Source organism: Fundulus heteroclitus, chromosome 18 (assembly GCF_011125445.2).
Source record: "Fundulus heteroclitus isolate FHET01 chromosome 18, MU-UCD_Fhet_4.1, whole genome shotgun sequence".
Lineage (NCBI taxonomy): Eukaryota > Metazoa > Chordata > Actinopteri > Cyprinodontiformes > Fundulidae > Fundulus > Fundulus heteroclitus.
The window spans coordinates 20,951,687-21,074,131 of NC_046378.1; the positions used below are offsets into that span (position 1 = coordinate 20,951,687).

Genomic DNA, 122,445 nt, shown 5'->3' on the forward strand with positions numbered 1-122,445 from the left:
CCTCTCTCCACCCCTGGAGTGAACGCATCAAGATAATACATGGCGACACGTTGTGAGTTATTGCGCAGAGTACCAGGCCGCTGGTTCTGCTCACAGGCCTGGTTTGATCTTTTATTTACACTCCTTTTTGCTCAGGATTTCAGGACAATTTTCTCAGCTCTTTGCAGTCAACAAACTACAAAGCAAGGCGCCCATCTCTGGGAGGCATGTTGAATAGAGAAAAAAAAAAAAAGAAGACCGCTGCTTTGGCTGTGCGCTTCAAAAGTAACCAGAAAAACAGAGAGAAAAAAAACAAAAAAAAAAAACCAAAACGGTAGAACGGCTTTGGACTACGTGCTGCCCTTGTAAATAGGTCAAGCGAGCATGACATCTTGGGAAGGAAAGGTCAGTGGATTAAATGACTGAGCGAGGGCTGTGAAAGAAGGAGAGGCTAACAGACTGGGAGAGCATTGCAGGTGTAGGACAAACCATTTTGACTGCTAGTACTGTTGCATATTCACTCAAGAGGCTGTCAGAGAGACAGAGCCAGTACCTAAAACTATTATTCCGCCATTAGTTTTCTGCAGGTCACGATTGTGGCATAATGCAATAGCATTTATCTATTTCATTCATTTTAGTTCTTAGAGAGCGACACACAATTTAATTACCCACCCTGCTCTTTGGCGACGGGAGCGGCAGCAAGTGCCTCCTCCCCCTCCCGCGGCTCGCTCACTTCTCGTAAAGGATCGAGGGTGCCGAAACAATGATGGATAGAGTCTGAAAAGTGCATTATTTCTGATGCATTTTTGATTATTTCTACCCTTTCCCTTTTTTTCCCCCCCAGATAATGCAATAAGCCTGATACGCTCTGAGTTCTGTCAGAGACATGGATATTGCAACAGCTCAGCCATCACTTTCTATCGGCAGGAAAGTCATTGTTTCTGAAACAAGGGTTACTCTGTTTTTTTTTTTATTTATCGCTCCTTTACTCTTTTTCTCCATCTTTTTTTTTTTTTTTTTTTTTGTCTGTGCGCTGTCTGTGTGTCTGTCTTTCTGCACAAGCCTTTGTGATTCTGTCTGTCTCTGTGTCTCCAGCTTGGAGACATTCTCATTTGGACTAGTGCCTTGAAAGCCCCAACAGACTGCCACAATAGTTCCTCATCAAAACAATTTCAAGGACCTCTTCAAAGTGAATGAATCAATAAGTGCTCATATGAGGGGTTAAAGCAGAGGTTACGCTGATATTTTTCAACTCCAGACACTCCCTTAACCCCAACATGGAAGCCAATGCCAACAGCTTCCTGTTCGGTTAATGCAATTCATTCTTTAAATAGAGAATATCAATCTCTCTAAATATAAGGCTTCTTCCACCCCCCCATACACAAAATATGTTTCTAATAAAAAGAAAAGCATGAGGTCCAGAGGAGAAAAAAAAACAAACCTTTGGGCTAATACTCTTACTGTATGTCTAAACTTGGTTTACCCACAATAAAACAATGCAAATGTCTCTGATGTTTGAGATGTAGATGCTCCCAGCAAGCATTGATCCGCACCACCCTCAGAGCTCCACTAAAAAAAAAAACCCCAACAACAACAAAAAAAAAAAAAACTGAGTGCAGTTCTCTTTATACATATTGTTTATCCTCACACTGTTAGCTGCAGCATTTTCCTACAAATAACTATAGTTTTCTCTCTTTGGATTAAAGGAGCAAAAGCAATATATTGTTCAAAGTTACGTAAAGTATTTCATTATATCACAGCATCTATTTAAACAGGGATTCTTTTGTTTTGTGGACGTAGAGATCAGTCTCTTTACAAAAGAAAACAAACAAAAAAAACAACCAAAAAAAAAAAAAAAATCTTTTTAACATTTAACTTGAACGATAACTGCATATTCCTTTATATCTATGTGTATTGCAATAAAACAAAGTGCATGTTAGGAAAGTTTTTTTTTTAATCCTAGTTTAAACCAGTTGTTTCTTATCAAATATGAGAGAAAATGACCTCTGATCAAGTCAGTTAAGTGACCTCCTGATGGGAGATAATATTTATTGGACTCATAACCTACTTTCTTTACAGACGGCGATGAGTAGCTCAAATTAAATTACATTAAATTATCACAGGGGGTACAAAATGCAACAGACAGCTGGAAATGTACACACCACATGTTGGAAACTCTCAATGTGTAAATTGCTGAAGAAAAGCTGAAATATGAACCGGCATAGATGCTAAATAAAATATCCAATTGTTTATTACCATTGTGTATATTACAGCATTTAGTTCCGATCAAGCTTTGGTCAAAGTAAGCCACACACTTTGCTGAGCCCTGGGTTATCCCATGTTATGGCATACTTATGGCATACATATTTAACATACTATCAAATGTGTGCAATTATAACAAATTGTTACAGCTGCTTTTTAACAGAAGTCTTCAATGAACCGGATGACTCGGTTGGCAAGGGAATTATCTCTATGATTCATAAAAATATCCAGTGGCTAAATATGGGTACATATTGATATGAAATAAGTTGGGACGGAACAGGAATGCATGAGTATAAACTAGGGCTAAGAACTGGGGAAGGGGTGAGTTGACCTAACTCAGAGGTCACTGTGTTTACTTGCAGCATATAATCAACCTTTCAAAAATACAACATACAACAGTTTTCCTCACAGTGCTGCTCTACACACACTGCAGCTGATTCCTTCTTGATGGCCTGCAAGCTTTTTAAGCCGAGCTCAGACCAGTATTCAGCGCCAGTCCGTTGACCTAACTTGGTGGTGTGCAGGGATTTTTTGAGAAAACTCACTCTGGTGTTGATCCCCTACTTCAGTATCCACCCTGAAAGCCCTGCCCTGCTCACTCTCAGTGCGGTAGTTTACCACCCCTGGACTCACCTGCTTCCTTCCCTTTCATTGTGGACGTCCCCAGTCCTCTGGCTCCTTGGTTTGGCTCCTCTGCACCCGGACTTTGGTTGACCTTCCCCCCGCTACCCTTCCAAGCTCCGTCAGCACTTAAAGTGATTGTTGTTGTTTTGATTTTCTGTCTCAGAGTTTTTGGTTTCAGCATTTGGGCCTAGTTTAAGCTCAGCATTGGGGTCTTGGGTCTTGGTCTACACCGCTGGAGATGGCTTGGCTGGTTGGAGGGTGGTTGGTGTGGTCAGATAGGTGCCCTACATCCCACCCTGTACCTTCTTGGCCTACGACCTACCTCTGTGTACAGCTGCCTCAGGGTGACTTTGTCTTTCCAGAGCTGGGTCCGTCTGTCCTTCGCTGCTCTTGGGTGCTGTGTGTTAAAGGCCTTCTACTGATCTCGCCACACTTACAACTGTACAGCTCCAGGTGACATACTTAACATAAAAAAACTATTTATGCGCATGCGCTCATCCATTAACTCACACCCATGCACCAACTCAGAAATAATCGAAAAGGCTGAAGTTCATACAAACACAGGTTACGATTACATCATCACTGGATTGCCTACTTTGCCCCTAGAGTCTTAATTCAATAAAGTTAATTAGGACACCATCTTGAGACTTCCATGTGGAGAACAAAAGCCCCTGGCAAATGTAGGCAACCAGCTTTTTATATGGTTTGCCTGATATGCTGTGATAGGACACGGGCAGAGAAATATGTTTATGTCATCAGCTTTTCTTTGTCATTGTGTTTTCTTATTCTATAGATGGTCACATATTGTATGTATTTGTCCACCAACTGGTTTTGCTGTAAATTTCTTACAAGGTTAAAATGTACAACATTTGTTTTCTTTCCTGAAATATAAATGTTCAACACCTCACCTGCCCAGGGTGTACCCTGCTTCTCGCCCAATGACCACTGGAGATATGCACCAGCTCCCCGATGATCCTGCATGGATGAGCTAGAACAGACAATGGATGAATAGATGGATGATCCACTGTTCTGAGGTCTGGTCAAGCATTTTTTCAAATTCTTTAAAACCTTTCAAATGCGTTGCAGTCCTTTTGCACCAAGAATTTGGGTTCAGCTGATCGCCAGAAATTCACCAAAGGACCAACTGTGCCGGTCGGGCGCTCTTATTCTCAGATGGGACCTGCACCTTTTTCTCAGTTGTCTTGAGTATTAGCAGTACGGCACAATTTTCTTTGATTCACTCAAAAGCTTTACACGTGCAGAGTTGCACTACACCACGAGGTCACCAGCGCAGCTGAGGCAGTCCAGGTGAGCTTGGCAGGAGAACGCAGACGGCAAGTCTTTTACAGGTGAGACGTCTCATCTTGGCATCCCACTTCACACAAAAACACAATGTCACCAGGTAAGGTAGCGATATACAGCACGCGGCTTTGGCCAGGCTCCATCAAACTGGCAGCAGCTTCGTTTTTTTGTGTAATTTACTCTGGAAAAATGACGATCAGTCATTGTTTAATTAGTGCTTGTGAAGCATAATCATTCAGGCTGCGACCCGAGTGTGCAGAGTGTAAATTGATTTCCTGATGTTTTAATGAAACTTTATTATAGCTTTATTGTGTTGTCTTGCATTTTAGTTGACCCTGTTTAAATCAACTGTTGCCCACTTCTTTAGGATTGACATGATGGCATTATATTCATAGCCTGGGAGGTTATCTGTGAAAACAAGGTTGAACTCAGATGGCTCCGAATAGAAGAGTCTAAAGTTCCAGCTGCTCATGGGTTACACAAATATTCTGTTTCTAAATTAGTTTTGAACTTGAACATATTTCAGGACTCGTTTTTATTGATATTCTCCAAAAATTAATGTATACTTTATTTTATTTTATTTTTTTTAACTTTTAGCCAGAGTCTTTGGGCTCTCCACTTTCTTTTAGACTCTCAGATGTTTGCAAATACTACTGACCAACCCTCTGCAGTGACATTTCAGGATTATTGCAATTAACCAACTAAGTTAAGGTTCACCGTGCTTTGCTGTTATAATGACTGGGAGAAGATTGATCAGGTGCAAGATGTTAGTGTGTGGGATGGTGGAAGGAGGAGGTAAAAGTATTAACTTTTTTCCAGAAAAGGGCTAGACACAAAAAGTAAGGTTTTTGGGTGGTTCCCTTTAATACCTAATCCACAAACATTGACTTCTAAGGTCTTATTAAAGATCTATCATGTAAACACATTTACACAGATTCTTATATTTCTAATTCAGAAAGACTATCACAGATTATGCCCATCCTTAACCAAGCCTTAATTGCCACGGCCCAATCCTTGCATTTGTTTATTTAAACAAAAATAATTCCTGAAATCTAAACTGAAGCCAGTATCCACAGTCCAACAAAGTAGTAATACTGGTCATGTTGACGAGTCCTGCTTTTTCTGAGGGTTATGAAATCTAATTAAATCAGTATGTTTTATTTAAAAAAATATATTAATATACATAAATCTAAATAAATCAGTATGTTTAATGAGATGAATTGGAGAGTGCGGCTCACAAGGAAATCTTTGTTGTGCTGTTTTGGAGAATAATATTGCAGGATGCTATATTTGTTTTGTTCACCTAAGCTTTAGGCATATAAACAGGAACATTTACTAATCTTCAAACACATATTAGAATTTATAGATAAAGTACCCTGACCAGTATATGTAAAAATGGTAAAAAGAAAAAAAGAAGCTTTAAAAACAACTGAAACTGGTGCTATACATGATAATTAAGAATAATATTTTTAATTAGTCAAGAGATAAAAAACTGAAAAAAAACCACATATGGCTGAGGAATTCCAGCTGCAAGTGACTTTTGAGGAGTCTCCGTGAGTTTGGTACATTTTACCACTGGGATTTTTGTCCATTCCTCAAGGTTAAACTGCTCCAGCTCCTTCATGCTGGATGTTTTTTTCCTTGTTAACAGCAACCTTCAAGTCTAACTGCTGATTCTCAGTTAGACTGAGGTCTGAACTTTGACTAGGCCATTTCAACTCATTTAAATGTTTCCCTTTGAACTGCTCAGGTGTTTTAGCAATTTGCTTTAGGTCATTGTACTGCTGGAAAGTGAACATCTGATCACACACACAGGTTGTGCCCCAGAATAATCCTGTCTTCAGCACCATCCATCTTTCCCTTGACTCGGATCAGTTTAGCAGTCATTGCTGCTGGAAAACATGCCCACAGCACGATGCTGCCATTATAACATTTCACTGTGGGGTGATGTGTTGGGTTTGTGCAAGACATTGCGTTTTCCTTGGTTGTCAAAAAGTTAACTTTTAGTCCCGTCTGACCAGAGCACCTTCCTCCGTACATTTGGGGAGTCACTCATGTGCGTTTTGGCAAAAACTAAATGCATCTTCTTATTTTTACCACTAAGTAATGGCTTTTTTCTGCCTGGCCACTCTTCCATATAGCCCAGCTCAATTGCGTGTACGCTTTATTGTGGTCCTATGGACAGATAATCCAGTCTGTGCTGTGGATCTCTGCAGCTCCTTCGGGGTTACCTCCTGGCATAATGTGGTTGAAGGTGGACCCAAATGCAGAGCTTGGTGGTGGTAAAATAAATTTGTATTTAATAAGGAAAATAAGAAAAGCTCTGGAGCAGGGCTTGAAAGATGACCAGAGAACCAGGCAGAAAACACAGTAATAAACCGGGCATGGAGGAACAGGGTGGCAGGAGGCATAAGTCTGTGGACGTAAGTAGAGGAACCAGCAGAGAGAACCAGGGAGTATATATAAAGAGGCAGGGTGGAGAAAGAGGTAAAAGACTGAGAGCTGAGACCAACGACGGCAGAGAGCTGAGGGAGAGGGAGAATACTGAACTGGGTCAGAAAGGGAGGAATACCGGGGAAAACAAGTCTACTGGAAAATAATACCAAGTGAACAGCGAAATACTAAGAACAGGATCCAAACAAGTAAGAACTAATAAAAATAGTCACAAAACAAATCACAATTGAGGAACTTCAAGAACCAGCCAACAATACACGCATAAAGGAAAATCAAAACACTAACACCTAGAGATCGTGACACCTTTGGTCTCTCTGATTAATGCCGTCCATGCCCAGTCTGTTCAGTTCTGTTCTCTCTTGGTAAGTTTGCTGTGTTACCATGTGCTTTCCATTTGAAGATAATGGAAGTGATGGTACTACGGGGGAACATCGAAGATTTAGATTTTCTTTATAGATCCACCCTGATTTGTACGTTTCTACAACTTTGTGCCTAACTTGTTTGGAGAGCCCCTTGGTCTTCATGGTGTGACACCTCTTGCTTAGTGGTGTTGGAGCTTCTGGGGCCTTTCAGAAAAGGTGTGTTTATACTGACAGATCAGGTGATATTTATATTATACACTTCACTAATTATGAGACTTTTGACATCAGAAGTTTTAAGAAGCTTATGCCTACGCCAGTTTTCAGGATATATATATGCATGGTTACCAATAATCAAAAATTCAAGTAATATAAATAAACACAGAACACTGAATAAATGACCTTTTCAAAAGATTTTAGATGAATACACCAAATCTATAACTTCTGGTCGTGAATCGTTTAAGACAACCTCTACAGTTATTTCCCTTTGAAATTCTTAAAATTACACATAAGCATATGACAGCAGGTGCTCATGATTAGAACAGTGTTACTCAAAATTTGAATAGAAGCTTCTCCTGGTTAAACATCATACCTTTCTTTTTTTGATGTGCTCTTGGCTGAATGTGAAAACTATGGTGAGATCGAGGGAGCTACCAGATGCCTTCAGAGGGATTGTAGCATCTCATGAGGCTGGTAAGACATAAACAGAGCTCCAAAATGAAACAAAATCAGCCATTCCACAATACGGAAGGTAACCTACAAGTGGAGGACTTCAAAACTATGGCCAGCATCCCCAGGCCAGGCCGTCCAAGCAAGATCACTCAAAGCAGAACACAAATATTATCCAAGATCATTTTGGGAACCACAACAAGCTCTTGCCAGTGTAGCTATAAAAGTTCATGGCAATCAGAAAGAGACTGCAACTTTAACTATCATGGTCTGCATGAAGGTTTCATTATTTAACATGACTATATTAGCGATTGACATAACTTCTAAACATTATTTATCCACCATTTCCAGCCCTCTCCATTGCCATATGGACTGCATATGTATTTATACCATATACTTAAAGTTAAATGCAGTAGAGACAATAACTCCACTATAGCCTAACACACACACACACACACACATAATATATATATATATATATATATATATATATATATATATATATATATATATATATATATATATATATATATATATATTGGACCTCCGCCATCGATGACTGACTGACTTCTTTTGATCTTATGTTCAAAAAGGAATTTTAAAACCTTTATTTTTCTCCTTCAACCTTTCTTTGATTTTGTTTCTCCATTTCTTTCTTTACCTCTTTCCCTCCCTCTTCCAAACGCTCTTTCACCACCGTTCCGCATGTTTTCTCCGGTACATTTCCCATCATTGTTCGTCATTTCGCAGCGCCATATCACTACATTTCCTGTCCCGTCTCAGTCTGTGCCTGGGCCCATTCGTCTTATAGCCACCTGGCAGCAAGGGCCGCCTTTCAGCATTTCCTCGTTCGATGCTGCTCAGCGGGCCCCAAGCCGTCTCCCTTTAATGAGCCCCATGGACAGAGAACCTGCTGAGCTAATTAAACAAAAACAAACTCTGAGCTTTCCACACGCTCTCTGCAAAACACTGCTTATTAAGGAGTAAAAGTCAAACTTCATGATTCATTAACAAGGGGAAGTCTGAGCAGGCTGGACAGATCAGTGAAGCTGTGGAGCAGCCGAGAGATGGAGCGAGGGAGGAAATTGGGGAGGGTGTGGGTGCCTCACTCCATTTAGCAGTGTGGCAAGGTACAACCCAATTTCTGTCTGGGTTTGGATTTACCACAAGAACATTTTTAATACCGTCAGCACTTTAGAGATCGATATGTTTTTTTTGGCATGACATGACAATTCTTATATTTTTTTCTCTCGAAATTACTTGCAGGTCCTACATGAATTTGCTTCTGTCTTCAGCATCAGCCCCAATTTTCTTTAGCCAAGTGCTGACTGAACAACTGAAGTGAGCATTCAGAAATGCGTTGTAGAAAAGTAACAGAATTATAACTTTACTCCAACAGCAGAACATTTTTTTGAGTTCAATATGACTTCTCTTATCTACTTCTGAAGTTGTTTGTCCCCCGAAAAACCCATAGATATAGATGTTTTAGCTCCAATGTTCACACACATTTCTCCTAATGGAAATGGTAAATGTATTTTGTATTTTACTTTGAAACGTTAATGTTGAATAATTTTTCTTTCTTTGCTTCTGGAACAATGAATATGATCTCCATGTAAGTTGGGTTGCCACACAGACACCACCTATTTTGTGGCAATCGTCCAACATTAATGTCACCTAATGCTATGCTACACTATGCAAATGCTCTGTCTGCGCTGATGAAGAGTGTAACAGCAAAACCTGAAATGTTTAAAGTGTAGGCGACATACCTGTTATAAGTATGTCTCTGCTGAGATCAGGTATGCCTCTGCAATGTTCGTGAGTCCTGGCAAAGAACTGAAATCCCAAGATTTTATTTATCCGGGAGTCCCTGGATCGGGCAAGTCTTTGTCAGTGAACTGTAGCATGATTGTCCTTTAAATACAAGGATGTAGGTACTGAATAAAGACACATAAAAATATTATTAGAAAATATTATATTGTTGAAGCAGCAAAGCATAAAAAAACATTTCACTCATGTTGCAGCTCCATCTTCAAATTATTTTGCTAAATCTGATTGTCCACCAGCAGTGATGATGATCTGATGTGTCAGACATGTCAATGTGTAAAATAGGAGTGAATAAAAACTACTGTTTTATTTTATGTTTTTTTTTCTTTCCAAATTTGTTTTCTGTAGTGGTTCACAATAGCAACTATAAAAATGTAGACTGTTGCTTTTGGATAAATCCTTTTAGCCTCACAGAATAGAGTTTTGTCTCTATATTTAGAAATGTTGGCCAGCTGGTGCCTTTCTTTGCGGGTTCTTATAGAATCAGAATCAGAACAGTCTTTAATTGGTTGTGACTGTGTGCACAATCAAGGAATTTGACTTTTGGTTACTGCGCTCACACCGTACAGACCATAGATATACACAGCATAAACAGTGTGCATGTACTTTTCTTGATGTACTGTGTGGGATTCTCCAGTTGCCTTTGTCTGGATGCCTCTCCAGTTGTTAAACCCGAGTCCCTAAGTGTTGTTTTAGAGAATTGTATGACATTTCATATAACTAAAGGGTTGGAAAAAATACAAAATGTTGTGTATGGAGATATGTATTTCAGGGTTTCAGCTGCACCACAGATTACATGTCAGACTACCACTTGGAAAGCATTCAAATGAGGTTTCTGTAATTATCCTGGTGTAAGTATGATACTCATGTATAGCTTTATGTATATGTCTGCTGGCTTGCATGTTTACATTTGTCACTAACAGTCTGAAAAGTCAAAGTAACGCGCATGCTTTGAGATCTGCCAGCTAGCGTGAGTCTCTCAGTGTACACTGGATGATAAAATATTTGAATTTTTGTGCGTGCTTCATTCCTCCTTTCTCCTCTCTTCTCGTTTCTTTCCTCAGTTTGATGTTTTCCTTTGGCTCTAATGAGTTCTAAGTGGCCAATACTTTCTTCTGCAGGAAACCCGTGTCAAACTAATTAACTTTTAATGAGAGGAAACCCACTGATTAGGGTGTTTTTCTTGGCAAACGAGCTTATTAATAGTGTTGGTTTGAGGAGTCAGAGCGAGAAGAAGGCCTCTCCTCAGCAGTCTGCACCACTCCTGCCTCACACAGTCACACACAGCTTCTGCATGACTCCCTGCTCACTCTGTTTGGCCAGCTGCTGCCGCCTTGGTTTTCTGAGTCCAAACACGGTTGCATTCAGCGAGTTTCCCTCACACACACACACACACACACACTTATCCTCTTCTCTTTCATCGCTGTCCAACACTGCTCTCTAGTGACTTTAAGATATTATGTGGGGTAATTTTTGCACAGTCTACAGTTTTGTGGTGTTATGACTGGTTTAACATTTAACCCCACTTAATAGGACTCATAAAAATACACGATATTACACTGGAATATATAATACAAAAGATTATGAAACATACCTTAAATTAATCATTAGTTTTAAGTGCAGTTTTCAAAGACTAAGTGAACCTTTTATCTTTCAATAATCCAGCAACAAAAACACATATTTAATGTTTGCACAGTAAAACCTTTCTACCTAACACATGACCATTTTTAAATTTTACTCCCATTCCCAGCCCAAAGTAAAAACCCACTAAACATATAGTACGTGTCTGATTTAACTGAAGCTCACCTTCCTGCAATTGGCAGGTTGTGCCGTCCTCACCACCCGTGTTAGATCCTTCCTGTGCAGCTTCCATACCAAAATGGCAACTTGTACCTAACGCTTTAACTAGTACAGCGACACTACACTCAGTCATTCAGCTATGTTACCCTGGGGCAGACCAACATACATCAGTTGACCACCGGGTCAGACTCGGGTGACGTGTTTTGCCTTTGGCGGAGGGATCGAACCGGCAACCCGCCAATTGCAGGAAAAACTCTCTAACTACAGCGCTACTGTTGCCCCTAAACTTTTCACATTGAGACATAAGATGGTTTCAATTGTAGCTCTATAAAAGTTTATGAGCAACTGAGTAGAAAGTTTCAGTTTTCTAAGAAAAAAGAGATGTTGTTTGGCCTTCTTCTGCCAGGTGGAAGGTGTTCACATTGATTGGTAACCCAAGTTAAAAGAATAGGTGTAAAAATCCTTAAAACAAGTTAATCTTTTATTGCTGTGGAATAAACTAGAATTTATTATTTTTTTCAGAAAAAAAAATGCAGTTTTTCCATATTGGATAAAACCTGTTGTGCGATACTAGTTGGGAATTTTTACGTTTTTTTTTTTTTTTTTTTTTTTTTTTTTTTTTTTTTTTTTTTTTTACAAAATCACTAGTGCCAGATTTATTACTACCCTTAACGATATCTATGACATAAACTATAGCTGAACCTTTCTGAGTGATGTCATCGTGAACTCTTTGAAATAAAAATCCGGTGGCTCTGGCCAGAAAAAGGAAACGCATCTGAATAAAATAAGCTCAGATAAACTCAGAGATACACAAACTCAAAATTAAAAAGAGTTATTTAAGACACTTTGTTTTGGATGGTTTATTTTAGGGGCTTCTACACATGTTTAACAGGGGTCCAAAAAAAACGTGACAGATTCTTAAATCAGACATAATCAGATGTCTGATTTAAGAATCAGATGATACAATGTAACTTTTTCTGGTCGCACATATTTTGCTTAATTTTCACTTGCAGTTGGCCTTTACGTAACACACATTTTTGTGTTTTATTTTATTTATCTTCCAATAGACGGTGTTATAAAGTGCTAACATTCTGTTAGCAGCTGAATCTTGATCCTGTGGGAGTAGAGCACAGCTCTCTGTCAATCCACACGAATCCCAAGTGGGAACGTTTGATGTGTCCATAGGAGTGGGCCTCTCAGAACCTGGAAAATGTGTCTGTTTCATCTCTCAATTACAATCAGGGTTTGAAGAACTGGTGTTCTACCTTTATCTGCCACAATATGGCTCAAGTTTGTTAAAGTCTCTGAAAAAAAAAAGAAAAAAAAGATGAGCCAATGAGTCCAGAAGAAGAGGTGAAAATAAAGCAGGCTGACAAGCAGGCCCGGCAGCTGGTGTCGTTTCAAAGCCTGCTCAAGCCCTTAAAGATGAAATCCATTTTGTTTTAAGCTACGTACCGAGCTTACCTGATGAGGGCTCTTGGGGTGAAAATGGAGATGGAGAGAAAGACAGAGAGAGAAATCTGTTTGATTTGTCAGAAGTTCTTTAATTTAATCTACAGCTGTCAGGATGCTGAGGATCCAGACCTCATCACCGGCTTTTATCTGCCTGATTTCACCCCGGGCACCAGACACTCTTTTAAACGCACACACACACACACACACACACACACACACACACACACACACACACACACACACACACACACACACACACACACACACACCTGCACACACACACACCTGCACACACACACAAGGAATTTACCAAAGAACAAAAAGAGGTACAAAGTCATAGTACAGAACAAATTAAAAATACACATTATTCAGCATCTGGAAGGTTGTACTTACAGTGCATGTCCATTTTTGCATTTTACAATAAAGTCCCTGCATGTAGCATGGAAAAAAACGAACAAAATTAAAGTGAGCCATAATAAACCGTTGATAATGACCTGTTGATGCTGAAGTTAGATGGTACCCGTGTGTCAAGAGTCATTCATATATTCAGATCAGGAATCATAGTAAAAGTGAAGTGAAAAGGCATATGATGAAATAGCTTTCAAAGTGGTGGGTGACAAGCTATATTCTTGTTAGAATTTGAATCCCCTGCCCCGCTGTCATCGTTTCTTCAGTTTAGGAAACTTAATTTTGGGCAAAGTCAGCTTGAAGGAAAACTCCACATTTCAACATTTTTCGTTTGCAATATTAAACAATTTTGTGGAGACAAAACAGACACATGAAGCATTGAGGGTCTTTGTACATTTCACAGATAAGTTAAATTTAGTTTTAGCCAAACCTATTGAACAAGTCCTTGAAATAGTTTGTTTGCCATTTTAAAAGGGAAATATGTAGTTAGTTTGCAGTCATTAAAGTTAAGCCAAGCCTCTTCACAAGGCATGGGGTACTTACTAGTAGCAAAAGAATGACAGGTTAAAAAACAGTTTCAATACCCCTAAAATGTTCTGTCATGCCATTCCTACAGTTTAAAATCCTTTCAGAAAAACAAAACAAACAAAAAAAAAATAGTCTTTTCAACCGATGCAAGACAAGGTTGTGAAGTATCATGTGTTTTGGTGGTATACTTTATTAAATAGCCTACCGCTGCCTGTTTGCTGGAACAAAATTCCTGCACTTTTTACTCACTTGCAAATATCCCTTTTTCAGCTGTTGCAAAAAAAAGTGACGTTATTAAGAGACAAATACTGTAGGTCGTATATAACATGTTCCCTTGAAAGAACATTTTACTGGCATTATTGCTACCCTAATTAGAAAAATAATGTATCCATCTGCATTTGGGGACCAAATGTCTTTCATTCCTGAATTGGAGTCGAGGGACTCTCAAAATCAGTCGGAGACAAATGGCCCCCGAGCCACACTTTGGTCACTGCTACTCTACTTCTAAAGTGTTGCATACTCTACTACTTTGTGATCTGTTTAAACTAAAATATGCACATCAACCAAAACTACTCACTGTTCACTACTTTTGCACAGTGTGTATCTGAAATTCTGAAAAAAAAAAAAAAAAAAAAACATGCCACATTGCATATCTGTGGGATGTCATGTGCACAGAATGAAATCTGGTTCCTCTGTGAGGTTTAACCGGCCCCTTCTACCTTAGACCTAAAGCAAACTTTGGATAATTTACTGTTTTTGGAAAAAGGTGTTCAATTCCTGAGATTTACTTCAATTAGCATCTAACTTCAAGTTCATTTTTCTTTTAAGACTGACGTGCCCTCATTTAATAGACGCTTTCATAGATGTTCAAAAAGCTCAGACGTTTATGCCTTGTTTTATTCTTTTTATGTCCATCTATATCTGTTGCCTCTCAGTAAATTTTTCAATCTTATAGAATCTCATTCTGCATATGTAACGCTGATTCTCTGTGATTTTACATCCACCAGCAGCTTGACTCATTACCCACAAAATAAGTTTTTCACACATATGACTGGAGCTTTTAAGGGTTTTCTTAAACACAGGGATCCTGACCTTACAAGTATCATTCTTCTTTTGTGTCCACTACAGGAATATACAACTGAAGATAGACATCCTGTCTTTGTGTGTTTGCCTGTGAAAAAGGAAATTAGAATTAGACATTGGTCTGAAGAAAAGTGATCCTGTAGCGATCCGTGAGAGGCTATGAATAGCCTCTTTATTTCCTCAGTCCTCAAAACCATCTTGGATTTAGAAACCTCTGGGTGCTGGAGAATGCTATCTTGTTATTGAATCTGGGGACTTGACAAGAGATATTGGCTGGCTAAAGCCGCACTATGTCCAATTTGTCTCTGAAGAGATCCAGCATTTCTCCCACTCTCTTTGCTCCCTCGTTTTGCTATCTTGGCTGCTGTGAGTTTTTTTTCTTTTTTTCCCCCCGCATCCTGCATTTCACTTTTCACCTCTCAGTTACTCTCTGCTGTCAGCCAAACAGGACTGGGATTAGAAGGGGACCTCAGTGCTTTTATGACTGTCTGGCTAACGCGTTATCAGGCGAATTCATCATCCACAAGCGTAACAACAGGCCTCTCTTGACTGCAATATATTCCTGTTCTACATTTTAGTTTATCCAGGCCTTTTGCAGCTTCTAACATATTTTATCCCAAGATTTTCCAGACTGAGCTGCGCAGCTCCTCCAGAGGTTACTTCAGGTCTTGTTTATAGTTTACCGTTTGTTGTTTTTACAGGCCTGTGGCTCCCACAGAGATCGACTTTGGAACCTCCCTATTCCTGAATACATTATGAATTAACTAATATCGGTAAGGAAGGATGATTTTACCCATTATAACAAAAAGTGTTTCTGAACAGGATGACCAACTATAGATTTAAATAACAAACAGATGGACTCTTTTTACCATTAGAGGAATTTTGAGGGCAACTGGTTGCCCTGTATTTCATCAAAGGTTATCCTGAATACTTTTTTGACTCTGTGGGGGAATCAGCCATCTTCTGTGGTGTAGTTGGAGTAGCAGTTTATCTGTAGCTGAGAGGAAGCGGCTGGATAACTCATCAGGAGGGCCAGCTCTGTCCTGGGATGCCCCCTGGACCTAGTGCAGGTGGTGGGAGCAGTGGCGCCTCCAGAAATGTTTCATAGGGGGGGCCAGATGGAGCCACCTAAATTCTTGGGTGGCACTGAAACTGAAAGCCAGAATTTTAGGATTTTATTCTACTTTTGTAATAAAGCTGCCTGTAGAAAACTATCAGAAAGACTTACGTAAACACTTACTAATATCTTTTGGTTTTTAATGGGTTTTTTTTTTTATTTCTAAAGTTCCTAATGATCTAATGTGCATAGACCAATAATAGTAAAGTTGACATTTTGAGTTGAACAACAATTCCTTTTTTATTGTGTAATTATATTTAGAATAAGGTGTACATTTATTCATTTATTGGAAAACAAAACAGTTACCAGGGGAAAGAAGCGATAGAAGCTCAGGAAGAGCGGCTGCCTACAATTTACACTGGCCAGTGGGTTGGCCAGGACATGGAACGGGGGGGGGGGCATGGCCACCCCTGGCCACCCCCTGGTGGCGCCACTGGGTGGGAGACAGAAGGATTGTAAGAACAACAACATCACTGATGGACAATGCCTCCTACCCCATGCATGGAGCTGTTGCTGAGCTGGAGAGCTCTTTCAGTGACGGACTGCTGCATCCCAGATGCTCAAAGGAGTGCTTTCTCAGGTCATCCCAGCTGCTGCTAGACTTTATAATCTCTGCTGCTCACAACAGACTCGATAACTGTCTACACCACGCTAATGGTTGCACGGGTTCTGATCTGATCCTGATTTGTTTATATTGTCTCTCTGATGCTATGGTACACTTGCACATGCCTTAGCTACACTGAGATGGTGCTCTACTATCATGCATGTAGCGTATTATGTCAAATCGTTCAGTAAATAGGCTGTTGTTTTTTTCACTGTTTTTCTTCTGTTTAACTTGAATATTTCATCCTTTTTACCTAAGTATGCCATGTCATCAATAATTGTGCAATAATTATTCTGTAATTTGTTTTTACTTAAATTTTTGGTGTTTCTCATAAAGCTCACCCTCTGTTGCTTTGGAACTAAGTTTAGATTAGACTAGCTTGTTTTTCATTACTTTTTCATTAATTGTGTGTGTTTTTACCGCCCTGTCACGTCTAAATTTTCCCATTGTGGGGCAATAAAGGAATTTCTTATCTTATCTTAAGTAAAAAGAATCAAATACAGCTGCATACCACACTTTTCAGTTTTGTATTTGTTGGTCTATAACAGGTCACAAATGCATTGAAGCTTGTTGACTTTAATAACCCCTTTTTAAAATACATTTCTACTACTACTACTACAAAAAAAAGGCTTAAGCTTTCTTCCTTTTCTTGTCATTTTACTTTGGTTGAGCCAGATTTGAGAAATACATACTCAGGTTTTCAGAAGTTCTTTTAAACTTTTCCTTCCAAAGCATATAACATATCTTTCCTTCAGGGTGTAACATAGCTGTTGGTGCATGTAAAAGCCTTGTTAGTTGCAAAGCACAAAGAGCATATGAAAGGAGATCACGCACCACAACAGACAGCAGCACCCCAGGACTACTCAAAATCCCCTTATTGGAAGCCCAGACTTTTCTGGCTGTATTTGTCTCTTTAACGGCCAGATAGACTATTTAGCTGGATTTGAGGTGCACGAAAACTTATAAAGAACGTTGCACTGTTTCATGGTCAGTGCAATTTCGTTTTCTGATGGTATGAAACTGTATGGATTTATTAAATCGAAAAGCTTCCTTTATGGGGACGATTAATCTTCCACCCCCCTAAAACTGAAAGGAGAGTTATACAAAACAGGTGTTTAATTTGGTAAACTGAACTATTATAATCAACCCAAAGTTTACTTGTTCTACTGGATTGGATACTGCTGTAATGAGTGAAGCAGTCCATACTGCATGAACCACTCATTGTTTGTAGTCTGACGCCACGTGTTTGCATTAGTGCAACAAAACTAACAGAAAAACAAATGCTTCACATACAAAAAGATCAGACCTTGACAACACACTACATCCAAAAATCATCATGACATGACAAAGAGGGGGCTGGTGCTGCAAGAAACAACAAGAATAAAGATACAGACCAGGTTTTCTCTCAGTAATCCAGCTTGCTTCCACGGTCCAAAAAAAAAAAAAATGAAGGTTGAATGGTCTCCCCTATATTGCCCGCAGGGGTGTTTTTGTGTGCTTTTATCTTTGCTTTTTGCAGATGATGTGATTCTGTTGGCTTCTTCCAGCATGCACTGGAGTGGTTCGCTGCTGAATGTGAAGCGGCTGGGACGAGAGTCAGCTCCTCTAACTGTGAGGCCTTGGTCCTCAACCGAAAAAAGGACTGCCCCCTCTGGGTCAGGGGTCAGTCTTTGCCTCAAGCAGAGGAGTTTAAGTATTTTGGTGTCTTGTTCAGGAGCGATGGCAGGATGGAACGGTAATATGGACAGATGGATTGGGGGTCCTTCTGCAGTACTGCGGGTGCTGCTCCGGACTGTTGTGATGAAAAAAGAGCTCAGCCTAAAAGCTAAGATCTCGAGTTACCGCTCCGTCTACTTTCCCCTGTTATCATGAGGTACGGGTTGTGACTGAAAGAACATCATCCCAGATACAAGCAGACAAAATCAGAGATAGGGTGAGGAGTTCTGTTATCCGGGGGGCAGCTCAAAGTAAAACTGCTGCTCCTCTGCATCAAAAGGAGTAAGAGCAAGTGGCTCAGGCGTCTGATCAGGATCCCTCCTGGGCGCCTTTGAGCTGGAGGACGGCACTGGAGAGAGGGAAGTCTGGGCTTCCCACCTGGACCTGTTGCTCTCCGCAACCCAATCTTGGATGAGCAGAAAAAGATGGATGGATGAATCGATGGATAACAACAGTATAACCAGCATCGACAGCCAATGCATTTTTTTTTTAAGTACGGTTTTATTTAATCTCTATTATAACTCAAAGCAAAAATCTACTTTTCCATTGTCATGTTGGTTGTTTAAATCCATTCCTTGGATGGACGTTAAAAGCTGAAACTGGCTGACTTGTGAACCCGAGTTGGGCTCTGATCCCGGATACGTGCACAGTAAATCCAAATAATCCTGAAGAACCTTTTTCCAAAGAAGTATTCTTTTTTTTTATTTTTACTACCATAATGTAATCTTTCTAACAGTTTATATATTATTTTACCAAATTCAGTTCAGTCTAATACTTGTAACATTTAATGCAGGAGCAAAAAGAGGTGTTAGAGTGTCTATTGACATGGTGTGTGTCTCTCTTAGGGAAACAGCTTTCTTCACTGACCACTATTTTAACTTTCAGGTGGATGAATTTATTTTGTGTAATGTGTGGTGCTTTGCTGCCACCCAGAGGGACAACACTGATACACACCATCAGCTGAACTTCAGATTTATTTTTGGTACTGATTACGCCTTGTGCTGTATTTCAGCTAAGCTTTTACTGGCTTTCATAGGAGAATAAAAAATGTATTGTTATGGATGCAATACTAACTCAAATTTAAGTGTCTTGTCATACATATAAAAGAGGATAAATTAGTTAAGACACCTACTAAAGATGTGTAAAAGTCTTAAAATAAATAAAATCTTTTATTGCAGCAGCATGATATCACACACATTTTGAAAAATAATTTCTTTAAGCAAAATCACTAGATGCACAAGTAGTGGTACCACTAAAAGCTCACATAACGTCAATTTATTTAAAGGGGTTTATTTAAATGTATGCCTTATTTTTTACTTTTAATATGTTTTGTTTGACTGTAAATGCTAAAAGTTAAAACAACCCTATGAGCTGCTGTCATAACCAATGATGGGGCTCCCAAGGAATGCGTGAGTTCTGCTGTTTTGTTCACGCTTTACACTGGTCATTGCCGTAATCCTGGAAAAAACTGTGACGATACAGTTTTACTTACCACGTTTTACATCTCAGACAACCCGGGGGATCCACCAACAATGTGTTGATGAAGTTGTTTAACGGACTTAAGAAAATGTTCTTAATATCTATACAACAAAAACAAGAAATAATCTTTTGATCACTATCTGATTGGCAAGGAAATCAATTAGTATTACAAATACTCAGACTCACGAGAGAGCCATGATTTAGGTTTTTGTTTGTTTTGCTTTGGACTTTTCTAGACTTTTCTTAATCAGCCTTTACCTCTAAGGCATCATCCAATCACCTCAGTCTTCCTCCAGCCACCACTCTGCTCTAGATCGGCTCCAGCTGTTGCTACTGATTGCAGTCAACTGGACTCACCTGTTAACCTGTCTACATACACCTGCCTCAGTCATCCACTCTCTGCCAGAACGTTTCATCTGATCTGATCTCATCCTCTGTTATGTTCTCTGCCAGCTGGACTCTTCTGTTGAAAGTTGTCTCTGTCTGCGTGATGCACAAGTCTACCTCTTTTCCCGTGAGTTCCAGACGCTCATTCTGGTGGTTTCCTCAGTCCACATCGCCTGTTCTGATCAGCTCCTGCCTTCTTCACTGGTCTGGCCTGTCACTACCTTCATCTGGTCAGGTCCGGTCCCGCTTACCTGCCTCATCATCCACTACTCATCATTTCAATAAACATTTTAATAATGAAGCTCTGTGTCTGGCTGAATGTCGGGTTCACCAGCACAAATCGTTACAGAGAGAGCATCTATTGTCTTTGGAAACCGCAATTGACCAATCTGTTAAAAAAAAGACAAAAAGGGAATATACTTCATTTGACAGCTGAGGTCCTTTGGAGCAAGCAAAGAAGTTATTTTGTTTTATTTTCTCAGTCACAATAGTGTTTTGCAGTACTGTAATACCGCATGGTTTAAAAGTGTGAGCATTGCTGAAAAAAAAATGAATTTGCTTCATAATATGAAAATTTGCTCCAACATGTTACATCATCCAGTCATCCATTTGAGAAAACTCACGAATCCTCCTACCACGGTAATATGATAAGGTTGGCTAATAAAATTGCCTCTACTCCTGACCATGCTCTAAATCATTTTACAGACCATTATAATCAGCTCCAAGGTTCGGGGTTCCACTGTTTAATAAAGAAAAACTGAAAAAAAAAGGGTTTTGTTCATCAGTCGGTCCTGAAATTGAACATGGAGCATTAACCAGTGTGGATAGACATCATCTTCTCATCTTACAGTGAATACTTTTTAATTCTGTTTTTGTATGTTTGTGGAAGACATTACAGACTTGCTCTGACAGTAAAGGTATGTTGATTAGTATCTTCAGGAATGTCATAGGAGTCCTCAGGAATAGTATACATTTCAAATTTAGAATGTAGACAAATAGCTCAGACATGACAAAGGGAACTAAAAAAATAATATTTGAACTTTATGGGAAAGCTGCTGCAAAAAGTAATGTTTTTAGTTCGAATTTAAACGGGCCAAATCAGAAAAAGGTTGTGTAGGGGACCATCCACCTAGCAGATGGTCGTTAGATGGCCACCCATCGTTCACCGAGGGCTGAGTCATGCTCGAAATCGCAGGATTGTAAGAGGGGCACAATTGGACCCAGAGGCCTCCACGTGTGTTTTGCATGTGAGCAACCAGTTTGATTGTCACCAAACTGTCACTTGTTGAGCAATTTGTTTACCTGTGAATTCTCAGACTGAAGAAGTCTTTTGGAAAAGAGACAAGGAAGAACCAGTCCAAAGGACCTACTCAGCTTTTTTTTTTTTTTTTTTACTTTTCTACCTGGATTATTGAGATGTATCAGGACGTAAATAGGCTTAAGGTTTCCGAAAATCTCAGATTATAAGGGAGTTAGTCCAAGAGCTGAGGAGCATAGAAGCTTAGTGTTTCCACCCCTTCAATTCTAGTCCAGGGATTGCTGAACAAATAGGTTTCTGATGATGTAAGAGGTCTAGAGAGTTTGTGTCTGACAAGAGACACTGAAATGTAAGCATTACAGCACAAGAAGATTTTAAAATATAGCATTTTAAAAGCAGGGAACAATCACAGTCATTGGATGGGTCTAATATCATTCTTATTCCTGATGTTCTGATTTGATGGAAAACCCTTTATTCAAGCAGTTATTTAAGATGATTTTAGGCTAATGTACTATTATACTTTATATGGTTTCTAAAATGTATGTTTTATTTCACAGCCTCATCAAGGTTTTATTTCACACTCTGCGTGCACACTCTGATTTTAACCTACTACCAAATCAATCAATCAATCAATCAATCAATCAATCAATCAATCAATCAATCAATAACTTCTGTCTACATGATTTCACTATATATATATATATATATATATATATATATATATATATATATATATATATATATATATGGCAATGTGGCAATAAGATGCCACAAAGAGCTCATCAGATTTGACTTTCACAAGTGGACAAGATAAAAGGAAGAGAATGATAAAACAATTATTGAAAAAAAACATGTACTTTGTTTAATTGAAAATATGCAGTTCCTATATTGTCCTCGAGGGGCGCTGTGTTTTAATTAGCAGATTAAGCTTCAGGTGTGGAAAAATTCAAATCATTTCTTAATTTTTATCTGTTTGATGTATTTTGTCATGCAGGACAGTGTTTTTAAGTTCTAAACTATGTAAATAAATGTTTTTCAACATTGTATAATCACTGTGATCAGTTCTTATGCATAATGCACAAGTAAATGTTTAACTGAGTAAAAGTATTGTTGAAATTGCACATACTTTTCTTAAAAACGCTGAGGTTATTCATAATATATTGTGTAAAAGTGAAATTAACTTAATATAAAAATCAACAAGTCCACATTTATTAGTTCTATTTAATCTTGCAATGAGTTTACTCATGTGGCCCTCTTGAGATCAGATTAAGCTGTATGCGGCCCCTCAACCAAAATGAGTTTGACACCCCTGCCCTAGATGCTGCAACTCACTGCCTGACCAAAACGGGAACCTGTCAATAACATTTCACACCCAACGACCTGTTTCTCCTGTTGCCCTTTGGAAAGCGCTACGTGTGCAATAAATCCAGCACTAACAGACACACGCACAGTCTTGTTCTGAACACTATAATCTCTGCATGCCACCAATACCTCTTTGTGCTACCATATATTCACAGTTTTACTCTGCCTTAATGACAAAATAATGCAGATTGAAGCATAGAAGCGTGTATGGTTTATGTTTTAATCAAATATGTGTTTCTTGACCTTGGAACTTAGGATATTAATTTCGAGAAATGTATTCACTGCTAAGGTGAGCGACTTTTATCCAGAAAGAAGACGTGTACGAAACAAGTGTACTGCAGAGTGTCAGAGCTAAATATTTCCACTAGATGTCACTGTTGGTCTGCGTTTTTTCCTTCCTCTGAAGCGTATGAAAAGCTGCCTTGATCGTGACTGGACTGCAAAAGACTGTCTGACATTTCAGAGGTTATACGCGGTGTTTCTAAAAAAAAGGCTGAGAGAAATAGCAATCCTGGCTGAAGTGATATTTTTTTCCTCTTACGTAGACGTAGAGCAACCCTGTTAAATTGTTTGATTTAAAATGTGTTAAAATAGGCAACTAAAATTATTTCACGCAAGAGAGAGAGAGAAAAAAAACGATTCTTGTGCGACACGGAAATTTATAGTGTCCCTTCAAAATAAAAGCCCTGATTACCCATAACGAGGCATTCAGTCCTGCTTCATGAGTTTGATTCTAACTTGAAAGCTGCGGCGATGCGTATTTTCTGAGAATGCCACTAACTTTATGTCGAGCGTATCACAGACACGCCGTCGTGTGTGTGAAGTGTGTGTGCAAGGCTGTGTCAGTCTGCGTGTGTGCGCGCGCGCGCGTGTGTTTGTGTGCGTGTATATGTGTGTGTGTGTCTGCGTGCGCGCGCGCGTATGTGTAAACAGAGCTCGGAAGGATCAGGCTAGGAGCGAAGGGGCCAGGAACCGACTACGGCTGCCGCTGAGATCACTTGCTCCGCTCAGATGAGGAGATGGCAGCCGAATCGACCCGGAGATTCACCAAGAACCTGCTGAAACCGGGGAGCGCGGCCGAGATACGGCAGACGGCGTGCAACGCAGTCAGACTCTCCGCAGTGACGGTGAGTGAACCTCTGTGGATTGTATTAAAAAAAAGAGAGAGAAAGAAAAAAATGGTGGGAATAAAGAGGGGGAAAAAAGAGAAAACGCATCAACACCTGTCGTTTTTTTTAAATTTATTGTAGAGACATGAAAACCTGTAGTGCTTGAATGAAAGTGAATTTGGTTATTGTGCGCCGGCAGCACCACTGCACCGCAGCTGTATATAAAACATGACATTGACATTCATGCTGCATCTTCCTGTGCAGCGGTTGAGCGCCAGCAGCAGTGCAGCAGCAGGAGCAAGCTCCATTGATCCTGCAGTGGAAGCAGTTCAATACAACTAAAATGAAAGGGGGAAAAAAGATGATTGTTTCTGCAATTAATTGAGTCGTTTTGGATGCAACATAAAGAAGAACATGGAGGGTGAAGCGTGTTGGTTTGAATTACTTTCAGTGCATTAAAGTAATTGAATGAAATGCACGAAATGAGCTATTTGATTTTAGAATAGAGGTATGCAATATGACAAGCAGGAGGGTTCACATCTGTCCAGCGGTTCGGGGAGATGTGTGTAATATATATATATATATATATATATATATATATATATATATATATATATATATATATATATATATATAGGGGCAAGCATGCACGGTACAAAATGAGAGAAAACGATGAGAATGAGTTCTGCCGAGCTTATTTTACGAACGATTATATTATTTGGGTATTATGCTGGGGAAACGTGGGAGATATGCTGTGGTGGGTGTGTCACGCCTCTTAATAAAAGGCTCTGATTGACAGATAACATAGTGGGAGGAGGGGTGTTCCTGGAGAGAGAGAGAGAGAGAGAGAGAGAGAGAGAGAGAGAGCGAGAAAAAAATGACCGTGCCGTACAAGGACGCGCACAAACACACAGAGGAATGGATTTGTATTTTGTTTTTATGGTGTTCTTTTAATTCATCTGGCAGGAGAAAAATGAATTCTTGATCTGAACGTTTTCAGCCTACGGAGATGAGCGAAGAGAAAGGCCACTCCACATTTTTTTCTTTTTTGTTACTACTCCATCCCCTTCACTTCGGTTTTAGTGTGTCAGTAGGACAGACCAAATGCACACTGAGAGAGGGAGAACTGGTTTGGATAGAAATGGCATGACGGAGGACAGGATTTAAATAACCGTATCACTTCCGATGAGCGGAAGATTCAGGGGATGCCATGCTTCACTGTAGAATAGACATTTTTTTTTTCTGTCTGGCAGAAGCCTAATACTTGTCAATAAGCTCTAAAAGGGAAGAAAAGCTGCTATACAAATGGACTTAGTCAAGGATTCAAATGATCGCTTTACCACACCAAAAACCTTGAGCAGCACAGTCTGCCATGATAGGAATTTAAATCCCCATGCTTGCAATGTGTATTAGTATTAAAACGAGAGGATGACATATGATTACAGTGAACAGCCACTATATTAAGTACACCTCGTGGCTGGATTCTGCATGGTATAAATGATCAGCATGGAAGATGATGGGCCCATATTGACACGATGGCTTCACACAGTTGCTGGAGATCTGTCGACTGCACATCCACGATGCATATCTCCCGTTCCATCACATCTCAAAGGCGCTATATTAGATTGAGATCTGACATCGGTGTAATGTGAGTTCGCTCTCATCTTCAAGAAACCAGTTTGGGATGATTTGGGCCAAATTCTGACCCTACAATCTAAACGTTGCTGCTGAAACTGAGACTCGTTGGACAAGGCATCATGTTTCCAATCTGTTATTGTCCAATTTTTTTTGGGAGCCTGGGTGAATTGCAGCCTTAGTTTCCTGTTCTTAGGTGACAGGAGTGGTACCCAGTGTGGACTTCTGCAGCTGCAGCGCATCTGCTTTATGCTTTGATGAGTCGTACATTCAGAGGTGATCCGTCTCACAAGTGGTTATCTCAGCTAAAATAAAATAAAATAAAAATAAAATAAAAAACTATCACATTGGCATACAGAACTTTCTTAAAAGCAGATGCTCAGTGTTCATTTCTAGCAGTAGAGACTATAAAAAAAAAAAAAAAAAACATCTGACATCTCAACCCAACTTTGACTGGAATCTCATTAAGAGGACTTTAAATCGTAGTAAGGGCATGATAGACAATTTTAGATTTTTTTTTTAAACTGTAATGTCTTGTAAAACCTTGGTTTTCTGAACTGCTTGCGAACAGCTTATGCCTACATGTGACTGAAATACAATCTCTTCACGCAGTTTTTTTAGGCTGTTTGGAGGATAGAGTAAGAAACCGCTGCCCCTCTCCCAATCCTGATGCTGTGCACTGCTTTTCAGCTGGTAGAAAAAAGGCAGCTACCCTATTTCTCAACCCTTGGGCAACACTGTCTCAAGGAGGAAAAGCAGATTTTTGTGTTTTAAGTAGAATAAAGTAGACTGTAAAGGACATTTCTAGTTACAAGATGAGTCTGAAAAGTGTATCTAAAGATATCTAAAGGTAATCAAATTGATTACTGCAGCGGCGTCTTCACAGGTCTGCCTAAAAAGTCGACTAGACAGCTGCAGCTGATCCAGAACGCTGCTGCCTGTGTCCTCACAAAAACTAAGTAGGACGTCACCCCAGTCCTGAAGTCCTTAAATTGGCTTCCTGTATCTCAGAGAATTGGCTTTAAATTTCTTCTGTTAGTTTACAAATCACCGACTCGCTTAACACCAAAATGCATTGAAGATTTGTTGTCGGTGTATCAACCTGCCAGACCCTTAGGTCTTCTGGTTCAAGTCCTTCTCTGCTCCACTCCAAACATGGAGAAGGAGATTTAGTTCTTATACTCTGCTAATCTGGAACTCCTCAGTTCTTTTAAATCTCGCTCTGTAGTCCAACTTGTCTTTACCCTATTCCACTGTAATGTAGGTATGTTTTCATCACGTGAAACACTTTGAATGGTCTTGTTGCTGAAATGTGCTCTAAATAACTTGCCATGCCTAAATTCCTTTTGAAGAGATACACGAAAAGCACCAAAATAGGCAGAGTTTTCTCTGGCAGTGTGGTGCACTGAGTTGTACAGCACTTCCTTTCCCTCACCTGTTGCTGTTCAGGTGGCTGAAAGAGGACTTTTCCTGTTGTACAACCCAAATTTGCCTGTTTGGAAAGAAAGCTGAAAGAAAGCTGCAGCGTTGACGCGAGTTATGAATGGTTACAAATGCCACTTTTGACCTGAAACCCTCTGGTGTCTGCTAGAAAGCTGCGAACGAAGAGGGGTTTTACTTTTTAGCATAACAGTGAGTCCAAACATACGTCCACGCAAAAAAAAGGGTGTGGGGGGGGGGGGGGCGCTATCTTTCAGCGGTCATTGGTCATTGTCAGAAAAATAACGGCATATGTTTTGTTCAGCCACATCGATAAAGGCTTGTTGTCATGCTAGAGCTTGATCAGGCAGGAGAAACCTGATGCTTAAACTCCAAAGTTAATTGATGCATTCTTCAAATTTCAAGTTTTATCATCATTGTTATTATTATTGTTCTGATTGAAAACCTTTATTTTGTGTTGAATATTTCTCTTACAACTCTCTCTTTTTTGGCTAATCTCACCCACCAAGGAACCACAGTAAATGAATAATATATAGAAATGTCATGTTGATCTTAAACCCACAAATATTTGTAATTCTGTAATTTCTGTTGGTTCCTTCTGTATTCTTCTTTTTTAAAAAAAATAATTCTTTTAGATAAACATGACACATACAGAGTTATTTGTGTGTCTTTTACCAAACCTTCAAGTGTTAAAAAGAGAGTTTTTAGTCACCAAAATCGAGAACTAATTTGGAAACCAGGACTTCTCATCCACAAAACTGACATAATGAAGGAACCGTTAATGCCATATGCCAGTGACAGACTTCAATATCTTATTTATTTCCTCAGTTTAAAAAAACAACAGCTATATAAGGATGAAAAGAAATCAGCTTCAACATCTTGTGTATTGTGTACAACGATGCAGAGGGGCATGGAGCTTAAGCTGAGTAGAGGCGTATCTATGGACCTGCATATTCCAGTCGTTAGCACAGGCGTTGGTTAAGTGGGCGTGCAAATCTCCAAAAGTGTTGTGCGCGCGTGTGGAAAGGCGTTCGGAGCGTGCAAACGCCCGGCCCTTTGTTGGTGAAAGAAAGCAGGTCAGCAGAAACAGGCCCTATGGCATGACATTCACTGAAGCGTGAAGACTCTCCCTCTCCCTGACCCCGAATCGTCTGTGCATTGCTCGCCAGTTTTATTCATTCATTTAAAATCAACCCCCCCCCCCTTTTCCTACGCTGATCTCACTTCCCTCCTCTCTATGCCTCCTTCTTTATGTCTCAGTTGCATATGGTGTTGTGCGTTCTCTGTGTCTTGAGGTTACGTCGTATTTTTTATTTATTTTTTTATTTTTTTGAGAACACAAGTGAAAGTGTTTTTGTGTGTGTGCAACCAACATAATACCTGGAAAATCCCGCCGGTCGAAGCTGCATTTTTCCTCCGATGAGCAGCTCTGTGAAAGCAATCAATGCTTGCAGAGTGTTCCTCAGAGCGGTCAGCCCACCCATCCCCAAATATGCAGCGAGTATGAAGGAGTAGATAGATGCAAGATTGAGGGATTTGTGAACCTTGGTAAACTAAAAAAAAAAAAAACTTTTTGCTTCAGAGGGCATTACATTTACCAAATCTTGGCTAAGCCTGTCAGACACTGAGCTGCTCACATCGATTACTTAATGAACAAATTAAATATATGTTGTTTGCAGACAGAAATGAGGCAGTCATTATATCTAACAGTCCTCCAGGGCAGCAATTAAAACAATCTAACAAGAAACACTCTTGTATTTTGGTGCACTGAGCGTGTTTATTAAGGCTCTTAGCTGAACTGAGCTGCACAGCAGCCTACACATAAGTGTCTTTCTTGTGACTCCGGCTGCCTGGTGGGACGAGCCACATGTCGTACCATGCCTCCATGCTTCTGTCCGCAAGAGCCGCTCAGCCAGAGACTTGGGCCAACATGCACACCCTGGGATCACTGCGGCTCATGGTTTGTTTAGCCAGAAGAACAGGGTTGCTTGTGCATTCAGTCACCCGTGCTCCCTAGGCCGTGTATATGCTTCGGTTTTTGGTGTTGCATCACCACGGTTAGGTCTTTGGCGAATAAATAACACTCATTGTCTTTGGCATTCTTCGTGTCCCTATGGCAACACAAGTCTCGAGCCTTGTCACATACTGCTCATCATCTGTGCCAAGTTAACCCTGGATTTCAGTGTTTTATTACAAATCAGTATCTGTTCTTTAGCTTTAAGTAGGGCTGTAAGACTATTGAGTGTCTGGTACAGTCATTATATCAGTCCATCTTCTAATGTGCTGCATTCATTAAGACCTGATTTGGCAGCCCAGGACTACTTTGTGTCGTTTTGGCGAATGTAAATCTGAGCAAGCAGAAATCAGAAAGGCGCAGTGATGGGACAGGTGTGGAGCACACGACCCAGGTTTGAGTCCAGGCCTGTGAACCTTTGCTGCTTGTATTCCCCCTATCTCAACTGAATTTCCTGTCAAATAAAGGCCACTTCAGCCAAAAACAAGAGGAAACGGCTTTTTACAGCGTTTTTTTTTTTTTTTTTTTTTTTTTTTAACCATATGTATGCTGATGACCATAGGGCCTTTAAGAGCCATCTAAGGTAAGTGTTTCCATAATATCAGTTAGTGGATGGCTTAATGCAGGAAAAAAAGAAAAAATCATTTATTTGATCCCATAAATGTAAGCTTAGTTATAAACTCTCAAATAAACTGAGTGACACTAAACACCTTAGAGCACACGAGAAATGCAGGCGTTGTTATTTAACTGACCTAAATTTAATCATAAACATAAAGTCTATTACTTAATCAGACTCCTACTATCTTCATACATTATGGTTAGCACTAAAGGTTTCCTGTCAAGTCAGGACACAGATAAACTGGTGCATGCTTTTATTTTCAGTAGGTAATTACAATGCAATTGTATGAATTATATAAAGGAATGTGCCTCGCCTCACCATTCCTAACCACATTTACTTTGATTTCCTGTGAGGGGAACGGACCAATGGTATATATTGTATTTAGTATATCGTATATTTAATTTTCATGTTATATATTTGTTTGTAGCTAGTGGTTTGACAGACGGATTCCTAGCATCTACAGGACTCTTCCTCTCTAACGCAAGACATGCATAGTAAATCTGCTGGATTAAATACAAGACAGTTTGGACTATATTACCCAGTTGTCAATTGATTTAATCCAGCATTATTGACCATTTTACCATTTTGTAATTCAACAAGATTCACTGAAGTCTGTCGAGGTTGTTGTGTAATTAATTCCATATGGAAAGCTGTGAAGAATAACAATAGTCTCACAATCTCACAATTTTTGACCCAATGTTTCAGTAAAACTACGCAACTTCTTCCCTGTCAGTTCAAACCCATTATATAGGTTGAAAAAAACGCCCAGCAGTGTGTTTATGTATAGTCTTGGAAGCAGCAATACGTTTCAAGATCAACAGTCTTTATTTCTTCCTCATCCTCTTCACGCTGTCCCTGTATTGCTGTAAAACCAGAGTAAAAGATATTAAACAGTCCTACGTGAGACATATGACCATTTTGACCTGCTGGTCTTGTAGAGTCTCTTGAGATGACAGTTGTTTTGAATGGGTGCTATGGAAATAAACTGAACCGAATTTAAAGTTGAACCTGTGTGAGGTTTTTTAATATAATTTATCCCCTCCCAAAATAGTGTTTTTTTATTAAACCTTTACTTTAAGAGTCGACTCCTCCAGAAATGGTCTCAAAATGGCATAAAATCTAATTGTGTTTACCTTTAGGGCAGATAAAATGTTCCTAAATGAGTTAGTTGTATGTTTGTGTTGCTTTCTTAATGAACAAATTATCAAAGCCCATAAACTGAAGACACAGCCTCCCATCATAAGTGAAAGAAGGCCAAACTTTGGTCAAAAGTGGAGATCTTATTCTCCTAAAGCTTGTACTGGACGTTGCAAAAGACAGACAGTCATCTTCATATTTTATTAACATGTTCTTTCATTCAATTTAAGGCGTAGTGCTGGCACTTCTCTATGTTAATATAGACCTCATAAATGAATAATTACTTTAACCGGGAACGGTGTTGGGTTATTGCATTTTCCCGTTGCCAGTTGTTTTCTGTATTTTGCCGTGTTTCTTGCTGTAATCCCTTAATCAAGTTTGCCTGCTCTCTGGAGCTTGTCTGTGGGGGCCCTCTCAGTAGGCATGCGCCAGTGATATGCTGTGGTTGTCTGTGGTTAAAGGAGCATGCTGCAGTCTGACCCTACTTCCTTTTTATGACACTTCATGTCGACCCCTTGGGGTGCATCACATGTGACTGCTGACTTGTCTCTTTATTTAGCGCACAAAGCTGCGTGCATTTCTTTCTGTGTCGATGTGCCAGTGTTGTAGTTGTCAATGGACAAACCATTGAGGCTTTGCATGCACATGGGGGGTGGGGGTGTGCTTGCTTTAGATCTTTGTCTGTCTCTATTTAAGCACTGTGGGACGAGGTGCTTCAACGAGAAAGAGAGAGATCTCAAGGATATATTCTTTTTGATTCGCCATGAGCATTGTGTGCAACGTCGGTTATCAAAACCCCTGCCTCTTGTCTGCCGGGCCAGTTTGTTATCCTTAAAATCAATCGTGTCAGAGGACAGAGACTGGTTACAAGGCAATTAGGATGGAATTCTAACAGGAAGCATTCCTTTCGTTTTCCATGCATTATCTTTTTCCTTCCAAGTTTATCGTCTAATCTTTCCGCATCCCTTGCATGCTCTCACACTCCTTCCACTACGATATAAGTTATTGTTAAATTGTGGGAAAATTCACACCGTATGATCTCTTTATTTTTGCATCTGTGTCCAGCCTTCTATACAAACTCTTTGTCCTGCTGGTTCGTTTGTTCAAACATTTGATACTTTAATCCTCTGTAACTAAGATGCAGGGAAACACATTTGAAAACGATTTCCTGTGCTGATTCTGACTCTTTAAGTTAGTAGTTTGAAAGATGGAGACAGAAAGCCTCTAACTGGCTCAGACAGCTCCAGTTTTTATCATTTCAGAGACCCGAGACCTATGATTAGGGGAAACCCTGTGAGAAAATTAGGGGAAGATGGGCGAAAGAGGAAGAGAAAGATGCAGTATCTCAGTCATCTTTGACTAAGACTCTGTTTCAGATAGCTTCTCTAAACATTCTGTAATAGGCCTGTTCTTTAACTCTGCGTGTGACTTTCCTGACATAATTGCACATCATGGTGTGTTTATGTTTTCTTAAGCATGCGTACATTTGTAGGTATGTCCACAAAAAGTAACATGCATACATGTAATTTTTTTTTTTAGCTATGAACACAAAACTGATACTAAGTCCAGTAACTACATACATAGCCCTTGCTGGAATATTCTATCTTTACAAGCTAGAAGTTATCTTGCTTAAAAGAAGGTAATCTGAATCCCTGTTAATATATGTCAGAGTCACTGGGATACTTTTTGAACTATGATTTTTTTTTTCTAGTTTTTAAGTTTAAAAAATAAATTCCCAATTATTTAGCTCTTTACATCGATTAATGTTAAAACTCTGATGGTGACCTTGCCTTTTTATTCAGTGAATATATGTTACAAGCCTCAAATGTGAAAATAACTTTAGACAGGAGATCTATCTATAAGAACAGTTTGTTGACATGGTTGGTCTCTCTCTTCTACCGATGACTTTGGTGAAAAGAATAGTTGAATCCATTTTTATTATTTGCTGACAAATATAGTGCACATCTTGTGTCTTCCAAGTTCGTTTCTGATAAGCCAGGGGTGACAGCTTTCAAGAAAGTGCTGACTGTTAAGAGCTCATCAAAGCTCTGTTCTGAGTCAGTGAAGGGAAACAGAAAGAATCAGATCCAGTAACAAGTTGGTGACAAGCCTCACCATCTTGTTTGAACTTGGTTGCAATGAATGTTGCATCATTTATCTAGGTTGGTGTGAAATTGCCCCAAAGTATATTTCTGTATTACCTGATTCTAAATCCAAAATCAGGAACCTTCAGGAACTCTCTAAAGCCAGTGTCAAGAGAGACATTTGAGCCAAAACAAGAGTGTGCTGAGATTTCCGTCAGATAAAGAGAAAAGAGTGAGAACCCCATACCTGCAGGGACTCAGTCGGTCTCATTAGTGAATTAATGTCCTGCCCTCTCTAAGTATTTTGATTGATGCTAGAGGAATCTTAATTTGAGAAATAACTGAATCTCTTGTGCAAAACATTTCCCTGCCTCCTCTGATCTCCCTCGGACCATTCCCAAATCACAGGATGAGATGGTGACATCCCTGCCGAGTGAGTTTACAGACAAACCTGTCATTGCGGAACGATAGGCATCGTTACGTTACATTAATGTCCTTCTTATGTATAAAATGTGCTTTGTAAGTAAGTTCTTTTTAAAACTTTAAGGGTAGACGAACTCAGTGTAACAATCCTGATAGACAATCAAAGTCCATCCGTCCATCGTCTTCCGCTTATCCGGGTTCGGTCGACGTGGAGGAGGAGCGGCTCTACTCTGAGTAGTCCCCGGATGACTGAGCTCCTCACCCTATCTCTAAGGGAGAGCCCAGACACTCTACAGAGAAAACAAATTTTGGCCGCTTGTATCCGGGATCTCGTTCTTTCGGTCACGACCCAAAGCTTGTGACCATAGATGAGGGTAGGAACGTAGATCGACCGGTAAATCGAGAGCTTCGCCTTTTGGCTCAGCTCTCTCTTCACCACAACGGATCGGTACAGCGCCCGCTTCACAGCAGACGCTGCACCAATCCACCTGTCGATCTCCCGCTCCATCTTCCCCTCATTCGTGAACAAGACCCCAAGATACTTGAACTCCTCCACTAGGGGCAGCACATCCTCCCCAACCTGGAGAAGGCACTCTACCCTTTTCCGGTTCAAGACCATGGTCTCGGATTTGGAGGCACTGATTTTCATCCCGGCCGCATCGCACTCGGCTGCGAACCGCTCCAGTGAGAGCTGTAGATCACGCCCTGATGAAGCCAATAGGACCATGTCATCCGCGAATAGCAGAGACGCAATCTTAAGGCCACCAAAACGGATCCCCTCAACACCTTGGCTGCGGCTAGAAATTCTGTCCATAAAAGTTATGAACAGAATCGGTGACAAACGGGCAACCTTGGCGGAGTCCAACTCTCACCACAATCAAAGTCTTAACATTTAAATGATCTCTCAACTTCTTGCTCTTTTTGCTAGAAGTCATTTTTGAGTCATATAAATCCCGTGGCTGGTTGGTCACACAAATCATATGTCATAATGACTACATTACTTCCTCGACAGACAAAGTCATCTTGCTCCAGTGGAAGTCCACCATGCCGAACTGTGATTGCATTGTTTTATGAAAGTCAGGTAGCATAAGAGAGGTGGGCTGACCCACCCTCCTCCATGCTGTATTGGTCCTTTCACAAAACAGATGTAGATGCCTTGATCCTGCCTCGAAGTGTTTAATTTTATCAGTTGGTTTTGCCGTTCTTTTTATATCTCTCTTTGCAGCTGTAGAAGCAGACTCAGAGGACGTTATATCGCTCTCTCCTCTTTCTTTTCACCTTTTAGCATTATGTCTCATCTGTTTCTCTCCTTTTTTTCCCTCTTTTACCGTCCCGTTTTTCAGTGTCCATTGAACATGAAATAGTCCCAGCATAACATTTAATAAAGCTTCTTGCATATATAAATCAAGTGGAGCTGTTACTCTAAATGCCTGACGCATAAGACGGTTTAGTGATGAGGAAAAGATTCATCATTCAGATGGATCTTTGAGAGGTTGTCAGGCTGATCTATCATTTACATATAGTGTAATGTAGATGTAGATTATCAATGATTTAGATGTTCAAATTCAATTGAAATCATTTTTTTTCATTCCAATGCTATCCCATCACAGAGTCCTGTTAGATTCTGATTACAGTACAATGACATCAAACTCAGTTGGTCACATATTGCAGTTGGTAAAAAGTTAACTAAGGAAGCCCAAATGAGTCACTTATCGGCATCCCTGATACTCAGCGAGGATGTAGTGAAACAGCTGATTGTATTGAGCCTTTGTAATGCTCAGGACAAAATAAAATAAAATAAATAAATAAAAATGCATCACAGTCACACTAGGGATAGCATCTTGAAATATATGATCCCAACAGAATATAAAGATATCTACACAACGTCTGGACAGGTGACATTCAAATGTTTTGCTCTCCTAGAGACTCCAAAGCACAAAGCAAAATGCATTTAAGGGCTAAAAAAGTGGATTTTGCATGATATGCCCCCTTCAAGTCTTCGCTTTATTTAGGGAAAATGTTTTTTGTTTTTTTTGTATAATAGCTAAAGATGAGTTCATACAACAGAAGAATAATTTCAAGGGCACCAGAACCTTCACATCAAATTGCTGCAACAGAGTTGACTTCGGCTTAGTTAAGGGAATGCGTTGCAATGGACGCCGCAGAGCTAAACTGAAACTCTGTGGTGGGGTTTTGGGTATGCTGTGGAAACTTATATGGTAGGAAATTGATAATGTCATGCAGATGAGGAACTTCACCAAACATGATTCTATTGAACCATGATAAGTTTCAAATACCACTTCTTCATTTGAGTTCCAACAAACAGGGGCACCTCCACACTCAGGAGTTGTTAATGTAGTGAGTATAGCTGGGGAACCTGATATTCAGCCAAACACAGAGTTACGTTTTCAAAAGTTTTATTGAGGGAAAGTTGAATACTGGCAGATGAGGAAGGCGGGCAGGAATGGGCAGGGGACCAGAAGAGGCAGGTAGTGAAGTGAACTGAGCGAGGACAGGAGTTGTAGGCAGTGACAGATCAGAACCGATGATGAAGGCATGAGCTGACCAAAACATATAATGCAGGCCGAAGAACCTCCGGAAGGGGCAGAGCGAGCAGCTGGACCTCAGAGAAGACCTCAGAGAACGGTGAAAACTTGAGCAGCACATAGACACTGGAGACTTACAAGAGGGAGGGCTGAACACGAGCAGAAGCACAGCGTCCAGCTGGCTGAGCACACAGGAACCAGCAGAAATCTTAACAGCAGTGCACATGAGACGAGACAAGATGAGACGTTCTGGCAGGGAGTGTTGAGTGAGGCAGGTATATAAAGGTAGGGAAACAGGGGGAATGACTTGGAGGTAATTAGTGGCAGCAGGTGGAGCTGATAATGGTGCTGAGTGGTGGCTAGGAGGTGACCGAGCAGATTGGATAGTGACTGATGGCTGAGAGAAGTGGAGCACAGGGTGCAAAATCTGTCCAGAAAGTCCAAACAAAAACCTAAATCATGACAGTTAATCTGTTTATTTATAGGGATTGTTAAGGACCTAATAAGTTTTATTGTGCCATGAATTAAAAAACTGTGACTTATACAGAGGTGTATAAGTCACTGGCTCTCATGAGCAATGCTTCCATAGCTCCCTTGTTGATGTTACAATTTTTCTATTGTGAAAAATAACAAGAAGAAAACAGATATACTGTGTTGTTATCCCTACACAGTATGATTAAAGGCTACTTTAGAAAACAAATGTAAAACCACCTTTCACCTGCCTGTCCAAAGAAATATTCTTTTACATTGGTTAATGTTTTTGAAAATCCAAATAGATTTTCATTGTGTGCTGTAAATCAGTAGGGGCAGTGATATATAATGTATAATGATGTATAACTAATTGAAATATTAATTAGCAGGGAATAATGTGGGGATACAGTTTATTATTATATTAATATTTAATGCATGGGACTGTGGATTTCAGGAGCTTAATGCTAGCCTCCTTTAGCCATTCTAAAAGCGGGTTTTATGTATGTTGTTAACCTGTTGCAACAAGTTTCAAACAGCTTGCTCCTAATTTGAATGTTCATGAATTTGGAAGCAGACTTGCGTCTTCATTGTTCCACCACTTCCGTTAATACAACTGGCAGCAATACATACCCTGAGCATGATACTACCATCACTATGTTATATAGTTAGTTAGTCTTTTTAGGTCTGAAAGCTTCACCTTGACGTCTCTAAACGTCCTTGTGGTCATTTTGGCCATAGAGCTTATTATTTTTCTCAGTTAGCTGGAAAACCGTTCTCCAGGAAACATCTAGCTTTTCCATCTTGGCTGCTATAAATTTTATTCAAGCTAGATGTTGTTCAGATGTTGCACTTACATGGAGAAATAGGATGGTTTGAATCATTAAAGACAAAAACAATTCTTCTTTATTACATATTGGATTGTTCTGATCAGGACTGAAGTTGATCAAAAGATTTATCCAAGACTATAAGTCTCCCAGCCACCCCATACATTTTTTATGTAGAAAATAATATCTTATAGCAGTGTAATGTAGAAATCAAATGGGCATTTAAAGGTTTGAATTCCCCAAAGGGTTTTTTTTGTGGGTTGGGTGGGCTGAAGGTGTTTCTAGGTCAATGTCAAGTTTATTTATATAGCACTTTAAAAACAGGTATAAAACTGCACCAAAGTGCTTTACAAAAAGACAACAACAATCAACAAAACAGAATGGGAAACACTGCTTCAAATAAAAGCCAAGGAATACAAATTTGTTTTAATAAGTGATTTAAAATACAAGATAATCTTGTAACAAAAAGTAAAAAAAACCCCACAACTTTTAAAGTACTTTTTTGGAAGTGTAAATTTTTGTGCTAAATGACATGAAAGGGTAGTAAAATAAACTGTCCTGTTGGGGATAAAGGGTTATTTAAAAATGATTATATTTAATGTATGTCTGCCTGTGTTTCTGCCTGTGTTTCAAGATGTGTTGCACAGTTTCCTGTTAGACAGCAAAAAGCAACTTTGCTGAGACAAAGGGGCACCACAAGCTGAGCAACATCTATTTCACTTTGTACATGTTTTATATCAAACTGCACAGCAATAGTGTAACCAAAATGTTGGGGCGTAAACCTCAGCGATACCTTGTGTGCATGCTCACGGCCGTGTGAAAAAGGATGTGTGATTCACGCTTTTGCTGTCTGAGCAGCTCTTTTCTGCTTGGTTTGTCGTTTCCATTATGTTGTGGTCTGCTTAATATTTTCATATATTAATGTATAGCTCAATATAGATGAGTAACTGATTGGAGATTTATTTATTTATTTATTTATTTTACATCTGATCTGCAGACAGTGTGTTCTCCAGTAGCAGAAGGAACTTGCATTTGCCAGGCATTTGGTGTGTGATTTTTCTCAACGACTCATTGGAAAAGGACAGAGAAATAAAAGCAGAAAAGAAGCTACAGCCTGAGCCTGTCACCATCGCTATTAACGCTGTCTTCGACTGAATTACCCCACTGTTTGAGCCCTGTGTAATGCACTGCACAGTAATCCCAGTGGTGTGTATCAGTGCTGAACGTAACCACAGGAAATACTCTTTTTCTTTTTTTTTTTCTTTCTCAAGATGTTGCTTTGAAATATTACATCTTCAAAATGCTGGGCTGAATTAAAGGGAAAAAGAACAGTTTGATCCATGTGGGAATACTAGAATGGTGAAGTGTGTCTGTCAGTGTAGCAGTGCCTGTGAGAGGTCACATGAGCAGAGGAATGACACAGAGTGAGAGAGAGGTCCCTGGGGCTCCAGGCATTGTGCTGATGTACGTGTACAATAGGCTCTTTGGGCCTCAGAGCCAATGAACTGCTGCATTTATACGTAACCGACCAGACTTAGCATCTGCGAAGAGTTTTAGCAAAGAGGGAGCTCAGCTTCAAACATCCTGCTGGGCACTTTACGAGGCCTCATCATGCACTTGTCCATCCAGACTCCATTGAGTCCTGGTGGAGGAATGGCAGAGCCGGTGGTGGTGGTCCACAGCACATACTGGACTAAGAATAGTTCAGTGACTGTGCGAGTGAATCGCAGTCTTGTCTCTCTCCTTCGTGCTGCATTCCAGAGTGGGAGGCCCGAACGTGCTCCTGCCATCGCCGTCTGACCCCAAAGCTCGGCAAAAACCTTGCACAGTCATACCCGCGCCACATTCATGCCGGTGGGATGAGACTTGGATTTTATGAAAGGGCAAGACGAGCAAGTGTAATGCTGAAAGTAACACAGATATTTTAGAAGGTTCGGTCTTTATATTCTAAATAAAAAACATTCTATATATATTCTATATTAAAAAAAAACATGTTTTAGTTTGAAGCTTTGTAACCCTTAAAGTCTAAGTCTTGTACCGAAAATATATCCTGAAAACCGTTGAATAACTTCCAGAATAAGGTAAACTTTGAATATTCATGTATTAAAAGTGTTCAAATTAAGTTTAAATATGAAATATCAAACATTTTTTACACCGATTATGGTATTTTGCGTTTGATTGCTGCCTCCGTTTATGATCGACCATTTCCGACAGTGTGACGTCAGTTCAAGAACACCGAGAATGCGCGAATTGAACTTGCATAGAAACACACATTGTTTACATTGTACAACCGGTACGGCGAACAAGGATATATATGCATGCTTTCCGGCATCTTCTTTCACACACCAAATCTGTGGATCCACGTGTACTTTGAGCAAGCGCTAATAAAAAATATCGGCAAACTAATTACAAGATAAAATGCCTTCTAGGTGCCTAGTTGGTGGCTGTAGTGTCGCTTATAGGCCTAGTGCAGACCGCGGTGAAGTTGGTTTGACATTGGACATTCAAGCTCCGCGGAGTCTCCCAGCTGCTTCCTCCTCCCATACGTGGTGGGACCGTCAACAAATCTGATTTGATTTTTGTTTCTCAAGAGCTGACTTTCAAGAGCTGACGCTGACTCCGCGGAGCACTCCGTCTCTTGCCAAGTCATCTTAATCCGCTTTCTTCTCCTGATAAATAACAACCTCTTCTCCTCAGCGTCTGAGCCATAAGAACCAGGACCCGGATGATTCATTGACATCCTTAACTTTTTTTCAATAAAGCTCTCAAAGATCCATCTTGTGGCATCTCGAATTGTCCTCCGCACTAGAGTCACCAGTAAAATCATGACACAGTAGCGGTGTCAGTTGTCGCCATCTTGCTTTCTGATATTTTCGCGGTACTGCCCTGTGCAAACTTTTCTGGCTCAAAAAGGACTGAGTAAACAATATCAGGATGAAAGCTTGGTGTATATTGTTTTATGTGAAGATGAGTGTATTTTATATATATATATATATATATATATATATATATATATATATATATATATATATATATGCCATGTGTCAGTTTGCATCGACAACAGGGACTCTTCTTACCTGCTTCGACAACCGACAATTAAGAGTAACTTTCTTTATTGTGCTCATTGTCTACTCTATGGTACTGTTAAAATGTGTATCCAATAACTTGTATCCACCAGCAGGAGGTGGCTTAGAGTTGTATTGGTTAGATCAGGGATAATAAATCGTCATGTAATACAGGACTTAACAGGAAATAGAGTAAGATGCAAGATATTCAGAAAATAACATGGGATTAAAATAAATGACACATGCTGTCAGAACATCGTTGTGAGCATTCATCTCTACACTGAGAAATGTTACTCAATGGCAACCTGGGGCCGTTTAGTTAACCTCAATCACATTTAATAATGCTTATCTTATTCTAAATAATGAAGACAGATCAGGAGTCAACAGTGGTAGGCTGTGACAAAAATGTAGATGTTTTTCACCTAGTGTTGCTGATGTAATTCCTGAGTGCTGACAATCCTGTCTTCAGACAATAGCAAGCTGCTAGGCAAAGAAAGGGAAAACAAAGTTTCTTTATTAGGTTAGGAGGAAATTATGACAGTTTTCTGATAATCAGATTTTATCTGGAGAGGAACTAAAACAAAAAAAACTATTTATGCATTTGTCAATATGACATTCTAGTTCTTATGACCTGGAGGGGTATTTGGGGTGCTGGAGATAGGACAAGTGTAACGGGGTTGGGGGGGAAAGGGGAGACAGTAAAGTTGCATTTACATGCACATTTAAAACACATGAGGAAAAGTGTTCAGAGCAGCTGCGTCCTCAGCATGAACCAAGACCCCAGGGAGACGGAGCAGAGCTGAGTGGGCGTCTGCTTAGTAGAAACGACTGGTGTGGAGGTTACACTGAGGTTACACATAGGCTTTGTGTAGGTGTCATATGTAGGAGTCATGACTGAATGATTAATGCAAAATGAGCGTTCAAGAAGGCTTTGTGTTGCAGCGAAGACATAGAGGGGAGGTTGTAAAGACGTCTTCCTGCAATCAAGCTGCTGTTTTCAAATTCTCCTTAAATATAGTTCACCCATTGTGCTGGTATGTATTTCTGGCTGGAGAGTATGCAATTGAATATTGGCATAGGTCTGATTTAGGATGAATATGTCAAGTCCTAAGTTTAGACACTATTTTCAAGCGTATAGAGTTACAGGGGAAATTAATGAATACAGGAAACAGAGTGAGAAATTCTTGGTTTCTGTGCATTAAAGGTAATCTTAGGTTTGAGATATTTCCGATTTGGATTTGTTCTGCGTGAAGAAGTATGAAAAGTGCCGTTTTGGTTGGAGACACTCCTTGTAAACATGCAACTGCAGCTGCCTGACATCTGTGTAAATGTCACAGATAGGATCTTTAAGAAACAAAAGGGTAAACGGAAAGAGATCATGGCCACCACGCTAGACTGACATTTATTTTCTTGCTGTAATTCTCTTTCCACTGAGATGAAATTTTGACGGGCAGATTGATATTGACAAAACTTCCCCTTTCAGCCGCGAGGCTCCACTTTCTGTTTCTGTAATGTTCTTTGCCAGGGATGGAGAATCGCTTTTAAAGGAACAGCTGCCTTATTTTTGCCATCGTTATTACGTGAGCTGATGCTTCATTTTCGTCCAGTAAAGCAAATCATTTTGTTTTTGCAGCTCTAATTGTGTTTGCTGCGTCAGCCAAAGCAACTGGCCATTACACCCAAATTATATTTTCTTATTCTAAAGGAAAACACATTTACAGAGTTTTGTAAAAGTGTTCATTACATTTGAACTATTCCACATTTCGTCCAACGACAACAAAACAATTGTTTTTCAGATTTTATGTGACAGACCTGAACAAAGCAGCAGACAACTGTGAAGTTGACTGTCAATCATACCATGGTCAACAAATAAAAAATCTCAAAAGTGTGCCAGACAGAATTGTATTGAGAAATGCATCTAATATTTTGTAGAACCCCCCCCCCCCTTTTTTTTTTTTGCTGCAGTTTCCACTGCAGCTCTAGTTGCAATTTGGCTTTGTGGTAGTATTTTATAACTCTTATTGTATTTTAAACCTCTATTTAACATTTGGCCTGACCTATTTTCAGTCTTCCGTGGTCTTCATGATGCCGTTTGTTCATCATTTTTTTCTAATTAACCTCTGAGGCCTTGGCAGAGCACCTGGAATTATAGATCAAAACGGCACACGAGTTTACTCTTTTTACCAATTATTTACTAATTGGGTAACTTGCAAACTTATTTAGGGTTTTATTTTGGGGCAATGGAGTAAAGAGGTCTGGATGCATAAGAAAATCACACTTTTTAGATTTCTTTGATTTTTGGTAAAAAAAAATAAAAAAAAGTAAAAAATGTAGTGGATTGTTATTTGCTGCTTTTATTGTGGTCTGTCACATGCAGTAAGTTCCCGATGAAAAACATTAACATTGTAATGTGACTAAATGTGAAAATATTCAGGGGGTATGAAAAGCTTTGTAAGGCACTGTTTACAGAAAGAGCAACCGCTGCAACCTTCATCTACAATCGGCAGCCTCAGCTGACTGAGACAGGCCAGGAGGGGGGGGCGACAGGGAGGACAGAAAGCGGCAAGATGTGGAGCGATGCTGTGTGGGAGACAGAATTAATCAAAGTCTGTGAGAGTAGCTGTTTGTCGGCATTTTTTTTCTGCTAAGCTCTGCTTTCAACACTTTAAGCGTTGTAGAAGGCATAACGATTTCTTTCCTCTCTTCTTAGTGTGAATAGGCTCTTTTTACAATGTTGTCCCAGCCACGAGTCTGAAGGGAGCTTGATCTTATGTTGCATATAGAACTGCATGATTAACCACTGTTTGAATTTTGTTTTAAAGAAATCTCTGTTAGGAGGAAATCTAAGAGTCTGCAAAACATAGTTTTGTTTTCTTATTTTAATACGAACTATTCAATAATCAGTCCAATAGGAAAGTCACCTCCATTATACTAACTTCCTTTTACTTTTTTTTTTTAGCAGCATTACTCTCCCTGTTTACCCTGGGCTTAAACATTGGCCTCTGTATAGCTGTATTTGAATTAATCCGGACAACATATATTGTTTATCATCTTAAAAGTGCTCTGATTTCATATACACAGTTTAAAGTTTTAGTACGTAAAAATCGACTTTTCCATTTTTTTTTTTTTTTATCAGGTTGAGCTTAAACAGAGAGTGACTAGAGCTAGGATTCATGGATGTTTTCCTGCTTTTTGAAATCAATTTCCGATGGAAAATGAGTCTAAAGAGAACAACTGGAAAGTTTTAACAAAGCCTTCCATACCCGGCAGCAGATCTTAAATTGCTCCCCCTCTCCCAAATTCTCCATCTCATTGCCCCTCTCTCGCCCCTTCCCCCAACATCCCTCCTGCCTCAGGACTTGAGCTCTAGTTAAAGACATTTTAATAGCTTCCTTTTCTAAACAAACCAACTACCAAAGAGGCAGATAGAGTCTCGTGCATGCAGCGCCTCCTTGAGGTTTTGCATTGAAGCTGTGGCACCGGAAGCGGAACAAAGTCAGACTGGCATAAACAGAGACGCTCCCCTTACGTCTACAAAACGCTGCTGTGTTGAGCTCCCAGCACTAGATGGCATTGGCAGAGTGCTGTATCTCTGCTCTCGCTGGTAACCAACATAAACAGTGCCCCAGCAACCTCTTCCTGTTTGTCTGGAGCCTAAAGTTGTTGCATAAAAACCTCAATTTCTGTTCAGGATTTTACACTATAATTATGCATGCCCACAGAGTCAAGTGAACAATGAGCGGCGATTTTAGCAGTTTTGTGGCAAGATACTTTCTAACAAATTTGGCAAGAAACATTTATACAGTTGGCTGCAAGCAGAGGGTACAGCTTAGTTTTGAAAAGTTATTTATAAAACCTTTCGATGATTCAGAGGCAGAGACATTTTTAAAACATATCCGTTGCAACTATTACTGCAGATTAGCGTTGTACATGTCATGAAGTGGCTTTAGAGCTGACCACAATGTAAAACAAAACTAAAGGTTCTGCAAATGTCTGCAAGTCAAAACCATACATTACTAACCTCAAATATAATAATAAGCTATGAACTTAATCTCACAGCAAAACTCACTGAAACCGTAACTAAGGAACAGACTGACTGAATAGACCTAGAGGTACTAACAAAACATGTTAAAAAAGAAACATACATAAATAAAATAAACCAAGAAAGGGTTCAAATCCCACATATTCTGACATGTGTGTACAGTCATGTGAAAAAATGTCCAAATGCATCAGGTAAGTAAAAAGTGAGTTTAAACCTTTTCTAGCTTCCTGTTTGTCTGAGATAGCGTGCTGTGGTAATTCATCTGCATGCATGCTGTGGTTTTTCTGAGAACTGAATCTCAGAATACCTTGAGACGATATCACCGGTGCTGGAATGGTACTGGGAGAGCTTGCAGGGTTCATGTACAACGTGTTCATCAACAGCTGATAAGATGTCTGCAGATGCAGTGAGTGTTCTTGCGTAAATGTGGCAAGAAAAGTTTGTGCCACCTTCTTGTTTTTGCCCTCTGAATGCCAAATGCTACAACTGTAGCTTACTGGATTCCTGAATGGCAGCATCCCTCACATTGTGGTTACTATGGGAACAGGAGTGTGTTTTCCTGGATAAACGCAGTGGAGCTCCACACCACATCAAAAACATGCTGCAACAATTCGGCCTCCAGCTCTACAGGGCGTCTAACTATAGCAGAGCTAGCTGCTTACAAGGCAGTGTGTGTACGAGGTGTAATGAGTCGCACCTTCCTGTTTGGCCTAGTTGGATGAAGTTGTGTTTTTTTTTTTTTTGTTGCTTACTTAAACAGCACTGACTTGCACTGTGCAAATGTGTGTTAACCCTCCTGCAAATCTAGAGTACGAAGCATTTACTTTGTTGTTTTAAAGATTGTTCAGCGGAGCGGCGGCCCGCTGGGAAGACAGGGATTACTGTGATGGAGGCTCCACAGCTGGGATGCATTAGCTGCACACATGATGGGAGCACTCTGCTACACACAACACAGTGATGTCATTTTCTTCAGGGGTTCAGACTCACTCACAGTTAGACTCCAAAAAAGAAGCAATTTTTCCATGCTCATTGTTTTTTAGGTGTAACTTTTTATTGCTCATTGAGCAATTTTTGATATCGGACAAAGGCGACCTGACTAAATAGGAAAATCAGCTTTAAAATTATGATTTAATGTGTTGCAGGAAAGCCACTATCCAAACCAATCTGGCCCCAAGTGAAAAAGTAATTTCCTCCAAACCTCATACTAGGTTTTCCCACCTGCTGCAGCCACGAATGCGACCAAGGCAAGGTGTCTTTTTATATAGGTGTTGAGGCCCACTGTTCTAGCAGGATTCTTTTAATAGTTATTTTTTTGGTGCTAATAGCCAGGGAAAAAGGTAGAGAGAGAAGAAAATACAGTGAATGACCCAGGGTCATGTTTAAGGTCAAGCCACAGCATCTCAATCAGATCTTTATTCGAACCTGGACTCAGCTGCCCAACTGACAGATGGCTTTAAGTCCTTGGGCTTCCCCTAAAGTCATTACCACCCTGCGTGGTGAGCCATAATCACCCACATCAAAAACCAGCCTTGGTTAGTAGCGAATGTCTTATTGGCGAAAACAAGTAAATCCGTTAAAATGTATAAATTGTATAAATTGAAACTTAAGCTTTCTAAGTATGCACAGAATACAACTCTTTAACATAGAGTTCATGGGAATTAACATGCAAGCATTACACTTACCTGTGGGGTTCTACTACGCTGGCTTGAGAGCCTGCAAAGTATGGAATTTACATGTTTTCTAAATATGTATAAGTATGGAAAATAGATTAGAAAAATAGTGGTACATCTGCCCCCCCCCCCCCCATCCAAATGTAAACGGTTTTCCTTTTTCGTGTGCAAAAGATCCACTCATCCGTCATCACAGAAAGAAGTCCAGAGTTCAAGAGGACAATGCATTATCACTTCAGCAGATGCTAGCAGAGACAGTTTAGCTTTAAATAGTTGTTTTTGTAGCTTAAGTGCTTGTTCTGACTGTAACATTTCACTTGAAGTGAAAGTAGCACATTCGACTCTCAGTGACATATTTCACGGCAAACAGTGTTGGTGTCAGTACAACCTGTTGCCGTTCAGGTACTGTATGTTGCGTTTACCAGCTGAAAAGCCAGTCTCTAGGTTCCATGGAGCATGTCTAGACATCTTTTTTTTTTTTTTTTTTTTTCTTGGTTTCACATTCAGAATATGACTCCTGCATCTGCAGGAAACCAGGTGAAGCATTATTTACATTTTCAAAATGGGTCAAAAAGGTCACAGAGAAATCTTGACAATTAAGTCTATATCATACCCGAAATTTGAATTGAAAAAACAAACAAATATGGAACCCTGCTGCACACTTCAGTTACTTCTAAGGATAATAAATTGTGTAAAAATAAGGACTTTTTGTAAATTCAAGCTTTTGTTTTGTCTTTCTGAACACTATTCTCATTGTTTCTCTTTCACAATTATCGGTAAGGTCCTTTCACCTACTTCGGTGTCCATGTTCAAAAATTGTATATCTTCTAGGTTTACATCGCATATCTTCTTCTTGTACTTGTGGTGGGTGGCAATCTGCTGCTTATGGCCTGTTGACCTCATTGACACGTGCTCATAATCAGCATTAGTATTTGAAAACAGACAAGTCTGTGCCTAACATTACTGATATTAGTATGCTTCGGAAAGATTTATAGATCTATTAGATTTATAAAACCCAGTTTCCCTTAAAATAGACTCATCAGTGCCAACCTTAAGTCATGCCCTTACTCAACAAACAATACCTGTGTACGTGTGAAGCTTGGCACAGACACACGACCCCTCCCTCCTGGCATGACTCTCCTCCCTTCTATGTCCCACAGAGCTGTAGGGTGGGGGCATTTCTGTTCCTGTCAAAGGCTTGTCATCATCAGCCCTTCTTTTAACTACAAGTACCAAGAGGGGAGTTTTTTTTTTTTTTACAAGTTTAAAGCCAAAGCTAAATAAGCTGAGCTTCCATAGTTAAATATCTGACACAAAACAGACCCTAATCAACATTCCTAACTAAATTGATTTTAAACAGTGTTCAATCACACCCTGACATCATTTCTTTTTCAGCCAATCATATAGGTCTGCTGTAAAATCATTTTTGGGCGCTCCAGTCGTTCTCATGATGATTTAAAGCACTGTGCAAAAGCACTTTAAGCACCCTTTCACAAGAGACGGACTTTTTGGTAATCTTTTAAAGTGCCCATTATTGATCGTTCTCCAGGCTTTGCCAAAGTGTTTCATAGTTCTTTATTTTTCCTTTTGTTTCTTGAAGAAAGTGCCAAAATAAAATTAAACTTAAAAAAACCTTCAAACCCTTTCAGAAAGCCTGAAAATCTCTTGCTCTGGCGATAAAATTACATACAGTAAATCTGCTTGAAAACGTCTCCACTTGCTTAATCTTCGCGCATTTTCATGACGCTTTCAGTCCTGGCCAAGCACACACTTACGCCAACCCCATCTTATAATATACCATGTGTTTGGAAGCAGTGCGAAGGCAGACGGGGTGAATCGGTGTCTGAGACCAAGACAGCTGTGCAACATGGCGACATTGCTGGAAACCGGAGGGCATGTTAGCGTGGGCACGTCTGCATGACGGGACCATTGTGGCATAGAAACAAAGCCCATTTCTGTGTCTTCAGCGTGTAAACGCTGCTGCTATAAGGCATGTTGCTCTGAGTGGCTTTCAGTGACAGGCAGTGGATCTAGAAGGAGGAGAGGCTAGTGGTGGGAACAGTTAATGTTTGTCTTTTTGTCCACTTTGTAGGCTGCACGGGATATGTTCTCTGTCATCTCCTACGAAGTGGGCCGTGTTAACAACACTGTGTGGGAGGAGGGGTTGCAACTCTCAATGGCTGCCTCTTTCTGTTTGTACATTTGTTTGTTTGCTGTTTATATATAGCAGTGTAAAGTATTATAATAATGAAGATGTAAGTGGGTGGTGGGTGGGATTTTGGACAGCACTGTCATGGACCTTAAGGAGCTTAATAATGACCTAAGGACATATCCATGGTTACCTCACTTTTTTTCAAGAAGACCAAGACAGTGCAAATGTCTACTGTGTTCTGTAGGCAACTAAGTTAATCAAATGTGTAAAATAGTTTTCTTTACGAGACAAAGTTTTTTTTTCTATAGTTTGGCAGGCCTTCACAAATAGATAAATGCTCTTACATTTATCTGTTTGATGAATGTCTTAGAGTAACTACATCCAGTGTGTCGCAAAATGTAAAAAACACCCTAACAGAAAAACAAAGATCAGAATTTGCCCACTTTTGATCTCCGGTTTTGGTAACATTTTAAACTACCAAGACTGATTTTAACCAGATCCAATTTTTATTACATGCAACATATTGTTAAAATTCTCCTGCCCGGAATAATAATTTGTTATTTATGTTGGGAGCAGATGTGATATCACACTGCCGATGTGCAACAGCAGTCCCTGTAAAAAAAAAAAGCCCTTTACTAATATTTTAATGGAAATTCTTTTGAAATACTTTTGTACACCTTTTGTTTTTGTTCTGACTTCAGTTTTAAACACTTCATTGACACTGAAAAGCTATCTACATTTTTCACACTAAAAAATGCACTCGGAAGACAGTTGTCACATTATTATTTTTTGTTTTTCCCCTACCGACCGGTCCTCAATCAGGGTTGATCAAGTTGAAACTAGTCAAATTCCAGTCAGCAAATCATTTTGCGACCCATCTCCAATTACTTATACAGGTTTGCTGCATGTAGCCAAATTTTCTTCTTGATCCTTCAAGGTTTTCGTGATCAATAGATTTTTCAATAGATTTTCGTGCAAATGAATTCTTTGGTCGTTTTACCTTAAAGACTTTATCACCGATGATATGTCATCAAAAAAAAACAAAAAAAAAAAAACTGGCAAAGACATCTAAAAAGTTGATCAGTGGATATAAGGAAGGTTTGATTTCTCCACTGCCAATTGGTCCTTGCTCCTCCTCCATCACTTTCTCCTCTTTCTCCTGTCCCTCCTCATCTGTCTCATCCTCCTTCCTCCTATGACTGGCATTATTCTGTCCCTCTGGATCAATTCCACGACTGAAAGTGGCCTCCTCATCTAGGGCTGGATGATATAGAAAAAAAACCATATTGATAAAATAGAAATCATATTGATCTATATCGATAATTATCAACAAATTCAAAACATATATTTTAAGTGCAGCCCTGTCCATTTTAGGCTGTTTCTTAGCGACCAAGTTTTAGATATAGAACACACAAAAGCTGAATTCAAACTCAAACCTTTATTCAACCAACTTTTACCAAAACTGAAAGTATTTAAAAACTAAAAAAGAATGCGTGTTCTCTGAACTCTTTGAAGAGGGCGGGTCTAGGTCACGGAGCGTGCCTGCGTCTGTGTTTGTTATTGGTTGGGAGGATGTAATGACTGTAATATTACCCTACATGATAGGCTAGAATGCATAAGGAAGGAACTTTTATTCTATTGAACTTTTTATTGACCCTTTTTTTCTATCATACATCTATCAATCGATATATTGTATTATCGTCCAGCCCTATACTCAGCCCCAAATAACAATCACAGCAACAATAATGAACATTATAAAATGTACAGTATTAAAGCGCAAATACATTCAAATAAAAATAAGAAAAGCGTCAACACACACAAAAACCGTAAGGGAAATACTCAACTTATTTCTATTTTCTTGGACTTGTAAAAAATAATTAATGTAGAAACACAACAAGAAAACAGAATGTAGCCTGTATTTATTAAAATATTATCCTTAATTGATAAAGCACAGTAATTATTTATTCACATAAGGTGTAACATTTAATGTTCTGTGTCCTGAACACATCCAAAACACAAACATTTGCTAGTGGTGTTCCGATACTGATACTGGTATCGATATCGGGCCAGATACCAGCGTCAAGTACCCATACTCGTACTTGTAAAAGCAACCCGATACTATGAACCGATAACTTTCCTCCTGGGCTGGGCTATGCTCCAACTGAAAGGCTAGATACCACTCTATACCAGGTAGTGGTGCTATACACCAAAAGGTTGTTCGCTGACCCTCCAAAAGAAAAAGGAGAGAAGAAAACTGAAGCTCTAACCAAATTCATCGCCCTTGATGGTTAGCTGTTTTCAGTGGTCAATGATATTAAGTTATTTGTGATCTATAAGTACCAATTTATTAAGCACTCAGTATTGGTACTTGGAATTGGCAAGTACCTAAATGGAAGTAGCCTACTTGTACACAGTCTGGAAAAAACTGGTTGTCCCCGACACCCCTACTATTTGCCAAGTCTGGGATGGGATCATAGGGCCATGTAGGGAGTGTTTGCTGACCTGCTGCAGGCAGGCTGCTCGGTCTGAAGTCGTTACTGGCCCCGCTGACTCTAGTTACGCTGAACTTGGCCCTTGCAGTAAAGCACTGCGGACTTAGTTGGAAAAAAAAAAAACAGTAGTGAAGTAAACTTTACTGTTGGTTAAGTTAGCGCACAGGCTGCATCCTGCACACATTCTCTACTCCACTCATTTATTTCCCCTTTCTTTTCAGCATCTTTGCTACTTTAACTTGCTCCAGTTTCATTCTTGCTTTTCCCCCCCCCCAGATTAGGAGGGGCTTTTTGTATCTCAACTTAATGCAAAATATCAGAATTGATTGTTCCCCTCAAAACCCCACTCTCTGAAAAGCAGAAGTCAATGGTTGGCTGGATTGATGGAAAGATTGTTATACAGGGATAACAGTACATCTTGTTGATGGTAATTTAATACCTAATGCCCGTTAAAATGTTATCTTTTGAATTTTCCACTGAAGATGTTGGATAAAATTCTGAGCTGCAAGTAAATTTTAAATGGTTTCTTTTTACGCCTGTATGATTCTGAATTAAGTCATCAAACAAGTTAACATCCCTCTAAAAATAGGCGGGAACAATTTTGTACCTATTTAGGTGTCAAGTTAAGGCAACCTAAAGTCCAAAGAAAAATTCTCAAAAAAACTTCAGGAAAATAAGAAATGTTGATCTAGACCATTAAAAAAAAAACATCCAAATGAGATTAAGTGTTTGGGAGGCATTGCTTTAATCCTTTGCGAAACATTTTTGAAGTCTTGCTATATTGACCATCTCCCAATTCTTGCTATTTGTCCCAAAAGGCCCACACATGTGTATTTAGATGCAATCTCAAAATTCACAGTTCTATAAAGTTCAGCAGAAGGCTGTTGAGGGAATTTCTTTTTTGCTGTATTCAGTAAACTCTGGTGTTTTCCCTTTTACTGAACTTTTAGCAGTTTTGTTTCATTTTGAGTGATGCAATAATTTTTGGGTGTTGTTGCAATGATGCAATACAGTAGCTGAGACAGAAACTATTTCTTTGCCATTTTTGGTGGACTGACAGTTGACTGGGCCTCTTTCAGTCAGCTAGTTGAAGTGCTTTTCTGCACCTCATGTCCAGCTAGTCTAGAGACATGCAGTGCAAGCAACAGTACTCATACCCATTGAACTTCAAAACTCAGCATTCATTTGCTTCACTCTCACTTTTTGTATGACGTTGTGATACAAAAGTATGATGGAAAACTAAAACGTTCAAAACCTTAACTCGTCTTCTCATTTTATTTAAAGAATTGAAATGTTTTCCTACATTCGTGTTACACATTTTTAGGTAGTCTGTTATGATTTTATGTGGCAAACAAAGACAAAGTAGCGCATGACTGAAGTGGAAGGAGAATGATGAATGGGTTTCAACATTAAAAGAATAAAAGCAAAAATCTGAAAAGTGTGGCCTTCTAGTTGGCTCCCTCTACCACATCTAGAGATGGAAATTTAACTCCTTCTTCTTTCAAATAGCATAGGGTAGTTGATTTCCCAACTAAATAGTTGTCTTGTTAAAAGCTTATCCCATCTGAGCTGTGGATGTTCTTTTTTTTATTCTGGATTTACTGGGCTCTGTAAAATAGCCTTGTTTTATATGATTTTATTTGTTCACTAACTTTCTCTATTAAACCTACAAAGTCTTCACGGGACAGCTGGATTTAAATTACAAACAGCTTACCTCTTATTACTGATTAGATGGCTAATGCTCTCACTGAATTTCATGTAAGGGTATCAGACTAAAGGGGCTGAATACAAATGCAAACCAGACTTTTCTCTTTTTTATATACATTTTAAATCTCTTCACAATTATGCTTCCTGGCGTCGATCTATTAGATCCCAGCAAAATCCATTGACGGTTGTTGTAATGTTATAAAATGTGAAAAAGCTCAACTAAATTTAAGGTCAAAACCTGGCTTGCATACGCCGTCTTATTAAAAAGGTCTCTATTTTGTAATGTTTGTAGTTCAACAAGGACAACTGGCACTGAGTAAAAGGGGATTTTATGATGACAGCTATTCCAAAATGAGAAATGTTTCCCTCAGAGGCTGCTCCTCTTTTCTCTCGGTTTAGCCACAGTCTTTGAAAATGGAACATGAAAAAATAAAGCAAGACCAGATGTTTTGGAGACATGGGGAAAGAAAAATCAGAGTCCTGAAAGTCACTCAAGGACATCATAGGTGACGCAATGGAGTTTTAATGCATGGAGGACTTCGGCCTCCTAATGCTTATCTTTATGCTCAAGCAACGATTTCAAACAACCACATCTGTAAGGCGCCCACTCCCCTCTCTCCATCCACTTTCTGCTCAATAGCTCTCCATTCTCTTCAGAACCCCTCACTTTGCTAACCTCCCCTCTGCAACAGGACTGTGAGCAAAAAAAAAAAAAAAAAGCACGCATGGGTATAAACACAAATCACAATCAGGGTACACATTATTTATCCAAGCAGCCGGAATGGTTGCTGGAAGGCTTCTGCGACTCCTGAGAGCGAAAAACCGCAATGGCCCAAACACAGCAGACAGAACTTTGACTTGAAAGTGCTTTTGTAGTCGGGGGAAACAAATGGGGAGAGACAGAGCTTCAGCAGTGTGGAAATCAGAAAAATGATGTTGGGCTGCGTGTGTGCGTAAGTCTGCGTGTGCAGATGTGTGCGGCAGCTGGTTCTGGTCAGCTGACTTGCTTTTGCTGAGTGTAATTTGTTGGATGTGCCTGGCTTGGGCTGAACTGGCTTGGGCTGAAGTGTGTGTGTGTGTGTGTGTGTGTGTGTGTGTGTGTGTGTGTGTATTGGAGGACGAAAATGAGAGCGGGAGAGAGAGAGAGAGACAGAGAGAGAGAGAGAGAGAGAGAGAGAAAGAAAACAAGAAGGGAAGGGAGAGAGATATGCAGGGCTGCCTGTGTGTCGGCTCAGCAGCAACATTAGGAGCTGCAGGCTGGAGCAGAGCAGCTCAGGGAAAAAGCCTCACCAAGCTTTCAAAGCGGGACTGCTGGAAGTGACGCCGCGGGGCCGGATGGAGCTTTAGGTGTCGCGCTTTTTGATCCGAACACAACACCTCTGGCTGGACCAGAGGCCTGAACCAAGATCTGCTCTGACAGACGAGGCTGAGCTCATCTGGAGGGGACCGGTGCGGACTTGGAGGCGAGACTGGTGGAGAATGGGGTGCTCGGCCAGTGTGGTCCTGCTGCTTCGCTCGGTGGGCGGAGCTGACTGTGGTCAGATATGTTCACAGCAGGACCAGACATCAGCGGAAGCTGCAACTCCCACCCTGGAAGGTTACACCTCCACCAACTCACCTCTGACCATCATTATAATGGTAACCAATCTCCAGCTTCCCATTCAGTGGAAAACGCAGGTGTGCGCGAGCGGTGGGTGGGAGCTTGCATTATGTTGGAAAGGGAACAGTTATGTTCAAAACAGCAACTGCATTTTGATGTGCATTGGTGTGCACTTCTAAACAGCTGTCAAACAAGTTAGAGTTTGCAGATTCGAGGCGTTAAATCATGCCTTTTGGATTTTTGTAGCTTTCCTTGTTTAAATATCGTTCCGTATTGCTGAGGTTGACGTGTGATCAATGGTTCGGGGAGGCCATTTCGTTTCACAGCTGAGGAAATTCAGTGAGACGGAAATGGAAAGAGAGTAGAGAGGGGTGGCGGGGTCAGACATGAGGAATCTAGTTTCTGTGGGAAAGAATCAAAAAAAGCATTTTTTTTTAAGTCAGAACTATGAGGTGAATGTGAAGTGAATGAATGAATGAATGGTTTATGGAACTGATGAATGGATTATGTAAAAAGTACACATGTTTCTCTTTTCCATCCTTTCTCTTCAGTTCAGAGTTGCCTGTCAGCCATCTGTTTGGTATCTGTAACAACTATTCTTAGCCAGATTTTTTTTTTTTCAAGTCCAAGAAATCCTCTACTTTTTGTATGCCAAGTGGAAAAAATGTTGGAGTCTTGGCAGGGAGGGGATCCTCACAGTCGCCCCTTTTGTTTCCCCTTGCTCTTTTTCCCTTCCCTCCTTAAATCTTGACTTCTTTGGTGACCACTGGCTTCTGTAATAAGCAAGAGGGCGAAAGCCGCTGCAAAATCATATTAGCATGTTGGACTCAGCTGATCCATGTAACTCATGGAACAACTGAGCACAAAGTATGTGTTTTTCTGTGCAAAAACCTTTTCCTGTGTAAAAGACAAATGCATCAATGTTAGTATTTTTACTGTGTTGGAGATTCAACATCAAAAAGACTTTTAATATTTTTTGTGGGTGTAGGGTATTCTAAAGCCGTGTGATAAAGTAACTGGGACCTCAGTGACTTCTGTGAGGTCAAGAGGTAAAAAAAAAAAAAAACATGTCCGTCTTAGCTTGATAGATCCATTGAAGAGGGAGTTTATCATGTTTTGTTTAAGGCGTGTATAGTGCCTTGAAAATATTTTTTTTTCTATACCTCAAGGCAGAACTGCTCCAGCTCCTTCATGTTGGATAGTTTTCACTTGTGAACAGCGACCTTCAAGTCTACCCACAGAGTCTTAATTGGATTGAGATCAATGCCCGTATTATTCGCAAGGATTCTCAGAGTTCTCTCAGAGAGCTCCTACCCTAGCCTAAAAAAATCTTAGCTTCAGAGTGATTCAGATGCTGCTGAGAGCAACTCTTAGGAAGGAAATCACAGAAATGTTTTATCTTAGAGAGAAGGTGTGGTTCCTGCTATTGCAAGGTGTGACTCTTATCTTTTAAGAGCTGTGGTTAATACAAGAAACAAACAAACCCAAATGAGCTCTGAGCAATCAAAGGAGAGAACTTAACCTATCAGACTGGATTAAGAAAAGTGTCTTATGATAATGAAACTTAAATAAAATAATTTTCACACAGCATTAAAATGTTTGAACGCCATCCTGGTCATTTTATTGCTTCATCTATTTGATTTTAATGCGCGCTCACCTGGCAGCATTTTACTGTGATTGCCTGCTAGCATAAAGCAGTTGGATTTGCCAAAACGACTGATGTAAAATGGAGAAGAAAGGCGGAGAAAACCGAGAGGAGCAGCACCTGTGTCTACACAGTGGGAGGAAAATAGACTAGTGTCGAAAGGTTAATTGGTCCCTGGATCACGGCGCAAATAGGCGAACTTTGAAGCGCAGATCAATGCGCATTTTCTCTGCGCGTCTTGGTGCTTTCATGCGCTAGCCTGGAAAGTGAGAAGCACTCCGTGCTGCAATCAAAAGCCACAGAGGAGATGGCATCACAAAAGTAAACTTCATATGAGCATTTAGGCTACTGCCATCATCGTGCACAATGCAGCAAATACTTTCTCACCGCTTTGATCTTGTCTAGCGTGTAGGCCTATACATTTTTCTGCAACTTTTTCCATTTTTCTATGATGTTTACTATGGAGAGCATTTCTGTAAAAACATAATTCTTCTTTACTATATTCTTCATTTCTCCAATTTTCATTTATGATCATTAAGTATTTTTCCTATTATTTATTTATCCTCAAAATTGCATTACCAGAGTCACAACTTTAACCCGTTGGGCCGCTGAGGCTAATTAATTATCCCCTTTAGGGATGATAATGTTGATCTTATCTAAAGATTAATAATTGTATGATTATTAAAGAAGTATGTGTGCTCATTTCATCCACTATTTAGGTGGTGGATCAGCCAATCAGCTCTCTCTGTCTCGACCATCTTCGCTGCTTGAGACTCTCTTAGGCTCGCTTAAAGACCTCCTCTCTACTCCTAACATTTTCTGCACTTTAGAAGCTCTCTTAAGGCCTTGGTTGCTCTGTAAATAACTTGTATCCTAGCGAAGAAAAATCTTGGCCTAACTATTCTACTATTTTTCCCAAAATGACGTCACTAAGTGCTTTGTGAATACAGGCATTGGACTTTGCCGAGGCCATTCTAACCCATTTAAATGTTTCCCCTCAAACCACTCGAGTGTGCTTCGGGTCATTGTCCTGCTGTAAGGTGAACCTCTGTCCCAGTCTTAGGCCACAGGCAGACTGAAACAGGTTCTGCTCAAGAATATCCCTGTATGTGGCACCGTGCATCTTTCCCTTGACAGTTTTAGTGTATGTTTTTTTTACATAGTATGTAGGAAAGGGGGTTTGAGAGAGGGGGGAAGGTATGCGGTAAAGGACCTCAGACCAGAATCAAACCCTGGTCAGCCACGTCGAGGACTAAGGCCTCTATATATGGGCCGTGCTCTCTACCCCCGTACCATCAGTGCACAAAAAACCCAAAACAAACAAAATAAAAATTCCTTTTGTCCATGTTTTATTTCCATTGATCCGTCTTCTCAACCTGCTTATCGATGCAGGGGTTGCGGGGGCTGGTTCCCATCTCCAGTGGTCATTGGGCAAGAGGCAGGGAACCCCATGGACAGGTCACCAGTCCATCACAGAGATCAACAGACAGAAAACCTTATTCTAATTAGTACCAGTTTTTAACTCGTCGCCCCTCCACATTTGACGGCAACATGTGTCTCTTGGCAGACTTGCTACGTGCGCATTCCCTTTGGTTTTGTTTACACACAACTACATGCGTTGATGTCTGCTTCCTGCATTTTGTTCACTTGAAGCCGGTCAAGAATCATGTTTTCAGATAGACCAGAGTTTGCTTCTTTGCCCCGTGCTAAAGTTTGATTACACATTCAAACTGTGAATGCTCTTTAAGAGTGATTGTTGTGAAATGTGAACAAAAAACCCCAGCTATGTCCTTCTTAAGGGTTTCAGATCACCAGTGACTGGTGTCAAAAACAGACTCCCACTGTAAAACTGATGAGTAGTGAACAGGAATACAGCTTGATCACATCAGCGGTTTGTCACTATCTTTGTGCGATATTTTTTCTCAAAAAATTGCAAGATCATGTAACTTGTAAATGTGGCTGTTAAACCAACAATGGTACTCATTAACTCAAATCACACTAACATATTCTTATATGATGCTGTATCATACTAATGCATGTGGGGTGTGGACGGGCAAAGTGTTGGAATCTTAATGTTCACATAACAGATAAGCAGCAGACCTCAGGGGAATGGAAAATGGACTGCATTTATACAGCATTTTTCTAGAGATATTCACCACTAAAAGCACTTTACACAAGACTTAGACTTTATTGTCATTCAACTTCACATTCACAATGTGCATTTGGGTGAAATTGCATTGCTAGGCACAGCGTAAAAGCAGAAGAAAGAAGAAAAACATTATTTAAATCGAATTTGTCAGGAATGTCGCGGCAAACCAAAAAGGACATCACACTACTCAAAAGTTTGGACTCACCTTTGTTATTCAGTGGCTTTTCTTTATTTTTATGACCCAAAAGTATATAGAATTATGTAATTAAGTCAAAACATCTTGTATAATATTGTTTTTCCTAAATACCCTCCCTTTGTTTTGACTACTGCTTTGGTCATTCTTGGCCTTCTCTCTATGAGCTTCATGAGGTTAGTCACCTAAAATGATTTTCCAACTGTCTTGAAAGGCCTTCCCAGAAATAGTAATAAAAATAAAGACGAACCATTGACTGATAAGTTGAGTTCAAACTTTTACTGGTAGTTTATATGTACAGAAAAGTTATGTATAAGACCATGTGAGTAGTGCAAGTATGTTTAAGTAGCAGCAGGATGCAATGCAACAATCAACGGACCCTATGATGGTATAGATGGTTCATAAAAGAAACAGAAACTAATAGAAATATTTTAACATTTATCAGGAATGTAGCAGCAACAAAAAAATAAAAATAAAAAGACATTTGATATGTACAGAAAAGTTGTGTGTAAGACAACGACAGCCACCCAATCACACTCAACCATGTTCACACATTGATACACAGACAAGCAACTGAGGGTTAAGTGCCTTGCCCATTGGTACACTGACATGGGGTCGAACGAATCTGGAACTGAACGCACAACTCTCCGATTGCAAGACAGCTACTCTTCCCTCTGAACCAGAGTTGCACCCAATAAAAAAAAAAGAGGCTCGGGCAAACATCCAAATGATGTTTCCATAATTAAATTAGAGTTTCTCAGCAAGCTCAGCTGATCTTTCTCTGGAAACATCCTCCAAGTTGTTTGCTGGTAATTGGTGCAAAAATAGACGTCACAGATTGAGACTTTTGCAATAATTATTGTATTTTGCTAGCCAGCAAAATGCAGCATTCATGATTTCCAAAGACAAGGAGGTCCCATGGAAAATGTACATGTCGCTAATCTAAACGGTTGCCAGGTAAACCTTTGATACATTTTGATGACTTCAGATGACATTTTTGTTTCACTGATGTTTAGGCAATCCTCCATTATTGTTCCACCACTGTGTTAAGTGTTTGGAACATTATTTCCATACAATGTATAATAGGCATTGCCTGTTGGTGATACCAGTTTGAAAAACTGGTAATATATGGCAAAATGTGTGATTCAAAGTCATCTTTGCACACGACGGAAGAGATGCAACGCTGGCTCACCTCACGAGTTTTTCTCTCAGAGGGGAACTTTGTATTTAGGATTCTCCATCAGTTTCAGAGTTGTCATGCTGTGTTGCTTTAATGATACGAAGCAGATATTTTCTGCCTGGGGATCAGCTCATCTGTGTCCCCTCTCTTCTCTCTCTCTTTAGTCCACATCAATCTTTTACGATATTTCTGTTATTTCACACTCCCTCTTTCTGCCTCTTCCACGTGTTATCCTCTAACAGGATGTGAAGCTCTTAAATCTCTGCTTGAGAATGACAAGCTGTCAAAAGCTTTTCTAAGATGTCTATCCTTGTATTTTCCTAACTTCTATTTAATCTCTTTTCTCTTCTAATTTAGGACAGATTGCTTTGCTCCCAGTTAGCCCGGTCAATAGTCATGCTGGGAGCCAACAGGCCAGGGCTCTATTTGTGCCCTCCATGCAGCTGTAGTTTGGCAACAACCCCACCCACTCCTTCCTCGCCCCTGCTGAGAGGGAGGGAGGAACACAGAGAGGGAACTGGGCTGGGGAGAGAGGATAAAAGGGGGTGTTTAACAGGGTGAGAACAAGGGAGCAGGGTGGAGATGGAGAGAGGTATCAAAGAGAAAAAGTAATTGAAGGCTGTTGAGGATGTTTGATGAGACGAGGGAGCTGCTGAGGAGGGGCAGAGATGGTCAGAGCCAGCTGGTTAGGGAACAGCAGAAGGATGGAGTGAAGGGAGGAGCTGATGCCGACACTAAATAGATGTCTATGGTTGGATTGATGAGACAGTAGATTAAAAAAGACTCGTCTTATTCCTATGGTCTGAGGAAACACATTCCACAGTGGTTCCACTTAAACATCCATTGTTCTGATAAATGTTTCTTATTGTGTTATTGTTCCCGTCTTTAAATAAACTCTGGCGTATATACAGTTCATCGTTTCATCAGTGGTGACCTCTGTCAGTAAAGGTGGATCAGACCCTGACCATGCACATTTACTGGTCTCAGTGGTAAAGGTGTGTTAAGAAAAACCTCAAATACAGCTTTTCTTTAGCTGTCACATAACGTTGCATTGAAAGGTTTGCTGCAGCTCCCCGGCTGTCAGCTTCGGGAATTTTTTAACCTCCCAACCCTCATTGTACATTTTGACAAGAGAACCTGGGTTGTCGTCCAGCTTTATATGTCACAGTTCCAGTTATGGAGCTGACTATGACAAGTTGTCGGTATGAAGATCAACACACATCTGTTATTTAAATTACATGTTCTATTCTCTTTTTGCATTTTTAAGCTTGGTCGACAGAAATGACCTGCTGTGTGACATTGCATTTAAACCCCAGGGATACAGGAAGTCATTAATCACTAATTAAAAGTTGCTAAACGTGCAGATCAACTGTAAAAAGTAAACACTTACGGTCCATTTATTGTATAGATGACAGTGTTGAGAACAATAATTTCCTAACATTGTTTTTCGTCAAGTGTGAAAAGTTTTGTAAGCAAACAAAAAAAAGACTCAACAACAACAACAAACGAAAAAAAGTTTCTGTTTTACGGACTTATGGTGTTTCCATCACTTTGCCTATGAATTATTTGTGATATTAGCTCCTCCCCATATTTGATTTATTTAAGTTCTACAATTGCACTACTGTTCAAGAAAAAAATAGGTCTTGTAAAAGCCAGTACAGAATACAGCATCTCATTGTATTTTGTTTTGGACCATGCTGCTGTAAACTGTCCTTTTTTAGGGCCAGATAATACTACTTTTCTCTATATAACAGATAAAACATTATTAGGAAAATCTTACTTCCTGACAGAGCAGCACAAAACTTTGGAGTAGAGCTGCAAAGTCTGAGGAAATGTTGCTTTTGGATTTGGTCTTCACCATTAAGCCAGCTAACCTACCATACTCCCTTTTTTGGGTTTTGGAGGAAGTTGGAGTAAACTATTGTATGCATTGGGAGAGAAAGCACAGCCCATTTCAATTGCAGTCACTTGTTTTAAATATATAGACCCAGTCAATAAATTCTAATTGATACTGTATCAATAACTCAATTAACTAGATAAAACGCAATAGATAAACTGCAGGGTTACTGGTGGTTCTTAGAGTTTCCAAAACTGGAACAGGAAGCAGATCGTTTAGTAATCAGGCTCATGTTCTGTGGAACCAACTCCCAGTTTTAGTCTGTGAGGCAGACACCCTGTCTACTTTTAAGGCTAGGCTTTAAACCTTCATTTTAATAAAGCTTATAGTTGTACTCTTATACTAAGTGTGGCATAGCTTATCCAGAGTTATCTCTGTAGTTATGCTGCGATTGACTTAGGCTGCTGGAGGACAACCACTTTCCCTCAGCTCGCTACATTCTCCTTCTACTCTTCAATCTTGCATTATCTGCTATTATTTCAACTTTTAACTTCATGTCCGCTCTCTTTGGATGATGGCGTGGCCCAGTCTTTTAGTATTTCACCCTGTCTTTCTCCTAAACATCTATTGGCTGAGCCTTTGCTGCTACTAACTGTATGTGTGATATTGTTCATCCTCCAGACTTGGAAACTGCCTCTGAGTTTATCTGCTTAGCTGTTTCTCTGATGAGGCCACTAAAAGAGCTGCTACTGCCATTACGTTTTTACCTTTCTCTCACATAGAAAGTATTCCTGAATCGGTGTTTTTGTGTCCTTCTCTGTGTCTCTGCTCTGTTTTCTCAATCCCCAGTCAGCCGTGGTAGATGGCCGTTCCCACTGCGCCCGGTTCTGCTGGAGGTTTCCTCCCGTTAAATAGGAGTTTTCCTTTCCACTATCGCTACATGCATGCTTGGTATGAGGGATTGCTGTCGTTGCATGCTCCTCAAGGAGAAGTAAATGTCAATGACTTGATACAATCTGCTGCGTTTCCTTAAATAGAAAACTTTTTAACCAATCTGTCTGTATGATTCGGTAGAACTGACTTTGTAAAGTGCCCTGATGACATTTTGTGAATTGGCACTTTAAAAGTCAACTAATTGAATGGAATCATATTATAGATTGATTTCACACAGGCTGTCTTCAAGTCTTTTCTTATGTTACATGTGATATTTGTTCTCTCAAAGCGAATGAAAAGACAACTTTTAAGAATAGAATGTCACACCATTAAAAAAATGATTTAATTTTTTACAACAGAGATGTGGGTTTCATAAAAAGAATGTTAAAGACCATTCTTAAAGGTTGTTACTTTTAAAGGATACTTTTAATCTCACAAACAAGCCTCATCATTATGCATATTGTAATGTATTCAATGGGACTGTAATTCTGGATGTGATTAAAACACACTCAGCCTTCCTGCATTGTGGCTAAGGCAAAATGTATATGCCATTTGTTGTATCATCAAAAGTAGTTTCCTCTTGTATCTTTTTCTGTTCTGCAAAGTCTGGGGAAGTGAGCGCCGCTCCGCGTGCAGCCAAACATGAAACAGCCCTGTGTGCCTTATCATTATGCTCATGTCAGGTATGACATCTAGCTCATGTCTGATCAATGTCTGTGTACACTTTGTTACTTTCATAACCAGTCCTGCATACGCTGATGTTTATTCTGGCTCGCCGTCGGTGTGACAATATAGCTTCAAGCAGGAAGGCGGTAGCTTGAAGGCGAATTTATTTCTGTGACGTTGTGAACACCAAGGAGGCGTTGAACTAAAAACAAAATGAGATGCCCTGCGTGTCTGTAGAGGTCACTATAGCTAAACTATCTCTAAACCCCAGGAAACTCGCACAAATTTTGAAAGTGATGTCTAGAATCGTTCCGATCTGATTGGCTCAATGGCGGCTTTCTCTCTGTTTGTGCGTGCGTGTGCGAAGTGTCTGTTGGACAATCACACATCAACTTCCCCTGCATCCACGTGTGCCGAGGCAAGCTCACACAGAGAGTTAGTTCTGCTTCTGAAAGAGCACATGCCCGCAATGTGCGTGTTGTACAGCTTCTCTTGACTTCAGGTTCTGGGGATGGTCTTGTAAATGCAGCCGGCAATGAGTTTCAGGAGCAAAATCACCTTCAGGAGGAAAGTAAAAAGCAAACGAGCGCGAGCGGATTTTAGCCGGCTCAGCATTGTATGTATTTACATTTTTCTTCTCTACTTTATTACATCATTCTTCCATTTTTTTTTTAGTTGGAATGAATGACTATTACATGCCAGCAGTTTGCCAGCAATTGTTTATAGGTGCTGTCAGTCATATATTTATATGCTTTGCAAACATTGAGTAGCTGTACTTTCTGATTAAAAGTCTATGACATTAATACTGAGTTTGTGTTGAACAAAAACCTACGGGTAGTCCTTTGCTTTCCTTTAGAAGACATGCTTGTAACAGTTAATCCAGCTTGACACTGTCAAGGTGAGCACATCGAACTAAAATCGCACTCTTAAATAATCTCCTGCTGAAGTAATGCTACATACATAGAGGTGAAATTGATCATTTCGAGATGAGAAAAATGTAGAAGTTCCCCTGAAACATTTACTGTGATGTCACATGAGTAACACCGAAGTCATAAAGTATAAATAAAACCCCGAGTCTTCTTCTACACACGCCCCTCGCTTCGAGATGTAATCTAAGGGCTTTTTTCTATTAAGATAATTTCCATTCACAACTGTGACCTTTTTAGGAGGGTATTAAAGGGCTCTCAGTAGTTGGTGCCATTTAGTTTAACAGGCTTCGTTGATAAACAAGGTTTAGTGGTGGAAAAGACACGAAGAGCAACAGCCTGAACGATAGCTAAGCGAGCACTGGCTTTTTGACGTAGGTGTGAAATAAAGTATCCTGAAATTTCTCCCTTGTTGAAAAAGTCACACTATCACTGCGGTGGAAGTCGCTTAAATCCGTGGTCATATTTTTGTAGGCAACTAAACTTATATATCCTTTATTCATCTGTTTCACTTACGTGCCAAAGAGGCCCACAGAAGCAGCCGAGCTGTTAAGCAGCGCTGTGAAGTACGGACTACGTTATACATGTGAACTGAATCATAACTTCCTCTGGGTTTCTGACCACAACCTGCTGCACCTCTCACTTTGCTGCCGCTGCTGCTGCTGCAGGGCTGCTGCTCTCTTAATGGCAAAAGCTGCTGTCCTCTGTTGTAAACATCTCTAACGTGTTGTCGTTGTCATGTCAGACATACTGGTCGGTGGCTTGCGTCTTAGTTGTGAGAGGGTTGATTGGAGGGGTTGTGGCGAGCACAAGCTGTTAAGTTTGTCGCGTGATTAAATGCATACGGAGAGAGGCCTTTTATGATACTAAGAGCTGTTTTTATGACGGATTTATTGGGAGAGAATCACAATTACTTTGACTGGAAACTAAAGGAAGCTATCTAATGCAGTAATTTCAATGATCTAACTTGCTTTCAAGTCCAAGACTTTGCTGCTGGGTGTGTCAAAGCTGCACTTCAGCAGCAGCTCCACTTCCTCTGCAACTTATTTATGTCCCTGTGATGTCATGGTAAAACACCTAAAATGCCATGTTCATGGCTATTTGCCATATTTACCCAATGATCACGTTGTTTGTTGGTTACTGCAAACCCCGCCTTCTGGAGTGATATATTTAACTCTTTGCCCTGCTTTTCTTTAGCTTTTTGAATAACATCACAAAACATTTCAGGGCATTGCTGTTTTTTTTTTTCAATCGGGTTGAAATAATCTAAAATATCAAATTAAAGAAGAAACTTAGACGTTTTTTTTTTAAAAATAATAATGATGTGAGGTTTACTGCGTAGGATTTTCATCGGTTTCTAAGTGGAATACATTTATTCAGCTTGACTATGCTGGTGCTAAATATGCCACACTTTATTAATGAGTTAATTTTTAAATATCCCACACACAATCAGGACAACGGGCAATATCCAACAAAAGTGTTGCAAGGATTATATGACTCGCAGAAGATAAACCAATACTTAAATGAAAAGTTTTAATAATTTTTAACTACACATCGCATAGTTTGTGCAGCAGCGATTAAGGATGAAGAAGTCATTTTAATCCCAAAAATGTTTCGTCACTGAAATATTTGAAAGGTTTAGCAAAACACTGGTTAAACATTATCTGCTGACTGTATTATTGGCTTTCAGAATATGACTGCATTTTACTAATATAATTCGCTGTCCAAGCTTTTGCTTGTGATATTGATTTGAGTTTTGATAAATTGTTACGCTCTATTGCCAATTATAAAAAAATGTCTTCCCATTGTCTGATTTTCCGTTGTACTGTGCTCTGTCGCGTTGTATTACATTGTGTTATTCACAGTGCCTAGCCAAAATATTCACACCCCAAGAACCTTTTCCCTAGCCTCGTGAGACCATCCTGATCTCGCGAGCTTTCAAGGTTTCACTCGCAGATCAGTCTGGCTACTCTCCGTTAAAGAAAATTTGGAGCCGTTCACCAAACGAACGTCCAATCAGCGTTGGCTTTGAGGCGGGTTGAGGTGTGACGCAACAAGGAGCGACAGTTCAGTCTAAAGAACATGGTGGCTTCAGCCGATGAAACTAGCGTTAGCGTGGCTATCGAGCAAGTTTTATCGGCATTACAGAGTATTTCTTTGCTGAGCTAACGAGCCTTTACCTGCAGCAGCAAGAGTAGCTTGGCTTGTGGTTGTGTTTTCGTCGTCGCTCGTAACAGAGCGACGACGAAGCATGTTGACGAGTACGTCATATGCTTCGTTGATCTGATTGGTTTATTTGGCTTGTCTATCACCAACATAGGCCAATCAGCTAACCAGTATTTTCGCCCCTTCCCAAAATTACTTCAACGGAAGGTTTCCAGATGGATATGCGAAGCAAATCTATCTGGCGGCGTCAGGTTACCTTTTCCCATTGATCCTCATTAAAACCAGCACTGTTAATGTATTTGTTTTAAGATTTTATGTGACAGACCAACACAAAATAGTGTATAGTTATGACTTGGAAAAAAATAAGACACTGTGGATGATGCTCAACATTTTTCTGAATAAAAATATGAGAAGTGTGGCATACATTTGTATGTATGTTGAACAAGCTTTTGCTGCATTTACTCCTGTACTGTAAGTATTTGGGGATTCATCTATTTTTCTTTGCAGAAGAGCTCCATCACAGTCAGGTTAATTGGAGAGTGTTTGCAAGCCTCATCTTTAACTAGGCCATGCCAGCACATGAATACCCTTTGATCTTAACCAATCCAGTGTAGCTCTGGCTGTATGCTGAAGATTGCTGATGAAGGTGAACTTCCACCCCAGTCTTTTGCAGCTGCTCACATTTTCTACCAGGACTGACCTGTGTTTAGCGTCTTCCATTTTACCATTTATTCTGACCAGCTTCGCTGTCCCTGGAGAAGAAAAGCAGTCCCACAGCATGATGCTGCCCCTATCAGCTGGTCGCTCAGAAATTGTTTAGGGGTTTCAAAGACACACAGAAGACATGTTGAAAAGCAACTTCTTCCAGTTCACAAATATGCACTGTGATGTATAAAATCATACTATCACCATCATATTATATAGTGTTTTCGAGGTATAATAAAATATATGCTACTCTATCATTTGCATTATCATATTTCTAAACTATATTGTAGTGCATTAAACCAGGCATGTCCAAAGTGTAGTCTGAGGGGCCACTTGTGGCCCCTGGACTTATTTTGTGTGGCCCCCCAATTGCACTGAAACTGAACTGAAAATGTTAAGTAAAAAACAATGTATTTGTTTGTTAATAACAACACTTTTTACATTTTCTTGAATTAAATAGTAAGTAGGACCACATCCATCTGTGGACTTTAACTCAAATGCAAACATTTTGTGCTTTAAAAGCTGTTTTTAATTCATTTATTAAAATGTGCTAAATACAGCAAGTGTAATCAACTAAATACTGGCCCAAATCCTGTTGTCATATTGATAGACAAATTTTATTTTATCCCCCCCCCCTCCCCCCAATCGATTCTAACATGAATTGCAAACTGGGTGACCATTTTTTAAACAAAGCAAATGAGCAAAAGTCATTTTTTAACTTCTACAATCTACAATGATTTAACATTCATTTCCTTCAAAAAATTCAACCAATGTGTATAATTAAAATGATCAGATTTTGTAGAGCAGGTAAAAACAAACACAACATAATGTTCTGTTACTTCTTTTAATCATTTTAATCAATTTTTTGCCCCTCGAGTACTTGTGACTTGACAATTTCAGCCCATCCATGTGCCTAAACGTTTGGACACCATGTGACATTCGACTGCTTCATACTGGATAGCTATGCATCATCCTGTAAGACGCAGTAGGCGTCTTACTGTATTATACTTGATTTTATTATATTTATTGTATTAGCTCAGACCGAAAACACATCCAAAATCTAATATTTCTAATTTCCTCTTTTTGGTAATGCAGCAGGAGAAGCCGAAGCAGATCGATCCTCTTGACTATGAGGCTGTCATCTCTGAACTGTGGGATGAGCTGAAGGAGGACCCTCTCAGAGACCTGCTCCTTTTCCCCGACAATGATTTCTCGGTAAGCATGTTTGGGATTTAATGTGCTTTAGTGAAAGGATTCAGTGGTTTGGGCCATTGTGGAGAAATCAATCTTGGTTCATATCTGCAATCAGGGTGACAAACATGTAAGACTACAAGACACCCTTCTGCTTCGTTTAGATTAGTTGTGCATTACAACATCATTTGGTCATTACTAAATTTTTGTTGAATTGTTTCATTTTAATGCTGGCTAATGTATATGTTGAATCTTTTTTTATTTTATTTTAAATCTTTTAGTTAAACTCAGCGTTTCTCCACAACCATCAGAGCATGGCTGCAAAGAAGTCTTTGTTGATTTAGTCAGTGTTTCTTCTCCATGTAAAACGATTTAATTCTTAACAAGGTGTTAACATTAGACAGTCCTAAGTGTTGGCAGGAAGTTTGTTTGTTTTTAGTACTGAAACCAAATAATCTAATGTGAATTAGATTGTGATAGATAATTAAAGGGCAGCGGGCATCACTTTTCAGCTCATTATGGAACCCAATCATTTACACACACTAATCATGCATATAGAGCATTACGGTCTTTTCAGTCACCAATAGCTTATTCTCTAGACTCTTCTTAGCTCTTTGTGCATTAGCGCCTTCATTACTATGCAAATGCTTTAGTGCAGATGTGCATCCACTGCACAATAAAAGTGGCCTCATTGTCTGCTTGTGTTAAGGGGATTCATTTGCTTTTGACCAGAGAACTGAAGCTTTTATTTTTTTATAACTTTAGTGGTTGCCAGCTTCATCTGTTAGCAAAGCAGTCTCCTCTGATTTGTATTTCTGCAGTGTGCTGTCGGTTTTCTTGCTTATAAGTCAAAGTTGCTCGAAGAGTATTAATCAAGCAGAAGCCATTTACTAGCTATGCTCTTTTGCTAAATCATTGGAGAAATAAAATGTGTTGCCAGCTGACTGGACAACATCTAAATCAAAGTCTTCTCTGTTGGTGTTGAATTGTTTTTATTTTATTTTATGCAGTCAAAGGCATGTTTGATTGAAATGCTTGTATATTCAAGCATTTCAATCTGGTTATTGATGTCTTTTAGAAAGATTGGGTGTTTATTTTCATTAGAAGTATATGAAACTAGACTTTTCATAATAATGCTTACATCTAATATATGATGTATGTGTTGAAAGGGATTTGATTTTTAGTCTCAGCTCAGAAAGGAACGGCATAGGAGAATCCTTTGATTAGGGTGAAGAGATACTGTAGAGTTTTGTGGCCAATTTTCCATCACTGTAAGAACATTGAAACAGGGTTATATTCTTCCATCTGTGACTATTATTTCTATTTGCTAAATTCCAAAATAATATTTAAAAAATAATGACTTCGTAGAGAATTTGTTATTGCCTTAAAGTAGAAAAAAATCAATACATTTACTTAGTATTTGTTGCATTTAAACTCTCTTGTTTGAATCAAAGGTTTTTGATATCCTTCCACAAGCTTCTTACTTTGTTTGGATTTCAGGCTATTTCTCCTGGCAGAGCTGGTGTAACTCAATTAGGCTTGTAGGCCACTTTGTTCACACACACACACACACACACACACACACACATATGCACACACACATGTGTATGCACACACACAGAGCTTTGTGACAAGGAAGTGGGCAGGCAGGACTCAAATGACAACTTAGAGAGTTACCAAAACTCTGTGGTTTAATGGCAGTCCAAAGGTCAGAACACAGAGAATAGTCAGGAAGGCATAGGTATCCAAAAAACACTGGGCTGAGGCAGAGTGGAAGCACAAAATAGGTCCAAAACTCACTAGAAGCTAGAAAGCTTGGGGAAAAGGGGCAGGAACGCTTGCTGGTAGAAACAAAAACGAACTGGCATGGAAGGAACAGGAAGGGAACAGACTGATTAAATCCACACAGGAGGAGATGACTGAGAGCAGGTGTGTTCAATCAGACTGGCTGGGGAAGTGTAAGCAGCAGAGATCGGGCAAATCAAAGCTGCCACAGCACAAGTTTTAGTTCTGCCTGCAGGTCTTTTATGGCCAATCTTTGTATGATTGGACTGTAGTGCATAGTATGTCCAAAACACGTTGTCCCTGAGTCCATTTGTAAACTATGTCTTCATGTGTTGCTTTTTTTTAGTGATGGATTCTGCCCGTCAGAATGACATTTCAAATCATTTTAGGAGTAGGAGTTTTGTTTACAGTGGATTAATAAAACTCTCATTAGGTTTAGTCAGTTTCTTCACAAGGTCTTTTGCTTGTTTTCTGGGATTGATACATTTTGCGACAGCATATGGTCACCCATGGGACACAGCACCCATATTGTTCCTGGACGGTATGATAGTTTGATTGTCTCATGCTACTTATACTTGTATATAAGTATGTTAACACATGAACGTGGCACCTTCAGTCGTCTGGCTATTGTACCCAAGGTTGAACCAGACTTGTGGAGGTCCAAAGCAGTGGTGGCTGATAAAAAATTGGGGGCGCACTAGAGGTCAGGGACACAACAATGAACTCTAGAACATAGGTGATTGCTTGCCTGGTGCATGAGCGGGACGTCCTGTTCCAAATCTTCTTAATCAATTTTTGTTCCTGCAGCAAGAGCCTCCAGAAATAATTATTTTGTAAATGATCTTGCGCCATTGTCTCCTGTTTTGTCATTGTCATCTGGCTCCTCCATTTTCATCCATATGTTTGAGTGACATTTGTACCCGCACCTCTAAGCTGCCAGGTGCTTGACTTTAATTGAGGGGTGAATGAATTAATCACACTGGATGAAGAAAGACACAGAAAGACTGGTTGGCAAAGGATGCAGCTTTTTACACACAAAAATAACCTCGGGTAATCCCCAAAAAAATGGGAAAGCGGAAAAATCAAAAGTCAGACATTACTTGGGTGAACAGATAACATAATTACTTTTTAATTCTTAATTTGGTATATATGTTTACTGTGTCTATTTTGTTTTGTTTATGTTTTTCAACCTTGAGCGCCCTAGCACTCCCTATTAGCAAGTTGTCCCTGGTCCAAAGTTCCCCTGATATCTAGGCAGATTTGTTTAGATTTTTCTAATGATGTCACAGGTGAAAGCAGCGTGTGTTGCCCTAACATACATCCACTGGTACCTTTCCTTCGGTCTCAGCAGCATAGACCTTCTAGCCATGAGACGGGCCAATGCCATGGTTCACTTCCGTGTGGGTTAAGATGTATCTCTTAAGAACGTCCTAATCTGGTGTTACAGGAGATTAAAAGAAATAAGACATATTTGAACTGTTATCTTGTAACACTAATGATGTGTTTGTGGTTATAGATGATGATTTACAATGTGTCGATATTAACCCAAAGCTTTGAGTGAGTGAAGGTTGTGCAAGGCCCTATGTTCAGAATTTGGCTGTGATCTTCTCTGTCGTATTGGAGCAGAAGTGAACACTTTTAAAAGGACAAAATTTGATCTTTAAGACTTGGAGTCTTGAGCCATGGTTATCAAAGTGAAACCTAAACCTAAAAAAACCTAAAGACTCAAACTGACAAGTGTTCTTCTGCTGTGGACTCTTTAGAAGAAGTGCAGCCTTTTTAAACAGGATCTCTGTTACAGTTTAAGGTACTTAAGTGTTGGCTCTAGGTGACAAGTTTGGTGTCTATATACGTTTAAAGTTTTTCTCACTATTTCTCCATCAGATGTTTGTCAAATTTTTTGAGTTATTTTTGAGTTTCCTGAGAATTTCTTTTGCTGAAAGTAGTCAGGTAATTTAGGGGTTCTTATCGCTATTTATTTATAACACAATAGTAAAACCAATTAACACATTTAGTTAACGTAAGATAACCCTTTTTAACTCAATTCTACAAGACTATAAGAATCTACAGTATATACTACTTTTAAAGGTTAAGGAACACAACGCTTCATACAAAGTTATAAAGGAATTAAAACCTTACAAATGAAACATGAAAAAAAAGAAAAAGCATAGTCCTGTATGGAATTCCCATTGCATGAATTTACGTTGAGTTAAAGTACAAAGATTTCATTGTGTTTATAATAAAACTTTTTACATGATCTTATTGCGTTTGGTTTACCATGCCATACCAACTTTATATTTAAAGTGATTAAAAATAGCCAACCTATACAAACTAAAAAAACAGAAAAAAAACCACATTAAAAACCATAATAGTTTTAAACACAAACGTTAAGAAATAATTTAATATAAATACTTATGATTCTAACTAAATTTTGTAGTAGTTTTTTTAGTTGTTTTGCTCTTTATTGAGTAACAAGTCTAACGAGCTGATACTAGCAGGTCAAGTAACTGGGAGAATTAGGAGGAAACGCAGTTTCAGGGATCAAAGATTCCCCCGGGCAATGATGACTAGCTAATATGCCGCTTTAGACTCCAAGCATTGCATTCATCTATAACTTACATTGGACAGTGGCTACACAACCTCCCACCCCAGTTGCTGGGTCCTAACATGCTCTCCATACCTCAGAGCACAGAGAAAGTGTGGATTAATACCGCTCAAACCCATGCAGTGCACATAAAGCTGAGCAGATATCCGTCCCGTCGGCTTCCTAAAATGTTTTTTTTTTTTTTTTTTATCATGTATGGAGAAACTTCTCCATTCCACCACAGAATGTCGATCTGAATGCACAGCCTCTGAGGAATTTCAACATTGAGCCTCTATGAGGTTCTTATCACGTTTGAAAGAGCAATCAAGTTTACTTTTTAACAAGCTGTTTTATTGTTGACAACAAATGTGCTTTTACCTCTGATTTACACCTTTAATAAACTCCGCTGTGAGTAATTCTTTCTCCACGCTTGCCATTTCATCATAAAAAAAAAAAAAATCGTCTGACTCATTGAAATACATCTTAACATTCATGTGGTGCTTTGCATTGCATTATGGTTGAATCTGGGTGTGTAGAGGGCAGAAAATGAGGCAGAACCTGGGGCGCAAACGTTCAGGTGCAGCTGTGATCTATAAATGAAAATTGACTGCTGGTATGCGTGCGCATGGTTTTATAAATCTGACTTTTTTAATTGCCGTACATACAGTTTAATGTCGATTCTATGCAAAGTTTTATAAATGAAACCCCAGGACCTCATCTCCAAAGATAGATTGATGATAGATTTACAAAATACCACTGGAAATATGCAAAAAGCTATGTATATAAAAATGTTACCATCACTAATGTCTGATCATCATTAAGGATATAAATAATTTGGATATTTTTCTTTTCCCAAAGCCTTTAAATTGAAACGATAGTTTTGTATGAACAGAACATGAACTTCTGATATTCATGTCATTTAATTTCCAAAAAACTGCAAAAAGAGATGTAACATCAAGAAAGCCCAGGACATATTTACAAGTGTAGTAGGAGTCTGTTCATGTTTGTCACAGGTGGGATCCAAATCTGATATGAACCAGATAGTTTAAACTATTTTAAACTGAGCAACAGCGTGGCATTGATGAAACGATAATGACAAAAAAATAATTATTTCTTGTAATTTTAACCCAGTCTTACCCTGAAATCTCAACATTTAAATTCTCTTCCACTTCACTTGATTAGCTTGTCTAGATGATTAAGAGTGGCTGGGCTGTGATGGATTGATTAACTATAAATTTTCTTTCAATTTCTTGCTGATCTAATGATATTTTTAAAATATCATCTAGCGAAGAAACAGGTCAATGACAGGGGAAGCAATCAGTAATATAATATAATATAATATAATCATGATATCCTGACACTAATGAGGTGGAAGCTAGGTTTGTACAGGATTAGACTATGTCTGTTCATTTATCTCCCCTTAGCAAGGTATAGTTTTTACAAAATTGTTAGCCAATCCACCAAATTTTTCATCTTGCAAAGCCTTATCAGCAGGGACTGACTCTAAGTAAAGATGAGTCAGGCGGGTACCCAGTACTGAGCACTTTCCCTTGGAAAGATGGTGTTTCATCGTCTTCTCCGGATCCAGAAGCCCTTTACTGTCACCCTTGATATGTGGAGCCTGGCTGGAAACATTATTTCGTACCAGACGTCTCATCCAATCAATGCAGATTCCTCACATCATTAAAAGCAGAGTGAGATTTGGCAATACTTGCAGGAAAGATGGTCACTGCCAGACACATGGTAGCACGTCGGCACAATCTTGGTGGTAGTAGAGTTTGGTGATGATAACTTGGGGTCTCCTATTTGGTCTTTTTGGTGCAAGGCCTCTGTGTGAAGAGTCTACCAGGATTTCTTTGTGAAACATCTTTAGATGGTCTGGAAACCAAAGTGGCTGAAATGGAACCGTGCAACTCTTATAATGCAAAGGTTATACATCTGCATCCCTGTCTTCACATTCTTTTCTTTTAAACCAAACAGTTTAATCTTTAATAGAACTATCCCTGATCCTGGACAAATTCAAACCATGAGTCAGGAGAGAACTGTAAGCCCCGCCCCCAACTCCCCCCCCCCCCCCCCCCCTGAGAAACCCTTGACATACACAAGACTAAACATATACCTCAAGCTTGTGCACATTCCTCCGTATGGAATCAAGGCTTCATCGAGGGAGTTTTCTTCGTGTTAATTGACATAAATGGCTACATCTCGGGTAAATTATATTTTCTTATGTAAATAGTCCACACACATGAATTCCATGCTGGTCTGTTTACCCTGTTGTGCACACCGTGGGTGGAGCTGCTGCTTAGCAACGGCTACGCACTTTGTTGTGCCATTGGCACAGAAAGTCGTCATTGGTTGTCCCCAGTTCGCTGCTTATTCCTACTAAAAAAAACATGGAATCGCTCGATCACGCAATCAATTACTCAATCTTTATTACCAAATTATGTCTTTTACCTCATAATACATTTTGTAAAATGCATTCTTCTTAACAAGACAAAAATAAATTCAGGTAGGCCTATAGTTCCTTTAATTCTCCAACTGTCACTTGGAGGCTGCGGACCTTGTCCAGCTACGTTGACAGACCTTCTTCAAATCTGATTCAGTGTAATATCATCCAAAGGAGAGTTCTTGGTTTTTAGGACAAAAAACCCCCAAAACATTGAATTTGTTGAATTTGAAAGGAGAAAATGACAGGTCTAATGTTAACTATGCTTTAAGTATCAGGTTTCATGGAACACTACAGCATCTTTTTAAATTCTGTTTTAGAAAATTATTAAATAATGTTTAACTTATTTAGACAGATAATAACCAACCAACCTGTTTATTTCTGCAGGTATCCACGGTGCCTCAAGAGAGACGAACTCTCACGTCAACGGTCCCTGAGGGGGCAGAACTCCAGGCTGAGTGTCTGCTGGTCAGACAGGTAAGGCGCTCTTACTTTGACAGTTTCACACTCACTAACTGAAGCCAATGTGGTTTGGAGGGGAAAAGAAAGCTCGGTTGGTGGTTGACTGACAGTTTAACCTGCCCTAATTTTACTATTTCCTGATGCAAAGGGAAGGGGGTCTTATTGCTTCTGTAACACACTAGAGGGCATGTACATAAAGCAGGGTTCCAGTTGGAGTAATGACTGGGAATAGAGACAGTTGCAGCTCACTGGAGCCAAGTATAATACCGTAATTCTTGCCATGTTTTTTTTATTGAAGTGTGCATGTTCTAATGATGGTATATAAATCTAGTAAACATCATACCTGTTTTAGATGTCCTTAATGACAACTTATTTATATTGATGTATATAAATGTATTGAAGAGAATTGTCACACTCTGTTGGCCAAACAGGCAGGATGTGAAACTTCCCTGCAGCCTCGGTGACTTCCACTGTACTGTGAAAGTAGTCTCTAAACCAGCCAAGCAATTTCTGGCAATCTAAATATATCTCTGGGGATGGCATCTGAATTTAGTTCCCTTTTTTAGATTTAAATCTTCTGATTGCAAATCATATCAGGCATTTTCACTTTACAGTCAATTCAATGAACTTGATTTTACTGTCTGAGAATATATAACCTGCTTCATGTCCACATTTTTGACAAAGGTGGTCTTTTTTTGACCAAGTTAATATTTAATCTTCATGTTCCTCTCCAGGCCTGCAAATATTATAACTCTGAACTAAACGTGGTTCAGTTCAAGTATGATGACTATGCTGGAGACTATCGCCTGCTGCCCAGGTAACAACATGTTATAGGGCTGATCTAATCTTTCTTGGCATATTACTATTGGAAAATACTTTTTTGTAAGCAATAAAGATTGAATTACTAAGAATACACAGATAGAGTTTTAAAATTTGATTAAGCTCAGGTTGTGTGATGGCAATATTTAGGCTGGTATGTGGAGAAATGTTTGAAATAACTAAAGTCTTTCTGTATCATGTTGTGCTCTGTTGTTTCAGTGTTTGGTTGTGGAGTTTTTTGTTTGTTACAAATGCTAAAAGTTCTCTTTCTGCCCAAAAAGTGCTGATAAATAGGCTTCTTATTACACACCACTCTTCAGCTGACTTTCTTCTGGGACCTAAATGAGTTATCCTGCTCAGAGCTTATGCACTATAGAGCAGCTTTTTTTCACGTAAAGGTTGTGTGATGCTCACATTTTCTAGACAAATTTCACAATTTAGCACCTCAGTAAAAGAAAGGAGATACTAAATGCATTTGTCCACATCTCCACATTTCTAGTTGGCATTTTACTTTATTTTAAGACTAGTAAATAACACAGAACATTGATTTTGTATTTAACTGAATGCTGAAGTCCTGTGGTGTTAGGGATAGCCATGTCATAATGTGGTAGTTATTAATTCGTTTTGCTTTTTGGCATTCTTATATTCTGTTGGTCAGTTTTGAATATACCTTACTGACAGGATGTCCATAGGATATTGCTGTGTATAATTTCTCTATACTGTGCAGTGTCATTCTACAAATAGTATGTTTCTCCATATTTACTAAAACTACTCATTATTGGCTGCTATCATCAAGGATAACTGGATTTCTTTTAGTTGCCCATTGTCTGATTGGAAGATTTGGAAAAAATAAAGTTTATTAAAAATGTATTTCATTGCAGTAGAATATACATTTGTTTTAGAAAAAATACAATCTTTAGAAAAAATACAATCTTTAATTTGAGTACATTTATTTAGGCGGAAATTAACTACGTTTACATTTAATTAATTGCATTTTTAATTTCATAAAAAAAAAAGAAGAAATAATGACTTTTTTACGAAATCATTGGCACCACTGTTGTTAGGACCCCATGCTTTTATGACGATGTACAACCCCAGTTTACCAAAATGACAATAGGACCTTTCGCCAGAGTTCTTGGTCTCCTCTTAAGACCTGGTCTACTCAATTCACCCACAGGTTTTCTATAGGATTTAGGTGGGAAGAATGAACATGGGGGAAGGTGGATTTTGGGGTCAACCATTTCTGTGTTGATTTGACCATTGTTATCCTCCTGAAAAACCCAGTAACAGCCCATTTGCAGTTTTCCCGCAGACCGCACCAAATTGTTATTTAAAATGTTCTGTTGTTTCTACGAGATGATGATGCTATGTACTAAAACAAGGTTTCCAGGACCTTTGGAGAGAAGCAGCCCCACAGCATCATAAATCCATGAGGTGCTTTTCCACATGATGTTTCCTTTGATTCACACCAAGGACACCAGCCTTGTTTGCTGTCAGACTGCTCAAATCTAGCCTCATTTGACTAAAGCACATTATTCCTGTAAAAGTCCCAGTTGTGTTTAGAAAACTCCACCAGTTTACATGTGAGATGGATGGACAGAAAAGCCTTTTCCCTGGCAACACTCCCAAGCAACCAGTTTGGATGTAAATGGTATCTAATGTTTGTCTTGGAGGCTTGATGACACAGAAATGCCATTCTTTGCTGTAGTTCTCTAACACAGAGCTTTGGAGATTTTGTTTTACTTTCCTTACCATCCTGCTTACTGTGGGTATGGTGGTGGCAAGTTATATTTCTGTCCCTATCCAGCCTCATTTATTAAAATTTCAAATTAAATTTAAACTGTAGTTGTTAGACAAGTAAATATTGTCTTGTCATGGTTGTTAGCACACATCTGCCTCACATTTTTAGAGTTAGTCAGCAATTTTTGCAGCAGTTTCGTCAAGTCCATTTATGAATAACTGCATGTGCAAGATCATCTTACCTTGGTCTTCCGATCCTCAGGGGATCGTGTGAAAATAAAATCCCAAATCCACTCTGGTCTTTCTTTATACTGAGGCCTTCCTCTTCTTCTCATAAACTTGTACGCGGTTTGCTTCTTGCTACTCTCAGCCATGTTCAAAGTGTATGGTGAGAGCAGCAGACCAACAATGAATGGCTAACATTGAAGCTAACCGCCAATCTAATCGAATAAATAAGCACTAGACGTGCGTATGCGCAGCCAGCAAGTGTAAACTAACAAAGAACGTGTACGGACACTGGCGTTACGTGAGCGCGTCAGAATGATTGGCATGTGGGACAACCAATAGGTAAGGTGATTCCCCCGGAACTTGAGGGACAGAGGGGGGTTACGGCTGGACCAAAACTCTAACAAATCCCTGCCCTTCCATTTTGAAGTTTTCCACTTTGAACAGTGACTAAGAGAATTGTGCCTTTGTGTCATGTCATATTTTTACCTCAAAAACAGAAGTCATGGTTCACCAATTAATTTTTTCATTTACATTTTTGTTATATTGAGATCCAAGGTCTCTTTCACAAGAGCATGAGTGCAACAACACAAACAAAAATCAGAGTAAGTTTAAAAGTAAGATTTCTCTTTTTTTGTTAGTATCATTTTAAGTTGACCTTGATAATTCAAGGAATAGTTTCGGACCCTAGTGCAGATTGTCCCACATTGACGGGGCAGATAAAGCAAATGCCCTTTTTTCATAGTTCTGATCGTTGAAAGGTTCCTAGATACTCTGATCAACATAAAAGCTATACGTACAAAAAGTGTTTGCTTCACATATTTTTAAATAAACCTGTATGGGTACCAAAATATGAATTGTGTTTTCTTCATGTCAGTTTTTTACCCACTCCATAAATGTACTCAGATCAAAGGTAAAATTTTCTCTTTTTTTCATTGTGAGAATATGGTATGGTTGTAAAAGATGAATTTATCTTAAGATGCTTAGTGAAGCATTTAGGACTGCTGATAAATGTGGAGGGGACTGTTTCTAGTTTTATTTTAAATTACCAGCCATCTTGTCTTTGCCATCTTTCACTATTCCATTCTTCGGATGTCAGTCATCCCGTTAGGTACAAATTAAATAACTCAGTCTGTGATTTAAATCAGCCTTTCAGTCAGTTAACTTCAGTTTTGTGAGTCCCAAGGAAGCTGACCCGGAGTAGCCCTGCAGCCACAGGAATGTCCCTCCTCTGTCCCATGGGTTGCCACTATATTCTTTCAGCCAGTTCACATGACCTCTGAAATGACATTGTGGATGAACCCTAAAATAAAACAGAGGCATTAAGACAAGTTAGAGCACAACACTTATAGAGCCATAGTCCCTACAGTGCTGTCATTTAAAATGTGGGAAACACAAATTTTAAAGTGTTTGTTTACTTTCTATGTAAACGTGCTGTTTGCTTCCAGATTTACAGTCTGAAGTGAATTATGCTCTTAAAACCATAATACAATATGGAAATAACGCTAGTTGCCACTGCTGTGATCTGAGTGAGGAGGCTTCCATGTTTTCCACCAAACAGCCAACCAGTGGCCAGCCCACAGTCACCACAATTCTTCCAAACGTGGTGAAACAAGATGTTTTCCCGGATAGCTTTTACTGCTGTCAGACCTTTTGCAGAAGGCGGCGCCAGGGCTATCCTCCACAAACTTGCAGTCTCACCGTCTGCACCTCACAGCACACACACAAAGACATTTTAATCCTGTAGCCGCCAAACAAAGACATCTCCTCCTGTAAAATCAGTGAAGCGGGAGCTAGCGAGGGCTTCTTATTGTTGGCTCCTGGCAGAGAGTAATGGAGCAGAGTCAGCTACACGCAGTCGGTCTCTCCCCTCCTGTTGAGTGCAGTAATTCATTACAACAAATTGCCTTTTTCTCCAGTCAGATCAAAGATGTACTGATTCAACTTTTTGTTTGTTTTCCTATTTGCTTTCAAGAAAACTGTACAAAGCAGAGAAGCTGCCATCCCATTCTTTTGAGATTGACTATGAAGATGTTGACAAAGATGAGGTTAGTAATGACCATTTTCTTTGGCAAGTTAAAAGGTTTACATACCGCGTACATATTGCTTGGTTTGAATATTTTTTTTGGCGAGGGCTTTTATCATGTTTTCTAGAAGAAACTAGTTTAGGTGATGAACTGAGTCAAGTCTAGAAAGATCACATTTGTTGAAAAAAGATAAATGGAAAAGGGATTAATTTACAACTTACTGTGTTCTACAGGACACCACTTCTCTGTCCTCATCCAAAGGAGGAGGTGGTGGAGGAGGTGGAGGTGGGGGTATCGGTGTGTTCCGGTCAGGCTGGCTTTATAAAGGAAACTTCAACAGCACAGACAACAACAGCATCACTGTCCGAGTGAGGAAAAATGCATTGTTGGCATTTTCTACTTTTGCACTCTGTTGTTAGCCTGTCTATACCCAAAAATGGCTTTATTTAATATTCAAATCTGTTTGAGCTGAAACCTGTACACACCCTATGATAAGTTTTACCAAAGAATAGTAATGATTTTAAAGCTGGGGTATTAGTATCTCTATTTTTATTATAATTTGAGCCATTACATACATTGTTGCACATATGGCTTGCATTTTAATGTAATTTCAATAGCAACAAGGGTGTGCAACTACTTAAATATTGATCTCGTATTTACGTTTTTATATGCATCTAATGCTGAAGCCTACACAATTTGATCTCTGTGGATTTTCTGGGCATTTCAAAAACATTCTCCCACCTTAGTGTCACAATTCAAACATATAAATAGTGCCACTGCAACAGAATCAACAAAGAGCTACTTAAATGTTGCATCAATGACACTAATGGATAACATCACTTAGTCTCATGCTACACTATGCAGACCCTCTGTCTGCATTGATGAAAATTGTCAGAGGTACACAGTTTACTTACTCTAACTTACTTTCACATTTATTCAGCCAATGATTATTTTATTTTACACAACTCATACAATGTGTGTAGTGAACTTAACAATATTCCTCAGGCTATTAAGTATGGTAATGACAACATAAGAGATTGTGATGTCATAGTAGAAGTAACTTAACCCATGCTATTGGCAGAAGCAGCAGAGCACCGTGAACATTTAAACAATTCATCCCAATTAACACACATTATGCAAGATGTTGGAGCATCAAGAGCAACATACATACTTGAAAAACATGGCAGGATATGATGTTCATACTTCTTTTTGTGCAGTCTTTCAAGCGGAGGTATTTTCAGCTTACTCAGCTGACGGATAACTCCTACATCATGAACTTCTACAAGGATGAAAAGATATCTAAGGAGCCCAAAGGTTGCATCTTCCTTGATTCATGCACAGGTGTAGTACAGGTGGGTCTAACTAAATTCATGATTGTGACACGATGTTTGTCACACAGAATTGCTTGTGCATTTTATTATATATACAGCTATCATGGTGCATAAGGCTAGCTGACTTGCAGCTTCTCTTGTCTCAAAGCCACAGAATATTGCAACATAAGATTACTTTGTACTAACATAGTGAAATCTTAGCATTCAGTGCAAAGATCTGCAAGAATAAACATGGTTTGGTGCTCAACTGAAATGTGCAGTTTTATTGATTACATGTGGCAAAAACACATACCATACCAATATTGCAAGTCCAATTTGCAAGAACTGTGAGAATGTTTCAATAAAGGAACTGTGTTCTGAATGAGTAACTATCTTACTTTTGTTCCTGATAGAATAACCGCCTGCGGAAACATGCATTTGAGCTCAAGATGAACGAGGTGACATACTTCGTGCTGGCCGCGGAGAGCGAGCAGGACATGGAGGAGTGGATCAGCACGCTGACCCGCATTTTGCAGATAAGTCCCCCCGACGGGCCTGCTCCCGATCGCAAGAGTCTGGAACTCACAGAAAAACAGCAGGGTGAGATGCGATTGTATTATGAAACACATAAAATTTGCCTAGGATGAAAATGTCAGTTGTTTGATTCCATCAATTGCATTAGTCCCCTTGGGAAGGTAATACTTTCCCTCCCTGACTAAGTTGAGTAGAACATTATCCATCATCATGCTGTGGCTTTAAAGGGGAATTTGCGAAGGGTTTGGATTTTTTTTTTTTCAATTTCAGGAAATGAGACCTGACGGTGACTCCACCTTTATTTAGTAGTTATTTTAAAACCTCATGTGCCAGGTACTTATCGGCCCACAGCTCCTAACTGAACATAACACACTGTCAGACCCTTTAAGCCAGTGAAAAGTGAAGGAATGATGTAATGGCTTCAGACTGCATGGCTCTTTGGTCTGTTAGCATGCCTCTAAATCAGGCTTTGGGTGTATGATGACCTATCATTAATGAGCCAGCGTGCCTTTTTGGAAGAATAGCTCCAGGCAACATGAGAGGTATATTTCTGCAGAGGCCTGCCTGCCTTATTACCCATAAACGGTGCAAATGGAGTCATATTTTACACTTAATTGGATATATGTCTGCTGGCTCAAGTCCCTCAGTGTATAGTTTACTGCGGAACCTGTTTTAGAAACTGTTATATGGCCAATAGTGATTTTTACGTAATATGAACTGCTTGGGTAAACATTCCCATCCGATCGATGATGGCAGTCATCGCTCATGGACAGGCTCCAGGGAGTCCTCATTCGGATTTCTTCTCTCTGCAGACATATTTGACCTGTCGCTGAGTGACAGTTGTTTGCAGGAAAATGAGGAAACTACAGAGAATGGCATCCATCCTGAGCTGGCAAAGGTTGGTTGCACTCATGCCTGTCTCTTACAAACAGTCCAAGAGCTATGCTATTGCTTCAAACTATCATGCTTCATATGTGCTGTTATGGATTGTTATTCTTGTAAAAGAGTACAGTGCATAACCTGAAAGAAATGATATTTTAAAAATGTACACTATATGCTGCAGCTTTGACACAGCTGTATAGAAACTTGCTGATGCTTTTTAATCAAGAATCTTACATTTTAACTTGTATTTGTCATTCATGACCGTCTTCAGTCTTCCTTGCATATGCCAAAAAGTGTGATGCTCAAAACATTTTTGTTAGAACACATGATGTCTGACATAAGTAACGTGTTTATCTTCTTCTCCCATGGTACCAAAGACTACAATTTGAGGTTTTAGGGTCAGCTTCAGGCCAACTTACTTATTTTATTTTTTTTTTTGCATAATGTTGCTAAATCAGAGTATGTTTAAAACTGATGATTAGAGTGAGTTTATCTATGCCACAAATTAAAATTTGAACTGATGGACTTGGTGAAGGACCATACATTATAATAAAGATTGGCACACATAAATTAATGATGAATTTACCAAATTAAAGATATATAATCTTTAATAATATAAAATACAATCGGAACAGTCTTTTATGTCTCCCATGCAAATGACATTTTCTCAGAGACAACTGGAGTCGTTCCATGTAGCTTATTTTAAATATTGGACATTAAACTTTGCATAATGGTTGTAAGGTAAGAAACCCATGGACTAGTTTTGTAGTGGGAAATCTGAAAGGTATGACTGATTTGAGAGAAATATGAGAGTGGGGACACTGTGGCTCACTGGGCAGAGTAGTTGTCTTGCAATCAAAAGGTTGTGGGTTTGTTTCCACAACCCCAAGTTACCTACCGATTTGTGTACCAGTGTATGAGTGTGTACACGCTAGTGGGTGCATTTGGGTGAATGTGGCTATTATGTAAAGTGCTTTGAGTGGTCAGTATGAAGAAAATGTCTGAACTCTAAGTATCTAGAACAAGAGTTTTAGGAAGAGTATACTTTTTTTAAGAAATCCGTTGTTTGCACTGACCACTGGCGCTTCCCGAGAAGCTTAAAGTGTGCAAATAGAAAAAATATTTAGCTTCTGATAAGATTATTGTTGTCGCATGAATTAATCACCTGAATGCTCGATCGTTGATACACTCATGCCTGCAGTAAATACTGTGCAATAATTTTAAACCTTCATTTTTCAGAACTGTGCAATCTGCATTGATGAGTGTCCAGCCAGACATTGAGACATGAGAAACTAGAGTGCGTAAATAGGCATTGCCTGTAGTGTGTTTGGAAAATGTTACAGATCACAAACTTTTTAGCGGGGGGCAATTGCCCTTACAGCTTTTGAAAATAAGCTGTTTTTGAGTCTCTCAGTTTTTGATTCAATGTTTTTTGAAGCATTTACCTGATGAAAGTGGGTCAAACAGTGCATTGCCTGGTTGGGTGGGATCTGTGGCAACGCGTCTGGCCCTTTTCTGGACTCGTGAAACATAAATTGTGTCCAGATCTTGTAGATTGTGTCCCACAAGATGCTTTCTATTGTAGCTCTAAAAAAAGTTTATTAAAAGCTGAGTAAAATGTCTAGTGCGTTTCAGCTCAGGGTAAACCAAAGTCACTCTAACTAAAAGCTTTATCAAAAGGGAAAGGAGTGAGCCTAGTCTTAAATGTTGACAAAGTGTCTGCATCATGAACTAAAATATTGAGTAAAATCTCAGGTACATGATGGAGCCTGATCATTTTGGGATTTATATATATCACCGATTATCTGAAATGATATTCTGGAGTCCAATTATGAGAAGCTAAAACTGGGCAGCTATGATCTATGAATTCTCATCAGATCTTCTAGAGCAGCATTTTGGATTTACTAGAAGATGGTGCTCTAACAGACTTTGATGTTTTGCTGCTCTCCATCGCTTTGCAGTATATTACAGAGACCGATGAGGGAATTCGCTCTGCCAGAAGAGAAGAGCGGTTGAATCTCTTTTCTCTTGATCCCGACACACCTGTAAGATTTTTTTCTTTACTTATTTACTTTCCAATTTTTCTTGTTTTATTTAGAGCTTCAGTTTTGGGCCTTCCTTCACTGCTGCACTTTTTCTGTGTTCACATTTACCCATTGCATTCCTGTTTCCATTGAAAGAGAGTAAAGGTGTTTATCCAACCGCAGGTTTTGAGGAGCCCACGGACGGAGCATTCTTTGTCTGATGGCACACCGGTGCGTCCGTTTGACGAGAAGCTGGGCAGAAGATTCATGATAACTTGCAAATCCCTGAATCTGATGCTACAGGGCTGCGTCACCGAAAGTGAAACTGGGCCAGTCACAAATGTGAGAAAATATGTTAATTTTTACTTTTTCATAAGGCAGTTTTTTAAACTAATGACCATAGAAGGCACTTATTGATTCTCAGAGATTTACAGTAGTTTTCACAGGTTAATTCAATTACGATAATGGTTTTAAGCAAAGTCGCTGTGAATGTGTCGACATTGATAGACGGAAATCTCCTCCACTAGATTGAACCCTTCTTTGTGTCGCTGGCTCTGCTGGATGTACGAGAAGGGCGAAAGGTTTCTGGAGATTTCCACGTAGACCTAAATCACGAAGCTGTGCGCCAGATGCTCGCAAGCTCCACCAACAGGCCAGCAGGTTCAGGGTCTGGGGTTGGAGCTCAGGAGAACGGTCTGTGCTCTCCTGCTGAGAAGAAACCTGGGGATTGTCATCTCAGCCCGGACTTGGAGCAGTGGCTTTGCTTCCCCAAACAGGTACACGTTTTTCCTGGTGCGTTCGCTTCTTTAACCTGAACCCTGATTGTAGCAGTCAACTCTTTTTGCTTGCAGGCCATCTTTTCAGTTACCAATCCACACACTGACATTGTCATGGTGGCGAGGGTGGAAAAGGTGCTGATGGGAAACATTGCGGCTGGGACTGAACCCTACATAAAAAATACCGACTCAAGCAAGGTCAGTTTTTTTTTAGATATTCCAGATCTTGATAAATATGGAAAAATATTTATGTTTCCAGATTTCCCCCACCCCCATCATGTTGTCTAGAAGTCTGTTCTCACGGTGTTGTTCCTTCCCTCCAACTTTCCTTAATTTTTTTCTTCTGTCCTCCCTTCTTATCCCTTTTTCCATCCTTTCCTTTGTTTCCTTGTCCTTTGCTGTGTCCTTCTGTTTCCCCTTATTTTCCTTCCTTCCTTCCCTCCCACATGCCTTGTGTCTTTCCTTTTGTCACCCCTTTGTTCCTTCCTTGTTTAAAATGACATTTTGGAACACTTTCAGTCTGGTTTTAAAGCTCATCATGGTACATAATCAGTGTTATTAAAAGGTATTAATGACATTTTTTGGCATGGGATTCTGGTGACAATACTGTTTGGGCTCTGCTTGATTGACTGCTACCTTTGGGACTGTGGACCACAACATTTTATTATCGCATTTAAAAATTTTAATGGGTATTCAGAATACATCACCCTACTCCAAGTGCCCTGGGGGCACTTGGAGTAGGGCGCCTGGTGGATCCGGCTCCGGGGTCTGTTGCCCCCATCTGGGAGGAGTTTGGGAGGCCTACGGGTGGCCTACAGCAGCCGCTTGCGGCGCTCTTTGGGAGCTGCGTGTTGACGGACGTGGGTTACTGACCTGGTAGCTGTGCTGCCGCTGGGTGGGGCCGGGGTGGGTCTGGGGGTCTGGGGTCCCTGGGGCGCGCCGCCCTCGGGCGCGGGCCCCGGCGGGGCCTCGGGGGTTCCGGTTCCGGGGGGTGTGCCGCTTTTGGTGTGGGCCGGCGCGCGCCCGGGTGTCCGCCCCTGCACGGGGCCTCTGGTGCGCTGGGGGGCCTCGGGGCCCGTTGAGCTGGTAGGGGGGCATGGTCATTAACACCTCTGGGCAGATGCTCTTCTCCTTTATTGGAAAGGCACTCTGCCAGTGGGGGGAGGGGGAAAGGAGGGGGAGTAGGGATCTACCCAGCCTGGATGTCTACTGTCGAATGTATGGTGAGTTGTTTGAACGTTAATGTTGGGGAGGGATTAAATCCACGGGTGGGGGGGGGGGGGGGGGGGGGTTGGGGGGGGTTGACGTTCTGGTGGGCTTGTGTCCGGCCCCCTGTCCCGGTCCTGGTCCGTGTCGTCTTCCGGTGCGGGTTTCACCTGGGGGGTGGGGTTGGGGTGGCTCGTGCGGGCCGGCTGGCCAGGGTCCCCCCCTCTTATTATTATTATTATTATTATTATTACTATTATTATTATTATTATTATTATTATTATTTATGTATTTATGTATTTATTTATTTATTAATTTTATTTATTTAGTTTAAGTAGGCTTGGTGGGTGGGCTGGGGGGGGCTTAGGTGTTGGTCCTGGTGGGTGGTTGGCTGGCGGGCCCTGCGGCCTCTCCCTGGCCCCCGGGCTACGGTGGTGCCGCTGGCGAGGCCCCCTTCTCTAGGTGGGGCTTTCGGGGAGCGGGGGTGCCTATTGGAGTCAGTAGGGGAGCTGGCTCCCTGGGTTGGCTTCCCAGTCATTTGCTCCCCATCCCCGGACTCCTCCCTCTGCCTGCTCCATCACGCCGCCACACATGTAGGTCATGAGGGAGGGGGCGTTACTGGAGGTTGCCACTTTCTGGTGACGCCCCTCTCCCCAATTTTATTTTGCATCTTAGACACTTTCACTTCAAACATTTTTCACATCACACACTCATATAGGCCATGGTAGGGGGGGGGGTGGGGGGAAGACGTCTGGGAGGGGGCTTATGTTGTGTGGGCCTCACCTCGGACGGCTCCCTTCACCTCCTCTCCCACTTAGACATTGAGGGTTCTGGGCAGTCACACGGAGGGGGTGCGCTGGCAACAGCTTCCTTCCGAAAGGGGGGTGGGCTGTGCCGTGCATCCCCTTCGGCGCTCCCAGTTTTTAAACGCACTTGAGAACAACATGCAACAACACAACATTTGAGCAGGCGTAGGGAGGGTCGGGGTCTTCTGCACACCCCCGTTCTCCGATGGAGGCAAGGAGTCTGGGGCCTGGAGGAGGTGCGGGCCACTGTGTCCGGGGTCTTGGCGGGGGGCTGCGGTGTGCAGTCAGCGGCCTGCCAGGTCTGGGGCTGATGCCTCCGCTCCCCCCAGGGGACGGGGGGCAGGGATGGCAAGGGCAAGGTGGGGGGAGGGAGTGGGTTTATTAGGTATTTAGGGGGAGGGGGGGGCTCTGGCCGGGTGGCTCGTGCGGGTCGTGTTGGCCCGCCCTCTTGGGGGGGCCCGGTCCGGGGGGCGTCTGGTCGGGGGCCGGGGCCGGGGGTCGGGCACAAGCAGTCGTATAGTCGATTTGGGGTGACCCTCCCCCCTTTGGTCAGTGTTGGATGTGAGTGTTATGTGGGAATGTGTGTACAGCGTCTTTTTTTTTTTTTTTTGTGTGTGTGGCGAGTGGGGCACAAGGGAGGGATGGGGTGAATGAGTTTTTTTTTTTTTTTTTTTTTTTTTTTTTTTTTCCAGGTATGGGTGTGGTCCGCTCCCTCTCCCAAGAACATCTCAAGTCTCCGATAGGTGCGGAGCCCATCCCCCCACGTCCTGCCCTCCTCCACTTCGTTGGCGGGCGCCTTGGCCCCCTGGCGCATTAGTTGGCTTCGGGTTTGGGGCGGGTTCCCGGGCGTGCGCCGGCCCGCTCCTGGCGGCCTCTTCGCGGGGCCTGGCCCCCCGGGGGGCGGCCGGGGCCCTCGTCGCGGGGGCGGGGCGCCCCTGGGGCCTCTGGCCCTCAGGGCCCATGGCCGGGACCACTTCAGCGGGGCTGGCTGCCGGCGGAGCCCACGGGCTCGTCTCCGCGGCTCTTGAGGGCGTCGGCATTGCGGTGGCTGGGGGATTTCCTCGGGGTCGTCTCTGCTCCTTCCTTGGGGGGGGGGTTGCAGATATCCTGTGTCGGCCCCTCCTGGGCGACCTGCTTTAGGGACCCCTTTGGGAGTCCGGGGCTACGGGTCCCCTGACGCCTGCCTCTGTGCTCGGGGAAGGTGGCTCTTTGGTTCTCCACAATCACTATCAAGCTATTTCTGGATAATCTTCACCTAAACTAGTGCACTTTCACATCTCCCACTGGTGCTGGGTCCCAGGTATTAAGTGTTCACTTATATACAGTAATCTTATAATTTATTTATTTATTTATTTATGTTGTGTCACTTTCTTTTTTCAAATATCACATTACACATGTCAGCTTACATAATAATATATATGATTTAGCAATGGCATCTAGGTGTTATTCGAGTGTATCTGTTGCTTTATGTCTATTGGTTGTGCTGTTCTTTTTGTGTCTCTTTCCAGGTGATGGAGCAGACAGAGGACATTTTATCATTCTCTTCCTTTTATCTCCTCTTTCTTTCACCTCTACTCTTTTTCTTTTCTTTCACTTTTTGTTCTTCCTTTACTCTCCCATTGTCATGTCCATATAATTTGAAATTCTCCTTGCAGGAATCATAATAAAGCTATTTAAAAGCATAAATCAAGTGGAGCACTATGGCGAAAGCTGTTTGCTCCACTTGTAAAAGCAAAATCTGTCGAGCTCCATCTGGCATTGAGATATCAATTCCTATTGCCATAGTGCTAGACAGGACACTGGGAAAAAAAAAAAAAAAAAAAAAAAGAATACATCACTTGATTGGTTTTGATCTCATCCAGTCGTTCAGTCTCTATGTGACAACATTTTAGTCTCCGAATCATCATGTGCCCCTCTGTCACGTGAGGTCTAATAGGTTTTTCCCTGTATTTATAGCCTCTATGTTCCATATTATATGAAGATTTTGTGTCACTCCTCTGCCAACGTCTATGTTTTTCAATTAAAGCACTATTGTATTGCTTGGAGGATATTAAAGCTCGTATTTTCTTAAACGTCTTAAATTTTAATGAAAAGAAAACAGAGTTTGGACCACGTCACCCCTGCAAATCCACCACTGCTGATTTGGGGCTATGACAGCATATTATAAATCATCTGTTACAGATTTGGGTTTTAAGATAGCGATTTTAAATTAGATGGTCATATCAGAGCAGTTGTAAAGTCCTGCTTTTATCATTTATGGTGGATGGCAAAAGTAAAATCTTTCATTTCCAGGCAGCTCTTTGATACAGTGATCCATGCTTTTTGTTTTGTCCCAATTAGATTACTGTAATGGACTTTATGTCGGAGTGAGTCTGTACTTGCTTTCTTGTCTGCAGCTAGTTCATAAAGCTGCTGCGCATCCTTTAACTGATACTCATAAATCAAAACATATAGCCCCGGTTCTGGCCTGACTCCACTGGTTTCCTGTGACTTTTAAAGCTAATTTTATTATTATTTTAAACCTTTAAATAATCTTTCCCCGTCGTACCTCTCTAAGCGTCTTCATCCCTGCTTATCTTCTCGGTCCCTTAGGCCAAACAGCAGCTCCTACAAATGCCAAGGTATTGGAGTCTGTTGCGTGTTTCATCTTTCATGTCATATTGGTTTTGCTTATTTTAATGTACACTACCTGACAAAAGTCCGGACTCACCTCCTTATTCAATGGTTTGCCTTTATTTTTATTACTACCTCTGGGAACTCCTTCAAGACAGAAGAAAAAAAAAATTTTAGGTGACTAACCTCATGTAGCTGATCGAAAGAAGGCCAAGAGTGACCAAAGTAGTAATCAACACAAAGGGCGGGTATTTAGGAAAAGCCAAAATATACAAAATGCAGAGCTGGTTCACAATTTTGTGTTTGATACTAAATTCTAAATGCTTTTGAGTAATAAGTTTGAGGTCTTGATTTTAATGCACAACTAGTGAAGAACCCCATAATTCAGCCAACAGAGTTGTATTTTTAATAAGTTTATTGTAAAAGATGGAGTGAGTGACAAGCAAAAACAAGCAGATGGTACTAAATAGAACAGGCTGGAGTTGGCCGAATCAGGCTAGAGGCAGGAATAGTCCAAAAGGCAAGGCAAAATTCATCAACCTGAGGCAGTCCAGGCTATGACCAGAGTATGCAGCCAATGAATCCCCAGGGAGGGCAGAGCAAGCATTTGATCCACACAGGAACATAGGAAGGGCAGGCGGTACAAACATGTAGAGAACCAGTGAGGGCACGGCAAGTACTGAACCACAGACTAGGAAAAGCTTAGCACACAAACACCGGGGCAACACATGCAGGCTAAAACACAACCTGGTGCTGACTGGCTGTGAAAGGCAGGTATTTATAGGCGGAATCCCATGCAAACAGTATGGCGATAATTGAACAGCAGCAGGTGTTGCAGATCGAGATGAGTGGAGCATACTGTGCCGAGGAAACAGCCAGCGAGACCAGAAAACATAAACATAAGCAGATTACATGACACTTCACTATGTATCTGCACTATAGAAAGTCATAAAAATAATGCCAAAGGCGAGTCCAAACCTTTGACTAGTACTGTATGTTTATGGTTTTTAGTCATGCTCAACATGTTGTTTGAGCTGTGATTGTTTTAAAGCACTTTATAAACAAAGATGGTACGGTATGCCATGATAAGATAAATCATATAATATAATATGGTAAAAGGTTCCCATGCTGTCTCCCACTGGCAGTGCTCCATGTGATTCCTGTTTCAGACGGCTAAGTTAATTAACAGATATTCAGTCAGCTACTAGACTTGCTGCATCAAACAACCCCCTGGTTTAGTCTTTAGCTCTCAGCTACAATACGGGGCTGATCATAAAAACGTAAGCTGTGAAACCTATTTCAAGTCTTCACTCGTCAATATTTCTTTGCTTGTATCTTGGGTAGACTGTGCAGAAGACTTTGAAATCCAACAAGCAGTTTTGCTGCAAACTAGGGAAGTACCGCATGCCGTTTGCCTGGTCCGTCAGGTGAGTAATGGCTCGTTGAAAAGTGTTTTTTTCACATTTGCTCTGGAAGGGATTTATAAATTGTCCTCTTTTCTGTCTACAATAGGCCAGTGTTTAAAGACAGCCATGGTGGGCTGGACCGCGAGTCTCGTTTCTCGCCTCTTTTCAAACAGGAAAGCAACAAGATTTCTACAGATGACCTGTTAAAGTTGGTTACTGAATACAGGAGGTGAGATAGTTTGTACGACAAAAGTCCATGTGCTTATCTTAGAGATAAGACGCAGAGTCATCACCGCCATTTTTTTTCTTTGTAGAGCTGAGAAAACCAGTAAACTGCAGACAGTGCCTGGGGCCCTGGACATTGCAATAGAAAATGCTCCAATGGAGCATCCTAGTACGTATCCCAATACTTCTCCACCCCCTGCTTCTGTCAGCTCTCTAATCGAGCCCAAATCCCCGTCTTTCAGACTGCGTGACCTCCTCATATGTTCCGGTGAAGCCTTTCGAAGAGCTGAGCAAACACCAGCCTACTGTTGAGGTGGAGGAGTTTGTACAGGACACCACCAAGTTCACCCAACCACACCGTGTCTACAGAAACCACATTTACGTCTACCCGAAACACCTTAAGTACGACAGCCAGAAGAGTTTTGCCAAGGTGAGTTTTGTTGAACTAAATCCCGACTCAAAGTCCGCATCAAAACGATGCACGTCAACTTTTAAATTACTTTCAGCAGTCCTCTTAGTAAGCACATTCTTTATGTGCTTTTATTGAGCGGTTTATGTGTTCCCTCATTACTATTACAATGGTCCTCTTGTCCACAGGCTCGTAACATCGCCGTCTCCGTAGAGTTCCGCAGCTCAGACGAAGAAGTTGCCAAACCATTAAAGGTAGAGCATAATCCCCCTCTAAAAGGAAAAAAAAAAACTGATGATATTTTCACCTGAGTTATGTGATTCATTTCTTTCCCAAAAATAAGTTTTCTCCAACATGGGGGATTTCTATTTTTAGTGCATCTATGGCAAGCCTGGAGGACCGGTGTTCACCACAGCGGCCTGTACCACCGTCCTCCATCACTCTCAGAACCCTGACTTCTACGACGAGGTGAGCTGGAAAAGGAGATATCAGGAATCAGCGCTCAGAGATGAATTGGATTCTTAAGAGGGTCCCATTTTCTCCTCACTGGCCCAACATTTTTTTCTTTTTTTTTTCCTGCAGGTGAAGATTGAGCTTCCTATTCAACTTCATGAAAAGCACCATCTACTCTTCTCTTTTTACCACGTCACATGTGACATCAACGCAAAGACGAGCTCGAAACGGAAAGAGGCCTTAGAGACAGCAGGTGAGAGATCGCCAAATCCTCAGTCAGGTTATGTGCTTAATTTGTGGTCAGTTGTATTGGTTTCTTTATTTAAACTTATGTTCTTTACTTTCTGTCAGTGGGGTATTCTTGGCTGCCTATACTTAAAGAAGGCCGAGTGCAATCTCAAGAGTTCAACATTCCTGTCTCCTGCAACCTGCCACCTGGATACCTGGCTATCAAAGAAGCCAGCAACGCCAAGGTGAGAGTAACAGATATGGGTGTAAAAGGGATTATGAGGTAATTGTAACTGTATCTCGTGCAAAGATAAACATATAAATGATGTTGGGTTGGCAGTGGTGTTTTAACTATAGCTGTTTCATTTAACTCCACCAGAATGGAGCCGACGTGAAATGGGTGGATGGAGGAAAAGCGATCTTCAAAGTGTCCACCAATGTCATTTCAACAGTATACACTCAGGTAAGAGAGTCAATTGCGTTTTAAATGAATTCCTGTTTTTTATTTTGCACTTTATTCACAGTAATGAGACCATGCTGATGACAACCCGTAACAGTGTTATACAGAACCTTTGTAAACTCCTAGACGTTCTCAAAACGTCTGCCCCATGTCATTAGTCCTCAATTATATTTGCACAGCGATACCCCTTTCACACCTTTCCATGCCTTCCTTTGGTTTCTATGAGGTATGAACATAACGCTCTAGGATTCGCCTTTCTACACATCTGACACTTTTGCATAAATATAAATAATGTATGCCACTCAAAGGTCCTACTGTTTGAAACTTATTTAAAGGCTATGCAATTGTTGCTGCAATTTACAATTTAATGTAACTTTAAATAATATTTATCCTTTACAAAGGTTCAGACTGCAGTGAGTTATGCCCCTGGCATCTGAAATGCTTAGAGTTGCTGGTATCGGAGGCCAGTCTGACTTACTTCAGATTATCTAATACTTATTTGACCTCTTTGGGGGAACCTAGAGTATTGAATTGTCCCCAGGTAATCAGGCTGTTATTAGATGTGAGAAACATTAGTAAACAAGACGGTGACATCACAGGAAAGGTAGCTCAGCACGCATAAAAAAACATATGTGAGAAAGGAGCATCACAAATTAATCCCACACTTCATGTGCTGTATGTGATGACATTTAGATCCATGTAAAAAGGATTTTTAAATTTGTCAACATATGTTAAGACATTTATGCAAATCTATTGCACATTCAAACCAATGTAATGTTAAATGAAGGTGCCTGCTAGAATGCACATGTATCTATTCAGGTTTCCAGCTGAAGGCTGTGTGGCAATATGCAGAGGAGTTCCTTGATGGGTTAGATGAGGACAACTCTGACTTCATTTAAGCAGTGAAAACTGACGCATCAGCACATGCTGACTAAAGTGATTTTATTGACAGAATAAACATATATTAATGAAAAAAAATGCAATAACTCTACTGTCGACGTGTATGTTTTTGAGCATTTGCCTCTTTTAACAACAATCGATATTTGGATCAAGCCAAAATTTCAAACCATAAAATGAAAATATAAAGTGCTTCCTGTTGTTCATTTTCTGATTTTCTGTTCCTTTTTTTAAGTAGAACAAATAATTTCACTTAGATAAGGCGATTCACTTCCAACCACAAAAATATCGCTGAGGTACTGCATTGCCTTTGAAAAGAAAGGAGCTCTTTAAGTAATGTTTCAGCTGCTGATTCTCATCTACCCGTTGCTCTCTGCCAGGACCCCCACCTGAACCGCTTCTTCCAGCAGTGCCAGAAGAGAGAGCTGGACCTCTCTCAGCCTCCTACCTCCAACTTCCTTAACTGCCTGAAGGTCAGAGGAAAGCCAGCTAAATCTGCTCCTATTCTATAAAGCTGTAACTCAGACAGAAACCAAATGCATAGGCCCATAACTCCTACATTTAATAAGTGCAACTGCATGCCATGACTTTTTCAGCCTCTTTTTATTTTATTTTTTACTACCTAACCTCATTATTATTATTATTTTTTTTCACTATTCCCACCTTACACATCTGCAGGGTCTCCTCAGCATGGAGAGAATCCCAGTGATTGTTCGGTTTCTGCCTGTTCTTTTCAACCAGCTGTTCAAGGTTCTGACTCAGAATGACAACGATGAGGTCACTACTGTCACCACCAGGTAAACAGTGGAACTGCAGGGTCCTTACAGGCCTTGGAGGCGTTGGTGTTGATTTAGTGGAAATAGTGTAAAAGCCTTGCACTAACAACGAAGAAGAAAAAAAAAATCATACACCATCTTGCCACTGTAACTGTTGATAGTTCACCGTTATATTGGATAATATAAAGATAACCCACCCCCCCTATAATTATTGCCAAGAAGAAAAGCAAAGAGTGTATCAAATAGGTAGATTATTATGTGGCTAATTTAAAAGAATATTAACTTTTAGTTGTTACTCTGTTTCCAAAGAGTGTTGGTTCATGTCGTTGGCAAGTGTCATGAGGAAAATCTGGATCATTACCTGCAGTCTTATATTAAGGTAAGCTGTAAAGGATGAATGTGTGAGTGTGTTGTGTGGGAAACTGGGGGTATTGACATGTTTTTTGATGTTTATATGTATGTGTTCGAGCAGCTTTTTTTTTTAAACAAACACACACGTACACATGAAGAGGGAAACGAAGAGAAGAGGGCGACACAGTTTAAGCACATTTATCGCTCTAAGTGAGAAACACATGGCATATCTGTTTATGACGGGAAAATCAGAGCGAAAATTAAACAAAAGAGCTGGGGGGGGGGGGAGAGGAAGCACGATACCCACTTCATGTTGGCCACAGAGCAGGAAAACTGCAGAGTCTGAAGAGGCAGCAGCAGAGAGGGAGTGCTGGGAGGGACGAGGAGGTGACCAGCAGCGCTAATGAAACTGAGGTTGCCATAGTAACAGACTGGCATGATGAAGTGGTGTCCAATTTAAACTGCTGAGCGAGTCTGTGAGAGGTTACAATGATTATTATAGTATTTGCTTTTGTTGTATATTACCTCCCAATTTAAAATGGGCAACATTTTTTTTTAAATTTTGTATTAAAAACTCTTTAATTGTGCCATGTTTTTCCATGTTTGATATCTATTATTTTGTGAACATTTCTTAAAATGTCAATGTCTTCACTGAACTGGCTACTACCGTGTGAGATAGAAAAAAAATAGAACCTATCTCCCTTTGAGTTTTTTTTTTTTTTTTTGCAAACATCTGCAGCCCAGCCGGAAGCACACCTATAACCTGAGTTTATTTATTTATTTTTTTAATTGCAGTATGTGTTTAAGTCGGAGGATCATGGATTCAGAACAGTTCACGAAGAGCTGGCTAAGGGGATGACCTTTGATCTGAAGAGCAATGAGCAGGCAGCAGTCAGGAATGTTCTCAGGGTTTGTCTCTTTTTATTCAAAGGAAATCATTTGTTGGTTGTTCTTGGCACAAATGTTGGGGAGGTAATCGGTATAGCTATATTCTTAAATTAAATATTGATTAGAGAATGATTTAGGTTGACATTTTCATGGTTTCAGTTCTCCTGGTTCTTCTTTGACCTCATTGTCAAGTCCATGGCCCATCATTTGGTTGACTCTGACAAACTCAAGGTAAATTGTCACCATTGGCAGCACCGTCAACTTGACTTTAAGCCCTCAGGTATGACTATATATTCAGGTTCATTTGATTGTTGCTTACTGCTGTGTCGCAGCTCCCGAGGCCCCAACGTTTCCCCTCGTCCTACCTGAGCCGCGTAGAGACACTGGTGGAGACGGTGTCTGAACACATTTTTTGGAAGTACAAAGAAATGCCAGAAGAAACCCGCAGTGCCAACTCAGCTGTGGCATCTTTTGTCAAGGTGAGTGTACAGTATAGTATAGAAAAATGGAAACATATGCCACTGCTGTGAATATCTTACTGCTTTTTGGTTTTGAAGCAATCAGTAGGCCTACATGCTGTGGACAAAGTTTGGTCCTCCCCAGAAATGTGTGGTAATGCTTTGACCTGTTCATACTGGTCTAAGCAAATTCCAATTTCTCTTACAGAATATGTTTGCTGAAAATATTTCTTTCTCTTCTTCCTGCTGTGAATGGTGAATAATTAGTAATTTCAGCGACAGGAATGACGTAACATGTTCTGTGTAAGAGTACTTGCTGTGAAAACTGGGTTTTGCTAATATTTTAATGCAAAAAATATGATGATTACATGGACTTAAACTGGCTTTATCATCTGATATTAGATATTAGCATTGCTAGTGCAGCTAGCATCATAAAAACAGTAACAGTCTCTAAAAAAACATAGACCATTAGCTCAATTCTGAGATTTCCAAATTGCTGCCAACATTCCTCAATCCGGTATGTTTCATGGCAGACTGGTTGAGATTTTGAAAGGATAAAATATATACTCCATTCGGCATTCCTGTTGTCCGATGAAAGTCTTGCTCCCTCACAGCCTGAATGAATCTCAGACATGTCACTGCTTCTCTTAGAAAAGCAGTTAAATAGATCCTTACATCTCTGTGCTTCCCCTGACTTTATTTGAAATAATTTACAGATAAAGAAACAAGTTAACTTTAGGTTGTCTTTCTTCAGTAACGCATTGAGAGTCCCGATGACCACATGGTTGTGCTTAGTATGTTTGCTCACTGATTGGGGAAAAAAACAATATATTTGAGTTTCCAACCAGCGGGTCTCTGGTCATGGCAGATCAAACTAAAAAATTGCCTGGTTCCGGTCACCAGCTCATTTCTCGGTGCATCCCTGACCCTTGATTATCAAATTCTTTATACAGGTGGCATAATAACCTTTGACAGAGTCTCTGATTTGACTGTCCTGTCCTGTTTGCAGCGCTGTTTTACACTGATGGACAGAGGCTTCACATTTAAACTGATAAGCAACTACATAAATATGATAACCTCTATGGACAGCAAGGTAACAAAAATTGTATCAACACAAATGTGTTTATGGAAATAACTTAATAATGTTTGTGACCACTGTAACTACTGGAAATGCAACCTTTCCTTCTCTTCCTGTGTGACCGATAGGTCCTCTGTGAGCTAAAGTTTGAGTTTCTGAGGGAGGTGTGCAACCATGAGCACTATATCCCTCTCAGTCTGCCCCTCCCTTCTGCTCGCATCACCGGTAAGAGGCCGCTTGTGTCTATGTGGGTAGAATCACGCATTGAGTAGATCTCATTCTCATCCGTTTATTAACATGTCCATCTGTCCTTCTCTTTGTGCCATTTTCTTTATCGTTGTATTTGACCATGTCAGATCATACATCCCCAGAGCTGCAAAGCACTCATGGTAAATAATTCAACTCATTCCTTTGTACTGCTGTATGTCCTGTCAGTCTTCTCATTGTTCTTTGCTCGGCATCACCAGATTTAGATGGGTTTTAGCTCGCAGATCTAATCCAATTTCTGAATTTAACGATGGTAACAATATTCTCTGATGCTGGACTTTATATTTACTAAAGTAATATGTATTTATAAGGGTGGTTTTACTTTACCATAGTTTTTTTTACCTCTGTTTAGGTGCTATTATTTTGAAATAGCGCTACTTTTACCTGGCTTCTCTATTCACCTCTGGTTGCCTAAGGAGCTTTTAACCAAACATGCACAGACCCCTACCCACACAGTTTATGTTGAAGTGAGGCTTACATGGAGGATTAGGTACCTTGTTCTAATGTTATTTTCTGTCTACTGAGCCTGGTGTGCTACTTGGAGGACAAGCGAATGTAAAGTACACAATATAGAAGTAGTTGCACTGCCCAAACGTACACGCATTATGTATAGTAGGTATTGGTTTTAAACAATCTATGATGTAAAAAAAAGATTTAATGTGCACATTTGTGTACTGATATCTTAAGCTGTTATTCTGTAAATAAGTAAAATATAAATGATAACCTATTTTAAGATTTGAAAATGGCAGAATTTGCACATTTTGCTATTTACATTTTATTTTTGGCTGTCTGATTACATGATTTGTAATGCTGCTCTTACTGACGTACAATTTTTGGCTACTCTGCCTACTGTTGGCTATGAGGAGACAGTAAACTTTAAAATGAACAACATACGTTTTCAATAATGATCAATAGATTGCTAGATTTTTTTTTTTAACCATCATATCGCTAAACGCTGCCATCCTGAGCAGCATATTGTCCACTGCCAATATGCTTCACCCAAATACAATCTCTGATTTCACGAGATTGCTAAATTAAATTTTTTTGGCTGCACGCTTAAAAATCTGAAATAGTCATCCAGACCATGTCCTGCAACCACTAAGTCTTCTTCAGTGGATGAATTGGTGGCCTCAGCCCAAATGTGTGATCCGAAAACAACTCTGTTATCAGTTCCAACACTGATAATTGTTTCTCAAGTTAACTAAATCAAACATTGTCAGAAGTTGTATGTGCATTTCTTTTTACGATTTGTGTTCCCATCTTGGTGTAGTTTCAGTGCCTGAGTACAACCTGACCGGAGAGTTCTGCAGGAAGCACTTCCTCACTGGACTGCTGCTTCGAGAACTGGGATTGGCTCTTCAGGATGAGCAGGATCTGAGACATCTAGCCTTGGCTACTTTGAAGACCTTAATGGCCAAGCACTCTTTGGATTCCCGCTATGCCACCAAGGTAGATGCAGATGGTTGGAAGAAAACCAAAAGGCATGAAAATGAGTCATGGGCACAAAGCAAAACTCTTTCCAGTGTGACTCATCCATGCAAACACACACATAAACTGGCACACAAAGAGACATGTAATTCCTCATAACAGCTGCAACCAACGGTCTGGATTTCTTAATGAATGCTGGGAAGTATCTAGATCAGATTAAGTCTGTAATCTGCCCTCGGATAAGCAGTGCCAACCACAACAAACGGCAGGGGTGTAGTCAGGACACAGACAGTCTCTGGAGGTCTGAGTCAAAACCTAATGTGCCACAGGAAATACAGTGGAAAATGGGAAGGTGGTGGTTTCAACGTCATTTGCTGGGGTTTTCTTTTTGGTTTCCTTTTCGAAAGCCCATAACAGCGGTGGAAAAATCAGTTAGACATGTTAATATTAAAAAAATGGGCTAAACATTGAAAATTAAAATTGATTGTCTGTACGCACTGGTTATTGTTTTCGTCTGCTGGTTTTCCAGGAGAAGCAGGCGAGGATCGCATCCCTCTACCTGCCTCTGTATGGACTGATTTTAGACAACATGCCTCGATTCTTCCTCAGGGACCTCTTCCCCTTATACTTCACGTCCAGTGACCAAGTAAGTCAGAGAGACTGATGTTTCTTCCGATTCCTGGGAAACCTAACTTGCTGTGTTTGGAGAAGTATAGCTGCAAACAGGACCAGTGACAGTAGAAGTTGCTCTCTCTAACGGACATGCAGCTTTTGTCCTTAAATGATCTGTTCTGAATTTACTACAGAAAGCCCAGTGATTGTACAAATAAGGGCATCACTATCTTCTGTACACTTTTGAAGTTTATTGTCAAATATCAAATGTTTTACTCCAATCGAACTGTATTATTTATATGTAGTTTTTAGCTATCTGTCCAGGGTTTGGAAGTTGAGAAAAAGTTATTTTAGTTTAACATAATTGTTTATTGTGTATGCTGTATTTTCAATGTTTTTTTCTGGTTTATTTAACATATAGGACAGGTTCTTGTCTTTAGAGGCCTTGACTGAACTAAACAGACTTATTGAAAACGTCATGTTGCAGTCAATAGCAGCCTAGAAGCGACTCAGTATCATAAAGCACTATGGGATGAAAAAGCATTTGATCTTTTTCTCTTTGCTTCTCTCCCTGCCCGCCTTGCAGGGGTCTCGAGATGACGTAAGCGTGAGTGGAGGAGTGGCAGGAGGGGTGATTCCCGTGACTCGCCACGGAAACTCTGTGGATGCCTCCTTTTCCAAAGAAGTCCTCAATTCGATTACAGGTAGCCCTGTGCAATATGTGTCTGTCTAAATTGAGAGCCTATGCTCTGCAGAAATCTACATTTCTGGACAATGATGCTGATCCCCGCCCATCCTCTTGCTGCTCCTCCTCCCCTGCACCAGCTTTTTCATCCTTGGCAGTTGCTACGGGTAACCAGGCTGACTCCCGAGGTTCTCTGATCAGCGTGGACTCCAACCCTAGCAACAGTGACAGAAACAGTGAAAAGATGGATGGATGTGAGAAGGTGAGCGGGGAAATAATGCGAGATAGCCATCATAATTTGTTTTATGAAATGAGAAGCAGATCTGGCTATGGTGCTAAAGTGATTTAAGTAATGTTGTAATTTAGGCATTTTTCTCCAGAGTCTCTCATAATTAATTCTAAAATAAATAGTTATTTATAATGAAATATTAAAAAAGGAGACTAGTTTTAAACTATTAAAGATGTGAAATACTAATACGGGTTTATGCTTAGATGATTTAAATTCTTCCTTAAAGGGAAAGCATACACTGTTCAGCTTTTTATTACCCTCATCTTTTGCTTTCAATTTGCTTTAAATAAGGCCATAAAACTTCCAGCAACCTTTACTCAAAATGAAACTTGGGCACACCTATGTATAAAATAGGCTAAATAAAGCAAGCAGTTTTTGGAGAAAGAATGACCCGTATCCTCTTTTTGTTACCAAGAACACATACAAAAAATGTCAACGACGAAAACAAAAACAGGGACATTTTGTTTCTGCTTTTTTTGTTTGTGTTTTTATCACGTGGGACCACTTTTAAGTTTCAGAACTGCAATGATTTACGGATCCCTTTCCGACAGAAATCAAACTACTTTGTATATTTGACATGTTTTGCAGTCAGTTTCTAGTTGAGCAGATACAAATGGAAAATGTCACAGCAAAATAGTTTTTGCACTTAATCAATATGTAATAAATCAGAACAATTACATTTTTGTGGTCGGTGACTACTTTCATTTTGAAAGTTTTAACCTCTTTGGGAAAAATGTTTTTTTTTTGGGGGGGGGGGGTTGCAGATTCTTTGATTTAAGTTGTATCCTTATGTTTTACCGTAGTTTAATGAGCTAAAACTCGTACAAAGCATACTGGATACCGTTAGTTGTTTTTATAGACTGAACATGGTGTGTGTCCTTAGATTTTAAATATTCAATGAATAGTTCTTGTTTTGGTTAGACTTTTTAGTATTTTTACCTGCTGATCAGAACCAATCAGGGGAAAGTTGTCTGATTTTGAACTCCGGACAATTGACTTGTGCATCTTTAGTTAAAATACCAGTCTGATATCCTGAAGTTTTCCCTCAAAAGCTACCGAAGATGTGATATGAAGGTCTATCATCACAGCCCTTATGGATAATTTTTGACTGACATTCTCTTTCAATGTCTTGGTTTTAGTTTGCCCGTCCCCAGTCTCTTATTGGTTACGGTTCTCGCTGTGACAAGCTGGATCAGGCAGAAACCCGAAGTCTTCTCATGTGCTTTTTACACATCATGAAAACCATATCTGAAGGTAAGAACTTTGTTATCCTAAAATAAATTCTTGAGGCTCAGAATGTGTTTCAACCAAAGCTGATTTGGCTGTTTATTTTTCAAAACTTATTTTCAGGAATCTTTGCTTTTTTTTTATAACCCTGGTCTGTTGTATTTCCAACACAGTCCAGGTTTGCACACATGAAACGTCACATTATGACCACTGACAGGGGAAGTGACTGTCCCTTATTATCTCTACACCCCGTTACTGAATGGGATCTGTTAGGTAGCAAATAAACACTGTGTAACCAGAATTGGTTGGTTAGAAGCAGGAGAAATGGGCAAGTATAAGGATTTGAACAATTTGAACGGGGGATAAGTTGTGATGGCTTGAAGACCGTGGCAGATCATCAGTACCTATCAAAACTGGAGGAAGAAACAGTGAAGAACTGGAGGCAGGGTCATGGTCAGCCAATATTATTTAATGCGTGTGGGGAGAGAAGCCTGGTCTGAGTCATCAGATGATAGAAAGGTGTGAGAATGCACAATGCATTGTGGGTCACTTTCTCAGGAGTCGCAAAGTTGCAGACCAGTCAGGGATCTGGGGCGTGTGATTACCAGAACTGGATTATAGAAAAATGGAAAAATGTGGCCTGGTCTGATAATTCATGTTTTTATACATGGAAGACTTGACCAGCGTAGCATGTTTGTCAGAGGAATACATGGTACCAAGATGAGAAGAAAGCAAGTAAGCGGAGACGGTGTGATGCTTCAGCCAATGATCTTCAGGGAAACCTTGGGTCCTGCCATCAGCGTGGAAGTGTCTTTAACACATGCCACCAAAATCAAAACATTAAATAGTTCAGATAGTTTATTTTTAGTTTATTTCTCTTTGGGATTAAAATTTCATTGACATGGATTGAATGATTTCATATTGGTTATATTCTAAAATAGCAGGGAAATAAGTGTGGAAATTACATAGATTTTAGATAATTAAAATCTAGCAGATACTTCCAAATACTTCCAAATTCAGCTACAGCTAAAATATGTAGGGAACAGACATTCGCTGACTTTCTAATCTGTGTTTATAGAAAATAAAATGTGTTAAACTGTTTCACGTCAACTATTAACCTTGCAAATCTTACACACATGATTTGCCATTTTGACCTTGGGACCAAGAAGTGTGTCACAGTGAATCATTTCAAATCTGTCAAATATGCATATTTATTGGCTATTGTTTTCTTTTATTTTTGGAATGCAACAGTGGCAAAACCATTTGATATAACGAATTTAAGTGGTGTGACATTTTCTCATTGATATTTTCTCAGTTGTCTCCTTAGCTGCATGAATAATTGAGTTTGAATGTTGGGTTTGCAAGAAACACTTAACCAATCCGAGATCTTTGTGACTTGATCCCTTTTGTTCACTGTTTCCAGATGTGCTCGTGTCTTACTGGCACAGGGCCATTCACCAGGAGATCTCAGACTTCTTTAACATCCTGGAGTAAGAGCCTTTATTTTCTCGTCTTTGTTTGTTTGAGGGAGTTGTACCACTTGGCTGATTATAGAAGTCGCCTGCAGGCGATGTGAAAGAAATCTGAGACAGCCAGGGGCGGGGAAAGGCAAATCAGCAGAAAAGGGAAGATGGCCAGAAGGGAACAGATGAAAGTAATGACACAGCAAGAGCAAGAGAAGAAAAACATACTTTAATTTTAGTTTGAGGTCCCAATCCACAGAGGAGTGCTTTAAATTAACTTTCTGTGGTTCTTGTTTGTGTCAGCATCCAGACTGGTTCTAGTACTGCAGAAGTTGATGTCATATGCTCTCCTTTCCCCTTTTAACTTTCTTTTGAAACACAGTCTTACTCAAGACATTTGCAATGTTTTTTTTTTTCTTTAGGCTTTGTCTTCAGCACTTCAGGTTCCTGGGAAAGCGCCACATAGCCAGGTATGTCCAGGTCTTTCACTTTCTTCTTATATAATGCTGTTCATGTGCTTTCACTATAAAGCTACAGATATGAACAACCCATCTATACCTGCTGCAGCCGAGAGTTTGTACACCCTCACCACCTGATGCATAATTCATATAATCATGGTTGCTCACATGCATAAATGCAACCATATTCAGATGCGTTGGCGCACATGCAAATAAATTAATCAAACGCAGTCAGGCGGAAATACTAATATGTGCTCTGCATGCGTGTGCATGCTCGTGGATGAGCTTCAAGAGAGGAGGATGGATAAGGGGGGGAATAAAAAGGAAAGAAGGGGGGAGGTGAAACTCCTGGATCGTGCTGTGAGGAAAGAATCACTGCTGGATTTTGCACTGTAGGACTTGGCAAGCTCAGGGTGGGGGTTGATATCATGTGAGTGTCTGCTCTTGTTGGAGCTGAGCCACTGGCACTGCAAGACCTTTCCATCTTTTGGGTTCTCGCAGCTAATTAAATTAGCCGTCTTTTTTTCCTTCACAGCAGTAGGACTCAGAGATGTAAGCCGACAAAAAAAAAGTCTGAATGAACGCGCTGATTTTCTGTATGCGGAGGCTTTAGCTGAATATGGATAGCTGGGAGCCTGATAAACGCTCTCGGTCGCGGCTGAGCTAACTACTTAACATTCATCTGTAATACCAGGCCATGGGGGGATTCACAGACTCAGTCCTGTGTACCGGTGCCTCTCCTTCTGAGCGCCTGGCTGAGTCAATGTGGACACCACTTGTAGGTCAGCTTGGATGAAATACAGTAAGTGAGCAGTGTGTAGCCAGCCAGAACAAGGAAAAATCACTGTAAAACAGGGTTTTACTAACACTTTAAAATGGACAAAAGGATTTTGAAGTGGAATTTTTTTAAGCATCTCTCAGCCATTGGCACATTTAGCATTGGCTGGCATTACTGAAACAGCAGTCTCCATTTGTATTCCTTTAAAAATGTTGATCCTTAGCTCTGAGGTTTCCAAAAGGTTGTCAACCTTTCTAAATCCGACCTGCTCCATAACAGATAGAGGTTGGAAAAGTAAAATAGAGCAACTTTCTTATGCTCTATTCAGCCTTTCTGTTTTCGGCTTAAGTCTCGCTCTCTTGGCTGTCGCTCAACCTGTATGACCCTGAGACGTGACTTGACAATTCCTAGAAAGTACACTTCCCTTTAAAATAGCTTAGTACAAGTCAGTATACACCAAACTTTATATCAAACACCTTATAAATACTATAAACTACTAACTTTGAGCCTTCTTTACTCAGTAACAACTTTCCCCGAGCACAGTGTTCTTTTTACCATGACCTGTTGGTGCTTATTCACCTCTGGTGCTGATGGAAAAAAATTTAAACGTTCCAAACACTCTATCACTGGATAAGGCGGATTGAGCTGAAAATGATCTGATTCTGGTCAACAGAGAATTTCTTAGTGCATCTTTAATCATTTCGCTTATAAAATAGCAATTTTAAACCAACATCTTTATTGACATCAATAATGAAAACAGCACGGTAATTATCTGCCACAATGATAAATCCTAAAACTGCCGAAGCAACGGCTCATTTCTAACTTCAATCATTTTCTAATTTGCTGTGGTAGCAAGCTGTGCCACATGGGAACGCTATCATCAACAGGAAGTGATGATTTGATTTCAGCTGCGTTATTTACGTTCTGGTCCGTTTGTCTAAGAAGTCAAAAATTGAGTCTGGGATTAAAGTCACACTTGAGTTGAACACGTTTGTTTTGAACATTGGAAAAGCAGCAGGATTTGCCCTTAGCTGGGGTGCTTACTCCCATCCATAAAGGCTGATAACATTGTAGGCCTATTTCTTTGCATGTTGTGCAGTCAACCGCTAAACAATCATATTATACCGCACTATGTGTCACTGGTGTAATGATAAACGGTCAGAAGTGTTAGAAAATAATTTCTTCTTGCTACATGTTTATATGTGGGGCATTGATATTGGATCATGAACCTAGAGCAGCTCAGAAAATCTTGACATTTTGCCAAAATTCTGACTTCAGGTGGTGTTCTTGTTCAACTTAGGACTCTGGAAATCTGACTTCACCTTACACAAAGAATGCTACATCGTTACAATAATAGCACTGAAGCTAACAAGTTATTTGTCAGCATCTTTGTTGGACAAAAAAAAAGTTGCACAATGCACAGTTAGACCCTCACAAACAGTTTAGTTTAATTCCAGAGTGCAATACCATTATCCTAACTGTGCACTTTCACTATGTATACTACATGAGACGTTAAAAGTAAAGCGTGTCCCTGTCTAACAATGTACCGTAACCTTCATCATATTGCATGTGTTTCCCTCCCCCAGCTTTGTGCATGCTAATGTTGTCTATGGACCATCACTTTTGCTGCACATGTATTGATGTACTGCACTTTTATAAGTTCACTCGATTGTTTCACCCATTTTGATGGCGTAGTTATGTACCTTCTTATTACCAATGCTGCATGTAACCTCCACTCTGCTTTGTGATTGGCTGCACTCCATCTGTAACATTTCCATATCCTTTTTTTTTTTTTTGTCACCAACCGTTTACCTAGACAAACCTACGCTGAGAGCAGGTATCTGACTGTTGAGACTCAGCATGATCAGATCCATATATTCCAGGGCTAATATTTGTATTGCATTAAGGCTAACTCTAACTCCTTGCTCACCACCAAAATTCCATAGCATCATATTAACAGTGAAATAAAACAATATTTAATTTACCATCTGGCTGACCTTTCAGATCTGGAATGCTTTTATTTGCATTTAATTTTGCTTTGCTGGAAGAAAAATGGTGAGCCCGCTGCTTTTCCTATCTATGCAAGGCCACACAAGAGCTAAAAAGTCCCTGAGGTGCAAAGCATTTACATAACGTGCTTTTATAGGCATGCAATGGCAGCTATTAGCTTGCCACTCACAGTTAGGATAACTGACTGCTAAATGATGGATGCTTTAACTAAGGTAACTAACGTTAGCTCTGATGTGGTTGGCTTGTGAACAGGAAGCTAGCAGCGGCAGTAAAGCTGGCCCAGGCAACCCAGGCCAATGGCACCCTGAAGGGCTCTAACAACCCCTCCCAGTCCTCTCAACCCTCAAGCCTCTTCCCACAATGGTAATCACCCTCCACCTCAGCCATGACGACGACGACGATGAAGATGATGATGATGATGATAATGAGATAAAGCAAAGATGCTGAGTCTTTGGTTACTCAAAGTGCTCTTGATCATAATGATGTCTGGTTGGCTTTAATAGCAGGAAACAGACAAAACGTACAAATAGATAGAATCAGAAAAACGCATTTTTGTTTTAAGGTATATTCATTGTTTCTATATCACTGTGTTTCCATGCCACAGATTGTAACGGTGTTATGAGCATGCCCCGCGTCATACATATTGTGTTTTGTGTCTATCCGGACTCCCATGTGTTGATAGTAAATATCATTTTCTAATGCTCTATAGGTTGAATCCTGTAACCTCAGTGGTATCATTTCTAAAACATGTGCACGCTTGCTACTGTCCACAGGATGGCCTCTGGAGGGGAAGGCCACCGGCACGCTCGCTCCCAAACCATGCCGATAATCAGGAGCAAGAATGCCCTCATGAACCCAAAGCTGCTGCAGATGATGGAAGCAGGTCAGACACGGGCTGCGATGATTAAGCTGCTGCTTTTGGTGGATTGAAATGATATTTCATGTTCGATTCTGTTTCTAGATGGGAGCATTCAGGACGGTGACACGCTGAGTCCCACAGACATCGAGGCTAACCTGTCCACAGAGGTGGCTCTCACCGTGCTGGATGTGCTGGAGCTCTTTGTTCACCATCATAAGGTATATTTCATGCTGTGCAAGCAAAACTACAAAACAAGTCTTATTAGTCCGCTGTTTGGGGGCAACAGTCTAAATTGACTCTGAGGCCGTCGTTGGCAGGTGAAGTGAAATCTTGGAATGTTCTAGCATGTCGTTGTATATCCTTTATTAAAGAAAATAATTTATGAAAAAATTAAAATTGTTCTTGCAAGTCTCCAGACTAAAGCAAATCAATAGTTGTGTTGAATCCAGGAAGCATTGTGGCGTATATTATTGGGCGGTGATTCAACAGGATATTAGCTTATACTTTACTGCCACCTGGTGGCAAGAAAAGCTATTTTGACAGTGTGCTTTTGTGCTTTAAAGGTTCACCCCTGTTTTGTGACTGTTTTGTTTTCACATCCTTCATTAGCTGTCATCACGAGGTTATATTAAGCCTGTACCAAAAGAAAAGGATATAAAGGATAAACATATAAGTAGACCAAATAAGAAATTAAAGTTTAAGAATCAGGACTAAAAAAATGAAGGCGTTCAGATTTTTCTTCAAACTTGGAAAACCTAGGTGAGAAGCCATAATTCACATAATGAAAACAAGACCATGGTGGGGCAATCTGAACCAATCAGGGATTTTTCATAGAAGAACTATTCAATGAGGAGTCACCGTTTGGGGAGAAATTACAGATCACCTGGGTCATTTCCATTAACCTCAACAGTAAATGCACAGCTACAGATTGAAATCATCCCATCAGATGAAAGTACAGTGCTGCAAAAACGTTTTTGGACCATATTCAAATTTACTCTGTTTTTGCCTCACTTAAAGTCTCCAGATCATTGAATCTTAATGTCATGCAAAGATGATAAGAGAAAATACACCATGGAGTTATTTGCCATACCTGGATCTATGTGAAAATTATTGCCTCCTAAACCTAATAACAGGCTGTGCCAACGTCAGTGGCTAACATCCCCATCCAGCAATAACTAACACTAAATCTCTAACATCACAGCTAAGGATGTTTGCCCCACTGTTCTTCACAGAATTGGTTTATTTAGCCATCCTGAAGGGTTTTTGAGCATGAACGGCCGGTTTAAAGCCATGCTGCAGTATCTCAATCGAGGTCTAGCCGGTGAGCGTTGGATCACTGTCTTGCTACGTACCTCAAGTGAGCTTAAGCTTAAGATAACAAAATTATGGATGTACTTCTTTCAGGATTTTCTGCTGAGGAGCAGAATTTATGGTGCCCTCACTTGCTGTCTACCTGGTCCTGAAAAAGCAAAAGCAGCCCCAGACTGTCACACTGCCTTTATGTTTGACTGTCGGTATGACGTTGTTTTTCTGAAATGCTGTACTAGCTTCTCACTACGTGTACTGAGACACAAACCTTCAAAAAAGTGCCACTTTTGTCTTGTCAGTCCAAAGATTTTTGTTTTCACTAAAGTCGTCGGCATTGTAAGGTTTTTTTTCTTTTGCAAATTTAAGACAGGCCCTCAGGTCCGTTTGTTCATCAGTGCTTTTGGCCTTGGAGTTCTGCCATGGACACCATTTTCCAAGTCTCTTCCCTGTTAAATCCTGAACATTGACATTAACTGGGACAAATGAGGCCTGCTGTGCTTTAGAGGTTGTCTGGGTTCTCGTGTGACCTCTTCTTCTGACTGTTTGAGGTGCTCTTGGGCTAATCATGGTAGGCTGTCCTCTCTGAGAAGGTCCTTCCCTTTTTCATGTTTGCTCTATTTGTAGATTGTAGCTCACGTAGTGGCTCATTGGAGTTACAAAGCCTGAGAAATGGCTTTGTAACCTTTTCTAGACTGACGGGTTTAAATGGGCTTGTTTATTATTTGTTCTTTAAAGTTCTATCTAAGTGGTGTCTTGAGTCTATACAAATCTGGCAGCAATACCAGGCTGGGTTGTGGTTACAAAAATTGAACTAAAATAAATGTGGTTACTCATGATTCAACAATTAGGGCAATACTTTTTTTGACTTGGAGCCCGATAGATCTGGTTAACTACCAAAGTGCTGATTATCTATCTTTAATGTGTACAAATTTATAGTTTTTTGGTTGCACTTCAGTTTTGTTCTTATATTTGATCTGAAAAGTTGCATTTAATTTTTCTTTCCAACAAATCCATAATTCCTTGTTGTTGAATCAAGTGCTTTTGTGCCCCACGTGAAGGCATTCTCCACAAAATAAACGAGCTAAAATAACATCCTTAAGGTTTGGTGATACTACTGTTTCATGTTTTCAGGTGCAACTGCCACAATAGCATGCATTTCTCCATTGTGCCTCTTATTATAATTCATATAGAAGCAGTTGCTGCTGGATGAAGGGCAGAACACACTGATGAAGAAGGTGCTGGACACCTACTTGCTCTTCTTTCACATCAACCAGTCAACTGCGACCCTGCGCCATGTCTTTGCTGCACTCAGGCTCTTTGTGCAAAAGGTACAGCTACCCCCATTTAAGCACACACAGAGCTTATTTGAAGGCCCTGTTGCTTTCCTCCTGTGACGGTCGATCTGATCCTGCTTTCGTTCCGCAGTTCCCCAGTGCATTCTTCCAGGGTAAGGCAGACCTGTGTGGCTGTCTGTGCTACGAGATCCTCAAGTGCTGTAACCATCGCTCCAGCTCCACCCAAACGGAGGCAGCTGCACTGCTCTATTTCTTCATGAGGCAAAACTTTGAGTTTACAAAAGGCAAATCCATTGTTCGCTCACATCTGCAGGTCAGTTATACTGGATTTACGGTAGTGTAAGTACAAGACGTTTTTATTTTTTTAGCCACACTGAGCCTTTGTGTCTACTGCAGGTTATCAAAGCAGTGAGCCAGCTGATCGCAGATGCTGGAATCGGAGGCTCGAGGTTTCAACAGTCCTTGGCCATCATTAACAACTTTGCCAACGGAGATGTGCCACTCAAGGTAAAAGCAGCTTTAGGATTTCTGCTGTGTTCATATGATTTTGAGACTGATCCCTAAAAGTTAAAGGTAAGGAATATTCTTTGTGTTCCTTCAGAACACATCATTCCCTGCTGAGGTGAAGGACTTGACTAAACGGATCAGGACAGTCCTGATGGCCACGGCCCAAATGAAAGAGCACGAGAAAGATCCAGAAATGTTGGTGGACCTGCAGTACAGTCTGGCGAACTCCTACGCCAGTACGCCTGAGCTGCGACGCACCTGGCTGGAGAGCATGGCCAAGGTTCACGTCCGCAACGGGGATTTGTCCGAGGTCAGGCATCTTACATTTCTTTGGGGGATCCCACCTCAGTAACTTGTCGAGTACTTTTTAAGTAAGGATGTTCAGATCAGAATGTTGTTGTTGTTGTTTTTTTTATTCACCTGATTTACACAGATTTAAGATATTTAGGAATAGGCGTGTCAAAACGGACCTCCAATCCAATGCTTCATTAAAATCAGTGCCATGTAAATTCTTGCAACCTCAGTAGCTTTGAAAGGCAGCAACATATCAACCTAAATTTCATCAGCATTACGTGGTCTACATTAGTATTATGACCGTGTCTTACCTAACTCTGTAGTCACGGATATTCTAGATTGGCACATCTTTTTTAATATACTGTAACAATGCATTTAGTAGTGTTACGGTACTGCAGACCATTTTCAAAGCCTTGGTCTTGTCTCGGTCCAATATCCACTAAATTTTTTAAAGTTACAATTTGAGACCACTAAAGCTTTCAGTCATATTTATGTTGTTTAAATTAAGCTAAGTGAGATGAATGAGAAATTGCTGGATTGACCAAAGTTTTCTGAAAGTATTGAGTCTATAACACAGCCCTGCCCCACGCTAAACATTCACAGCTGGCAACCACAGTGCTGAAACTAATGGAGCATCACCCATTACTGTTAAAAACTGCTTTAAAAGCCACGTGTTCGCAAAGCAGCTGAATGCAGCCGCTACCCGGGTGTATACCTCAACTAATCAACAGAACAGAACTACAAGAGGCAGACATGGTTTTCACAGTAAGCACTTAAAATTGCTACTTAATTTAGCAATTGCTTACATTTCTTCTTAAGTCTATCCGTCAAAATAAAAATACCGTTAAATTAATGGTTTAAAACAACTGTGACGATTTTACTTTTTTTTTGTAGTTGTAGGAATAATTGCCTTTTGATTTCACATTTTAATGTTAAAACCGTGAAACAGGGATGTTTTAACTCAACGTCATCACACCATGAGAGTGGTGGTTCAACTTAAAGCAGAAAGCTTATGCTATGAAAATTTAAACCTTATCTTGATATACAGCCATAGTCTCCAGAAAACTGATCTCTTGCTCTTACTCAAAATGTTTTTGTTGATAGCCCTTAGTTAGAAAGGTGGGCTAATTTTATGTCATTTATCTATTTCACTCAATTGTTATGTTGCTATGGTATCTATTTTCAATAATGTTTTTGAATGTTTTATAGTCTCACCTGCCTTGAGATTGAAAAGTGTCATATAAACAATAACCCATTTTACCTGGAAATTGCATTTAATAATGCGTTTTCTTCTTAGGCTGCTATGTGCTACATCCACATCTCCGCCCTGATTGCTGAATCGCTGAAGAGGAGAGGTTAGTCCAAACCCTGGTTCTGCTTAAACTGGACGAGCTTTGGTTTGCAGCATGGTTTGTCAGTGTAATTGTGTGCACAAACATCTCTGCGTATCTCTGTGCATCTCTGCTTATAAGATACGTTCTTTCAGCGTACTTAAAGCTTCCAATTTTTTTTATCCGAGTGCTGTTGTTCATATCTAACGCGATCATTGAAACTTGCAGGCTTCATTTCTTCCTAAAATGGTTGGAAACAGTGGAATATGTGTGTAGTTGCAAAGCGCAGGTGTGTTTGGAGATTTTTTAATGGAGAGTGAGGCTGATTTACTTCACTGCACTGTTGTAGTGAAGATCTTTAGTTCTTAAAAAAAGCAGCCTTTTCAGATTTCTTGTAGAAAAAGAGTTTGATCTCTGTATGTTTCCATGCACTTCTTTGTGTCTGCTTGCTCTTTTTGTCCTGGCATCCACATATAAAGCATGCGCCTTGTCCTTTGTGCCTGCCATGCATCTGCACGCGCCTCACTATCTGACCCTGTAGCCACCGTTGCTTTGCCGCTTTGTTGGCCTCGTCCTCGAGCGTAAAAGATGAAAACAAGTGGACGCGCATTTTTATAAACCTGCTGCTCCTCCTCCCCTCCCGCCAAACAGGCTACTGGAGAGCTGACAAACCCGGGATGTCCAGTGTGTCCTCTGAAGAAAGTCCTGTCTTTAACTGTAGCTCCTTACTAACTTCCTCCCGAGATCAAGACAGTGAGTGTGTGCGCCTGGGGGCCTGCTGGGTGGAGGGGGGGGACGTTCTCACACTTCATTCAACAGTGTTGATACAGAAAGAGGAGCAGGACTTAAACTATTTCGTCTGGTATGGTTTACACCAGTTTTGCTTGATGAGATATGTCACAAAAATCTGTTTTTAATCACAATCACACTGAATGCTTCTAATTTTGTCCAAGGTAGCAAAGAAGGATGCCTGATTACAAAACGGTCTTGTATCGTGATGCAAGATTGTGCATGTGTTTAACCATGTGACCCTTTTTACAACCACAAACTTCAACTTGTTTTATAAGGATTTTATGTGATAGAGCAACTTAAAGTAGAGCATAATTGTAAAGTGAAGGAAAAAAGATGCATTGTTTTCATAGTCTTGAAATGAGAAATATCTGAAAGGTGTGATCACTAGATCACTTCTGTCTGATTGGATGTAGAGAAATTATGCATAATTTTCCTCCCACTTCACGGTCATGCATTACTTCATATTGATCTGTCACATAAGATCCCGATAAAACACATTAAAGTTTGTTGTTTTTACCAAGACAAAATGTAAAAAAATATTCAAGGGCTTTGAACACTTTTGCAAAGCCCTGTATGTTTCAAACTGACTACACCCCCAACACTAATACTGTGGGACCTTTTTGGAAAATCTGCAGGTCTGTATATATTTTAAGGTTGCGTTCCCTAATGTCAGTTTCACCTGTTCAATATTCTAGCATCATTCTCCATGGGCTGGGCGGCATTTATGTGCATTAGCCCCAATGTTAAGGAGGAAGGTGCCATGAAGGAAGACACTGGTACACAAGATACACCATACACTGAGGTCGGTGTTCTCTCAATCAAAAAAATGACATAAAATCTGTACACTTAGCTTGATTGTTTATGGATGATGGTAGTTTAGGAAATAAAATTAATTGGATTTTGCTCTGCCTTTGTCATTTTTAGGACACTTTGGTGGAGCAGCTGGAGCTGTGTGTGGACTATCTGTGGAAATCCGAGCGATATGAGCTTATTGCAGACATTAACAAACCTGTGATTGCTGTCTTTGAGAAGAGGAGAGACTTTAAGGTAAATGTTGAAATTGTTTTGTGATTTTAATAGTTTGAATGTATTGTGCTGGACTGATTTTGATCGTACAAAATTTGATATGAACTGGACTATATACTTGGATTGGAATGAATCGGATTGCATCTTATTTTGAAACATATGATTGTAAAGTTCCTTGGAATGATGTTTGTTATGAATTTGTGCCATATGAATAAACTGAACTCTTTCTATCTAAGTTTGTTTTATTCTGTGTGTCCACAGAGGCTGTCTGAGCTCTACTATGACATCCATCGCTCGTATCTGAAGGTGACGGAGGTAGTGAACTCAGAAAAACGGCTCTTTGGACGCTATTACCGTGTGGCTTTTTATGGACAAGTGAGTGGCAATTAATGTATGATGAAAGCACACACCTTCTTACCATTTTAATATACACAGAGTTAACATACTTGATGCTGGCACAGTATGGTTATTATTCCACAAGATTCAAATGGGACCCCAGCTTCTGAAACTGAAACTTCCTAGCAGAGATACAATTATTGTGATTTAGGTAAAAAAAAAAAAACATTATCATTAACAAATGATAAAAGTAACACACAAGTGTTAAATTTCCTTTACCTTGGCATCAACAGCATTTTAAACTCTGGGCTCTAGGTACAGTCTGTTTAGACAACGTCAGAAAGATTAAAATATCTCTACAGTCAGTATCCTTAATTTCTCTGTTTGCTCTTTTCTTTCCTTTTTATCATATTTTAAATCAAGATTGCGGTAAGTTTTGGATGCTGTTTAATTTTCTATTTCCACTATGCTAACCTTTCTTACCTCTCCTGTCCTTTTACCAATAACATCTGCTGCTTTACCCAGTGAAATGTTGTGTGATGCTTGTTTTCGTCCACCTTGCTCCCCATAACGGCTGATAATGAAGTTATTGTTTCCTTAAAAAAATAATGGTGTGTTCCTTTTGCCTCGGTGGTCTGAATTCACGAGTCACAGATTATGTCATCTCCTCCTTTTTGCGTTCCAGTTTCCCATCGTCGGACAGTAGAAAAAAACATGGACACTCGCACTGTTGTTAAAACCATAACAATGACAATAACACTGTTCCAGGCGGTATTTTGTGCAAATAAATAGAGCTGAAACATCCCGGCTGATGAACTCTGAAAGGTAGCACCTGTACAAATGACATTTTGCTGCCACAAACAGTCAAAATATGAGGTTTTACTCAATATTGCTGCGAGTAGCAGCCATCATGAATGCCAATGTCGGGTACCATCCTGTTGCACCGACTTTCTGACTCATAATACCGACTTTAGGGGCCGTTCCAGATAAAATTTCCGACTCGGAGGTCGTGTATCCCGACTACCGAGGACAAATGGAATGCACTATAAGACAGGTTGATATCAGACACCTATTTTCTGCTGGAAGATCCAATTTAATGAACCTTACTCACCCTTGACATTTGATCCAAGTGTTGCTTTAGAAATATCTGCTCTTCCATTCAAAACTTAACACAGACGAAGTTTTAATGCAGAGAGACGTGCTTTAACACAATCACAATGTTTGCTATCATGTGTTTACTTGCAGCACCCATGACTCAAGAAATCTGTTGCCAGAAGCTCAAAGTCTGACTGAAGATGGCGACGAGATTTAGTTATAGTTGATTAATTATTTATTTATACGTGTGATTTTAGGGCTTCTTTGAGGAGGAAGAGAGCAAGGAGTTTATCTATAAAGAGCCGAAGCTGACGGGCTTGTCAGAAATCTCCCAGAGATTGCTCAAACTCTACTCTGACAAGTTTGGTGCTGATAATGTCAAGATGATCCAGGATTCCAACAAGGTAATGATAAAATGTAAAAATTTAAAGAACAACTTGTGTGCTTTGTATTATTAGATGTGGATGATATCTAGATGTGAATGTTATCAAGACACTAGAGCGCCCTCAGCTACTGTGTGGACCCCTTTAAAAGATTTGTAAAGTGGCTTCATATAAATCTTGTTTTTCTGTAGCATAATCTCCCACTAATTTTAAGAATACGGTCTTTAACTTTATAACTTGTATTCAGAGGGTAAACAAAAGCAAGTTTTCCCCCAAAATCCCTAGTGTTACCAAAAGAAGAATAAGAGCTGTCCTATTACCAAAGACAGTTGTGCAAAGTAATGGTGGTGGGCTTTTTAAATGCAGCAATGGTAATTTCCCCAACTTAATAAATAAGCTCAAATAGGTCTGGGCTATAGGAACCAAAAATTCTATCCTGATATTTCTAGGTTGAAAGCCGTTATATGATATTTACTCAGTATGTTTTTCTTTTCTGAAAGTAATTAGAAAGAGGCATCTATGAATTAAAGCTTTCACAGGCACATTTTTAAACAAACAGTTTAAAAATATGAGAAACGGCTAAAAAATAACCTCCTGGAATACATAAAAGTATAATTATTATACGCAACATAGACAGACCATCTAGATATAAAACATATAGTCTTGTTTTATATCCTTTTTAAAAATCTCAATATATTGCCCAGCTCTAGGCTCAAAATAATGGTGCAATTTTCTAAAACCTATCATTGGCAAATTATGCTGCTGTGATTAAAAAATGTTAATGTTTTGCTATTGTATTTACATTCCTTTTCCAGTTTTGCAAGTAAACTCAAAGGTGTCTATATGTTCACAAATTTTCAAATGTTTCGCCTAACTTTCATTGAATACAGGTAAATCCTAAAGACCTGGACCCCAAGTACGCCTACATTCAGGTGACATACGTAGTGCCCCACTTTGACGAGAAAGAGCAGCAAGACAAAAGGACGGATTTCGAGCGACATCACAACATCAACCGCTTTGTGTTTGAGACGCCCTTCACTCTGTCAGGAAAGAAACACGGCGACGTGGAGGAGCAATGCAAAAGACGCACCATTCTGACCAGTTAGTATTTGTTTACCCCTTTGCCTGTCTTCTTTATTTTGACCACATTGTTCTAAACAGGCATCATCAGAACTTACTGTTCATAAGTCTTTGGACATATTTTGTTTTGCTAATGTTTGCCATCACGTCGTTTTGAATGAGTATTTTCTTTTTAAGATTTACATTTTTTTACAGCTCAGATGCCTCAAATATATATTATGATTCAGAGAAAGGGGAGTTTTCCTCTCCACTGTCGCTTAATGCTTGCTCAGTATGAGGGATTGCTGCAAAGCCATCAACAATGCAGACGACTCTCCCTGTGGCTCTACGCTCTTTCAGGGGGAGTGAATGCTGCTTGTCAAGACTTGTTGCAATTTACTGGGTTTCCTTAGATGGGAAACTTTTTGACCAATCTGTATAATCTGATCTAATCTGTATAATCTGATTGAATTTGACTTTGGAAAGTGCCTGGAGATGACATGTTTTATGAATTGGTGCTATATAAATAAAATTGAATTGAATTGAGAAGCCTTTGCAAAGAACAGGACCATTTTATAAGGGTCAGATGCTTAACAGCCTACATGAGCATGCTTGATTTACTGTTTTTCACTGATGGTAAAACTAATGACACAAAAGGCTACCACCAGCACCTACTATCGCATTGCAAATTCTCATCATTCTTTCCTAGGCATTATGACAACTTTTACGCTCATCAATATCTAGTCCCAACAGCATACATTGAATTAAAAAACTTTAAAGCCTAAAATCTAAATGAAAGATATTTAGTAAAACCTAAAATTAAACTTCTAACTTCTATTACATTTTCTTCTCCAAAAGGTCTTCCGTGGGAACTCAAAGGACAAATCACACAAAAGTTGTCACATTTACTTACATGCCTACATTGACTCACTGTTCGTTTTGGCACATTTGGCTAAAGTTGATGTGACCCTTTTGCATCTTTGCAGCAAGTTCCAGCTTTCCCTATCTGAAGAAGCGTATCCAGGTGGTGGAGCAGCAAAGCACAGAGATGAATCCAATCGAAGTTGCCATAGATGAGATGTCACGTAAAGTCTCTGAGCTCAACCAGCTCTGCAACATGGAGGAGGTGGACATGATCCGTCTGCAGCTAAAACTCCAGGGCAGCGTCAGTGTCAAGGTGAACGAGCTTCCAAAAATGCAATTACATGGGGTTAGATATCCGGTTTTATAGCTGCTGACTGTCCATCTACAGGTTAATGCAGGACCCATGGCTTATGCCAGAGCATTTTTGGAAGAGAAGAATGCAAAGAAATATCCTGACAACCAGGTCAAACTTTTAAAGGAGATCTTCAGGTAAGAGTGTCCTTTCTCTGTTTATATTAAAAATGTATTAGAAATAAGAACCTTGAATTGTAACTATAAAACAATGGAAACGCATGACTATTTTGCGAATGCTAACCTTAGCAAACATGCTAGTATTAGCATGTTGTTATTAATAACAAACCTTATCTGCAGATCATAATACCTATCCAGGAACAGTATTTTCAGCGGTGAAAACGTAAATGTGAGAGTACGGTGGCTGATTAGTCACTTTCTTTGTTGAAGCTTAACAAAATACAATAAAAATCATTTTACTGTCAGAAATATTTTATACAGCAATTTTTTTCATTTAGACATAATATTAAGTGGTCTGTTGCATCTCCACCAAAAGGGTGTGATAAGGTGACCAGATTTCTCAAATCAAATCCAGGGAGACTTCCAGCTTGTAAATGAAAAATAAAAATTGTGTCAGGATGGTCTCTTCTTCTCTGTACTCTGTAACGCTAACACCAGCAGTATTGCCACCAACAAAACCCACAACCCACCACATTGTAAAACAATGTTCACTTGTATATTTATTGTGGCATTATACATAAGCAACAGTAAAATTATGCTAAATACTTTTAACATAAACATTTTAATAACTTATACTTTTGAACTCGAATCAAAAGAAAAGTGCATTTTTAGCTCATATCTTTGTTTTGTGTTGTCGTGTTTTAGTGAAAACCATGAGCCCATGTTTCTTAGCCTCATGGAAGAAAATTTGGATGTTTTCTTGTGCTTTCCTGTATTTGCATATTGAATTAAAACGGCATGGTAAACACGGATTTCACACTTGCAGTATTGGCAGAATGCCTTCAAGACAATCCCCAGCTGAGGTCAGATTGAGCCTTACAGTTCACTCGTTTTCTCCCACTAAAATATCCAACTTCACATTCAAAAACTGTGTATCGTCAGTGAATTTTGTTTAGTAGTATATTTCTATACCAACATAAAATTAAACATTTGATTTACTAATGAATGAGAATATAATAAAATATAGTAAAGCAGCATTTCAAATGAAAAATTTTGAGCCATAATTAATATGTAAAGAGAAAAATAAAGACCTTGTACAGTTATTTCTAGAGGAGACAATGCGATTAACCTTCGGCTTCCGATTGTTTGGCTTCACAGCTGCTTCGCAATGTCTCAGTTGCTAGGCAACATGAGTCGTCCCAATTCACAAGCCGAACTCTTCCGGTCTTCTCTTTTTCGTGGTCCACGAAGGACTCAGCCCACGTAGACTGGGTCCTTCGAAGGATGTAGCCCCTGAATTGGGACAGACCCTTAGCAACACTGAATGCCAGCACAACCATCTACCATAACAGCTGTGGTTGTGCACAACATTTTGATCTAATTCATAAAACACTGAAATTGGGGACGTTGCTGGGGAAAATTTTACTTGGACTGCCCCTGGAAATTGGTCACCTAGTGTTGGACATCTTTGGCATTTTGGCACATTGCAAAAATATTCATGTTGGTGTAGTCAGTACCTGAATTTGGAAAAGTTTTGGATTTTGAAATGGAAAAAAACTGACCTTTTAAAGGCTGTAAGGAAACTAGAAAAATGTGCAACAATGAAACCATGGAAAAGCATGACTCATTTGGAAAATGCTAACATCAACATGTTGCTATCAATAGCATTTTAGCACGTCTATTTTCTATGATCAAAAGGTACAAATCCCCCAGCAGTCAGTTTTAATATCAGCTAGCATGTTAGCCAACAGTAACTACTAGCTATGCTAATTTGCATTATCATTAGCTAAATGCTAACACATGCTAACAAATGATCTACTTCTTGAATTGTCCTCTGCAGGCAGTTTGCAGAAGCCTGCGGTCAGGCTTTGGACGTGAATGAGCGGCTCATCAAGGAGGACCAGCTGGAGTACCAGGAGGAGATGAGGGCTCACTACCGTGACATGCTTATCGAGCTGTCCGGCATCATGAATGAACAGGTCTCACATAACAATGAGACATAGCCTAACTGTGCTGATGATTGCCATTTTGTGCCTGTTTTGAATGGCTTTGGCTTCTTTATTTGCATTGCATCTGCACTGCATCTTTTCATCTTCATTATTTTATCAAACATTCTGCATTGTCTCGGATTCCATGGACTTTGTTTAAACTGCACCTTTTTGTACTTCTCTTCCAACTTTTTCATCTTTTGTAGCTTGAAATTGGTCCTGTTGCCTTCTGTGCCTCTTCTCTATCCACTCTTTCTAAAACTGCTCTGCCATGTCACCGTTCATATAGGGCATCCAGCTGTCTTGATTCCCAGATTTCCTTATTCCAACTCGAGCTTTCTGTTCTTGCTCTTGTCCAGATTCCTCACACAAGGCAACCAGGAACGGAGCGGCACAGCACCTACTGAATGAACAGCCTGTAGAATCAGAAATTCCTTGTGCCAGTCCTATGCCTCAGCGTTACTCATCTGATTGTTTTTGATTGTAAACTTGTTTTTCTGCTGCATAGAACAGCAGATTAGTGGAACTGTGACTGGAGTTTTTTTTAGAGAAAAGAAAAGAGAAGAAGTGTGTAGACCGTGGTTGTGGTAGTCTCTAGTCCCACTGTTGAGTTTAGACTGTCTACAAAAGAGGCCAGGCTCCTGGGCTGACAGCTACTATTTGTTTTGGTTTGGTACAGATCCTCCGGCCCAGCCAGTTGATTCATTATAAACTGACAAGCATACAGCTTATTTGCTCACACACACATGCACCTTTCCTCCAAAACTCCCTTACCTTTTAGAGTACAGTGACCTCACTGAGCTGGAGGTGCGTTTCGGGTGCATTTCGTATGCACGGTTTTTATATTTTTTTTCTCTACCTATGGAATCCCAATATATTTCAAACTATCTAAAGGTGACTAATGTGAAAAATAAAAAAAGGGATTTGACCACAGGTCTTAAGAATCTGAGGTAGCAAACTGACCTCCAGTTACTGTCTGAATGTAGAGCAGCTCCACATCGCTACTTTGTATCCTTTAAACATCCTGAACCGATATCGCCGTGCCAATTTTCAAAAAAGAAAACAAACAAAAAAAATGTTTTGTAACATTTTTATAACTGAAATGCCATTGTTACAGTTATTCATGTTTTTGAATTGTAAATAAGAAGTATTGCTATTTAAAAAAAAAATGTTTGAAATGTCTCCTTTTATAAAATACACAGTATATTAATATTTGTTTAGCTGAATTTAAAACAAACAAAAAAAAGTTTTATGTATGAGATTTGAATAAAAATTTGTTAATGTCAAAATATGAGTGCCAATTTATTTACCTCAGCATGTATTTACATATATCTGGACGTTAAAACAGCATGATTTTTTTTTTTTTTTTTTTTTTTTTTTTTTTTTTACGGCAGTAAGTAGGCTGACAGGAAGCAGTTTTCGAGAAAGGGGAGAAGACATGCGGTAAAGGACCTCCGCCGGGAACTGAACTCCAGTCAGCCGCGTCGAGGACTAAGGCCCTGCACCATGCATTCCAGTCATGTTAAATAAGATAAAGATTTTCAAACTAAGTCCATGTCTTATGCCAAATAATGCCACACATGTGGCAGCCTATTCTAATATTGTTTGAACTCACTAGAATCCCTTTATGCCCTCTTGGAGGCTGTGTCTTAAAAAGCAAGACCACCGTCTTGAGCTAAATGGAATTGCTTAAACCTCTTCCACAGGATAAAAAGGTGAAAGAGATTCATACTTTGTTTCATTCTGGTGCTGTTCCCTTGCTTGAGTATTTGATACAAAATGTTCTGGTCAGTGAGGAAGAGCGGAAAGTTTGGTTAGACAAATTTAATCACAGAGAGGAGAGGTTGAGGATTAAATGAAAGTGAAAGGACATCAAATTTTACCTTGCAGTCCTACAAAGAACATTTGCTACGGGATCTAATGACAGTTTTTTTCCACTTGTTGGCTATAATTAATGACCTTGCATAGGGAAAGAACAGAAAAACGGTTGTTTACTTATTGATGCTAAGCTTGAGGTTAGGACGCTGCACATAGAAGGAGGTTAAGTGGCCTGGATCATAATGCTCTTGGCAGCAGGCAGCACTGGGTCTCCCGCCTCGGATTCTATCTCGCCCTGATAAGAAAGCTGACACATTTATATCTCCGTCTCCTCACTCTCGCTCTTTTGCACACCTGAGGTGAAGCAGATAGAGTTGCACCGACCTCCTTTGATACAGCTTCTTTACAAACCATTGTCCTGCCTGCCAGTCAGTGTTTACCTCTTCCAATGTCACATCTCTCCGGTGAGCCCCATAGCCTATTTTGTGAGCTTAGAATTGGTGGTTGATTGGGTTTCTCTCCACTACCGACGGGTTTGTTTGTGTCTGTCTCACTCCCTGTAGCCTAGACTCTGACAGGGTCAGGTTGCTGCCAGCTAGCACCATTCACAGTTCTGGTACAGGCAACAAAATCTGGCCCTGCC

At 40.1% G+C, this 122,445-nt stretch overlaps 1 protein-coding gene across 6 annotated transcripts; it reads left to right on the plus strand.

The window, feature by feature from the left end:
- Nucleotides 1-23,450: 23,450 nt before the first annotated feature.
- Nucleotides 23,451-121,153, plus strand: dock10 (dedicator of cytokinesis 10). Of its 6 annotated transcripts, none has more exons than XM_012868045.3 (56): nucleotides 23,451-23,797; nucleotides 67,196-67,315; nucleotides 74,494-74,583; nucleotides 75,303-75,385; nucleotides 79,328-79,400; nucleotides 79,613-79,747; nucleotides 80,597-80,731; nucleotides 81,103-81,289; nucleotides 82,036-82,121; nucleotides 84,067-84,150; nucleotides 84,313-84,471; nucleotides 84,657-84,905; nucleotides 84,981-85,103; nucleotides 90,875-90,957; nucleotides 91,043-91,165; nucleotides 91,251-91,330; nucleotides 91,404-91,591; nucleotides 91,759-91,824; nucleotides 91,946-92,038; nucleotides 92,153-92,276; nucleotides 92,375-92,496; nucleotides 92,631-92,714; nucleotides 93,989-94,081; nucleotides 94,287-94,405; nucleotides 94,694-94,763; nucleotides 95,531-95,644; nucleotides 95,783-95,854; nucleotides 95,956-96,102; nucleotides 97,091-97,174; nucleotides 97,288-97,384; nucleotides 97,516-97,548; nucleotides 98,697-98,875; nucleotides 99,384-99,500; nucleotides 100,053-100,170; nucleotides 100,292-100,413; nucleotides 101,580-101,694; nucleotides 103,091-103,157; nucleotides 103,553-103,600; nucleotides 106,629-106,739; nucleotides 107,150-107,259; nucleotides 107,338-107,453; nucleotides 109,734-109,871; nucleotides 109,969-110,151; nucleotides 110,235-110,345; nucleotides 110,440-110,655; nucleotides 111,937-111,994; nucleotides 112,622-112,723; nucleotides 113,458-113,564; nucleotides 113,687-113,809; nucleotides 114,050-114,163; nucleotides 115,477-115,623; nucleotides 116,493-116,703; nucleotides 117,648-117,838; nucleotides 117,914-118,014; nucleotides 119,837-119,975; nucleotides 120,344-121,153. In XM_012868045.3, the coding sequence occupies exons 1-56, from the start codon at nucleotides 23,690-23,692 to the stop codon at nucleotides 120,389-120,391; spliced, it is 6,516 nt and encodes a 2,171-aa protein (XP_012723499.2). In that variant the 5' UTR covers nucleotides 23,451-23,689; the 3' UTR covers nucleotides 120,392-121,153. The 6 variants fall into 6 exon arrangements, with proteins under 6 accessions (XP_012723499.2, XP_021174962.2, XP_012723503.3 ...); XM_012868049.3 differs by lacking the exon at nucleotides 23,451-23,797 and adding an exon at nucleotides 53,341-53,738; XM_012868046.3 differs by lacking the exon at nucleotides 23,451-23,797 and adding an exon at nucleotides 62,802-62,919.
- Nucleotides 121,154-122,445: the final 1,292 nt, after the last annotated feature.

Coding starts and splice junctions, on each gene's coding strand:
- dock10 (XM_012868049.3), top strand. CDS start 53,580: ATGGGGTGCTCGGCCAGTGTGGTCCTGCTGCTTCGCTCGGTGGGCGGA. Junction 100,414..101,579: donor AGATGGATGGATGTGAGAAG/GTGAGCGGGGAA, acceptor TCTTGGTTTTAG/TTTGCCCGTCCCCAGTCTCT. Junction 109,872..109,968: donor TCAGGCTCTTTGTGCAAAAG/GTACAGCTACCC, acceptor TTCGTTCCGCAG/TTCCCCAGTGCATTCTTCCA.